General features: G+C 43.1%; 6 protein-coding genes across 9 annotated transcripts; 4 read left to right on the top strand and 2 right to left on the bottom strand.

Annotated features, from left to right (window-relative positions):
* Positions 1–1,651: 1,651 nt before the first annotated feature.
* On the bottom strand, positions 1,652–12,756 carry si:ch211-225b11.4 (thyroid adenoma-associated protein homolog). 4 transcript variants are annotated; one of them, XM_034542204.1, is made up of 32 exons: positions 12,577–12,756; positions 12,321–12,501; positions 12,155–12,241; positions 12,045–12,072; positions 11,803–11,951; positions 11,580–11,702; positions 11,359–11,479; positions 10,993–11,138; positions 10,820–10,901; positions 10,607–10,743; positions 10,121–10,318; positions 9,333–10,047; positions 8,849–9,001; positions 8,575–8,684; positions 8,314–8,474; positions 8,059–8,228; positions 7,802–7,966; positions 7,557–7,705; positions 7,283–7,420; positions 7,087–7,191; positions 6,789–6,989; positions 6,550–6,700; positions 5,967–6,219; positions 4,837–5,073; positions 4,528–4,732; positions 3,847–4,035; positions 3,094–3,341; positions 2,831–2,986; positions 2,690–2,735; positions 2,469–2,605; positions 2,181–2,383; positions 1,652–2,085 (listed from the first exon to the last, which is right to left on the bottom strand). In XM_034542204.1, the coding sequence occupies exons 1-32, from the start codon at positions 12,693–12,695 to the stop codon at positions 1,796–1,798; spliced, it is 5,553 nt and encodes a 1,850-aa protein (XP_034398095.1). In that variant the 5' UTR covers positions 12,696–12,756; the 3' UTR covers positions 1,652–1,795. The 4 variants fall into 4 exon arrangements, with proteins under 4 accessions (XP_034398095.1, XP_034398094.1, XP_034398096.1 ...); XM_034542203.1 differs by having other exon boundaries at positions 2,469–2,735; XM_034542205.1 differs by lacking the exons at positions 12,045–12,072; positions 12,321–12,501; positions 12,577–12,756 and having other exon boundaries at positions 2,469–2,735; positions 12,155–12,236.
* A 532-nt stretch (positions 12,757–13,288) lies between these two features.
* On the top strand, positions 13,289–18,843 carry tctn2 (tectonic family member 2). The gene is made up of 18 exons (XM_034541511.1): positions 13,289–13,432; positions 13,677–13,790; positions 14,946–15,016; positions 15,170–15,371; positions 15,481–15,581; positions 15,687–15,886; positions 15,992–16,112; positions 16,206–16,359; positions 16,458–16,535; positions 16,622–16,744; positions 16,852–16,926; positions 17,062–17,160; positions 17,266–17,383; positions 17,466–17,569; positions 17,723–17,870; positions 18,012–18,155; positions 18,280–18,368; positions 18,541–18,843. Exons 1-18 carry the CDS (start codon positions 13,345–13,347, stop codon positions 18,648–18,650), a joined length of 2,139 nt encoding a protein of 712 aa, XP_034397402.1. The 5' UTR covers positions 13,289–13,344; the 3' UTR covers positions 18,651–18,843.
* Positions 18,844–19,557: 714 nt separating this feature from the next.
* atp6v0a2b (ATPase H+ transporting V0 subunit a2b) lies at positions 19,558–30,560 on the top strand. The gene is given in 25 exon segments (XM_034540936.1): positions 19,558–20,121; positions 20,777–20,855; positions 21,227–21,324; positions 21,600–21,737; positions 21,872–21,968; positions 22,396–22,523; positions 23,408–23,490; positions 23,619–23,712; positions 24,348–24,560; positions 24,946–25,006; positions 25,009–25,092; positions 25,232–25,374; positions 25,465–25,614; positions 25,616–25,623; positions 25,757–25,847; positions 27,079–27,094; positions 27,097–27,196; positions 27,289–27,499; positions 27,765–27,884; positions 28,079–28,198; positions 28,304–28,385; positions 28,388–28,420; positions 28,676–28,776; positions 28,778–28,848; positions 28,955–30,560. Coding segments are annotated over 25 exon segments (2,541 nt in total). The 5' UTR covers positions 19,558–20,004; the 3' UTR covers positions 29,058–30,560.
* Positions 30,561–31,028: 468 nt separating this feature from the next.
* dnah10 (dynein axonemal heavy chain 10) lies at positions 31,029–59,337 on the top strand. The gene is given in 88 exon segments (XM_034540935.1): positions 31,029–31,368; positions 31,752–31,861; positions 31,994–32,102; positions 32,200–32,318; positions 32,489–32,705; positions 32,914–33,071; positions 33,928–34,158; positions 34,280–34,470; positions 34,633–34,751; positions 34,754–34,830; positions 34,942–35,136; positions 36,403–36,414; positions 36,416–36,574; positions 36,863–37,039; positions 37,151–37,303; positions 37,409–37,575; positions 37,666–37,717; positions 37,719–37,770; positions 37,773–37,802; positions 37,805–37,816; positions 37,935–38,099; positions 38,168–38,375; positions 38,487–38,643; positions 38,751–39,105; positions 39,108–39,181; positions 39,183–39,209; positions 39,211–39,231; positions 39,315–39,345; positions 39,348–39,477; positions 39,572–39,689; positions 39,793–39,895; positions 40,004–40,182; positions 40,276–40,487; positions 40,593–40,749; positions 40,848–41,081; positions 41,155–41,277; positions 41,370–41,603; positions 41,738–41,961; positions 42,055–42,324; positions 42,417–42,600; positions 42,715–42,849; positions 43,409–43,561; positions 43,698–43,886; positions 45,026–45,172; positions 45,553–45,744; positions 45,878–45,996; positions 46,080–46,238; positions 46,351–46,486; positions 46,586–46,708; positions 46,793–46,924; positions 47,051–47,267; positions 47,561–47,680; positions 47,781–47,926; positions 48,000–48,152; positions 48,239–48,499; positions 48,583–48,755; positions 48,849–48,942; positions 49,133–49,300; positions 49,439–49,627; positions 50,116–50,251; positions 50,321–50,356; positions 50,440–50,643; positions 50,723–50,803; positions 50,975–51,172; positions 51,299–51,460; positions 51,571–51,745; positions 52,035–52,216; positions 52,309–52,445; positions 52,530–52,747; positions 52,895–53,116; positions 53,278–53,425; positions 53,886–54,165; positions 54,274–54,503; positions 54,607–54,880; positions 54,999–55,103; positions 55,225–55,379; positions 55,463–55,617; positions 55,807–55,990; positions 56,108–56,308; positions 56,670–56,879; positions 56,984–57,079; positions 57,170–57,341; positions 57,540–57,671; positions 57,910–58,121; positions 58,215–58,382; positions 58,498–58,678; positions 58,753–58,898; positions 58,996–59,337. Coding segments are annotated over 88 exon segments (13,728 nt in total). The 5' UTR covers positions 31,029–31,139; the 3' UTR covers positions 59,143–59,337.
* Positions 59,338–61,323: 1,986 nt separating this feature from the next.
* emid1 (EMI domain containing 1) lies at positions 61,324–107,479 on the top strand. Its single transcript, XM_034542501.1, is given in 17 exon segments — positions 61,324–61,786; positions 61,788–61,862; positions 67,740–67,853; positions 69,265–69,368; positions 96,075–96,164; positions 96,251–96,312; positions 96,416–96,548; positions 97,461–97,505; positions 97,605–97,712; positions 99,886–99,993; positions 102,311–102,400; positions 102,722–102,774; positions 102,885–102,947; positions 103,033–103,077; positions 103,299–103,343; positions 105,427–105,511; positions 106,906–107,479. Coding segments are annotated over 17 exon segments (1,452 nt in total). The 5' UTR covers positions 61,324–61,688; the 3' UTR covers positions 107,040–107,479.
* On the bottom strand, positions 107,452–110,608 carry rhbdd3 (rhomboid domain containing 3). The gene is made up of 5 exons (XM_034542502.1): positions 110,200–110,608; positions 109,708–110,091; positions 109,133–109,259; positions 108,774–109,016; positions 107,452–108,636 (listed from the first exon to the last, which is right to left on the bottom strand). Exons 1-5 carry the CDS (start codon positions 110,360–110,362, stop codon positions 108,447–108,449), a joined length of 1,107 nt encoding a protein of 368 aa, XP_034398393.1. The 5' UTR covers positions 110,363–110,608; the 3' UTR covers positions 107,452–108,446.
* Positions 110,609–113,702: the final 3,094 nt, after the last annotated feature.

Below are 113,702 nucleotides of genomic sequence, written 5' to 3'. Positions count from 1 at the left end.
AACTTAAATCACAAACTTAGTTTTTAAGGTATAAGGCAGAAGACAATTTGCACAAATTGTTCAGGCAGATTTAACTTGCATTAAAATTATGGCTTTGTTTTCAGACATGTTGACAAGCCGTCAAACCACATGAAGTTGTTTGCCTTTGTCTTGAAGTAGAGCAAAGTTCAAGCCCACAAGAACTGTGCTACGAAGCTTTGTCTTAAATGACTTATGAATGGCAAGGGATTGTTTTTGTAATGTAGGTATCATTACAGGGTCATGTTAGTATTTTTCAACCTGGACCACATTTCCTCATGTTTTCTGTGTTTAACTGACTAAAAAGAATGACACTTTCTTAAATGGGTTCAGTACTGAGTGAGAGCGCCGCTCACGGGCTGTACTGTAATCCAATCGGGCAACCTGACACCGTCGATGTGAGTCGGAAAGTGTTTGTTCTGCACCACCAGGTTCCGATTGTTATTATTGTGTCTGACACACAGACTATATAATCTGACAGACGCATTATGGGAAAAAGGGATGAAGAGCTCCTGCAAAGTAAAGAGTGGACGAGGAGGCAGAGGAGGTGCAGACCCGATGAGGCCCACGGAGGAAGAACGCTGTACAGAGTGGGACCTGTTGCTGCCAGATATTCTGATAACAATACTTCTCCTTGAGCGGGACACAGACACAATAATTCACAGGCCGGATCAGAAAAAACTTCCCATTTCTCAGAAGAGTCTCTCCATAATGTGGTCAGACAGTTATTTCAACAACCGGAGCCGGTCAGTGCCAAAAACAAGCACTTTTAGTGGATGTGGTGGGAGAAGCCTTGATAAGATAATTCAAGGTTTGTCCTAACATGATGACGTCAGAGTTTTGCCCAACAACTTTCATTATCCAGCATTATCTTGTATTCTGCATCACAAGCTTGACAAGAACCACATGTTCCACAAACCAGCTGTTCATTTGGGCATTATTAAAAGGTTGCATAAGCTTTATGTATGCATCATTAAGGCAAGCTTGATGTCATAGCCGCTAATATGCTCATCGGGACAATAATTCATGCACACCCAATAGGAACTGTCACTGAAATAGAAATACATGTTAAAGTAAGTGAAACTCTGCTGGTTTACACTCAGTGTGTTGATGAATTGTCGTGTTAGATATTATTCAGAGAATTCAATCACCTCCATGTTGGTGATTGTTTAATACTGAGAACCACCCAGCCCAAACAAAAGCAGTGGGCTATCTGGTGATGTAAGACTGCTCTAGTGTGTGGTCTGTTGCGGAGCAACTGACAGCTCTATATCAGATCCAGTTAATCATCTTCAGTCCTCATGTGGTTGGACAATGGGACACTTATCCAGGCTGAATGTCTCTAATGGAGCATCAAAAAAAAACATTATATTCCCCTGCTGGCCACTAAGTAGCCAATTTCTCCAGAGGCTATCGCATCACATCCCTGCATCAGTTAGAGCTCTGCTTCTGTTGCCGCTGAGACATGGCAAACAACTTACAATAATAATGAACATATTGATGGTGATCAGAAAGACAGAGCTAGAGTTATTCTGGTGGCTGTACATCTAAATAAAAAAAGCTTAATGGCATAAAAAAAAACTACAAGAAAATGCAACGTTATGAACTTTTATTTAAAGCATTGTAGAAAAAAAACATGACTATAGAACTTGTGAGGAACATGGCACCTAATGGCCATTGGGTCTCTTCTCGGACTGCAGCCACTGAGCTCTTACGTAACTTCGTCAGCCTGCTAAGCGCTGGTCTCCTGCAGCATCAGCACTCGTGAAGATGTCATTCAGCAGGTGTTTTCATCCCGGGCCTCCTCGGCTTTGTTCCGTCGTAGCGGCAGCTCTCCAGCCACAGCAGCTGTTACAGCAGAGGGAAAGTGGACACCGCTCAGACCGAGTAGACGACAGATGTCCTGTAAACTCGCGTGCAGCGCCGAAGGATCACAAAGGCGTCGTACGTCGTCCGACGTATTCGACAGCCGAAGGAGAAAGGCTGCCCGGGTAAACAGGCCGCACAGGGTGCCGTGGAAACGGGGGTCCACAAGGAGCGCCAGCCAGGCCGTGGTCAATGTCTCAGCTGATGAGAAGAAATATTTGCATTGGTAACACAGACAATTTTTAATATATCACATTTCCATCAAACCGCTTCTTGTATTCATGCTAATGTGGTACCTGGCTGGAGCTCTGTGCAGACTGCAAGGCTGTCTCGAACCTGTGCAGCGCTCTCCTCGGCCCATGCGCTCAGCCTCTGGGCCACAGCAGAGGATTCAGAGGACTTTTCAGCCATGTGCAGCAGGTAAGGCAGCACATGTGCAGACATCACAGAGGGCTCTGCAAACACGTTGGCCACATCCTGCTCGTACAGACTGGAGCGCCTGAATAAATTGAGAGAGCAATAGAAACAGTTCAGCAACAAGGCGGCTGTTTGTTCAAGTGTATTAATTCAATGAGGTAACAAACCCTGTTTCTGAAGCCTCTCTCAGCACACATCTGAGGTCAGCCTGGGGAAGGTGACACAGCAGCACCTCAAGTGTGCCAGGAGTATCCCAGCATTCCTCCAGCAGCAGGTCCAGTAGGAGCGGCAAAGCCTGGTTAACCTGCATCAGGTAGACGCTCCGTTGGCTTCCTCCTTTTCTCACATGGTGCAGCGTGGAAGTAAAACGGGCCGCTTTCATCCTCACCTGCTGGCTTTGGTCCTGCAGCAAGTAAAGACCGGTGTTGATCGACCTAAACCAAGAAGGTTCAAGGTTAAGGTTTTTTTTAATTTATGTTCATCGAAGAGGATCATTTGATTGACAACACTATATGGACTTTATTCACACCTGCTCATGATGGCCGGCAGAGAGCTGTGGCTCTGTAGAGGAACTCCAGCCACACACAGAGAGTCAGCGCACGCCATCCTGAGCACTTCAGGCGCGTCTGGGCATCTGTGGCATTCCAAGATGCTACACCAGCGCTGGAACACGGATATCTTGAGACTGATTGACACAAAAATAAGAAGGAAGTCAGAGCTGCAGGTACAAATCTTCCAGTACAGTATGTGACTCTATACTGCAGTACAAAAGACAATGAAACATGTAAAAACCTGGAGCCTGAAGCCTGGGAAAGCAGCAAACTAGCAGCATACAGAGCCTGGGATAGAAACTCTGGCCCTCCTCGCTGGTCCTCCAAGTGCCCAAGCAACAACTCCAGACACTCAAGTAGAACTGGCTCCTCCATTGGGGCCGACTGAGGCAAAGTAGAATCGCCTACGGCCATCACTGCAACCAGGGCTGCGAGGAAGGTCCTGCGGTACTCCCCACTGACGCTCAACAATGCCTCCCTCAGGTTTGACTGGAGATGAAGAGGATTAATAGAGTCCTGTTAATCTACTTGTCAAATGATCAATGTGCTGGTACATGCCAGGTATAGCCAGACTGGCTCGACGTCCTACAAGAGATGTCAAATATGACATTATATCACACTAATGGAAATGAACTATTTCAGTCATTTCCTCAACAAAAACACTGACAACTTTACATTCAACATTAGTATAGTTCTTATCACACGTATCTCAAAGAGAGTCAATTAAACACAGGATAGACATGGGAAGGCACACCTGGGTGCTCGAGATAAAGTAACATGATGCAGAGTTTATCTAAATCACCTACATGAACAGCAAATAATAAAAGCGTATAGACACACCCTTTCCTAAATTCAAAGAGCAAACAATATGTCCTGCCAGATTTAATGGCATTGCATTTAAGCTTCCCCAATGTCCTCACATTGTGCTGCTCTTGTTACACTGAAAGCTGTTGGACTGGTTTTTAAAACGGTTGTTTTCTTCATCACGTCTCACCTGCAGCACCCTCTGGATCACCTCTTTCAAGCCGGTCTGCTGGGAACCCCGCCCCTCCACCACCCACGTAACCAACGAGAGCCTCAGATCAGGGCTTGATGCCGAGAAGTTGTCCCACATTTGACATGCACACTTTAGATCTACACATAGAAACTGGATGGCTTGTTGATGGAAGGATGGCAACCCAACCTGCGGAGGTGACAGAGATAAAGGCTAAGAAAAAAATATCTGCTGGGGCCTCAGCTGGTTAAAAGCCCCTGTAAGCATATTGGGGATCATCAATGCACCACTTTCTGCCAAAGTTGGAACTGTTTTGTACGAAACCTCCAAAAAGGTCACAATGAGATTTTTTTTTAATCCCACACAGGGAAATTTGTTTGGTCCTGTACATGAAGACTCATTAAAGTCCTCTGTAAAAACAACATACAACACAAGACCACAACACATTCATAAAACACATTTGATCACATCTTTAAGACCATTTGTCCCACCCCTCCACCACTGTGATGAAAATGTTTCAAGTCTTGGCGACAATAAAGAAACGGTAAACATGTCACACTGTTCATCATCATCATCATCATGTCGATGTGGTTTGATCACATTTGTTCGACAACATAAGGTAACAACATTTAATTGAAATGTTGCTAAATGCTGATTGGTGTCAGAATGTGTGTCACTCACCTGAAGCTCCCGTTGAGGTGTTTGGAGGTCATGCCTGAGTGTGTATCTGAGCTTTGACAGGTAGGTCTCACAGCAGAGTCTCCTGACTGAGTCTGCCACGCCGAGGTAGGCCGCTCTCACTAGGGGGCAGCGTTGAGCTTCAGTCACCAGCCACATCGAGGCGTCCACTCGGCTCAGCACCTGGCACAGGTCAGCTGAAGGGTCACTGGGTGCAGAAACACAGCAGGATTTCAAAGACGGCGTCAGTGTATAACTGGCCTTTTAAAAGCCTGACAGTGTGGGATGAAACAAACCGCTCTTTTATCTCACCTGACTGTGCAGAGGGCTCTCTCCAGAGTCGCTTTGATCTGCAGCAGCTGTCCGTGGAGCCGGTTGTGGCAGCAGCGCTCCTGTGGACTGGGCAGCTGAGCCGTCAGTTTGATGAGGATGGCCATGTAGTCTGAGGGGGGTGTCATGGCAACCAAAGCCTTCGAGGCCATCACTCTCACACTGTAAATAGGACTGGCAGACAGCTGGAGCAAAGGAGGCAGGAAGTCTGACAAAGTTCTGGGAGAGAAGACATTCACAGAGTCATAAATGTACACTAGCTTAAAGTATATAATGCTGACCTATTGAAGGAATGTTTCAGCAGTTTGGGAAATTCACTTGGTTGCATTAAATGACAAAATCTGCTTACTAATTAAAACATTAAACAGTATTTCTTTGCTGTTTGTTTGTCGTTTAATCGATACAAAAGTAGTGTAGTGTAAAAATGGACAATTCACCATTTTACTGGGGTCACATTGCTGGACCATTTCTTGGCTGCGAACGATTAACAATTTTGTTTTGACGAACAAACGAGATGGGTGCGTTAATATAATGGGATGGATTTTGTTACTTTTGGACAGAACCAGGCTACTTGTTTCCAGTCTTTATTCTAGGCTAAGTTAACCAGCTGTTGGTTCCAGCTACAGATTTATTGAAGAGGGAAATGTATCTTAGCACCCATGGCAAGAAAGCAAATGACAGATATATTTCCAAAAATGTCAACTAGCAACTAGTGGTCCTCAATTACACCATTAAAAGGTAAAAATAATCAGTTAATTTGAGAACAGCTTTCTTTTTTGCTTCCCCACGCGAGCAACTTATTACATTACATGTCATTTTAGCTGAACCTTTTATCCAAATCGACTTACAACCATGTTACACTCATACACTGTAGACACAGCTACAGGGAACAATTCAGGGTTAAGTGTCTTGCTCAAGGACACATCGACTAGGGCGGGGATTGAACCACCAACCCCCTGATTGAAAGACGGAGCTACTAACCACTGACCCAATACATTGGTGTAACATTTGGTTGGAATAAAAACATACATCATCTCGGCACAGATAAAAAAAAAACACTGCTAAGTAGTAAACCTGACTAAACTGTCAAGTGAGAAGCAAACGGTTCCCACTTTGATGAGTCTTGGACGCCCGGCTGAAGTTGGGCTAACAGAGTGAGGACAGGGAAGAGCGAGGGTTGGAGGTGAAGCTTGGCCTCATTGGGTGGACCCTGGAGGTCTCGAGCTGCCCCTCTCAGCTCGCCCAGGAGGAAGGGCTGAAGCGCAGAGTAGTGGAAGAAGAAGGCGAGGGGGGACATGCCGTGCTGCGTGGAGCCCCCCTCCTCAGTGCTGGGCCGCTGGCCGAGCATTCGCGAGCACAGAGAACCTGGAAACAGATCGGATTTACTGTAGTCCGAGCTGAACAAAACAGTGGATTAATGAACTATTTAGATAATTGATCAATTGTTTCAACCCTAAAAAAAACCAACTAAAATTCAAGTATTTGCAAGATAGTAAACTGATTATCTAAATAAATAAAAACGGATTATTTGGATTTTGGAAATTACGATGAGCAGCTTACATTATGTTTTGCCATTTTATAGGATGAACGATTGACCAATTTATGGAGAAAATAATGGACAGATGAATCGATAAGCCCCAGCCCGAATGCAATCCTGTATAATATGAATATGAACTGAAAGTAATTGTGTCTGACTGTAAAGTTGCAGAGCAGCGTTCCTCATGGCCCAGAAGGGAGAACTGAGCAGAGTGAGTGACAGGATGGCTACAGCAGGAGCGAACTGAAGGACAGCTACTCCCAGACCAGAACCTCGGACCAGGGCCTGCAGAGTGTGAACCGCACACACCTGTAAGGGAAAGCAGAAATGTGTGACCACATCCGTCTTTGTGGGTTTAAAGACCAGTAGCCTCATTCTCATTGCTGTGTCCACAAACCTGTGGCAGGTCCAGCGTTTGGTCCCAGTTCTCAGGCAGAGGGCTTTTGGCTGTCTCCAGTAAGGTTTGCATACTGTGGGATAACAGTGGTCTGGCTTTACTGGCCTCCTCTGCCGACACAACACACAGGATGAGCATAGGCAGCCCCGCAGCCCGCCGGGTCACCGAGGTAGAGCGAGGGGATCGCACGACCTGCAAGCCCTATAGAGAAACAGGAGAGGAAATTGATCTATAAGCCAGTAATCCAGGATCTCCATTTATTAAGGAGAAATGCATTCAAGAATGTATGGCCACTCACTTGTTTCAGCATGCGGGCTGGTATGTCACTAAGCTCTGGATCATTGCTGCTCAACAGAGAGGCACAGAACTTGGTGAAGCCTGGACAGCATCCCTCTACCGCCCCCTGGGGAAGAGAAATGTGTCGTTCAGAAAGGAACATGAGAGTTGAGGTGATTCTCACTCAACGTGTCGAAGTGGATTTTTAAAAAACGTACCCAGTGACGACATTTGAGAAGAATATTCTTGAACACTTTTGATGCTCTCGTCAGATCCTCTTTTGTTAGAAGGCACTTGCTGGGTTTGGATTCAGTGAGAATTTTCTCCACCAGAGAACCTAAAAGGTTTCCTACTTCCTGATGAGAAAACGTGAAAGCAAGTCATTTTGAGAAAACATGCAGCAAATATGCTAAGCTGAAAAGTTAAGTGCCATCTCAAGTGTTGGGGTATCCAATTAGGCACTTCAAAATGGTGCATCTGGTTCCGTTCTACCTTGAGGGAGACCCAGCAGCAGGTGAGAACAAGACTGTGCTCCTCAGATTGCAGGACACACTCCTCCCCATCCCCTTGGCCTCCTCCACACTCTTGGGCTATAAGAGAGCTGATGGCGTTTCCCATATCATAAAGAGATGGGGGGGCATCTAAGAGAGGAGAGAGCGATGTACTGTGTGATAAATCTGAAATGGAGTGTACTTTCTCCCCAAAACTACTCTTTATTACGCAGATTGCCCCATTACCCTTTTCAGTGGCACACGCATCCCGGTCTCCATACAGCACACCCAGCAGCAGCAGAGACAAGTTCTCCAGCAGGACCAGCACCTCAATGGTCAGACTGTGGTCAAGTGTGTCATAGACACTGCTGGGTGCCTCAAGCAAACACCTCTGGAGGGCACTTAGAACACCTGGAACATAATGCGATTTAATTTAAAAGAACTGAGCCACTTTTCAGGGGCTGAAGCTCATTTGTGGCAGAGTTGCAGATCTAAACACTCACCATGTATTGGCTTGGTTCTGGCAGCAAGCATCATGTCAGCCGTGGCTGTCAGATAATGCTCCTCCAACTCCTTCACCAGGAATTGGACCATGCAGGAGGCCTTGGGGTCACTCCCACAGCTAACAGCAATGTTACCGTTCAACCTGCAGCCCTCAGGCTGGTCTTGTGATCTACAAGTGGAACAACTGATTAACCCTCGCATCTAAAGCGGCCATAATTCTGTATGAAGCTACTGTATGTATCGGCAAAGCTTACTTCTGAAGGAGGACCTTCATCATCAGTGCTCCCATCTGAGCCTCCTGCACCCGAGGACTGCACAGAAGCTGTCTGGTTCGCACGAGAAGCACTGCAGTGACATCATCTGGAAAACTGTGTGGGAAAAACCTCAATAATAACCCAGCTGAGAGCTCCCGAATCTGTAAAAGAAAAAGAAAAGAAAACTTTATCCATATTCAAAAAAATATTCTTCAACTTCATACTTCTTTGATTTGAACATTAAAAAAAACAAAACTATACCTCATTTGTAGAATCTTCTAAACAGCTGATGAGGATCAGCTGTTTTGTCCTGCAGACAAAATCCCACCGTCCTCTTTGTCTGGCGCAGTCAATAAGAGACCCCATATTCACTGCGGAAATGATTTCACAGAGCCCAATTAAATTTCAAGCCCAAAAAATATAAAACAATATAAAGTTAACATTTCACAGGAATTATGCATACTAGCACCATATAGAAGTGTAAAGAAAAAATAGCTTTCTTGACCCTTTTCCAATCAGTGGTTTTCCAGCTTACCTGGAGGTTGTCCCTTCCTTTTGTCTGGGCTCCAGGTGTCCGTGCAGGTCTCCAGCACTGCGGAGAGCAACAGCAACGCAGTCTTCTTACTCTGAAAACTGTGTCCGGGTGCCAGATAGCCATATGGAAGTTGACCCAACCATTCAACAAAACCTACATGGTATACAAAAAGATTTTGATGAACAGAAAATAGACAAAAAAATGAAAAGGTTTCCTGAAACAAAGACAAACGATGCAACAAAGGCAGATCAAATTAGGCTGCATGCAAAGTGGCCTCATCTGTTAACCGTCTCCTAATATGAGCCTGTAATTTGAGTTAGCATTAGGAAGGACTATAGAAATGTACACCTCTAGCTGAAACATTCAGCATCAACATAGGAAGTTTAAAAGAAACCACAAATACAGCATGATACACCTATACCCGTCTGTACAGTAAAGCAGTTTGTTTCTGTGAATATAAAACAGCAGCGGTCAGGTATCTCACCTATTCCCTGCTCCAGTATGTCCTGTGCCCTCTTTGAGTGGGTGGCTTCTCCTTTCTTTTTGCCTTTCTGTCCTCTGACATGTGCCAAGCAACCGTCTCTAATACGAACCAGAAACCGCTTCACTCCAGCCTGAAAATGTTGGCGAAAAGGTGAAGACTCACAGTTTAGGTTCTGAGGAATAAACACTCTCATTATGGACATCTCCTCTGCGGTTGGAGTGTCTTTGGTCTTTGGGCTGCAGCAGAGGAGGTGTAGAGCAGCGAGGCGGACTTTGTCATCTGCAGATCCGAGAGCTAGCTGGAGGGTTTCAAGGGTCGAGCTGCCCTGCACAGCCCAGGCAGAGCCTCCAGTCTCGGCTCGATAGGAGCTCACGATGCAGGCCCATGCGTGGAGGTGGCCGGGGGCGAATGGGTCCAGAGAGGCCAGCAGAGAATCCACCGCAGAGGGGAAGACTTGAAAGGTGTAGGGCAATAAGTGTGTAGAGCTGTTGTTCTGTAGAAGAGCCACATCAGACATCAGCGCCTCATGAAGGACGGACCGCCAGCGTCTCGCCCACTGATTGGCCAGATCCAGCTCAGTGTGTGAGGCGTCGCACAGCTCTTGCCGCTGCTGCTGGATCAGACATTTGTAAAGCTCTGATGCCCACGGTGACAGGTGATTGGTCGACCAGCACTTCAGGAGATGATTGGGGAGTTCAACATATTGATCCAGCACCTGTTGGATGAAATAAATGTTTAGACGCCATAAGCACAACATTATTAACAGGGTAATAACCCGTAATCCTCACCATGTCAGTTCCCATATATGGCAGCAGGGCACAAAGGCGATGATATTTGGCTTTGGCTTCCCACGGTAGTTTGATTATTCGCTCAAGTAGAGTGAAATAAAGAGTCTTCTTTGTGTCACAAAACTGCTCACAGTCCATCGTATAGACGTCCAGCAGGAGACAAAAAGCACTGCGCACAAACTCTGACACGCCTTCCACCTGTCGACGCAGAGCAAGACAGACGTCAATGAAGGATGCTGGCAGTAATACGTCTCTACGGTCAGAGTATGGCTGTTACCGTGGCACATTTCTTATTGATAGGAATGCACTCACAGCGATATAGAACTTCTTTTGCATTGTTTAGAAACTTCTTAGCGCACTATACTATATCCTGCATTATCTAGTGGTCTGTTGGGTTTACAAAGTCAGGTATTGCTCATTTACTTACTTTGTTTTCAGTTTTTTATTTTCTATTTGCAACGATAGAATGTTGTTAATTTGACTCACTGGGCTTTCTGAGTTGGTCCAGATGATGTGAAGGAGCTGCTGCTGCAGGCTGCTGTTGTCGGGCAGAAGGCGCACACCCGTCATCTTCAAGATGTCCGCCAGACATTCTTTAACCCTCTTCAGCCACTGTGTTAATGCTGCAACAACGGGTCATATTTGAACAGGTGATCCTGCTATTTAAGCACACGAATAAAGAACGTGGACATTACTCACCTTCAAACGAGTAGTGACAATCCAGCTTCTCCTCACACAAAGCATAGACCAGAGGAAACAAACCGTTCAGCAGGAAGCACGTCTGAAAAGAGGGAAATGATGGGTTTGCTCATGAAAGCAAGCACAACCCGAAAGTAAAACATGTTTATGACCTGAGCTTTTACTAGATGTACTTGTGTGGCATCCGCATGTGAACTGAGCAGGATGCTACGTCGACAGCAGGTCAGGAGGCCCCTGCTCACAGCCAGCCTGTCCAATCCATCCTTCCCTGTCGGACAGCACTGTACCTGGAGAGCACCAACAGTCAGCAGCCAGGGCTCTGAGAAAGAACAGAAATTAAGTCTATTCTGACAGCCAATCAAACTCAGTTGCAGTGGATATAGCTTTTTGTGTTTTTCTGGATGTAGTTAAACAGAGGAAGAAATGGGACACAAAGACTACGTCTATGTTCATCTTACTCACAGGTGCACATATCTGGGTCCAATTCCAAAATTGTCTTTGCTCTCGCTATTCGTTCAGCATTGTGGGTGGTTACCTACCGAAGCGAGAGACCTGAAGCAGACTCCAGGCCGCAGCTTCTGCAGCTCTGCTCTCTGTTGCAGTGTTGATCAGCATGGCCACAGCAGTGCCCGCCAAAAGACAAGTTTCCCGGTTGCTGCACTGCAAGACAGGACACACGGACTGTTAAGACGAAGCAAAGGTCAAAACTGAAAATGTTTCTCATCCTTTGAATAAGTGACGCTGTGAATCGATAAGAAACCTGTCCAAGTATAATGTCCATAAGAGCCTGGAGGATGTTCTGCACTGTCGGGTCGCTGTGCTCCTTTGTCCACACTAGAGGAGCCACTTCACTGGGCAACAGCTGGAATATTTGCAAACACAACTGCAGAGATCACAGTACTCAGGTCAGTAACAAAGATCGCACAGCGAGTCTGTGATGAATGCGATGGACTGATTCATGCAGCACACTGCTCTTCATGTACCTTGACAGCAATGTAACACTGCGGCCCATCTCTCAGGGATTCTTGTTGCAAAACCACCAGGAAGAACTCTGACACTTTCTTCAGCAACGACAGGAAAGACTCTCGCCACACCTCACGACCAACAGTGCTGTCTTCCAGGAACATACAGGCTAAAAAGAGGTTTTTTTTTGTTTTTTTTAAGAAGGATAAAAATACATTGATGAAAACTTAACTATACCATGTCAACTTTAGCCTGCACCAACCTCTCTGCAGATCCTCAAAAGACAATACCTGAAAGAAGATGAGGTAAAAGTTGTTGACAGTACCTTTATGCAAATACATGACAAACACAAGTCAGGTGAGAGCTCTGTACCTGGTCAGTATGAACTATGGAGTGTAAACAGTGATGGGTTTCTCTAAAAACCAATTGGTGGGCCACCTTTGACACATGCTGCAGCATCTGTGAAGCAAATATGAAGTTACAATGAGACTCGTTGTTCCGAATGCTGCACTGTGAACAGACATACGGTGGTGCTGACCAGGTCCACTTTACGACAGGCTGTGGAGATGTTGACCATCTGCAGCTGCATGGAGATGAGGAGTCTGACGAGGAGCAGGAGATGACTCTCCTCTAAAACATGAAGCTGAGCCTCTGAAATGAGCCTCAGCAGCTGGACAGCCTCCTCTAAACAGCGCTCCTTACATCTTTTCCCAATACTCCTGTTTATGCAAGCGTAATCAGTCAGTCATCACATGAAAAACGTGATCAAACATGCTGAGGTTATAGGTACCAACCTGGAGGATTCGGACAGTTTATCAAGAAAGAGCCTGAGTGTTTGGCTGACATTTCCAGGTGCTTGATCCTCGGTGATCACACAGTTTTGCAGACTTGTCAGCAGGTCTTTAAACGACATACTTGTTTTATTACCTCCACTGTACAGTCCTAAGACAGCTCGCTGGCACTTTAGTCACGTGATAAAACTCTTCTTCTACTATTCTAAGACCAGTAGTCATCGTAGAATCACTGCAAGATGCTGCCACCTAGAGGCAGACTGGTAGTTTAGAAGAAATATGTATATTCAGCGTTATATATTTTGGCAGATGGTATTCACTTTTTTTCAGTAGTTGAATCAGATCCTAAAAACATTTTAAGGCAATCACTTTTTGTTATGAGGCCTTTACTTTACAGGCACTGCCTCTGGTGTTACGACTCCCCCCGCATATCATAAACTAATTGTAATTGTTGATATAACACTATCATGTAAAGTTGTCAAAATATAATCGAAGAAATGACTCCAACATGACGACAGGACCAGTAACCTGTTTTCTTGTGTGCACAGTGTTTTAAACTTTAAAGGATATGCTTTTCATATATATTTATATGCACCTACTACTCCAGCCCAGATGAGGTCGCTGCGGTGCAGTTACATAGGCGTTTGTTCCTCCGGTTTCCCCAGAAGAAGAGCCGTTCTGAGCGGTGATTGGTTTACAATCTGTTGCCAAGACATCGCTCAGAGTTTACGAGTAACAGTGATGTCGACTTTATAATCTGACTTCAACCAAATGGCTAACGTGGCTCATATATTCCTTTCACGCCAAGTCACCCGTGTTTTACTCCTCATTTCCTTGGCTCGCACTCAAAACATTATTGGTAAGACCTAGCTAACTATATATAGTTAGCTATATAACTATACATGTGTCTGTTATATAAAACGCTACACGCTCAATTCATTCAGTTGAAAAGATGAAAACAACCAACGTTAACGAAACCTAACCAAACCTAGCTAACGATGAATAACTAGAAGCAGACAATCTACAACGTTAGTTTAATTAAATGATTGTATGACGCTAGCACGTGAAGCAGTTAATATAACTGACACCGTGTATTTGAACAGTTTTCCAGCCGTCACGTGTCACTGCGACTGGACCAACCATCACCGCCCTGTTGCTCGGAGGCCCGTCGGACATATCTCTGAATCTGAGGACAGTGTCTCCATCCAACACAACAGGTGACGTTACACACTTCCTCGTGCTCTCCCTTCTCCTGGGACCCGTTTTCTAGGAAATGGCCATGTTTGTTTGATCTTTTTATGAAATCAGTGGTATTTGTGAATCAGTATCAGAAACAGTTTATTGCCAAGTACGTTTGCAAATACAAGGAATTTGGAATTTGGTGAGTGAAAATAAACACAGTATGTTAAAACCAGTCTGTTCTTACAGTATCAAGTGTATATTAAAGTGAAGAGTTGAGCAGCGATGTGTGAATGTGTGCAGTTGTCCTGGGGATGTAAGAGTCTAGGTCAGTGGGCTTTGTTGATGAGCCCAACTGCAGAGGGGAAGAAACTGTTCTTGTGGCGTGAGCTCTTGGTCCTGATGAACCGCAGACTCCTGCCAGAGGGAAGGGACTCGAACAGTTTGTGTCCAGGGTCAGAAAGGTCAGCTACAATCTTACCTGCCCGCTTCAGGGTCCTTGAAGCGAAGAAGTCATGGAGGGAAGCCAATCGCCCTCTCAGCAGAGCGGATGATGTGCCAGACGGTGATGGAGGAGCAGAGGATGGACTCAATGAATACAGTGTAGAACTGCACCATCATTGTCTTTGGCAGGTTGAACTTCTTCAGCTGTCTCAGGAAGAACATCCTCTGCTGATCCTTCTTGGTGATGGAGCTGATGTTCAGCTCCTACTTGAGGTCCTGGGTTATGGTGGAGCCCAGGTAGCAGAAGGACTCCACAGCGTTGACGGGGAGTCACACAGGGTGATGGGGGCAGGGGGAGCTGCGTTCTTCAGGAAAAATCCACAACTATCTTCACTGTCTTTAGAGTGTTGAGCTCTAAGTTGTTTAGTCCAAGTCACCAGATGGTCAGTCTTCCACCTGTAGGCGGACTCATCCCCACCATAGATGAGAGGGCGGTGTCATCTGCAAACTTCAGGACCTTGATGGACTGGTGACTGGAGGAGCAGCTGTTTGTGTACAAGGAGAAAAGAGAAGGGGCAAGAACGCCGCCTTTCAGGATATTAAGTTACATTTTAAGTTGCCAGAGTATATACCATTCCTCAATTTGGTGGCTCACAAAAACCAGAAGGAAGGCAACGGTGTGGCTACACTGTGATTGTATCTTTTTTGGACAGATTTGGTGGTTGGTTATGGTTTGTTTTCTTTTGCAGGACGCATTAGTTCTCCATCGTGTGGGAGTGATGTAACACAGTGGGTGCTCACAACGGAGCAGGTGGGAAAGGTAAGAAAAGGCCAATCTTACAGTAAACATGTCCATTATATTTACAGATATTTAAATAATGCAGTTAGACAAAAATGAATTGAATAGAGCTGATATTGTGGGTGGACATCCATGTTTCTTTATGTTTCATGTTTGTTTCATTTGGTGGCCCAGAATGCAGTTCGGGTTCAGCTGAGACTGGAAAGAAATCTGCGCTTGTGTGGCGAGAATACGACCGACACAGACTGCTGTCCAAAGCCACTGTGTGTCCTGGAGACCCTTCAGGTGTCTGCCTGTGTGAGCGGTACACCTCAGGCATCACTGCTGATCCAGGCCAAGATTTACGCCCTGTTGCTTCCTGCAAATGCTGGATCTGGTGATTTCAAATGAAACTGATCTCATTAATAATGGGCCTTCACATTAAGAATGTAAGCAATGAGAGAGTTCCACTTTTCTAATAGATATTAATCTCTTTTCCATTTCAGATAATAAAACGGTCATTCCAAACCAAGTGTACCAGCCCATGGGCTCCTGTCCCTGTGACCTCACATTCAGAGCGTGTGATGTACGATGCTGCTGTGATAAGGTATTTACATCTTGAACATACTTTATTTGGAGAACAGTGCATTTTAGACAAATGAATTTCCTTCTGTATTAATCAGCATGACCGATTTGTCTTCCACTGTAACAGGACTGTTCCATTGAGGATTTGAAGCTGTTTGTTTCCCACTGTCTCCCCGGGCCCTTTGGTGGACGGGTCTCTCCTACTCCAGATTATCACTGCTCTGTGCAGTCCTCTGAAAACTCCCCAGATTGGTTTCCCTTTTTATGTGTCAACTCTCCACCTGAAAACAACCCTTACCTTGGGCTCTTTTACCAGGGAAAGAAAATGTGAGAAAGTATTTATTATATGTTTGATTTTTGTATGGTTTGATTTATTTATATATTTCTGTGTTACGTTTTCGTCATTGATCTTTTGCCCTTTAACTTGTATAGCACGTCTAAACCTGGCCCATCCTTCCAAAGCCCTGTTTTGTCAGCTCCACTGCCAGTGAGTGCTTATATTCAAGGAAGTCCCATTTTCTCATTAAGTGACCAGTACTTTACTATTCCACAGGTCAGTTTTTTCACAATTATATATTATATATTATATATATATATTGTCAGCAAAGCTGTAAGTACCGATGCCTTTTATATTTCTGCTCCACAGAAGGTGCTTGGGCAGTGTGTGAACAGTGCTCCTGTAGCATTTTTGAAAAATGTCAACGTTGAGTGTGTAACTGTGCTCCGCTCCTGTCCAACTGGATTTCCCTTACGGACGTCAACATCAGATCTGAGTTCTAAAGTGAAGAATGGGCACGGGGGTTGGTATTTCCTGCTAAACACTGTAGCAATGGTTTGATACGTTCTGCAGCTCTTTGGAGACATGTGCCTCAATTCTTTTCTTTTTTATGTATTCCAGCTGACCTTGTAGTGGATGTAATTGATGAAGTGGCCATCGACATGAGTCTGTTTATTTCAAGCACAGATGCCACTTCGGGTACGGAGATAACACCATATAATTACAAAAACACCCTAAACTGACAGTTAACCTCAATATTGGAACTTGTTTATATTTCTCTGAAGATGAGGGGCTGGTATGTGAGAACGTGACCTTAGCGCTGGATTACAAATTCTACTGGAAGGGAAATGGCATTACAAATATCACACTGACTCGCATCGTTGGGGCGATCACTTTGAATAGAAGTGGTAAGTGCCCATCACGCTTGTCCAGGATTTGGCTAACCACCAGTCATAGTTGATAGATACATTTGATATTGTTGAGACTAATTTCTGCTTTTTTGTCTCCTGAACAGTGACGTTAACTTCAAGGTATTCTGCCGTGTTTCTAAATGGAGAGTTAATGGGTGAACCCAACTCCGGGAACCCAGGTGAGAGCAAGAGAAAATACTTAGTCCTGAGAATTGTTGTGGAAGTTAAGTTGTTTTGTAGAAAATGGTTCACAGTGCATGTTACAGTGGGTAACACACACACACACACACACACACACACACTTTAAATGACAGGTTATCAGGTGGGAAGGCCTGTTATTGCTGGAACTCTGGACCTTTTGGACAATAATACAGGCTCAGTACAGAGGACGCCAATCAATGTTTGGAAACCAGGTAAAACCCATTCAGACATGTTGTTGACTATTGGCTCACTGCATTTAGTGTAATATTGAATTATGTATATGTTAATCAAACATAATGTTCTAATGTGGCTAACAGTAAGTGATGGACTTTGTTCCACTGCTGAGATGAAACCTGTTCTGTTTGGGGAGAATTCAACATCGGGATGTCTGCTCCCTGTCAGCCGACAGAATCTGACCCAGTGTGAACTCCTGAGGTCGGTAGCTCAGCATGAGTTCATATTTGATCCATTGATAGGTATTTGTGTTGAAGTAAACTATAATGTGTTTTCCCTATAGAGAGGCTGTTACTGCTCTCCAGGCTGCTTTGATTACAGCCACATATGTGGCAAAGAGTGGAAATCCAAATCCTCTAACAATGACGGACTGGGTGAACATAAGCTGTAAGTAGAAGCCAAGAAACAAGTTATGCAACAGTTCATATATATTTGTGTGATGAGACTTTTTTTTATATTAATGTTATTTTTGTTAGAATTAATTTCTAATACTTCTTATTTACGTTCTAACTACATGTTACACAAACCTTTAAATTCCAGTTGTGACACTGAACTCAAGCACAACTATGGAAGACACCACCAGTTCCTGCCATGGGGTTCCATCCCACCAGCATATCCATGTTTGGAGTCGTATCACTGGCATGGTACAAGGCATACCTCAAAGGGATATCTGTGTTTTGCAAGTTAGGTGTGTATAGGCTCATCAAAATGCATAGTATACATTGCATGATCACTGCAGTCGTTAATCATTTTAGGTCACCGTGTGTCCTCATTTCCATTAGTATTAGAAGTCAATGTGAATCATGGATCTTATTTCGGCCATTTGTAGCTTCACCCTGTCCCCCTGGACACTGGATTGTGGAGGAGGGGATGTCTCTCCATGTATGAACCCATTGGAGACTAAGTTGTTCCCGATCACCTCCTCAGTCACCTTTACTGACATTCCCATCAACTCAGGACCACCAAAAACCAGGCAAGATGGAACTTTCTGAAGACACTTGTTAACTTGAGCCCCCCAAAAAAACGAATCTATCCAAGTGAATGTATCTATGGGCTACCTGGCTGATTCTAACCTTGAGTGTTGTTTTTTACTCCAGGTTTCAGGTGAACTTCACAGAGTATGACTGTAACAGGAATGATGTGTGTTGGCCTGAGCTTGCCTTTCCTATGACAAAGTATTACACAGGTGGGCATTTATCTAGTAGGTAATCGGTCCAGTGTTTATTTGTGTCTTGTAGTCACTCAGTCACTAAACTGAAACTTCAGCTCTAAAGCATTTCTGCAAGAATCCCTGCTTACGTATGAAAATAGATCCTGACAGTACGTTACTGACTTACTTCACCTTTTATCTTCCCCAGGTGAGCCATATTCTCAGTCATTGGCTAAAGGCCTCATCTTAGTTTTCTTCTTTATCACTGCCTCAATTCTTGGGACTCCATGGAGACAGATCCGACAGGCATGGACCTAGTGCCACTCTCTAAAACCTTGGGAGAGTGAGAGGCTAAACAAGAGGATGTATTTGAATGTCACTGAAATGTAAATACCCCTTTTTACATCAGGCACTTTATATATTTATATAGTTTTTACATGTTTATGATATATTTGCAGAATGTAAATTGTTCTATTGGTGCATCATTTTGTAATAAAAATATTTTTTTCAATTTTAGGCTCAATCCCTCATCATATTTTGAATTATAACATTATCAACATTCTTATTGATAGGTTTGAATTACCCAATATGTAATCCAACTGAATTGTGCTATTAGTTCGAAGTATTGTTCCAAAAGATGTATCTCATTTGTCGTATTTCCTTGTTCTCCCTCATTTTCACCTTATTCACATGCTAATGCCTCCTACTTAAAGAAAACCCTGTTTTCTCAACCTGGGTCAAATGTTTTGTTCCCCCCTCATAGCTTGATCTAGCTGTGATACTATAAAGGTTTAGTCCTGCAGATTAACAGAAACATATTTACAGAATTATAAAACATTGTGTCGTTGATGACAACTAATATCACCTGAGAGGATTATTCCCTAATTTAAAATATTCCAGATAAATACGTGTTTTACAGACCTTTTTTAATTTGTCTCAGGATTATGGTAAACAGTACACCGAACCATGACAACTTTTTCTGTCATGTAATTCATCCTGTACAGACTGGTAGGCCTATTTAGCTTTGACGGTCTACTTCTGTGAATCAATATATCAATCAAGAACAGTATTACAAGTGAATACAATGTGCACTGCATGTGTTTACCTTCGCCTTCAGACTATGTTGAGGGTCTTTTACCGTTAACCCAAGGGAAGGTGTAGTGCGCAGACTCCAGCGGCCGGCGGTGATTGGTCAAAGGTACATCCCACTGCCGTGGAAGTTGATTATGTTCAACAGTTAGACTGACGTGGAGTACCATGGATATGACAAGCGAACATCTGCGACATACTTCATAAACTATCAGACGAGTCGTGACTACATGGTTGAATATGTTACGTCAGCGGTCTTAATACCGGCTGAGTCACTATTTCACATTCAACATAGACGAAACAAGTTTTTGGTACAGGAGTTAAAGACAGCGCTCACCGGCGGCGGCTACGTTAGCCTGTTAGCTAGCAGGAGCAGCCTCCACGGTGTCGGTAACGTTACGTATCTCCAGTCAGCGTGATGCAAGTCAAGCATTGTCTCACGACCGGAGCTAAAACGGTTAAAGCACGAGCGAGGACTTGACTAATCGCCCTTGACGTGTGACAGAAACCGCATGAGTTGGCCAGCTACCATTAGCCCGTGAGCTCCCCGTTAGCAGAGAGGTTAAACACCCGAGCTGTCAAAATGAGCTCTCTGCTCCGCGGGGAAGAGATGTGCCTGGCCCAACTGTTTCTACAGTCCGGCTCAGCCTACGACTGCATCAGTGAACTCGGAGAACTGGGGCTCGTGGAGTTCAGAGACGTAAGTCCCGTAAAATACTTTAATAAAGAAAACGTATTGTAATCTCCTCAAGGTCTCACTTTGAAACTCACTGCTCAGTGTGTAAACATTGAAAACACGTTTCCTCGTTGTGTCACTCCATTATTCTCCATATAAAAGCAGCTGTGGCCACGTCTTCTTGTAACGTTGTGACGGAAGTCATAGCTATCTAATTTACAGCGACAATGATTACTCGATTAGTTGTCAACTATATTGATTAATCAGTTTGAGTATTTCTTTGAAGAAAAAAAAATTCTCTGATTCCAGCTTCTTAAATGTGAATATATTCTGGTTTCTCTACTCCTGTGATAGTAAACGGAATATCTTTGAGTTGTGGACAAAACGAGGCATGTGAACAAGTCATGTGGGGCTTTTTATAGATCAAACCAGTAATTGATTATAATTGAAATAATCAACAATGAAAATACTCCTTAGTTGCAGTCCTAATCCTATTGATCATAGCTGCTGTCAAATACAATGCTGCTGTAAAGAGGAATGTACAGTGACTTACTGTATGATTTATGATGATTAGACCTGCAAGTATTTGTATGTTTCACACTATCAATGATAAGAGGGAATGAGGAAGATTGGTAATCATGCATTGCTTGACTTAAAATGTATCTTGAACCTGTTTCAGCTCAATCCCAGTGTTAACGCATTCCAGCGGAAACATGTCAATGAGATTAAAAAATGCGAAGAGATGGAGAGGATCCTTGGTAAGGATATATTAATCTTTGATATACAGTTTGCCAGTAAGGTGTCTATTCATTGAGGTGTAGTTGTAAATAGTTTTTCCCCAGACAGGACTAAAACAAAGCTGTGATAGGACTGAAGAAGGAAAGCTGATGGGCAAATCGCCACAATAGAAAGTATAATCAGTGACCCTAGAGTCATGAGAAATGTCAGCTGGTTTTGGATTAATGACATGCCAGCCTTAATTAACTAAACTAACTGAATTATTAGATTAGGAGAATATAATAATCCACTTTGCTTTAGAACCAGTGTTTCTTGGCCAAGGTATTTGGCTTCTGTGAAAAAGATGTTTGACTGTTTGAGTCTTAGAAAGTTCTCTATTTATTTTGAACAGGATACGTTCTGAGGGAAGTCAAGAAAGCCAACATTTCACTGCCAGAAAGAGACGTGAACCCAGTGGCTCCTTTACCCAAGCATGTCATGGTTATAATGGTTAGTTACTTGCTCATGTAGCATCATTTATATTTCATTTGTTGTATTTTACATGTTCATTGGAGTTTTCTTGGAGAGCTTTTAAATGAGCTTTAGGTTAATGCCACTGCAACTAAAAGAATGTAGTGGAGTACTTTCTCTATGTGGAACACTGAATCTTACTTTGTTCTGCTCTAGTCTGTGTAAAATAGGTAGATTTCATCCACACTGTATTTCCAAACCGTATATTTTATTATAATTACTATTGCTCTAATTCTCACTGTGTATGTTCATAGGAGCAGCTGCAGAGGCTAGAAGTAGAGCTAGGAGAAGTCACCAGGAATAAAGAGAAGCTGCAGAGAAATCTGCTGGAGCTGACCGAGTACACACACATGCTGCGCATCAGCAGCAACTTTGTACAGAAGACATCGGAGGTTAGTATGTCCTTCTAAAATGTAGCTGGATTCTTTACACCCACATTTCCATCTTGTTTATCATGATATGGCAATTATTACCAGTTTCTTTTATTTTCTTCTTTACCCTCCTGGCATCTTGTCTTTACTTCTAGCGAGAGCCCCTTCAAGTGCAGTATGAGGAATTTCCTTTTCTTGTAAAAGACACAATGATGGACTACAGCAGCATGCAGAGGCTCGGAGCCAGACTTGGTGAGGGTCGAAATTATGCTGCCAATATCAGCGTTACATTTAAGTTTGTGTTGATTTATTTTACTGTTGAGAGTAGGCACTAGGTCTGTCACGGAGGACAAAGTGTTTGCACAGCTGATGCTACAGATTTATAGAAAGTTTAAACTGAGGCAAGTAGCAGACGGCTTGTATTTGTTCACAAGTGACATGGTGACATCAGTAATGTAAGATTGTTTAGGTCATAGCAAAGCTACAGCCCTGTGACATGAGCACGCCGGTGAAGATGTTGACACTTACGAATGCCCACCATCTTCATCCCTTTACCAGATAACCATTAGAGCCTTCTCATTATTGTGATATTTTACGTTCAACGTTAAATTTAGGGTGCATGTGCCCTAGTAGGCACATATGTTAGGTTGTTTGTGAATGCCCTTCTCATTATTTTGCAGTTTCATTTCTGGGCTTGTTAAGAGGACAAAAATTGAGGCCTTTGAGCGAATGCTTTGGAGAGTATGTAAAGGCTACACCATCCTCAGCTATGCTGAGCTCGAGGAGTATTTGGAAGATCCTGATACGGTAGGTTTTTCAAAGCTAACTTTGCACACAATTTGTGGCTGGGCTGGATATTGTTAACATCCTTTGGGGTCTTTGCAGCTCTTCACTCAGATAACTGATGCTTGGTAGACAGGTAACAATGATGTTGTAGGGTTTTTATTCACCCGATGTAGAGCCCGAGCCATGTCCTGGGTCGTGCACGTTCCACGCCAGTTATGTTTCCAGTCAGGCTGCTTTCTATTGCTCCTGTTGAAGTTAACAAGAGCCTGGTACGGGAATTTTAAGTTGGGTCTCTAGATGCAAGGTTCTCAATGGACAACAATAACAAGCCTAATTTAATTAATACACTTTTTGTCTCATCCAAGAAATGCTATTAAGGACCGATTGCATCTTAACTTCTGTACCTGACCAATCCAACTTTTTCAATCCGATTCCAACACCTGAGCCTTGGGTATCGGCTGATACGTGCTGACACTGAAAGGGCATTTTTCAGCCTGACAATTCGGGAGAAAATTGAAAAGAACTTTTATATTTTAAGTACATTTTACTCCCTTCTGCTGTCATGTCTTTCTTTTGCTGCGATCGTTTTCAGAGCTGTGAAAGCTTCTATGGGGTGCCTTGAAATCTGCCTGCCCATAGTGTGAAAAGTCTGCTTGTAAAATCATACTTAGTATTTCGAAAACAGTAGAGTGACTCACAGGCATTAACATGCATAGCCGGCATGCATTTGACAGCGGTAACAATATCAGTAGGTACTATAAAATAGGATAGCAAAAATGTACACAATTTGCAATTGGGTTGTCCATCACTGGAAAACCTACGCTGTGTCCAAATTGATAATTCCTTTTTTTATTATTGATTAAGCATCTGGGTCTTATCATCGATATACAACACTTCCTCTGCAGGGGGAGCAGAGCAAAAGTGTGGTGTTCTTGATCTCTTACTGGGGAGACCAAATTGGTCAGAAAGTCAAGAAGATCTGTGACTGGTAATTATTCCACAATGCTTTGTCTCGTGATTACTCTTTTAATGGCAGAAATGGGCTTATCCCCATTTTTCAATCATTTGTTTGTTTGTTTATAGTTGTTGTGAATAACTCACTTTCTCCCTCCATAGCTACCACTGTCACTTGTACCCCTATCCCAGTAGCAATGAGGAGAGGAATGATGTTGTTGAAGGACTAAGAACTCGCATTCAGGACCTGCACACAGTATGTCTATTGTCTAGTATCGAATTATGTAGACGTTTAATCATTGCCAGGAAAAGGTTTCTGTTTTTGTCTGTTTTTAAATGTGTTTGAGGTTTCGGATAAAGGAATACAACATGTTCCAAAACAAACTTCCAGAAAATTAATTTTTCTGTGAATTACAGTACAACTATTCAGGATTCCTCATTTGAACCAGTATTTTTTGGTTAAACAAATTATTATAAAATAAAAAGATCCAAAAGATTAACCCAAATGTGGGAATAATCTAGTGTCTTTCATCCACTGTGACTGACAAATAGAATTGCACTCACCGCCTGTAGCACATGATCAACATGAGACTTCAGCTGAAAGTTTAGCTTTTTCTTTTTTTCTTTTTTCTTCAGCCCCTTCCTGATCCTGACTCTTTCTTTGGTCTTTGTCTCTTCAAAGTCTCACACAAAGCGTTCACAAATGCTGGACATTCTAAAATGTCCATCTTTATTTCTCTGTTTTGTTCAATGTTTAATACATAATCATATGAATTTAATTTTTTTTTAAATGTCCCGGTTTGTAAACTTGTATTTTTCTTTGAAAGTTTGAGTATTTCTTTTATATGATGCAACATACTCAGAGCCCTGTTTATCTCTAACCTTGTGTAGGTACTTCGTAGGACAGAGGATTACCTGGAACAGGTCTTGATTAAGGCCTCAGAATCTGTCTACACCTGGGTCATCCAGGTCAAGAAGATGAAGGCCATCTACTATACATTGAATTTGTGTAGTTTGGATGTTACCAACAAGTGTCTGATCGCGGAGGTTTGGTGTCCTGTCGATGACATTCCCACTCTTGGGAGAGCCCTAGAGGAAGGATCGGTGAGGAAACCCTTTTACAGAGCCCCTCTATTTTTTACTTTTGGCTTCACTTCAGACTTTCTTTTTCTGTTTATAAAACCAGGGTTGTTGATTAATGAACTGGAATATTGTTATCATAAAAGCAAGTGGTGAATGAGGCATTGCTTTTATTTTTCCCTCTTGAGTTTGACTAAAGGGTACTGAATGGCCACTGGTCATTCTGTTGCAGGCTGCATAGGACAGACTGTAGTTGGGATTTAAAAAAAGAACTGTTGAAACTGTTGAACCTCAAAGTCATTACATCCTTTTTTTTCTTCTTTTTAGTTTAGTATAATAAAATATTTCAATACATTATGATGTAATTATGGCAACATGCTGACATTTTGATTTGACATAGACATTTCAGAGAAAAAGCGGAGCGACAGTTCCCTCCTTTGTCAATCGTATCCCCACCAATGACACTCCTCCACCCTGATAAGGACCAACAAATTCACCTCTGGCTTCCAGAGCATTGTGGATGCTTATGGAGTGTCCAATTACAGAGAGGTTACCCTGGTGAGTGGGATCCTTTGGTTTCTGTGAATTAAATTCTGATATCTTGTTGTCTTTTATGTCCTCAATATTTGATTTTGTTACAGTTTATTAAATATGTTCTAAGTTCACGTATCTCAATATTTTGTTCTTCTTATTTGCAGCTCCTTTCACAATCATCACTTTCCCCTTCCTCTTCGCTGTGATGTTTGGGGATCTGGGTCATGGCGTTATTATGGCTCTGTTTGCTCTCTGTATGGTGCTGTACGAGAACAACCGCAAACTTAAAAACACCAGGAATGAGGTGAGTGATTCCTCCAAAGCAAGTTTTTACTTAATACTCGTGTGTGTGTGTGTCATAGACTTAAGTGAGTGGTTTGATGTATATTTGCAGATCTGGAACACATTCTTTGAGGGGCGTTACATCATCCTGATGATGGGCCTGTTCTCCACCTACACCGGCCTCATATACAATGACTGTTTTTCAAAGTCCCTCAACATCTTTGGCTCCGGATGGAATGTGACGGCCATGTTTCAGAGCCGGGGTGTGGAAGTGAGTACTCCATGACGAAGGAATCTTATGAACAACCTAATATGTTTGAAGATATAGAGATAAGATGGCTATTGTGGATTGTTTCAAGACAACCTACTTTAACACACTGGTGTTTTTTTTTGTGTCGTTTAAGGAATGCTGATATCAGTGGGAACCGTTTTCTCACTCTGGATCCAAATGTTACGGGAGTTTTCAACAGACCGTACCCTCTGGGAATTGACCCGGTGAGTAGAGAATGTCGACAACTATTCATAATGAAAGACATGGTTTTGTATAATATATACCTCGCATATATATATATTCCCAGTAAAAATGCCACCAGGACATTCACAGGTAGATTTCTGTTTTGGCTGGTGTAAAAGTTTAAACCGGTTTCATCTTATGTAAACCTTCTGATTTGGCATTATGACAATAATGTAAAATAATATAACAATATAATGTTTGTTTAACTAACTAACGGAGCCACTAGTGTCTGACAGGCCGTGCACAATTTACTGCAAAGTAGAGGCCGGAAAGTTGGAGATCAAATTTCGAGGAGGGAGAGGGCATGTTTGCTTACTAGAAAGTGTACGTGTTGATTTGAGTGATGAAACGAGACATAGCAAGGTAAGTCCTAAGAATAAGAATAATCAATAGTGAGGTCACGTCGCCAGATGAGCTGATCACCTTTTATGCTTGCTTTGTTCTCCTCATTAAAGAGTCAGCTGTCAAGTCTGCCCGCTGCCAGTATCCACAGCGGATGTGAAAAAAAAAACTGTTGACAGTGAATGTTAGTAAAGTTGCTGAGTCTGGTAACATCCCAGGTCAATGTACTAAAAACATGTACCAACCAGCTAACTGATCGTCACTGACATTTTCAGCATATCACTCTCACAGGAGTGTTCTTATCTGCTTCATGTCAGCCACCGTCATGCCGTCCTTGTATGTGCTTGAGAAACTGGTTCTCCAGCACATCAAAACAACATCCCAGTCAGCCTGGACCCTCACCAGTTTGCCTACACAACCCACAGATGCACTGCCCTCCACTCAGCTCTCATGTCTGAATGTGCTTTGAGCTCAAGATTCAACACAATCTTATCTCCCCCATAAAACTGTTTGTAACTTAACATTCTGGGCTTGAGTGGACACGGTCTGCAGCTGGTTATTAGACTTTCTCATAAACCGGCGCACAGGCAGTTCAGATTGGCAGCCACACATCTACAACTCTCGTGTTGAACACCATGAGCCCCCCAGGGCTGTGTGCTCCGCCTCCTCCTGTCGACGTTGTACACACGACCACAACCCCTGACATGAAGAGAACCCTGTTGTGAAGTTTGCAGATGACACAACTGTCATTAGCTAGATTACAAACAACAATGAGATGTCATATAGAAGAAAACTGCTGATTGTTGTTTGTTTTTTTTTATTTAAAAAAAAAATACTAATTGTATAATTTGTTGTCTTTCCTTTGCACAGATTTGGAATTTGGCATCCACCGCCTTACATTTCTGAACTCCTATAAGATGAAGATGTCAGTGATATTGGGCATCATACACATGAGCTTCGGGGTCATCCTCAGCACTTATAATCACTTGTAAGTACTCGCTTGTATATGAGCTTGTGATTCCCTGAGGGTTGGATGTTACAGTTTTGAATAGCCTGCTTTATTTGTATATACCAAAACAGGCACTTCAGGAAGAAGCACAACCTGTACTTGGTATTTCTCCCCGAGCTTTTGTTCCTGCTGTGTCTGTTTGGCTACCTGGTGTTCATGATAATCTACAAGTGGCTGGTCTTCACTGCTAAGGACTCCAAACACGCTCCAAGCATCCTCATCCACTTCATAAACATGTTCTTCATGCAGGGTGATGCAGTGCATCCCCTATATCCAGGACAGGTGAGCAGCTAATGTAAAGGTCTCAGTAGGTAGAGTGGGTCATCCTTTTGTCAAAGGTGGTAGTTTGACCTCCTGTCTGCATGGTGAAGTCTCCTTGAGTCAGGCACTGAACTCAACGTGTGTGTGTGTGTGCGTGCGTGTGTGCGTGTGTGTGTGTGTGTGTGTGTAAAAACACTACACAGATTATGTTTAATACATAAATGCACTTCAGATTCCACTGAGACAGACCATAACAATGCATGCAATGTTGTCTTGATTCTTCCAGACTGGCCTGCAGGTATTTATGGTGATCATTGCGCTGCTTTCCGTGCCTGTCTTACTCCTGGGGAAACCCCTCTACCTTTATTGGCTTCGCAATGGAAGCCACCGCATAGGAATGTACAGGGTGAGGATTTTGAAATGTCTCTGTGAAGGTTTGCATACTTAGTTTCCAAGTATTGGTTGATGTATATCAGACAGAATTGTCCACTTGTTACAATGTTTTGGTGGAGTGGGATTCAGAGTTCTGGACCCAGGCAAAACATGTTTTACTCTGACTGTAAATACACAAATGTGAGTAGTTCTCTGTGTGTTTCTCAGGGATATGAGCGTGTGCGCCGTAACAGTGAAGAGGAGCTCTGCCTGATGAGGGCTAATGACATGGAGGAGGGCAGCAGTAACAATGATCTCTCCACTAGTGAGGAGCGCCAGACAGAGGAGGTCAGCGCAGCAAAACAACTAACCATTAATATTAAACTTCCAGCAACCATTGTTATATTTCACTGGTTTCCGACTGTGATGCTGAGTTTTATTTTGTTGTGATAGTTTGACTTTGGAGAAGAGTTGCTGCACCAGGGCATCCACACAATAGAGTATTGCCTGGGTGGCGTCTCCAACACAGCCTCTTACCTCGGCTCTGGGCTCTGAGCCTGGCACATGCCCGTGAGTATGATGGGTTGCAGTACAACAAACAAGTAGTTTGTCCCTCCTTCAAACCTATACAAGCACACACTGAACACATAGTGTGTACAAAATTAGTGATAATTATGTATTTATTTTATCCAGCAGAGGGGGAAGATGTTGTAAGCATGGACACAGTTCACACTGCAATCTGCTCATGTTTCTTTGTGAATTGGTATTCCTATTCCAAGTTCCCTAAAATAATTGGTGCACATGCTCTTTTCTGTGCTTTCACAGAGCTGTCGGAGGTGCTGTGGGCCATGGTGATGCGAGTAGGACTACGAATGGACACCACTCTCGGGGTTTTATTCCTGGTGCCTGTGTTTGGCCTGTTTGCCGGTTCTTACTGTTGCCATCCTCCTGGTGATGGAGGGTCTGTCTGCATTCCTTCATGCTCTCCGACTGCACTGGTAAGATAAACAACAACCTCAAAAGTACTTTTGTCATTGATGAGGCCAAAGTGCTCAGAATTATCTCTGTTTTAATATTCATAGCAGCTGCTTGTTTCTTCCTCAGGGTGGAGTTTCAGAATAAATTCTACAGTGGGGCTGGAGTGAAGTTGTGCCCCTTTTCCTTCTCTCTCTTGCCCTCCATCTTTGAACAAGATGGCTTACTGTGAAGGGACTATCTGATGATCGGGTTAGGTGGTAAACCAAGCCAAAAAGCCTGTGCTTATAAAGACACACCCTAGAGAAGTCATGAGGAGGTTATGATTTCTCTTGTCATTTTGTTATGTTAAGAGTTTCTACAGTTGGCTTCACAAACTTGACTGGACTAAAATGCACTTCTCTCCCAACAGTTTAAGAAAAATGCAGACAAGAGTGTACAGTTGCCAAATGTTGTCTTATAGCAAATATATGTAACACAGGGTATTTTGTACCAGGATCAATGTGTACACATTTACATTTTCACTGCAGGTTAAAAATGTGAAGTTCCGATTTAAAGTCTACCCTATCTCCCAAAAACCTTAAATTTTCTAATGAGGCATTATTGGTAACCGTTGTTGATATCGATTGTATCGAAAACAACATCCGCCAAACTTAAAATAATTTAGTAAAAGAAACATGATTTTAGTATGAGATACGTTAATGGGTGTCCCCAAGATTTGACGACATGGCCAACATTTGTTAGGATCAATATATTGCTGGGTTTGGTCTTCTCACAGGATTTGCTCATTAAACATCCACCTTTTCCTTTTTAAGAACATGTCCTGGTTTTCATATGGGTAGTGGGCCACCTTTCAGTTATATAGCTCTTGCTCAACTTTGTGCCTTACAGAAGTTAAACCAAATGACAACATACCCTGTGGTTTTTCAGTTTCCCTGTGTGCAACCAAAACAGTGCAGAGGTTCTAGTATTGAATAGTGCTCGGGCAGGTTTGTGATGTGATGTATATACTTTTACAGAATTATTTTTTAATTTATTATATTTTAAAAATGAAAGTTAATGGGGATATGATTTGTACTTGTATGCATTCACAGTGTTGCCTATGCATCTGCCACTTATTTACCAATTTAACATTCCACTCATTTGTTTTTCTCACCTCTGCTGGCGGGAGCCCTTACTTTGAAATATTCTTTATTTAATACTGTGGACAGGCTGTATTAAATCTTATTAGGAGAACATTGAATGATGTACTTATCAATAATTGGTAGTATTTGCTAATTATATTACGATTTTAGTATTGTATGAATTGGTATTGGGAATTTTGCTAAGGGAAGGAGACTTAATTGTTGTCATTGCAAGATTGAGAATATTCACTGGCAATGCAATCTACGGCAGTAAAATGCTGCCAATCATTTCTGAAAGTCAAGTTGGAGCAATGTGTTAAATCAAGTGTGGGTAATGTCTGATGAGCAATTATTTGCCTGTGTAGTTAACTTTCAAATGTTGAAGGGGTTTTATCATTTCTACTCATGCAGGCCGAATTGGCCATTCATTTGAATATGAAGAATAATCTCTTTGACAAACACTCCATGTTTTATTACTTTTGAAAGAATCATCCCCATGTCAGTAATAAATTGTATTTCTTTTAGTTGTTTTTTTCCTTTAAAGCCCAACACAGCATACCTTATTGTATCTGGTTTAGAGAAGTTTCATGGAATAAAAACCAAGACGTGTGTTCCTCTTGTGGCTGTGTTTTATGTTATCAGGCTTTCAGCCAACAATGTGAAGATGCCCCACCCTATAGTTAGTAATTAGAGCAAATAAAGTTAGGCCTACTCTGAAAAACCTCGTTGCTAAAATAAAACTCAAATGATAAATTAAGGTTGAGGTTACGCTGTTCATATTGACGTAAAATTCATTAGCGTGACGCCATACAGTTTGTAGTGTCGTTTTGCTTCGTTACATAACAAAATAGAACATATAGGAACACATGGAACTATTTATTTATTTAGTTATTACTTCGGTAAAGTCGAAGCGTGTTCATCTAGTTAGGTTCCCCTTGGCCGAATGCATGCGCTCTCCCGTGGCCACAGGATAACGGTGTGCTGCCTTCCAGTCAGCGCACTGGGAACCACGAGGACCTGATTTGGTTGGTTACCAACGTTTGTTGGTTACCACGGTAACGTTAAACTGCAGCAGTAACTTCGCATTAGTTGTGAAACCGCGTTGTGATGTTGACAGCGTTTGAAATTACAGGCTTATTAGAAAGCAATTTAAGATGTTTAATTCTCATAATGTTAACTAATTGAAAAATATGGTCCACGACGACGTCCGAGTGGAGTGGATCCAACGGTGCGTGTCTACCTACTTCAACCTGCCGGACCAGTCCGACTGTATGGACGAACTGTTTGGTCGGGGAGACGGAGAGGAGGAAGAGAAAATCACCCGCTATTTGAACTTGGTCTCCGAGGAAGACTCGCTATCATTTCTTTTGTTTTTCAAAACTATCAGAGAGGAAGAAACTGAGGTTGAAACTCCAATTGGTAAGTAACTTAGCTAACGTTCCCTAAGTTAACGTTAGCTAGCTAACTTAGATAAAGTTGGCAACGGTATGACGTAGCTAACGTAAACCTCGTGTTATATCTATAGATATATATCATATATAGATATATATTATATATAGATATATCTATATACAGTATAATATATATATATATATATATATATTTATAATATATAATATTATTATTTTATATATTATCTTTAATAGACACTGGCGGCTCCAGTGTCTATTAAAGATATTAAACTCTAACCTCCATAGACCCTTTAACCATATCAAGGATCCACGAGATGCACATACCGAGGCTAGCTCATGTGTGGACAATAGGACAACGTTGAAATAACATTACAACGTCTATAATCACAGAAAGGAAGAGAGATGGAGACTCTTTGGATCCTGACAAGGAGCCCTGGACTCAAAGTGGAGCAGAGGTGACCTCAGCCTCCGAGGAGGCAAATGAACAAAGTCCCAGCCACGTGAGATCGCATTTTAATTCCAAACCCCTTATGTAGATTACTTGCACACTGTGGCTGTGTTTGAAATCATGTATTTGTGTATTGTTGATGGAGAGGGGGAAATGTCAGTCATTTCTGGTTGTGTCTTTTCAGAGGTTGGAGGTTCAAGTGGTCTATCACATTGAGCTTCATGTGGCAGTCAACGAATACCCAGAGAGATTTTTGAAATCCACTGTGTTCTACTTTATCAGGAACACAAAGGGTGAGAAGATGGATCAGTATCATGACAAAGCATACTCACGCCTCTATTGTACATAAAAGGATATGAACCAAGATATTGTCACATGTGTTTCAAATAGAAACCGTTGTTGAACCAATGGACATGAATGAGGCCAACAAGCTGATGCCCAGGCTATTTGACATTGGTATACATAAAGGTGGACAGTCCCTTTGTGTGCTGCAGAACAAACTTGCCAATGTAAGTCAAATGAAAAGCGACAAACAAACCAGCAGCAACCACTAACAGTCAGACAAAAACGTAATATAACAACCAGAGAACAATTGTCACCTTCAACCATGTATATTCAAAACATTAGATTTTCTGAATAAAGAATATGTGACGAATATTTTCACTGTGTCTCTCGTCAGGTTAATATTCCCTTGATTACTGCCCACCAGATGAAGATAACTGGTGCAGGTTATGAAAGCAGGGCAGTTTCTCCTGAGAGGGAAACCAGTGCAGAGGGAGAAGAGGAGAGTCCAGGGAAGTCCAGTGGGCAACTCACGATTCGTGACGAGTTTGTCAACAGGATGTACAAGTATATGGGCACGGTCAACAAAACTATCCAACTCCTTCAGATAGAAGGTTTGATTTATTTGATAGACCAATGACTTTTATTCAGGAATTTATTATTGTTTGAAAAGTAAAGATTTCATTGAACGCAGAATAATTATGAATCTGTTGGAATTCCCCTCATGAACATCAGTTCACTTTGATATACTGCTCATGCTTCTTTTTAAATGCTCATGTCATAATAAACAGTACAATCTAAAGAGCAAACTATTTGTTTCAGATGAGACTACGCTGCACATCCCTGAGCTAGACCTGGAGCCAGAGGTGGATGTACTGCTATCTAATCTGGAGATGGTGGAGAAGTTGGAGCAGTGTGTGATGAACTGGCAGACTCAGATTACCATTGTTATTGAGTTGGAGCAAAACAAACAGCCACAGGTTTGTGACTCTTCCTATATTGGGTGTGAACCCACGGAGGCTTGGTGGTGTCAGCTGAAGGATTTACGGTCGAGCTCAGCATTCAAGGTTACTAGGTTCATGTAATTGCCATTGTACCTCAGGGCTTCACAACCAAATGCAGTTTGTCATCTAGTTTTGTTACACAAGAAAACACACGCACACACACACACACAAACACACACACACACATTGTATGTGGATGATGGAGGATGAATTCAGTAGTTTCATATAGCCTGAGTAAAATATGCAATGAAGTCCGGTGGTTCGGCAGCTGACGGCAGCAGGAACAAAACTGTCTTTTCAGTGGATATTGCCTTTTGGCTCTTCACAGGTCACAGCCACCTTTTGTCACGAATACCACTGATGCTCGGTCGATGGGTACCAGTGATGTTCTGGGGCGGTTTTAATCACTTGCTGTAGAGACCTCCTGTACTGGGCTGTGCACGTCCCCACACCAGTTTTAACAAGAACTTTGCATGTGAATTTGCCCTCATAAAGGTTCCTTAAGAAATACAGACATTTATGAGCTTTTTTCACCAGGATCATGATGTTTGTTTCCAAGGAACTTAAAACTGTTCACTTGCTCCGCATCAGCTCTGTGCCTCCTTCTTTTTATATCCATCAACCAGTTTGTTTATTGACGTTTAGCAGTAGGTTATTCTCTGAGCACCACTCTGCTAGATCGTTGATTGTCTCGTCAAGGTGGCTGATGAATTATCTGAAATTTGACCAAGAGGTTATATCCCTATCAGCTCAAAATCTTGTTGTTCTTTGTAGAAGAAATCAATCAGAATATGCATAGTAATATTCAATGTCCGTTTTAATTTTCCTCCAGGGCCTTGACCCTTTGGCAGAGATAGCTTTTTGGCGGGAGCGAGCATCCATCCTGAGTAGTCTGAATGAGCAACTCAAACAGCCCGGAGTCTGCAAGATCTTGGAGGTGATGACCAAAGCAGATGCTGGCATTGTTCAGACCCTGCAAGGAACAGTTGCTGAACTCTCTAAATACCGTATGGAGTCAGATGATAATTTACGCTTCCTCAGCACACTGGAAAGACAATTCATGGTGAGCTGCTTTTTGTACAATTCATAATTGCTAAATATTCTTTACATGCCATATTTTTTTCTCTGTGAAGATTGAACAGTGAAACTGACAAGCACACTTGTGACTCCATTGTCTGTTGTAGAATCTGGGTACTGGAGCACATTTTAATGTGCTCCTGGAGACCATCCCTCCTTTGATGGACAGCCTGCAAATTGTGTGGATAGTCTCTTGCCACTACAACACAAATGAGCGTATGGTCCCTCTAATGGAGCGTATCGCCTGGCAGCTGTGTCAACGTGTGACTCAAGTAATTGATGTCCACACGCTATTCAAGTATGTGTGGATATATTCAAATTTGACATTGGAGGCCTAGGTCTTAAGTTTAAATATGTTTTATAATGTAAATATTGGTCAGTAGTCAGTCAGATTCCTTTATTTTAATTGGTTGTTTTGGGGTTATAGTATAAACTTAAGAATGTGCTGTGCCTTGGACAGAGATAAGAGAGAAGTGGCCAAATCCAAGGTGCATGATGCTAAGCAGGTCCTGGACAAGTGGAAGTCATCCTACTTCCAGGTGCGTGCTGAAATTGAAGAATCAGGTAGGAATCAACGCTGGAATTTGACCGTAAGAAACTGTTTGAGAGGACGGACTACATGGCTTCCGTCTGCCAGGACTATCACAGTGTTTTGCAGGTCTGTATACATAAACACCATGAATATTGGCCTCTCACTCTACTAAACACAAGAATGTATTAAAAGCAACTCAGGTTTTTGAAAGAGTTCTTCCTGATTTGTGTTGTACAGATTTTGGAGGAGTTCTATAATAACTTTGGTCCGGAGCTCAAACGTGTAACCGGTGACCCAAAACGCATCGATGAAGTTTTGTGCAGAGTGGATAGTCTGGTTTTTCCCATTGAAGACATCAGTTTTAATCCTTTCAACATCTGCAAGATGAGTAGCTGGAGAATAATCATGCAAGACTTCAACACTACGGTTCAGGTGAGTTTAGGACATCTGAAATATAGAAGTTGTGAAAATATTAGTTATCGTCTATCCCTTTAATTTAATTAAAGGTCAAATGCGCTACCTTTTATGTGGATGTCCAATTAGTGCTGATGGTAAATGTAGTCCACTGAAGAAATTTAAAAAAAAACAATTATGTCCAGTATTGACCCAGAAAGCTTTTTCCCTCTGTTGGGGAGCAGTGCTGTGCCTTTAATTACCAGAGTGTATTGCACGTGATCGGTGAGTTCACTACGTCAGATAAATGAACAAAATAAACGCACACAATGTCAATGAAAGACCAATTCTTACACCTAAATAGAAAAACACAACCGTACACCTTCTGAATTCGACTTTCTCTTCCACACTGAATGAAGACGGGCTTAATTGCCTTTGTTTACGCATCCTAAAACCTGCTTCATTCAATGGACAGAAACAAAATAAAACTCACCAAAACCAAAAGTCTGTAGTCTTTCCACTGTTCCAACAATCAGCAACTCTGATTTGGTTAAAATAAATCCTTAATTCACTGAGTAGGACGCGATAATCTGCTGCTGTGCCGACTGATTCCTGATTCTGACCAGAATCTTGATAACCTGATTCCATTTCTGTTGGCATCAGAGGGCAAATTGAACAAAGGCACCACCAGTACATGTTTGCCCTCAGCCACGAAGGTTCTTGTGGGTTCCCGCTGGCCGTATCTGCTCTGGTGCAGCTGCAGCCTCAATATATATCTGAGTCAGCCAAACACTGTAGAATTGACATTGTAAAACATCCTCACCCGTAACATCCACTGCACTCATATTTTGGGAAGCCAATGTTGCTGTTGGAAACATGACACATGCAAAGAGAACAGAGAAGTTTTAGAGCGGCATTGCGTCCCACAGCTAGAACATTAGTAACGACTGCAGGCGGTATTCACATTATTTATGCATAAGGTTGGACACATCACACTGACACTTTTATCCAAAGCAACTTACAACCATGTTACATTCATACACTGTAGAACAGCTACAGGGAACAATTCAGGGTTAAGTGTCTTGCTCAAGGACACATCGACTAGGGCGGGGATTGAACTGCCAACCCCCTGATTGAAAGACAGACTTGGTAACTGAACCACAGTCGCCCTCACTGGCAAATGTTCCCTATAAACATGGTTGTGTCAATGCACTTGTCATTTTGCACAAATACAATTGCATCATTTTCTTTGTGCTGTTAACCTCAGTCATCAAGCTGATTCACTCCTCACGTGTGTCCGCTCAGGCTATTGAGGGAAGAGGCCATCGACTTCATTGACCTGTCTTTTAAGACACTGCGCTCTTCAGCCGCGGCCTTTGACATGCTCCTGAAATTCAAAAATATCCGCTCCAGAGAGGCCATCAACAACCATTTGATGAGAAAGTTTAATGACATCCTGGCTCAGTATTGCAAAGAGGTACTGTACTGTATGTTTGCCGGGTGACATTTGACTTTGCAGTTCAATTTAAATTAGAATAAAATGGAGTGACGATGTTAGCTCAATAGATCAATATCATATCTCTTGAGGAACGGGGGGTGTCTATGTGGAGTTTGAATGTACTCCCAATGTACTCAGCGTCATGATTCCATTTGTAAAAATATGTGCAACTAAACAATATTAAATGTGTTTATTCGTAGACGTTTGGATAGAGTGATGGTCTGCTACAAGCATTTCACGAGAATTTCCAAATGTTTGGGTTTGTAGGTGGGCGGCATAAGTGAACTATTTGAGGCAAAGAAGGACAATCCACCGCTAAATAGGAATGAGCCTCCTGTGGCAGGAGCCATCAGATGGGCTCAATCTCTTTTCCACCGCATAAAACACACCATCCTTCAGTTTCTGGAAGTGCCGGAGATGCTAAAGAGTGAACAATACAAAGTGGTGAGTTATTTCTCTCTTGCACAGCTGTATAGGTTATTGTAAATATTAAACTGTTTCGACAACAACATGTTATTGAAAACCTTTTTGTGACTTGCACTGCATTCTGCTCAGGCCAAGGACAAGTACGTGGAATTGTCAATGCAGATCAGGGACTATGAGACGAAGAAGTACCAGAACTGGCTGGCTGAGACAGAACGCAACTTGCCTTTGCAATTGAAAAAACCCCTGTTGGTCATGAGTAAAAAACACATCCAGGCAGAACTGGTATGTGTCTCTCTATTTACGTAACTATACAGTAACTGTTACTCCATATTGTGCAAAATGCAGGGTTATGGGTTTTTCATTTGTTTTGATTTTTCTCATTTTAAGGATGTCCCTCCAACTGAAAACAGGCTACATGTGGGTGAGCGATACATTGTGAACTTTGCTCCAGGGATCAAGGAAATCATTTTGGAGACAAAGCACCTTGTGTCACTTGGCTACTGTGTGCCTTACCTGGCTCAAAATGCCTCTTTACAAGAGCACAGATTCATCGGGTAATTATAATTACTAGACACTGAGTTCCAAACCACAGAATCACAGATGTATGTAATCTCTGGCCTGACCTTTTTCAACCTTGGTTTTAGGTATGTGAATAATCTGAACAACGTTGTCAACTGCTACCACTCTGTAATGGAAAAGCCTAAGCGAGGCACACTTTATTATGCTGGCTCAACAGATCAAAGCGGTCAAAAAGACATTTATTTTGGATGCAAAAGACTCAACTGAATTCTTTAGGTACGGTATATACAGAGGCTGCAATACCTAATTAGTCCTGAATTATGCACATTTGTGTTGTGATGGAATACGTATTGTCTGTCAAATTTAAATCAAATGATATGATGTTTGGTTTTAGGCATCCCCGACTTCATCAATCGAGGACTTCAGGCTGTCTCTAAGTTTGAGTTAGTTGTCAATCAGGTTCAGAAGAATGAGAGGGACATTGAGTCAAAGTTGCAATCCATAGTGATGACCAACTTACTGAAATATCAAGTCCCAGACAAATCAAACAACTTACCAAGTAGGCTATTATTTATTGGATATCTTCATTTTAATTTAAGACTGAAATTAATTGCATGGTTTTTCAAGGTGTCAAGGAGTTCTGTGAGCGCATTGAGCGAGAGCGGACCAAGAGTGTGAATTTGCTGAGTAGGAAGTATGCAGACATTGGACCCCTCATCACTAAGACAGAACATTTGATCATGGGAACCAGCAGTGGCAAAGCCGAACGTATGGCAGATTATTACATATACTGGGAACGCAAGGTGCTAGACTCCCTTATAAAGATGGTGCTTAGGTAATTACATGATTTTGAAGTGATCTACTTTATGAGCAGTAATAATCACTACTGCAGTACAGTACCTGTTTCAACCACTGTAACATCCCTCTGGTTGACTTTCATATTTAGGAACACCCAGACCTTCAACGCGGTGCTGAGGGGAAGTGTCGCTCTTTTCCAAATTGATGTCATCCTGTCTGCCCCTAAGGTTGTGTTGCAGCCCCAAAGCAATGAAATCTACTGGCTGATCATGCACTGCATCAAAGACTGTGTAGAGAGCACCAAGGTAGGATCATCATGATCTTCCCATGTACCACTGTATTTTAAAAACTATATATTTGTATTGTGACACTGAAGATGTGACCTAATTCTGTCCATACTGTTGTGTTTCAGCTATTTGTGCGTTGGATGCATGGGACTTGCATTGAGTGCCCTCCCCAACGTGTGGGTGGTGAAGACGAGGTGGTGATCTTTAGTTTCTTCACTGACGTGTGGCAGCATCCTCAGATAAACGAGAGTGCCATGACAGTGTCCCAGAACATACAGCGGCTGCTCGTCTCTGTGGATCAGTATCTTGTCTACTGGAAACGCTATCGGCCCCTTTGGGAAAAGAACAAAAGCATTGTCAATGAAAGATTTGCTGCAAGAAAACCATCCTGTGTCATGTATGATGATAAGCTGCAGTCCTTTTCTCGTATCAATCAAGAGGTGATGCTGGAGCCTCTGTTTAAGAACGAGCACATCATCCATCTAACTTGGAGCCTTTGGTTCACTCGGTGCAGGAGGCTGCTGAGTCCTGGATCACTTCACTGGGCAGTCTGCTCAAACAAGCCTGCCAAAGTGGATGCCTTCAAACTTGAGAGATGAATTCATGGTATTCAATCATGCTCCACTGTCATATGTTTTATAGTACATTTTCTATGTGTGACTTATACTTACATTGTTTGTATACAACAGCAACTCTCTGGAAAGCTGAAACAAAACCCGGACACTTTGATGACCTGAAGTCTGTCTTCGGCACCATATCCGACATCAGGGCCATGTCATTAGATGTAGAGATGATATTCATTGATATTCAGGAAGATACAGAAACACTGGCCATGTACAAAGTGGAGGTACTGTTTTGATTATTGTTAAATTAGTGCCCATTGAAAGCACAAGTTTGATACTGTTTCCCTTGTTGAATGTCCCTGTGTTCTGTTTTCCTTGTGAAGGGTCGGAGAGGACGAACTGGAGCTGGTGGCCAACATTGACCAGATGTGGAATGACCTGTTTGCAGAATCCAGACAAGTGGATCGAAGTCTGTCCGGTGTCAAGAAATCATTTACTCAGGTGAGACAAACACTCACAATCTGCTTCAACATAAAATTAACGTATGTTTTTTTGGAAATGTACATTTACATTATCTTCCTATTCTCACCCCTTACACGCAAAGACTACAACAGAGAATATTGAGGAGTATAAGCAGGAATTGTCTATCTTTTCTAAAAGTTTCAACATGCATGGTCCTGGAGCTGTGGGAGATGATTTAGAGAAAGGTACTTGTGCACCTAAACCCTACTTTCAATTCTTATCTCCAGAGCAATAATATATGGTGTTACATTTTGAACTGTAGTGGAGGAACCAACTAATTTCTTTCTTTGCAGGACTGACTATTATGGAAACATATGAGGCAGACCTTGCCAAGATAGTGGCAGGACGGCAGGAGCTAGCTAATGCTGAGAAGCTACTGGACCTACCGTTCACTGTGTACCCAGAGGTTGTCAGCATACAGAAGGACATGAGTGGCTTGAGACAGATATACGGTGTCTATAAAGCTCAGAAGGTCTGATGTGGTTGCATATTGGGACACTTTACACATCATTCTGGTCAACATGGTTTTTCAAGTGTTTCAAGTGTGTGTGCTTACATCTTTTAGGACGCAAAGACAGAGTGGTCTCAGACATTGTGGGTGGATTTAAACATCCAGCTGCTACAGGAGGGGGTTGAGGGTTTCATCAAAAGCTTGAGGAATCTGCCCAAAGATGTGCGGGCGTTACCTGTGGCCTTCTTCCTAGAAGGACGCATGAAGGAGTGCAAAGAGTCTCTGCCTCTTCTGCTGGACCTGAAAAATGAGGCCCTCAGAAAAAGGTCAGTCTACAGATTGACACCAGAACCTATCTGAATAAATCTGACACCCAAAACATGAAGTAGGGTATGAAACATTTGATGTGATTTTATATTTCCTTGCCCCAGACACTGGAAGGAACTGATGGAAAGGACCGACACTAGCTTTGAGATGAACCCTGAGAGCTTCACTCTGGAGAACATGTTTGCAATGGAGTTGCACAAATATGCAAACGTCATAGGTGACATTGTCACCTCTGCTGTAAAAGAGCTCAGTATTGAAAAGGCAAGGCAGGAATTATCTCAATTTGGAGTCAGAGATCAGATGCATCACAAATACTTTTTATGTATATATTTTATATATATTTTTGTGTGTGTTGCCAGGGAGTGAAGGAGGTGGTTGATGCCTGGGAAAACATGAAGTTCAGTGTGCTGCCATATTTTAAAAGCACCCAGGAACGTGGTTTTATTCTGGGTGCAGTGGACGAGATCCTGCAGAATGTGGACAACGACGCCATGAACTTACAGAGCATGGCAGGCAGTCGTTTTGTTGGACCTTTCCTTGGCACCATACAACAATGGGAAAAAGACCTGTCCCTAATCAGTGAGACTATAGAGGTCAGTGAGACCATCTCTCATCACACGTAAGACAATCCATGACATCTTTGCTGAACAAATATTCCTTGCACAGGTATTGTTGCTAGTACAACGAAAATGGATGTACCTGGAGAGCATATTCATCGGCGGAGACATTTGCTTGCAGTTACCAGAGGAAGCCAAGAAATTTGATAACATTGACAAACAGTTTAAAGAAGTGAGTTTGGCAAAAAATATTAGCCTGATTAAGCAAAGCACTCTGTTACGGGACATCTCACAATAATATATTGTTCTTAATTTCTTTTGAAGATAATGAACGACACAGTGAGGGGTCCAAACATTAAGCGCTGTTGCCTGATTCCCAACCGGCTAACAGACCTGCAGGCCCTGAGTAATGGTCTGGAGAGGTGCCAGAAGAGTCTAAATGACTACCTGGACTCCAAGCGGAATGCGTTTCCCCGCTTCTTCTTCATCTCTGACGATGAACTGCTCAGCATTCTGGGGAGTAATGACCCTGCCTGTGTCCAGGAGCACATGATCAAGGTATCACGCCACTACAGACAAAGGGACAGATACAACATAAGGCATTTTTCTTCAAAGTAGAGATGAGGAGGATCACTGCTTGCCATGTGTGTGAAACATTTTCCTCGATATTTTTCTTTTCTTTGTTCCACAAGATGTATGACAACATCGCATCTCTGAGGTTTGATGTGGAAACCAATGGGGTGACAGTAGCTGGAGCCATGGTGTCTGCTGAGGGTGAAGTGATGGAGCTGAAGAAGCCCATCCCGGTGGAGGGCAGGGTGGAGGAGTGGATGATCGGAATACTACTGGAGATGAGAAGGACTAATAGACTCATCACCAAGGAAGCAATCTTCTACTACTGTAAAGACAGGAACAGGTGTGTGTAAATACTACATGTGTGTGAGCAATCTTTCCAGTGTCTGTGTGCAAAAATGAGCCACAGTAAACGTGTCCTTCCCTTTTCTCATAGGGTGGATTGTATGCTGCTGTACCAGGGCATGGTGGTGCTAGCAGCAAATCAAGTGTGGTGGACATGGGAGGTAGAGGATGTCTTTAAAAATGTGAAGAAAGGAGAGAAGCACGCACTGAAGAACTATGCGAAGAAAATGCACCAGCAGATTGATGAGCTGGTAAAACGCATTACACAACCAATGAAGATAAATGACAGACGAAAGATAAACACTGTGCTTATCATCGATGTCCATGCAAGAGACATTGTAGACAGCTTTGTGCTTAACAGGTAAACTTAACTTCAGTTTTGACATTTTTCAAAGACACGATCTTTGAACTTAAATAATAAACAATTTATTTTGAATGTAATTCCCTTTTCAGTATAATGGACGCACAAGAGTTTGAGTGGGAAAGCCAACTCAGATTCTACTGGATCCGGGAACATGACAACCTATTTGTGCGTCAGTGCAGTGCTGCGTTCTCTTATGGCTATGAGTACATGGGGTTGAACGGTCGATTGGTTATCACCCCACTGACAGACCGTATCTACCTCACCATCACACAGGTTTGAGAAGCTTTGCACATGTTTTATCAACCACACCCAAGCAGAAACATGTACATTGTTCTGTCAGATTGTTTTGACAACATGATACCTGTATGTTGGTGTCATGTGATGCAGGCTCTCTCCATGTACCTGGGTGGAGCTCCTGCTGGACCAGCTGGTACAGGAAAGACAGAGTCCACCAAGGATCTGGCCAAGGCTTTAGGCCTGCTGTGTGTGGTTACTAACTGTGGCGAGGGCATGGACTACATGGTAAGAAGCCTGCACTTAAAGAGCCAACAGCTTCGGAAAGATATCTTAGCACCGTAAACCTGTTGCGTAACCTTTAAGTTCCAAAGGGCCTATTTAAAAAGGCTGATGTCATAAAGACTTGTACATTATAATTCACCTTTGAGATATTACTGGGCGTTGTTTTTGCCCAAATGATAAATAAATATCCTAATTTATAAAAACAGATATTTTTAGAAGTACATTGTTTGGGACTCCTACATTAATCATAGTCCCAAAATGTGCCACCTCACGAGGGTGTCTGTTATCATCAGGCATGTCTGCTGAGTTTGGTATGTTAATGCACTTCTATGTACAATACAGTGTATAGTATACACAACTGTATACAAATTGTTTCTTGCTGTCAATCTGCTCACTTCATCAGTCTAAAAAGTGATGGCCAGAAGTTTCACTAATCATTTGTATGGTGTGTTACCTGCAAACTTCACTCTGTTACACTCTCTGCTGTACAAAGTAGCCAGTGTCTATTCTTCATTTGTCACCAGCTTTTTTCCTTGAATTCCCTTCCTCTGTGTGTGTGCAGGCTGTGGGGAAGATCTTCTCTGGCCTTGCCCAGTGTGGAGCGTGGGGCTGCTTTGATGAGTTCAATCGAATTGATGCCTCAGTGTTGTCAGTGATCTCCTCCCAAATCCAGACAATTCGCAATGCTCTCATTCTGCAGCTTAAAAGGTTTCATGTAAGTCTGTTCCAGTTTCCAGTTTGTATATTAATTCCCTCGTGATAATTTTGGTTGATTGCTTGCTTCTTTCGCCTAAACACAGTTAATGACCGTTATTCCCCCTAAACCTGCTCCTTTTCTCTATGAACATCAGTTTGAGGGGCAAGACATCAGCCTGGACAGCCGCATAGGGATTTTCATCACCATGAACCCGGGATATGCAGGACGCACAGAGCTGCCAGAATCAGTCAAAGCCCTCTTCAGGCCTGTGGTGGTCATTGTGCCGGACCTGCAGCAGATTTGTGAGATCATGCTCTTCTCTGAGGGCTTCCTAATGGCCAAGGTGAGGGACACACACACACATTACATTGCTACTATTTAGCTTATGCTCTCATCATTCATATAACATATTAATATAATGTAAGATAATATGTTTTAGTTATTTCAGGTAATTTAGAAATTTAAGGATCATTTATAATGAATTACTTGAAAATGTTCTGAGATTTCTTGAAGCCTAGAAAGACCATTTTTTGTGTAGACATTGAAAAATCCCAAACTGCACTGCTTACAGCTACACATGTAGCATCCTCACCGCAGGCATCACTGTCTGGTACGGTACCACCACACAGGCAGAGAGGAAGGCTGTGCAAAGAGTCATAAAGACTGCGGAGAGGATCATAAAATCTCTTGTAAAGGAGATTTTTAATCTCAATGAGGCTTTTCCTGGTTAAATACATTTTAAATAAAAAAAAAAAAATAGGGACACAACTTCCTTCCATGGACTCTATATATGTGCAGCGCTGTCGTAAAAGAGCAGAGGGAATCATCAGAGACTCACTCCATCCAGCTCACTCTCTGCTCAGACACAAACAATGCTCATACAACCTGAGACACAGCAGAGCGGACAGCATCATCACTCAAAGAACACGTGTTTTCAACAGCTTCTTCCCTGCCACTGTCAGACTGATGGCAACACAAAACTATTGAAATATGTTTAATAATAACCCAAGACTACTTCACTTCTCTTATGTGCAATATATGATATATTATTATTATCTGTGAATTAGGATCATGTGTCATTCTTCTGATAAAGGTGCAATATTCTAACTGTGCAATATCCCCACATAACGTTCTTCCACCTCTAACAATGTCCAATATTCCCATATAACTCTCCCCTGTCCCCTCTTTTCACAATCCAGGAACAGCACTCAGGACATGCCTATTTATTACTGATATTTAACATTTGCCCTCTCCTTGTTTTTTAAAACTGTATCGAAAAGTGTACACATTATCACCTTTCTTGTACATATTACCACCTTCTTTCTTATTATAGTGTGTTTTTATTTCCTAAACTGTTGACTCTGAGAGCCCTGCACAAGAATTCCAATGTTTCTGGACTGTTGGTCTATGCACAAATAGCAAATAAAAAAACATGTACATTTCTTATTAAGGATTTCATATTTACAATTTTACTCAATTCAGGTGCTGGCTAAGAAGATGACAGTCCTGTATAAGCTGGCACGTGAGCAGCTGTCAAAGCAGTCTCATTATGACTTTGGCCTGCGAGCTCTGAAGTCTGTCCTGGTGATGGCAGGAGAGCTGAAGAGAGGCTCACCGGACCTCAGTGAGGTAAAGACACAACAACATTGCTCCTGTTTCATTTTCATATAGTAAATATGTTATGTCATGTTTGCTTACATTCAATGTGGAACTAGGAAGTTATTTAATTGTGATCCCTTACGTACAAAATGAAGCTTGATTGCTATTGAGAGCTTGTTTTAGATGAGGTCTTGTTAGTGTCTACCTAGTATCTTGTATCAAGTAATGATGCAGATGCCACAGAGAATATTAAAAAGCAATACTTCTGGTATTGAAATAATTACTACTTACAGGTTTTATTTGAAGTAGGGACTGCAGTCTGGCTTAAAAACTGACTTTAGTATTACTTTAACCCATATTGAAAAATACAACACTTTCAAACCTGTTATTTCTGTTTTTCCTCTCCACAGGATGTGGTGTTGATGCGTGCTCTGAGGGACATGAACCTGCCAAAATTTGTATTTGAGGACGTGCCCTTGTTCCTCGGGCTGATCTCAGATCTGTTCCCTGGGCTAGACTGCCCTCGTGTTCGCTATCCCAACTTCAATGATGCTGTGGAAGAGATCCTGCAAGAGAACAATTATGTCATGCTATCTAACCAGGTGTCTCATCTGGGTCTTAGATTTGTTTTGTTTTTTTGATACACAACTTAAGTATTGTTTAATTACTGTAGCAAAGATGTAGTTGAACCATGAGTGTTTAGTTGTTGACATATCACATTCTTTTTTGTTTCAGGTGGATAAAGTGGTGCAGATGTATGAGACGATGATGACGAGACACACTATTATGGTTGTGGGCCCGACAGGTGGAGGGAAATCAGTTGTGATCAACACATTATGTCAAGCTCAGACCAGGTCAGTTTACATCACTTCAATTTACACCGCCTTCCTGATCTTTTGTGTGCACAATAGTCGACTTTATTTTATCTCATCATCAGATTGGGCTTTCAAACCAAGATGTATCCCCTGAACCCTAAAGCCATGAGTGTCATTGAACTTTACGGTATTCTTGACCCTGACTCTCGAGACTGGACTGATGGGATCTTATCCAACATCTTCCGTGACATCAACAAGCCTACTGACAAAAAAGAGCGGAGGTAAAAAAAGAAATACAGAAAAACCTGAAAGATATATTTAATCATTCAGTTGATGTGTAATATGCCATTGCTGTCTTTCATTCATTCATACAACATGAACATTGGGTCACAGGTACATCCTGTTTGATGGGGACGTGGATGCTCTCTGGGTCGAGAATATGAACTCAGTGATGGATGACAACAAGCTCCTCACTCTAGCCAATGGAGAACGAATCCGTTTACAGAATCATTGTGCCATGCTGTTTGAGGTTTGTCTGAATTTCAGGATGGTTGTCAGAAGAATACATTTCCCCTCAGCTGCAAAGCAACTTTCAGAGCAATAATGTAAGGAACTTTTACCATCACAGGTTGGAGATCTGCAGTATGCTTCCCCTGCTACTGTTTCCCGCTGTGGGATGGTTTTTGTTGACCCCAAAAACCTGAGATACACCCCATACTGGCAGAGATGGGTCAACAACAGACCGGACAGGGTACGAGTAAAAACATAAACACTATAAGATAACTGTACTTGCTTTTAATTTGATAATATCTCAACACAGTTTTTTTCTTTCTAGGAACAAAAAGTGCTCAACAACCTGTTTGAGAAATATGTGCACAGCTCTATTGACATGATTGTGGATGGTATAGTTGATGGCAAACAGGGCCAGAAACTGAAGACTGTTGTCCCTCAGACAGATCTAAACATGGTACGTCAATCCCCTCTATCTCAAATGTACTCCAGTACCAGTTGTGTTGTATTCATGCATGAAGATTAGTATAGTCCCAATTCAGACTGCTTGGACAAATGACGCATGTGTTGGTTGTGCGTTCAGGTGACTCAGCTGTGCTTGACTCTGGATGCGCTGCTTGAGAGTGAGAGCAGCAGTGCTGAAGTCCTAGAGTGTTACTTCCTGGAAGCACTGTACTGCTCATTGGGGGCCACCTTGCTGGAGAGGGGTAGGATCAAGTTTGATGAGTTCATCAAAAGACTTTCCAACTTAACTACAGTGCAGGATGAGAACTCCCTAGCTGGACCTGGTGAGATCCCAGGTAAAAAGAAAGAATGTGTACTTAGAGTTGTTTGAGGAAATTAGCATGCATTGCCGAGATTATGCAGTGTTTTCTATTTACCCACCGTTTGCGGGTGACATTTAATATTATGTACTAGAGGACAGGGTTGGGATCTACAGTATGATTATATATAACATGAGATTGTTCATCATTGCAGACACTTTAAAAAATGAATACACAGGATTGCTTTATGGTTTTAGATTGAATTAATTAACTAAATTCTCCATATAAATAAGTTCATGTGCCTTTTATTTGTGTCCGCATCCAAACAGGATACCTCCCGACTTTGTATGATTTTCATTTTGATGGAACACAAAATAAGTGGGTTACCTGGAGTTCTCTGGTCACCAAATATATCCACAACCCTGAGATGAAGTTTGCTGATATTTTAGGTAAAGGTCAATTCTGTGAGCTATGAGGCAACGTCCCGCATTAATATTGATTTGAACTTCTTTCACATTGATTTTCTTAATCATCCATCTTTTGCCCTAGTGCCAACTATTGACACTACAAGAACCAGCTGGATCCTGGAACAGATGGTGAAGATAAAGAGGCCAGTGCTTCTGGTCGGAGAGTCTGGCACTTCCAAGACTGCCACCATTCATAGCTTCCTGAAGAACCTCAATGCAGATACAAGGGTACGTTTACCACACACATTTGTTATGTCACTTGAGATGATATTCTTTACATTTGTTAAACTTCTGTTTCTAGATTACTCTGATCATCAACTTCTCATCCAGAACAACTTCAATGGACCTGCAGAGGAACTTGGAGGCCAATGTGGAGAAAAGGACCAAAGAGACTTATGGGCCTCCTCTGGGGAAAAGACTGCTGGTCTTTATGGATGACATGAATATGCCAAAGGTACCTACTCCAAAGTCGTGTAGCTCCTTTACTGTGACAGATCTTGTATGTTTGATAATATTGCAATATACTCTATGCTTGTCCAGGTGGATAATTACGGCACACAGCAGCCCATCGCACTTCTTAAGCTGTTATTGGATCGAGGAGGCATTTATGACAGAGGAAAGGATCTTAAATACAAAATCCTCAAGGACCTTGGTTTTATTGCTGCCATGGGAAAGGCAGGAGGTGGGAGGAACGAAGTAGATCCCCGCTTCATCTCCAACTTCAGTGTCTTTAGCATCCCCTTCCCTGCAATGGACTCCCTCAACCGCATCTATGCGTCCATTATCAAAGGCCACACCAGAGTGAGTATCTCTTTCCCACATACATCAAATACACATCATAAACTCAATCACTCAAATTTAGTAAACGTGGTCAAAAATTTTAGGCATTTGAAGACGCCATACAGAAGGTTTGTGATAAAGTCACCTTCTGCACACTGGAACTGTACAACAACATCATCAAAGATTTGCCACCCACCCCTTCCAAGTTCCACTACATCTTCAACCTGAGGGACCTGTCAAGGGTCTACAATGGACTGACTCTCACGAAACCTGACAGGTCTGATCTGGCACATTCACTCCAATAACACATTAACAAAGATGTTGTTTATGTTTTTCAATGTATTTGCTTTACCTGATTGCGCTCTTCCAGGTTTTTGACTGTCACTCAATTTGTGCGAGTCTGGAGAAACGAGTGCCTGAGAATCTTTCATGACAGACTCATTGATGAAACTGACAAAGCCTTGGTAATAATTATTACTAATCGTAGTTGATATTCACTGTATATTATCCTCTGTATTCACCGCAGGGACAAATACAATATGTTTATTGTTCCTCCGACTGTAACTACAAATGTATGCTCAGCTGCTATATACGGAATAGTTTTGTCGTGTTGTATTTCACCTTAAAAATTTAACCAATGTATTTTGCCACCAGCTCCAAGGCCACATAAAAAACCTGATTGAGGAGCATTTCAAGTCAGTCATGGAGGCAGTCATGAGGGATCCAATTATTTTCGGAGACTACAGGACAGCCCTAAATGAGATTGAACCAAGGGTCTATGAGGATATACAGGACTATGATGCATCAAAAGCCATGTTTCAGGTATTGTCAAGTTATTATCAGTGTTGTGTAGTCTCAGTCTAATATACATTTGGAACATTATTGTATAATAATACGACAAATTGTTACAATTATTTTCTCACACATACTGAGATACCACTGTGTTTGTGCATTCTGCAGGAAATTCAAGAGGAATACAATGAGAACAAGTCGCGGATGAACCTCGTACTGTTTGATGACGCTCTGGAACATCTGACCCGTGTGCACCGCATCATCCGCATTGAACGTGGCCACGCACTGCTCGTCGGCGTCGGGGGCTCTGGGAAGCAGTCGCTCACCAAGCTCGCTGCCTTCACTGCCGGCCGTGAGGTTGTAAAACACAAGAGCCACGATGGGTTGTGGTGAAGGGCAAATTATTCTCAATGATGAACAAATGTCAAAATGTCTTTAAGATCAAAGTCACATATGCTACAATTACACTTAAGGCAGAGCAAATATGCTTTTTATTTAAATGTTAACTACACCACACCACACGTGTCATGGCAAGAAATGGGGAAACATTACTGCCGTGAGAATGTGGCATCTTATTGAAACATTGGAACAAGATGATGTGGAATATAGTTATAGGTGACACTGTCTTCCAATGTGAAAAGAGGATTCTTCTAACTAGCTACTAAGGGATGAATTGTAATGGGTGAACTGAGGGTGAGAGAGGTTGAAGCAGCATTGAACTATACCTTTCTCGTCATCTTTTGAAAAGGGGTTCTTAACTCTGATTTCTATGGTGTAAAACATCACACGGAGAAATATTAGCAAATAACTCTCCATCATCTAGTAATGAAATCTGCTTTTTCCAGGTGTTCGAGATAACACTTAGCAGAGGATACAGTGAGTCAAACTTCCGTGATGACCTGAAAGCATTGTACTTGAAGCTTGGCATTGAAAATAAGAAGACAGTGTTCCTCTTTACTGATGCCCATGTTGCAGAGGAAGGCTTCTTAGAACTCATTGAAAATAAGAAGACAGTGTTCCTCTTTACTGATGCCCATGTTGCAGAGGAAGGCTTCTTAGAACTCATTAACAACATGCTCACCTCAGGTTTGTCACACTAACCTCCTGGCACACACTACATTTATTTTTCTTGAAAACCACAGCTGTAGTACTGGTCATGCTCTCTCTAGGCATTGTTCCTGCATTGTTCCCTGATGATGAGAAGGAGTCCCTTCTCAACCAGCTTCGTGATGAAGCTCTTACGATGGGAGCAGGTCCCTCGAAAGAGAGTGTGTGGCGGTACTTTGTCAACAAGAGCGCCAACAATCTACACATCGTATTAGCCATGTCTCCAGTAGGGGACACCCTCAGGACACGCTGCAGGAACTTCCCAGGTGAAATGCGATGTTAGGCAACACTTGATTTTGTTATTATTTCTGGTTTTCTTTCACTAACTGTGTACTTTTCTCTCAGGACTGATGAACAACACTGTGATAGACTGGTTCTTGCCATGGCCTCCACAGGCATTACTCGCAGTCGCTCAGTCTTTCCTTGGTGTGTAATTACACTTTTTTTAAATGCATATATTATGAACAGTTTATTTTCAGACAACCATTCAAGAGGTTTTCTTTACTGTATTTAACTAAAATGATATAAAAACTCCAGTAATATATTATCCCTAAATCTAGATTTTGTTTTGTGTCCTTTTTTTTCTTCTTCCAACAGGTGAAAGTCCAATGATTCCTGAGGCACACTCTGCAGCAGTGATAGCTCATGTGTGCATGGTCCATAGCTCTGTGGGTGACTATAGCAAGCTATTCCAGCAGAAACTCAGACGTTGCAACTATGTTACTCCAAAGAACTACTTGGACTTCATCAGTACCTATTCTAACCTCTTGGAGGAAAAGGACCAATATATTCTGGGTGAGCAGATGAAACACACTATCAAGTCTGCACCTCTGTGTGAAGGGTTAGACTGGTGCCACAGGGCTACTGTGCATTGATTATTTGAAAAACTTTGTTTTACTAACTTGTTCTCTCTTGTTCCAGCTCAGTGCAAGCATCTAGAGGGAGGTTTGGATAAACTGAAGGAGGCTAGTGAGCAGCTGCTTGAGCTTAATGTCAAGCTAGCAGAGCAGAAGGTGGTCCTGGCTGAAAAGTCCATAGCCTGTGAGGCCATGCTGAATGAGATTGGCACAAATACGACCGTAGGTCAGTGATTACCTGCATCACTTAACTCGGGGTTATGATAAACGCAGTATACTCTAAGCTTCCAAAACATAACACAATATTGACAACCGTCTTAACGTTTCTTTTCCTAGCTGAGGAGAAAAAGACTCTGGCAGAACACAAAGCAAAAGAGATTGAAGAGCAGAACAAAGTTATAGCTGTGGAAAAGAAAGAGGCTGAAAGTTCTCTGACTGAGGCTCTGCCGGCATTAGAGGCAGCCCGCAACGCACTGAAAGATCTGGAAAAATCTGATGTCACAGAGATCCGGTAAACTCTCCTCCTTACTCAGAGCATTGTTTTCATTATGTTGTTGAGAAAGCTAACGATGATTCATCACAATGAATGAGTAAATAGGGACTAAACCTCTGTAAATTAAATGTTAACCCAAAACATACTGTATGTGGTGTTGCTTAATTATTCTACAATGTTTAATCGGGCACCAATTAATCATCATGGAAACTTAACACTTGCATACCTGACCAAAAAGCAAACTTTTGTAATCTGTTAATGAAAACTCTCGCTCTGTCTGCATTCTTGCGGCTGGTTCATTGTGCAGATCCTTTGCCAAGCCACCCAAACAGGTGCAGGTGATTTGTGAGTGCATCCTGGTGATGCGTGGCTACAAGGAGATCAATTGGCAGTCAGCCAGAGGAATGATGTCAGAGACCAACTTCCTGCGCTCGCTGATGGAAATGGACTGTGATTCCATACATAATAACCAAGTCAGGATTGTCAAAGGTAAGTGGGCTTCATGATCAATGAATAATACGAATATTGATAATACCCATTTACTGTCTATGATAGTGGCATTTCCATTTGCAAATGTCTAGGCTACCTAAAGGACCTCCAGACAAGTTTTGAGGAAATGCAAGCCATAAGTAAGGCCGGTTCAGGAATGCTCAAGTTTGTCGAGGCTATCATGGGTTACTGTGAGGTTGCAAGGGAGATACAACCCAAGAGAGAGAAGGTGATGTAAAGTTTGTACATGCTAACATCATGCTCTATAAGTAGGAACACAGATTGAACAGTCTTATTTCCAATTTGCTTTTAGGTTGCACGCCTAGAGAAGAACTTCTTTCAGAGTAAGAAGGAGCTGGAATGCATTCAGAGTGAGCTTAACAAGATCCAGAAGGAGTTGCACGCTCTTGGAGATAAGTACCAAGCTGCTATTGAGGAGAAAAGGCTGCTACAGGATGAGGCTGAGCTCATGGAGAGGAGGCTTATAGCTGCTGACAAACTCATCTCTGGCTTGAGCTCTGAGAATGAACGGTGAGGCTGTAAAACATATAACACATGAAGTCACAACACTCAACCTAACCAACCTGGCTGAGCGTTGCTTATTTGATTCTTTTGAATGGCCTTTTCTTCATTCACATGTTCTCCTTACGACTCCCTCTTTCAACGATCCCCACGCAGATGGACACAAGATTTGGAAGAGTTGAAGCAGCGTCGAGTGCGTCTCCTGGGTGACTGCCTGATAGCTGCTGCTTTCCTGAGCTATGTAGGGGCCTTCAGTTGGGACTTCAGGAATGAAATGGTTTACCAAGTATGGGTTAAGAATGTGCAGGATAGAGGCATCCCCTTGAGCCAGCCTTTCAAAGTGGAAAGCCTTCTGACTGATGAGGTAGAAATCAGCAGGTGAGAAGGAGTCTGTTCTCATTATAGATTATACAAGTGTCACCTTGACAGGACAATAGGATGTTGATTAGGTGCTTGTTTCACTTATGTGGATTTATCTTTATTTTGTCTGCACACTGACAATAGGGCTAACAATGTGTCCGATACACCCTGTGTAATAGATGGGGCTCAGAGGGTTTGCCTCCAGATGAACTCTCGGTGCAGAATGGAATCCTCACCAGCAGGGGGAGCCGTTTTGCCATGTGTATTGACCCACAACAGCAAGCACTCAACTGGATTAAAAAGAAGGAACAAAACAATAACCTCAAGGTACAACATATTTCATTCCTTTCCAGGATTTGTTTAATTACTGCTCACAAGTCCCAGAAATACTGCTGAGTCAGCTCTTCCCACTGGTGACAGACCCAGAATCAGCACTTTGCTCAAAAATACCCAAGATAAACATTTTACAATAACAATAGCCTACATGACGTTATGCTCTACAGATTTTGATACATTTCAGAACCACACACACACACACACACAGAAAGCAAAGTGCACACAGCCCACACAGCTATACAATATTAAAAATGTGATTAGTTGTTTGCTCACCATTGATGTAACCTCTTTAGAAGGAAAGTGTCACCTTTTTTACAGCACAGGCTTTGTCACGCAGCATATGGGTGGAGTTTGGTATCAAATCAATGCTGGAGGCTCCCACTGAATCGGCAGCTGTGCTTTCTAAAGAGCTAGAAAATGCTGACATTGTCATCATCCTTTGGTTCCCCAGATCTCATCTTTCAATGATCCAGACTTCATGAAGCAGCTAGAGATGGCCATTAAATATGGCTTGCCATTCCTCTTTCAAGATGTGGATGAGTACATTGATCCCGTGATTGACAATGTCCTGGAGAAGAACGTAAAAGGAGCAGAGGGCAGACAGGTCCTCATGCTGGGTGACAAGGAGGTGGACTATGATCCCAACTTCAAACTGTACCTCAACACCAAACTTGCTAACCCCAAATACTCCCCATCAGTGTTTGGAAAAGCCATTGTCATTAATTATACTGGTAAGATTGTTTGGCATGGTAACCATGGCTTTGTCTGTAACATTTGAACAGCATGTTCTGAATGCTTTGTTTGTCTTTGTCCATTTATTGTATCTATATTACGTGTAGTGACTCTTAAGGGTCTGGAGGACCAGCTGCTGAGTGTTATCATGGGCTTTGAGAAGAAGAAGCTGGAGGAGCAGCGTGAGCATTTGATTCAAGAGACAAGCAACAATAAGAAGCTGCTGAAGAACCTCGGGGACTGCTTGCTCAGAGAGCTGGCCACATCTACGGGCAACATGTTGGATAACACGGAGCTGGTCGACACATTGGAGGAGACAAAGTCAAAAGCCAGTGAGGTCAGTTTGGCTACAGCAAGCATCAGTGAACTCATGGAATAAAAGCATTTTCACTGAAGTCATTGATCCTAGTTTTCCATTTATTTGATGTTGTGATCATCAGGTATTTGAAAAACTGCAGTTGGCCGAGAAGACATCCGTGGCCATCGATGAACTCAGAGACAGCTATCGACCTGCTGCCAAGCGCGGAGCTATCCTATTCTTCGTACTGACGGAGATGGCTCTGGTGAACAGCATGTACCAGTACTCTCTAGCCTCCTACCTGGAAGTGTTTGACTTTTCACTGCGCAGATCTCTGCCGGACTCTGCCCTGCTCAAAAGACTGAAGAACATCATGACAACACTGACATATAGTGTTTATAACTATGGCTGCACAGGTAAAATAATAAATGTAATAATGGAATGGGTGGAAAAGGATCAATATCTTAAGATAAAACGCAGTATTTCTGATTACTTTGTGGTTAATATAACCTGAACTGACTTGTGTATCCTTAGGTCTGTTTGAGAGACACAAGCTGCTCTTTTCCTTTAACATGACCATCAAGATTGAGCAGGCAGAAGGAAGGTCACCTCAGGAGGAGTTGGAGTTCTTTATCAAGGGTGAGATAAGTTTAACTCATCTAAAATGTTTAATTAGATAATGTTAATCACAAATTTAGACAAAAGTGTGTATGCACACATTGTTCAAAGCATATGTTGTTTTTCCACCTCGCGTGTTAAGGTAATCTATCCCTGGAAAAGAGCACACGTAAAAAGCCCTGTGACTGGCTTGCAGACCAGGGCTGGGAGGACATAGTGAAACTAGGAGAGCTCTTTCCGGAGCACTTTGGCTCTCTGCCGGATGATGTGGAGAAACAGTCCACTGACTGGAAGTCTGTAAGTGACCAAAGTGACAGGAATCACGATAGGCATGTTACCTAATCGGTTGAGAGTTTATCCCTGATTCTTTTTCTGCTTAGTGGTATGACTTAGATGGACCAGAACAGGCTCAATTCCCCATGAAATATGAGGAGAACCTGTCGGCCTTTCAGAAGCTGCTGCTGCTGCGCTGCTTCCGTGTTGATAGGATCTACAGAGCTGTCACTGACTACATCACTGTCACCATGGGCGAGAAGTGAGACCGTTTCTATTGCAATATCGCAGTTAAATATATAGTATTTACTGTATAATGTATATGCAGTATATACACCACTGTGGTGCCACTAAACACACATATTTGACCATGTTTATAGAAGATGTAAATATGTACACAGAGAGAAACCAAGCCCTGAGTTTCTATGTGTTTTCTTGTGTTTCTGCTCAGATATGTGCAGCCCCCTGTGATCAGCTTTGATGCAATTTATGACCAGAGCACACCTTCCTCCCCCATTGTCTTCATCTTGAGTCCCGGCTCTGATCCGGCCACTGACCTCATGAAACTAGCCGAGAGGTTAGGCTTTGGAGACAACAAGTTCAAGTTCCTCGCTATGGGCCAAGGCCAAGAGAAGGTACTGAAGACTTCTCTTCCATATCACAGCAAAGCTTTAAGGGTGGTCACGTGGAATGAGTATGGGGAACAGGAAGTAGTCACACTAAGTCAACTGTCTTCTGAACCTGTGATAAAGGTGGCACTGCAGTTGCTGGAGAAGGCGGGGTCCCGTGGTCAGTGGTTGATGCTACAGAACTGCCACCTGCTTGTAAAGTGGCTGAAGGATTTGGAAAAGTCCTTAGAGAGGATCACCAAGCCCAACCCCAACTTCCGCTTGTGGATCACCACCAACCCCATTCCGGATTTCCCCATTGGCATACTGCAAAAGTCCCTGAAGGTGAAACACATTTTCTCTTTGTTTCTTTTTTCTAAGATTCAGTATTGGGTAGAAAATGGGTTCTGATTTGGAATATTTCTGATCTATATGTTGGGAATAGCACTTTGTAAACCCTGTTTTTAAAAGTGCTATATAAATAAAGTTATTATTATTAATATTGCATTTCGATTACAGCTAGGTGATACTACTTTTAAGTTGTACACACCAGTGGGAGGGTAGCCACATTCAATAAGCATGGAAAAGACTTAATATGAGAGACTGTTTTTGATGGTTAACAATTTACAATACTAACTACAATAATAATACAGACAGAATGTTGAAATGGGCAGTGTGTTTACATGTACTTTAATATTGTGTGCAGGTCGTGACGGAGCCTCCCAACGGTCTCAAGCTGAACATTAGAGCCACATACTCTAAAATCTCCACGGAGACCTTGATTTCATGCCCTCACCCTGCCTTCGGCAGCCTGGTATATGTGCTGGCCTTCTTCCACGCTGTGGTGCAAGAGAGACGCAAGTACGGCAAGATTGGCTGGAACGTCTCCTGCGACTTCAATGAGTCTGACTTCTTTGTAAGTGGCAGGGGAGTAATTTAAACTATGTATAAGGGATTCTGTTTGAAGTTGTATTTCACTTCACTCTTCAATGGTTTAAACTATGATACTGTATTCAACAGGTGTGTATGGAGATCCTGAAGACTTACCTGACAAAAGCGCACAACCAAGGAGAAAGCAATATTCCCTGGGGAAGTCTTAAATACCTTATTGGGGAGGTAAGGCTAAATTCATTGTGTTTTAATAGATTGTATATATATTATGTTGCTGGTGCTGTACATTAAGCATGTCTGTATAATGTTCTGTAGGTGATGTATGGTGGCCGAGCCATAGATAGCTTTGACCGCAGGATCCTGACTGTCTACATGGATGAGTACCTTGGAGACTTCCTCTTCTACACCTTTCGGCAATTCCACTTCTTCAGCAACAAGGACGTAGATTACAAGATCCCCTCAACTGGGTCCAAGAAAGAATATGTTGGTAAGTCAATGTTTTAATTGCTTTACATTCTTGTACTTAAAATAAAACACACAAAGGAACACACAACCTCATAAGCACTTGGCCTCCACGCCAAATTGCTGACAAAGGGTGGGACATTTAGTTTACCGACAACTTAGCGAGCTATAGAGCTGCTGGTCGGTGCTAAAAAGTAAATTCTTATCCTTCTATCTGTTACAGATGAGATTGAGACGCTGCCACTGGCAAACACACCAGAGGTGATGGGTCTTCATTCCAATGCAGAGATAGGATACTACACACAGGCAGCTAAAGACATGTGGACTCACCTGATAGACCTGCAGCCTCAGACAGGTATGATTTGGCATATTTCATCCTATCATCCTGTCTTTTAATTGATTTTAACAGAATAAATTGAAACATTGCTTGCCCGCCTCCACATTGAGCTTTGAAGAGCATTCCTGGAAGTAATATTAACTTTTTTTCAGAAGGAAAAGCTGTTCCATACTGTTGAAGGGTGTTTACTCTCTTTGCCACCACACTGCCACTTGTCTCCTCTCTTATGGTCTTTTAACACTCTCATATGCCTCAGGTGAATCTAGTGGAAGCATCGGTAGGGATGAGTTCATCAGCCAGGTGGCCCAGGACATTCAGAACAAGCTGCCCAAGTTATTTGACATGGATGTGATCTGTAAAAGGTTTGGGACTGACATTTCCCCGACCTCAGTGGTGCTGCTTCAAGAACTGGAGCGCTTCAACAAGCTAGTGGTCCGCATGCGGCGCTCTCTGGCTGAGCTGCAGAGGGTGAGAAGGAGGGGCTGAGGACAGCAAGATAGATGTGGCATCTTTGTGCTTCACACAGGTTTACATTTGTTCTGATTCTCTTGTGTCCCCTAGGCCTTGGCTGGTGAGGTGGGAATGAGCAGTGAGTTGGATGAGGTTGCTCGGGCACTTTTTAATGGTCACATTCCAGCCATTTGGAAGAAGTTGGCACCTGACACACTGAAGTCCCTCGGCAACTGGATGGGCCATTTCAAGAGGCGTTACGAACAGTATAGCTACTGGGTGAGGACGGACACACACTATCACAGAGCCCCTCTTAGATGTTGTGTATTCTGTCATTAAAAAGTAGAGAAAGCAGCTTTATGTCTGATGTATCTGTGTATCTTGCGTCTACCAGGTGGATGAGGGAGAGCCAAAGGTTATGTGGCTATCAGGACTCCATATCCCAGAGTCCTACCTGACGGCCCTGGTCCAAACTGCATGCAGGAAAAATGGTTGGCCTCTCGATCTTTCCACACTGTACACGCAGGTGACCCAGTACCGCAGTGAGGATGAAGTCAGTGAGAGACCTGGACAGGGTAATGAAATACAATTCCCCTTTTGCAGCATAATCAGTGATTAGTTATAAATACTAATAGTGTTATCCCCGCAGGCTGCTTTGTGTCCGGCCTGTATCTGGAGGGAGCGGACTGGGACATGGAGAAGGGCTGCCTGGTGAAGAGTAAACCAAAGGTTCTGGTTGTTGAACTGCCCATTCTCAAAGTCATCCCCATAGAGGCACGCCGCCTGAGGTTACAGGTGTGGACCACAGGCACCACAGGTCTCCATACACATAAGAACTTACTTTGCTGTTTCCATGTTTTTTCCTAACTGTCATGTGTATTTTGTACCACAGAATACGATTCGGACACCAGTGTACACCACATCTCTGCGGAGGAATGCAATGGGTGTGGGGTTTGTGTTTGAGGCAGACCTGTTCACCACGAAGCACATCTCCCACTGGGTGCTGGGGGGAGTCTGTTTGTGCCTCAACGCTGACTAAAGACAAGCCTCAGCCTAACCGAGCTGGTTCGCTTTCCCACAGTCTGTTCCAACACGTTGATTGATACCATTTATGCTTTTTAAAGAGATTGAAACACACTTTTTGTACCTCTGATTAATGGGTCGATTACAGGAAACCAAATAAGTTATGATTGAAAGATTGCACATATGTTTGAAAAATAAATTGATTGAAAAGTAGATGCTTGGCTCATTATCTACTGCATAACTTTATGATATTCTCACTAGATGGCAGCACATCACACTGAACTCTTTATTCTGGGCAGGAGCTCCAGGGATTTATCTTTGGTGTTACAGTGGGCAAAAGTACCATCAAGCTATAATGGGTCAGGATCTGTCAGGCCTGAAAGTCTCCTACTTTTATTTTAATAAATAAACGTTTGCAATTCAGTTCAATCACTTTCAATGTAATATTTAGGAACTCTGTTCATTCATAAAAAGCTGCTGAATATTTCTGGTGAGGTTGTAAAAAGAACATAATCTTCTCCATCCAGTGGAAAATGTACCATTGACCAAAGGCTGCTCAAGTTTTCCACTTTACCCAAGTAGCTTTTCAGCTGTTCTCTGCAGGATCGGTACCAGGCTTCACTGTAACATTTAACGAACAAATCTAGTGCAATACTAAGTAATCGAGGCTGCTGAAGTCAGCATACCAAAGTAGCAGAAGTTAAGGTGAAGATCTGGCAGCTTGGGTGCAGTGAGGTCACAGAAACCCAGGAAAGAAAACAGTTTGAAGCCATGTGGTGTGCAACATTCATCGCCTGAGTTGTGCAAGTGCAGCTGTAATCAATGTTGATGTGCTGTTTAGACTAAACTTGGACTTGCAACATGAACATATTTTACATTCAAGTGTCTTCCCTTAATAGTCCATATTCTCATATGAGATCATGCTTCTCTTAACTGCATTGTGCCGTCTGTAAGGCTCCCCTCTGAATGGCAGAGGGTAAAGGCTAGACAGGTGTCTTCTCAGCTTTAACTGGAGCGACGATCATAAAGAGTGGCGACGCGGACATGTTTATGACCAAACACGGGAGGGGAGGGAGGAATTGTGTTTCACTGTTGAAAAGAGGGAAACCATTTTTAACGAACCCACAATTCATATGAGTGACCGGAGGTAAATGCACCTACAATGCTGCGCTGCTGTTGGCACATTAAAGGGGAAGGACATTATGGAAGCAGGAGAGAAATAAGAAAACCCAAACCGACCCTCGTCGGCCACCTCAGAAGTCAACATTATTTGGAAGGATTTACATTAACCCTTATTGCCCAAGTTCCTGTTGGCACTATTGCCTTTGACTTATCACTTCCCAAACCTCCAACCAATTCCCAAACGGTGTCCGTTTGTTGTGATTGAGAGCAGGTGGGCTTACTCAGTCCCATCCAAGTGCTTACGCTGTTTGTCTTTCTACCTGTAGTATGGGAGCTGATTGGTGTCTCAATGGCTGCCTGTGAGTGTCAAAGTGTGAACAAAATCTCTCATCAGCTGAGAACTTCACCAGCACTCTATACAAGTTTCCCAAGTGCTCCATGCTGCCTATGTTTTAGCTGGCGGGACTTGCAGCTCAGCCCACGGTGGGGCCTGAGAGGTGCAGTCACCCCCAACCACAGAGTGCCATCTTGGGCCCCAGGTTTGGGTTGCAGTGCGGGGTGTTTAGTTTGGAGCAGGACCGCAGCCCTGTGGTTGCTGGCTGTAAACCTCCATGTCCCACATGTATGGGCTGATGGAGGTTACTGTAACCTCACTACTCTCCTGCCACTGTGCCTGCATGGCACCGATAGCTTTGACAGAAAGGCAACCAGAGGAAAGGAACACCATGTTGTTAAAGCATGGTAACAATATCGGGATGAACCTTGCTTTATGGGCTTTTTTTAAATACAACTTGTCTAATCTGTTGTTCACCAAATAACAATTACTCATCACCGGCAAAGTTCCCAAGATTTCAGAGGAGTCTCGAAAAAGCAGCAGCCGATAATTATTAGAATAATTAGAAGTTAACCAAATAGCCTTCAATGCGTAATGTGCCGTCGCCTCGAGCGTGCGTCCTCCTCCTCCTCCGTGAGAGGTTGAAACGGGGCAGGGTGAAAAGGAGCCAGCGGGCTGTGCTTTAAAAGACCCGAGGAGACTATAAAAGTGCTGCCATGCCCGCTGCAGTGGGAGCTCGGCTCGATAAGCGCACAGACGGTCGGGACGAGCAGGAACGGGAGAAAGGAGCACCGCGCGCACATTCACGCGCACACGCGGAGCGCTCTCTGTCATAGGTAGAGACACACCAGAAGCGGGAGTTGACGGGGTTTCTTTCAGTTGCTCTACTTCAGATTGTTGAGTCACAAGAGCGCGAGGCACCGCTTCAGTTATCGGTCGACATCAGTGCTGCTTTAGTGAATGGGATGCGCGTCTTCTCCAGCCGAGCCGGAGCTGTCTGACACGTTTCTCCCACCGAGCTGGATCCACTAACCGGTCTGTTTTCTCACCGGGAGGGAAGTTGGGCTCAGTTCTACTTTTCTGGCCGTACTTTTGATGCCACGGAAATGGGACCGCGCCAACGGGAGAGCGTGTCCGCGCGTTGTAGTAGAAGTTTGCTTTGGACTGTGCTGATACTCTGGCTCAGTACGTCTGTTGAGGGACCTGAAGACGGGACTGTACAAGACCTACTCCTCTGGGGCGCAGCCTGCAGCCTCTCTAACCTCAGTCTATCAGAAAAGGTAAGGGAACCTTTATGCTATTATAAACATTCCCTCTGGACTGTATGTTAATCCTCAATGATGTCCTGTGTTGCATCCACACAGGAACCCCTTTCACAGTGTTCATGTCCCCTTGTTAACACTGCAGAGCGACTCCCATCTCCATCCATCTACCAGGTCCTATTGTCTTCCTGACAGTTTGTTTCCTTTTTCCTGTGCTGGCAGCACACATTGCTCTGCTGACTCCATTTCATTGTTGTCCCGGTTCACCCAGCCTCTCTCTCTCTCTCTTTCTCTGTGTCTGGGCTCCATAAAGCACCTCCAGTCTTGAGGTGTGTTGTTGAGCACCCTGACATGCAGGAGCAGCATGTCAGGGTGCTCTTCAAAACCCCACCGGTAGTCCTCGCATCTGTCCAGTCAAACCTGCTCCTTTGTGGATCCCGGTATGAAGACAGGATGCATCGTGAAGAAGTGTTAAAGACAGTGAACGATATGTATGGCTGTAATAAAGTGCACATCAACAATAGCATCAGAATAGATCACTAAATGAAACGGGGGATGAAATGTTCTTGTGAAATGATTGATCCTGCGTTTCCGACGCAGCGTCACCATACTTCACTCCCAAAGGAGCGATACCCAGCTCTGCTCCCCTCATGGGCAGAGCCAATGTATAGCTCGGACACTAGCCAGTGCTTCGAGATGACTGGATGTTTCCCGTCTTGCACATATTCATGCAGTCGGGGTGAGAGCGGCTGCAGATTACGGTGTGTGGGCCCGAACGTGGCCGGAGGCTGAAACCTCTTCTCTCTGATGAGGCCTGTCCCTCCGGGTGTGTCCAGGTGGCGTTCAGCACTCCCATCCTCGCTCCACTGGCTCCCCTCTCTGCTCAGCTCCCTTGTCCCTCATGGCCAAAGGTTTGTTGACATGTTTACTAAACACAAGCAGCTGGGACTTCACCGCATCTGGGCCTGTTCTGGGCAGGAGAGATGAGTTTACAGTGGGGTTGCTGCTGTTAGTAAATGGCGCACGGAGGAATGTCCAGATAGACAAAAGCGAAAGGGGTTGTCGGCGTGTGTCAGCCGGCGTCTTTGGAGGCAGAGAGGTCAGCGGGTTTGAGGCGACATGAGAAGAGCTCATGCAGTCCACCTGCTGCCTGCTCTGTGAAAGCAGCGGTTTATGGTGTGTCAGCAAAGCCAAACAGTAGCAATGGGATTTCAGAGAGCAGAAGGCTCGAGCAAGTCGACACTGAGTGACAGAAAGTTAACTTGTCATTGGTGTGCAGGCACTTCAAAGGAAATGGATATTCATTTTAGCAGACTGGGATTCTGTCACAGGAAAACCTTCTGTCAGAATGTCCTCCTTCGCCGGCCCCGTCTTCACACAGCGATTACCCAAATCAAAGGGGATTAACAACTCTCGAGTAATTTTGCATTCGCTCTGTTGAGGAGCTGATAAAGTGTTCATTCGCCCTTGTCCTTCTTAGCGACTATATGAGCTCAGTACACTGAGGGTTATGAGGTAGCTGCTTCTTTATTTCTTGTCTGGCCCACTTCTTTATCCTTCCTCGGAGGACTTGTCATGGTCTCACAGGCAGTCTGAACCCCGTGGCCACCCTCATTCCTCACACATTTAAACCATATCCACGTTTTCTTTAAGCATGGGACTGAAGATGACACGTTCCAGTAGGCTGAGCTCTGTGTGGCGCAAAGCAGAATGGTGTTAGATTTAAAATAACTCTAAACAATGTATGTGCTCAAGGACAATTGTCCGTGAGTGTTAGGAAGCAGTCAATAATTGGACATTAAATCACTGGTGGCGGATACATTCATCCGGAGGGAGTGGACCATATACCAGTATAGAGCTGCAGCAATTAGTAGATTCATAATAATTAATGACGCTAAAATAAAAATGAAAAAAAAAGATGATTTTCCCATCTTTTCCCATTTGTAACATTGTAAACTAGATTCTATTTCTATTCTAAAATCCAACCAAATGTTGTTGGGTTTTGGACTCTTAGTTGGACAAAACAACTTTTTTTTCTCAATTTTATCAAGAATCAATCCAATAATCTGGAAAATCATACAGATAAACGATAATGAAAATAAGCCCTAAATCAGTCAATTGCATAGTGTACCCTGCAGGTGAGCAGTCCACAGTGTCGGTATCGCAGCTCCACATGATTATACATTCATGACTTATGGCTGTATGGAGCCATTGGTGTGATATAAGTGCTTTCTTCAGTCAAGAGGAATTCCCTTTGTACTTTCCAGCCGGGAACACTTACCGATGCACGTACTCGTTACACACAGAGACACTCAGAGCTCACAGGTGTCCAGGTCTGAAAGCTCAAAACAGACAAAGACAAATGAGAGTTTTCCTCTGAGGCTGCTGTGAAGAGTCACTTAGCCCTGACCTTCAAGGCCTCACGGTGGTGCTTTGATTCTCTTCACATGGAAAACACATGGCATCTTTGAACCTGCAATATGATAGCCCACCAGCCTTTATATTCTCTAATAATTTATAGTTTAATACCTCTTCAGATTCTTACACTTTTCTCGTATAGGTTGCTCTGGTTCTTTCTGTTTTTCCTAGAAGCTGCAGATTATGACTCCAGCAATGCTGCATCGCTCTCTCTTCATTAATTTCACCGTGAATGCACTCTCTCTATTTCTCTCTTTGTCATTTTTTTGTTTGCGCCACATTTTTCATGTGCCTCCTCCATATCCCGTGGGGCCAAGAGTGTCTCGTAATTGTCTTTCCTTCCATTTCCCTGTTCCCATCGGAAGCACCCTTGTGTGACCCTTATGATAAAATAACCTTTGTCTCCTCTGCGCTCCTCTGTCTGGCCGTTTGCCACATCTGTCTTCTGTCCTTTGTTCTCCTCGACTATTTTACCCACAGACAGAAATCTAGAGAAATTCCTTTACATTTTTCTCCATGCTGCGTATCTACATATCTTTGAGTGCTCGTCCTCCCACAGTACACGTATGGATGGGTAGGCGTTAAGTGAGCTCCTAGTCTGGACATGGTTCACTCCGTCTCACCAGTGGTTTTTCCCTCATCAGCGATCTTGTCAGTTCACACAGCTCCCAGCTTCCTCCTCCCCACGCAGTCTGCCGCAGAACGCACACTAACTCAGTGTAATCATGAAAGATGCAGCCTACAAGGCCAAAATGACGGCTACTAGAACACAGCATACCTGTTTTTTTAAAGTTCATGGATTTGCATTAATTTAGGCACTCAGTATTCAGCACGTTTTTGTTTGCCTCCAATGTTTTACCGTCTTGGCGTCCGTAGCGTTGAGGAACAGATGGGCCAGAGCTCTGATTTTTTCCGTCCCTTAAAGATTGAAGATTTATTCTGTAACTGTTGGCTGTGACTGTGAGCGACGGTTGATGATTTATTTAGCTTGGGCCTGGCGTTCAGTGTGTCATGTGTGCTCAGAGACCTGATACTCGCTCAGGGCCTGCTTGGTGCCGTTGCCAGTGAAACAGCATGGCGCTGGTGGGTTTCACACTTCTCAACCCAAGGACGCCTCCCGTAAGCGCAGCGTGTGCTGACTATGAAACATTTTAAATGTAAAGACACCGAGCACACCGAGTGTCCCTGTGTGAATACAGCCAGGCAATATGCAGTGGCCCATTGTATAGTAGTAACCAAATGATGAAGGTTATCTGCTGTATGGCTTTGTAAATGAAACTGATCCACATCCCAGAGGAGATAGTGATGTTACCGTTAATATCCTAACACTTCTCCATCCTCTGTGCGGTGGAGAAAGTCTTGTTCTTGCAGCCCTGTGCTCGTCATTATGTATTGTGTAGATCAGATACGTATAGGCACTGCAGGTATTGGCTGTCAAGCCATCTGGGGAATTGTAAACTCTGTTATGTCAACTGCTTTTATTATTTCATTCACTGAAGCAGCAGCGGTTGGCATTTCCCTTTTAGTAATTGTATAAGTGCAAAGCAAAGAGAGAGAGGGAGACCATAAAACCCACCCCCACTTCCCCCCTCATACCCCCTGGTGACATCTTAGCCGTTCCCAGGTGAAACCTCCTCTCAGCCTGGGAAACTCAGATGTTTATCTGTTGGGTCTGGAGGATAAGTGGTGGGGAGGAGTTGGGCTTAGTACCCCCTCCTGTTACTCCAAGCTCTACCTGACCACAGCTGCTCCTTCAATGTCTGACATTTTCCACTGATGATTAGAGCAACTTTTTTTTTCAGGACAAGGGAAAGCAATCATAGGGTAATCATATATATCTGTGTTCATTTATGTAGCCTTAAGGCTGATGGATATATTAAGATACGTGGAGGGCTTGTATTTAAATAACATATGTGGCGGATGAATTCCCTCATTAATTTACTTGAGAAGTTTAGGATCAATTCAAACTGTGTCTTACTTTTGTACACCGTCTCACTTACTCGGGCGAACCTTTTTCAAAATGTAATTATTCTATAGGCTACATTATTAATAAATGGAAAAAACATCAAGATCAATAAATAATCCAGGCTAAACCATAGCAGAGAAATAGTCTCATCAAAAAAGAAATACCTGCAGTAGTTTGTAGACAGGTCTGTGTGCGGCCCACCACCACATGTGGGCAGCGTTAATTGGAGCTGGTTCAGGGCTGCTTCGCATCCTCCGCCATCGGCAGTTTCCTTTAGTGTAAACCGTCTCTCACACACATACATATGGTCTCACATATTGACAAACAGACGCTGGGGAGAACACACTCCCACTCTTGGAAACACATTGGCAGCAGAACACACAAAGTGTAGTTTTGTGCGACGTGCCACACGGTCTCTTTGTGGTTTCACATAGAGCCCCCTTTCTGTACATCGACTGATTGTGTAAACACAGGCCATTATAATTGTTGTCCTCCAGCTGTAGCCATGTGATCTGGTTATTTGTACACTTTGTTGTTAATACAATAATAGTAACATATGGCAGTTCAAACTGCCTCAGTTTGTTTACATATATTAAAGCAAAAAGGAAGAGTAAGCAGCCTTCAGTGTTTAGTTGATATGATAAGTATCCAGCTAAACTTTTCTCATAACCGTATCTCATTGCCTCTACACTATCACAAACAGGTATCTGCTCCTGTTCGAGGGGTAGTTGAAATCTGGCTGAGGATTAAACCGAGACGATTAGCTCTCAAATGAATCACCATTAATTATAGCAACGTGATTTGGTGCCTTTTAGCCTAATGGATGGCTTTGAGTGCTTTACTGCGAGGTCATTTAGAATTATGCTTCTGGAGGCCTACGAAATAACTAAAGCACTGCACCTTACTGAGCCTGATCTTATGATCTAAGAGTCTAAGAATCAGATCTTAACCTCTGACCTTTTTCTCTAGAAGGTCCGTTGCTTAACAGCCTCTCTGACTCCTGATACTATGTCTCCCGAAGCCTCTCTGGAAAGGAAGTGGACTCATGACCCAGAATTAACCGTGTTGAAAAACTTAAATCTCCGTATGGGACCTCGTCCTCCTCTTGATTCCGTCCCGAGGGACTCAACCTCTTCTGAGAGCCAAATGCAAACGGATGTGTTTTGATAGAAGAGAGAGAGACCGCAGTGTAAATACAGCCCACAATGCACTCCTGCCAATCTTGTGACCGATCAAAACCTTGTAAACACCGTAAATAAGTTTCAAAACAAAAGGATGGGGGAAGGGCCGGAACAATCTGAACCCGCGGTGAAACACGGCATACGTGACTGCATGGCTCATTTCCTTTTGAGAGTGTCTTATTGTGTGAGTGTACTTGTTTGAAGGTGTTTTGACAATATCAACCTTGAATTATTTACTTTGAAAATATGATTTTATTCTGTATCTAAAAATAACAACTGCTGTTTTATTCTGTACGTCTGCTCTATTGCTCACTCTGTTTCTCCCCTCAGGAACTGGTGTCCTCATACGGTCACTAAGACGGTGACCTGCCAGGTGCACAACGGGACCGTCCTGCAGCGGGTCTACCAGACGTGCCGCTGGCCGCAGGGATGTACGGGAGGCAGGTGAGAGGCGACTTTACCACGACCGTTACTGCTTAACGTGAGCTTTTTTATAGAGAATGACCCACTTTAAAATACTTAAAACAACCTCTGTGGGAGCGTTATCTGGTATTGTGTTCCTTTTAACTATGGTGGAGTTTAATAGCAGAAACATAGTTATGTTTTCATTCATCTTCTTTGACTTTCATCTTCCACTTAGCAACAACAATTAGAGATCTGTCAACAAACCATTAGCAACGTGACTGCAAAGCCACAGTTCTACCGAAATAATATGACATATCTGTAATACAATCATGTCAGGTCATTTAAAAAGAACATGTGCAGTGTGTTAGTATTAGTAACTCTTGGTAAAGGATCCTGATTGGAGGATGTGGTGGCATCTAGCTGTGAAACTTCTCCTGTGTTTCAAGCGTGAAGCAGAACTACGGTGGCTGACGGGAAAACGCTCTATCTAGGAAATCAATATATACCAAGTTCTCAACAATAGATCAAAAGACAACGCAGCTGCACCACATGTTGTGTTGTGAGTCACGAACTGCTGATAAAGTGCATACAACAAGTTCACACCTGTTCCAGTGGGTAGACAAAAGGCATTGTGGGATATGAAGGAAATAATAAACGTAAATGAGGGGGGTTGACTGTTCACTTCACCATAAACAAAGGGGTGAATTCACAAAAGGATTTGCAAGGCTATTGCGCCCGCTAAACCTGAACAAATACATCAAAAAGAAACCGTGTCATTTTCAAAGAACCTCCATGGGCTGAAATAGCATCTCTGTATTTAAATGAGGTATAATGCATACATTTGGTGTGAAATCATGCAATCGAGCCTCATTGCAGAAATAGTATAATTCACAAAGTGATAATAGCAAATTATTAGCATTGTCAGAGAGTTGATGGCAACATTAGTGCATTCATACCGACCCACTGGGACATTAAATCCCCAATCAGTTTGTTCTCTGTCTTGTCTGTAATTCCTTGCCTGAGGTTTGGAGGAATTCCTCTGCACCTCGTTGCTCTGTAACTGTAGCTTGCGGTCTGAAAATTTCATTTTTCTTTTTCTCCCGGCCATTGTTCTGCCTACAATGCTACGCGGATAATTGCAATCAGATGCGAAAACGGGCACATTGCACTCAGCTTCAGAACTTGTGATGCACAATTCATTGGGCTATCAGCAGCCTCAATCCAGTCTTTGTGGATTCACTTGGAAGAAATGAAATTACACCAAAAATACAAAGTCATCAAAAATAACTAAAGCAACTTACTGAATCCCACATGGTACTGTCACACATGCGTGAGTGAGATCAATTGGCTTTTGCGGATGTGTGGCCATTCATTTAGCTTCAGAGAGCTCAGAGTCTCAATACCTGTACGTGTCGGATGGCTTTAGATTCTTTTGTGTGTTTGTTTTTAGCTACAGGACCGTGGTTAGACCTTCCTATAAAGTGGTGTATCGCACGGTGACCTCCCTGGAGTGGAAATGCTGTCCAGGATTCAGCGGCGCTGCCTGTGAAGAAGGTAAGTGGAGACAGAAGGACTCACAGACACATGCACACATTAGTTATACAGCAGCTCATAGAAATGAACAACAGTAGGGGCTCTAGAAAAAGGCCATCTTCTGAGTCTCGGACTGAAAAATGGTTTAGTGCGTCTCTGTTTCCTCTTTTCATCATTCTTCATCTCCTCAGGCGTACACATGTATTAACATCTGCATCCCTCTGTTTTGCATTGCGGTCTTATTGCCTGCATGTGTGCCTTCCAATACATGTATACTCGTAATACTTTAAAACAGGAGTGATTTCATGAGGCTTACATAAGGCAGCTTCAGTCTTCTAAAGGAAGCTAAGAAATAAGATCCTTCAGGGTGAGTCAGATATGTTTTAATGTGTTCATTGTAAGAGTCATTCTACGATGTGAGGGTTGATTCTTCAGTGTGGTTTTGAGTTTTATGGTCCAGCTGGAACCGAGTCTTCATGCTCTTAATTGCTATGCTAGCACTTTTGTTTTCGCTTTTTCAACTACAGTAGCTGCCCACCACACACACACACACACACACGCACGAACACACACACACACACGCACACACGCACACGCACACGCACACGCACACAGTATATAATGACTACCCCTGGCACTGGCCCCTGTGTCTCTGCAGTCTGGGGAGAAGGGTGGAGCGTCTGCTATGTGGGGACCCAGGACTTGACTGGGTGTAACATAAATCGTCAGGCTTTGCGACACAAAGGGCAATAAATGTTTACAGTGTTTAAAGTGGTCACTTTATTTGTGGGCTGTTTTTCTCTTTTATGCTACCCCTCCCAGGTGAACCGTGAGCAACTCTCTGCCCTGCCAATGGTCTGTAGGCTTCAGCTGGAGAAATCTCTCCACTTCAGAACCGCCTGAATGCCGTGCTTGTTTTAGAGCTTCCCCACTTTCAAAGTCAAAGAACACATTGATAACCCAGACTTTACTTAACAAAAGCAGAGGAACACACAGTCAAACAAGGAGGAAATTAACCAATTAAGTTGTTGCTGGAGGAGATTCCCCTGCGGTTGTCATGGCAATAGGGGGGGGTGTCGAGCCAGCGGGGATGCTGGGATTAGCCACTTATCTGAGCGTCGTTCCGGGTGGCTTAGATCACAGGCGGCGCTGAGTAGAAGTGACAGGTCCCTTTCACAGGGCCTTTACTCTCCGGCACCATGGATGCTATCCAGGGCCACCGGCGCTTTGTTCTGCTCCTGCCACGTGAGCAGAACCTCTTACCAGCGCAGAACCTGATACCCCGCTGCTGTCTGCCTCATGCGCCCCACTTTAAGGAGAAATAAAAGCTTGCCACACGAGCAAAGCTGGAGACCCGGATTGTGCTTAAATTCTGTTGCCATCATTTTGCCAAGTGAAGTTAAAGCTACACACGTAATTCAGTGGGTGCACATTTCAAATTCAGGCTCTTAATACCTCTTTGTCTGCAAATCTCTACGCTTTCCTTTGTGGATTTCCAGACGGCTATGAGCACTTGTTCAACCTTGAGTTTGGTTTCATTAGAAAGGCTCCGTACAAAAAGCACCTCTGTTATATAAAAGAACAAACAACTATCATCCTTTACGAAATCTTCTGTCTAGGTAAGACATTAGAAACATATTGCTTTTGATCTCATAAATCTCATAAATAACTAACACCGGATACATATATCTGTAAAAACCTCTTTTGGAGTTCAAGTGTTGGTTATATACCTTTGCTCCCATCATCCCTTTTACTCGGCTTGTCTGCTTTTCACAGACTGTGGAAAATGTGTATGATCCGCTCATTTACTCACGCTGCCCTGCTTTCACTTCCACCCTTCTCTCACCAGGCCAACCCAAAGGCCCCGGGCCACGTCTGACTCCCAGGGCCAGTCGGCATTACAGTAGATCTCAACAATGTCCATACCAGCAGGTTTCTGGGGCTGCTTTAATGTGCAAGAGAGGACAGGAAGTGCGTTATAAGCTGCGAGCACGGTCTTGATATGCTTATATTTTAAATGGGGATGAGAGAGTTGTTTTCTCTGGTGTCCCTCCGTTCTCACCCGTCTGCCTGCCAATCGGTTGGTCAACATATGTACATCAACAGGGTCCGGTCCGAAGAAAAGATAATGTGTTTCTGTTTTAGGTTTGCGATTATGCGTTTCCAAAGCAGCAGATATAAATGAAAAGTGTTCACGCCATGCTGTCATCCAGTCACACACAGGCTTGTGGGGCTTTTTGGCATGTCACACTCAAACTGAGGGCTCCAAAAGCAAAACATTACATCACACCCCGGCTGATAAACAAACTAACGCCATCAGAGTCCAAGCGCAGTAAGATAACACCGCATCAGACAGGAACCTTTCACATTCACTCTCTTATTTCCTCACCCTAACCTCAGGACTTGGCTGGAATTCCAGGCCAGTGGTTTAATTACTGGGTCCTAATTGTTTTCTATGAGGTTTGGGAGATATTGTCTTACTTGTGGACCTGGAACACAATGGTCTTTATCTCTGATTGAGCTGGTGGAAAAAAAGGCTAAGTATTTGCAGATGGAAGCACTTTCATAGCTCGCCAGAAGCAGGGATTTAATGTATGCCTGGTTGGCTTTGGTTTTCCAAGTAAGTAAATGCTTGTTTTCAGATAGGATATCCTAAGCTGTGCTACATCAAACACAAATATCTAAATTATACCTCATTTAGAAGTGCAAAAATGTAAATGCTACATTATTACTTTAGAGCTGGCTCTCAAAGACCCGTTTAGGTTTCATCAATACACAGTGCAGCAATGAAGGATGACCGCATGCTCGGCAGTTGTGGATATCAGTTAAATTCATAATCTTGGACTTTGTCCTCGGTATGTTACTTTTGATGAAGTCTTAAAAGTATGAAGATGGCACTGAGAAACGGCAGTTGATATGTTAGCCCTGTTTTGATTTATGACAGGACAGCACTTAAAAGAAATATGGGTGCAGCTTATGGGGGGGGATCGGCATGCAGCAAAACATACGGGGGAACGTAGGTTTGAATTAGCTCGGCTGTCAAAGCCCTGCCACGGGGGTACCCATCAAGCCATATCTCGCAGTGGAGGCTGCGGTTTTTGGGTTGCAATTACGGTATGGCTGAGAGGCATTGACGCGCTGTCTGCAATAAGCCGCAGAAATGTAATCTGTGTTTTCACAGCTCAGCGCAGCTTATCACAGGCCTGCACGCTAAACCCCACGATTTAACCATCAGTCGGCTGCAGCTTGCCATTAGCAACTGAAGAGTGGGCGTGTGTGGACGCCGATATGTGTCTGTCTGACTGCCGGAGTGAATGTGTGGCGGAGGAGCGAGGTGTTGAGGATGTGTACAGTGAGGGATGCAGCTGTTGGGCGGGATTAGCTGCCTTAATGGCAGCAGGCTATAGTAGCTGTGAGGGACTCCAGCCTGAGGTTAGAGTGGAGGGAACAAGAGCAGGTGACCTCCGCTCCTCTAGACCACACAGTCGGCTTTTCATTTAGCCCTCCTCTCCTCTTTCAGTCACATTCCTGGATCCCCCTGTGTTTGCATTAGCAGGTGTTCAATATTTTAATCTCCCTTGCTCCAATGCATTCACAAAACAAAACCCAAACAGATTTAATGTCAGATTTAGCCTAATCCAGGGTATTTATGCCCTCATGAGACGAGATCCACAAAGACCATAAACAAACCAAAAATGGGAGAGCATCAGGTATTTTAATTTGAAAATATACTAATAATTATGATAATATTATTATGAAATTTTTTAATAAAAGGTTCCATGCAAACCACATACAGAGCAGTCTGTGGAGAAATGTAGTCATCAGATTATTATTATGACATTTCATGGTTTATGTGTGGCTGTAAGGCCAAAGGAAAAATGTTAGTTATGGTAGAATAGAGTTTAGCCAGATTCATTTGTTCATTCTTATTTATTATAATAGTTGATTTGATAGCATAGGTCCATTTGTTTACCTGCATATCTGGCATGTATTCTGTTCTTAACTCTAACATAAATGGCAGTGAGCTTCAAGAAATGTAGAGGCACACTTCTTTAGCTGAAACTTTTTAAAGTTTCATATACACTTAGCCTTGATTCTCAGTTAAGTAGTATGTATCTGCCTCCTGGACTGGAAATGCCTCTTCTGCTTACTGATTTATTTATTATTTCCCAAGACTTCCCCCGGGAGTGCATTGAAAACTGTTTTTCCTGACATAAAGTGGGCCAACTCAGCAGTGCAAAAAAACTTTTCGGGATGAAAATAGACACACACACACACACACACACACACACACACACACACACCCACCACACACACACACACACACACATGCCATGGCAGCTGGAGTATTCTTCTGTCCCAATAAAACAGAGGCATTTCCCCTGACCCAGTAGTTTAAGCGGACTGGTGTGCTGACAGAGTGACCCACAAACAGACACGCAATCAGGAGCAAAGAGAAGAAAGACAAGATAAGGCCAACTGAACTCGTAACAGAGCTCTGATCATGTACACAGATAAAGAAAAGAAAAGGCTTTTAAATCATCCTCCTCACTACTGGAGGTGCGGGCTCTATCTTCTGTCTCTCATCTCTGATCCGCTCAGCAACTGCTGCCATTAAAGCTGCATTAACCCCATCTGCCCGCTGCCTCTCAACAGATCACGTCTCTCATTGTGAAGGTAGAGAGGGGCACGATGTCGGCGCTGTTCAAACACCTGTGATGAGTTCAACGAACCCAATCCTGCTTATTGCACTTATTGCAAATCACTGTCCCTCCATTCATTTGTCAGAATGATCTTTGATTCACTTGTTTCTGTTTTAGTCTTCCTTCTCCCTCTTTATGTAGCTTCGACAAGCTGTAGAGTGCATTTTTAATTACCTTCTTTTGCTTTTACTTCCCCTTTTATTTAAGATATTGATGAACCAAGGGACTGATTTAATGTAATTGATGACTAAAAACAGAAACATCCAGATTTTCACTTCGGTCCTCCAACATACAGCAAACAATACAACAAAAACAAAGACAAGCTGAAGACCATGTATTCAAACTGCTAGTGACAAAATATAAAACAGCACATTTGAGAATCTGGAGTCAGCAAACGTAACCAATTAGTCCTCATCAATTATAGCAGATACACTTTCTCTCAAGGTTTCGACTCTACAACACAATGTCACTCTTTCATTATCTTGCTATCAATCATGTAAATCTCTGTAACATCCAGTCATGTCTCCTTACTGCTGTCTCACCCTCACCCCCGCTGTGGATATAGACCACAAAAATACAATGAAAACTGTTATTTTTAGATATAATATTATTCTCTTACGTTGTATGAGTCTGTGGGTTTTGCACACTCCCAGTAGCCCTGATGATCTAGCTGCTCATTTGTTATGAGTTCATAAACATGTACAAAGCCACGTAAGAGACGCTGTTGTGGCTCAGTGGGTGGGAATTTCATGACCTTCAAACCTGCTCCACTCCCATGTATACGAAACCACAAGCAGACCACCACATCAGAGATGTTGCTGTGGCGCGTGTTGTGGTGACATCATTTATGGCCTCTCATATCACAGACCTCCCAAACACCCCCAACCCCCCTCCCTCCGCTCCGGTCTCAGTTTCCCAGCCACTAAACGCTGCACTCTTGGTTAACGTGTAGAATTTAAAAGTCATTGCCCCCGTCTGGCTCCTGAGCTCTATTTTTGTTCTGGTCTTTGCATATATTTCCATTTTCTCATGTGCTTGTGATACGCCGCTCAGAGGTGATGAGTCGAGTGGTGCTGATGGTTGTGATTCTGGATTGAAGACGAGATCGGAGACGAGGTTTGGATGAGCTGCATCAGCAGTCGGCCTAATTAGAGACATTCAAACTAGACAGAGGAGCCAATCGTCTTGACCAATGAGAAATGACCTCACTGGATTGGCTAGAAGAGGACAGAGCGGAGGATGATATAATTTGTCTCTAGAGCTCAAATTTCCAACCTTAAAGCTGAAGCTACACACAGCTGGTAAGGTGGGACTTTACAGTAAGACTGGTTGTACAGTCACAGACAAGAGAGCTGTGAGAAGTCTCCTACTACAGAGCTTCTTTGTGGATAGTGTTGCCAAGTGCCACACATCAAATAACTCCGACAACGACTCCAGAGTTATCATAAATCAAGGCAAACTATTATAGAACTGAGTTTGCAACTTATCGTCTATAAATCTTTGGAAACTGTCTGTAATATTCATACTACATCTATTGGTAGACTGTTCTGGGCTACAACTACAGGCCAGTGTTTATTATGGTCTTGTTGTGGTTATATTTAGTATATTATGCAGGCACATTATGAATTCTAGCATGTAAGCAAATAGCTCGCAGGTAAACCCTCACAAACTCAAATTGAAATGTGAAATACAGTCACCAAGAGTTTGTAGAAGGTTGTGTAAACACAATGGATATCCAAAATCTGCAGAAATGTGATTAGATACTGTTATTTATTGCAGATCCAGGGTCAGATTTTCCATACAGATTATTGACATAGTAAATTGTTCGAGGTTAAAAACCAGCACTGGATCATTTCACTATTGTGGAACACAATAAATTAATGACGACCATCTGACTGTCTAAATTATCGTACATACTAATACAATAAGCAGCATGTGGCCAGATCTCACACGTTGCACCTTTTTATTGTCTCACATGGTGTTTATTATTGCATGTCTTTAATGTATTTTGTAAATGATTTTGCATTGCAATTGTGTGTGAAAATGTGCCATTTAAAACGAACTGCAATCTGCTGCATGTGTGTTAGACTTAAAGCCGTCTTCAGTGCACAGAAAGTTGTGTTTACCCTGCACTAATAGAGCATGTAAGACATGCATCATTTAGGAAAGGGCTCGTATCTCCTTTGCTGCATCGTCTGAGGTCGTGTCTCACGGGCTTCTCTTCATATCCACGCACACATGGACCTGCACGCACACTCAGGCATGTTCCTTCTCCAGTGCCGCACAGACGGCACTTCCTTTGACCGTCTGTCCTGTTCACTTGGAGACACACGTCTTGTTGAGATCATCTCGGGGGCACAGAGTGATGTTCACGTTGTTCAGGAAGTGTGGTATGCTTCAGTGGTCCAGGATCAGTCCAGGAGGAGGTTGTGGCAGCGTGCTGGTGCGGCTGGTGAGGCAGTGTCAGGGGCTCAGAGCCAGAGAGGCCCAGCGGGGTGAGCTCATTAACAACAGGACGTACCCCTGAACCTCTAAACCCAGGCCTGCATTCCGTCCGCTCCGCTGCCCCCTGGGACTCATCCAGGGGGACTTTAACAGCCCCGTTGTTTTGGTTGGACCCTCGCCACAACCAGAGCCGAGCTGTGCATGACGGCTCCCCCCCTCCCTCCCCTGCCTCAATCGGGACCATAAATTCAGCCCAGAGAGGGTGTCTGTGTGTTCCTGCTTCCTCAGGTGTTTATGGCTCTCTCACCTATTCATACTGCACAGCCAGAGCCTGGCAGCATACAAACACTCGCACACACACAGCCATGTTTTTGAAACACCTGCTCCCACAAGGACAGACACACATAAATCAAGATTGTATGGAGAGGCAGGCATGTGACTCAGTCTATATTAAACATGAATGACTCGGGTGGCACAAACATGAAAAGAAGTGAGCTGAACTTGCTGACTCTGTAATCGACAAGCTTGGTACAGAGACACACGCTCGCTTTCTCTCTGCAGACGCACTGTATACGAGTTGCATGTGTTGCCTTATGACCGACTGACAGGGCAGTAAACCAGAGTTAGTCTGCTGCTATCATTGACTGTGCGGGTGAGGAACAGAGGATGATGTCAATCACGTCTCTTTTTATTTCTGTTGGTTGTCGTCCATGTTGTCTTCCTGAAGGGCTCGACCTCACCTGATGGGGATCGCATGTGGCCCCGTGAGACGATGTCTGGTGAGCTTTGTGGAGCACAGGGCTCACAACCTGAAGTATAGGGCTGTTAACGGTTCTGTTGCTATACGGTACTGTTTTGGCAGTTAATGGGGGATTTATGTGTAATTGTGCGACAGTGTTGCTTTAGGTTCTTCCGGCAAGGGAGTTGATTTATGATTTGGCAACACCAGACGGATCGTACATTATCAGATCATATTGTGCTTCAATTATATTCTCCACTGTTTTTGTGTTCACATTCTGTTATTCACTGTGATAGGGAGCGACTATCACAGCAAGCACAGGTTTCGCAGTATACATTTTGTGTGTTACTAAAAAGATGAAGATTACTTCATCGTCTTGCGTCATGTTGTTTTCACTATCGGCAATCTCAATTGACAATTTGACCACATTTTCAAGCAACAATACCAAACATTCCCCAGCTTGATAATTAGGAGGATTTTCCGTTTTTCATTGTCTTATGTGGAAGGTAATTAATAATGTTTGGTTTTTAGTCTGTTGATTGGAAACAAGCTATTTGAAGACATCAGCCTGGGTGTTACAACATTGTAAGGAAAGTGTCTGACATTTTGTTGAGTAAACAATGAATCAAGAAAATAATTGGCAGATTAATGGAAATGATCCGTGAGTTGCAGCCCTTCAAGGAGAAAGCATGTTCCCTCCGGCATCAGCTACGACCACAGGTTCTGTTGTTACTCTGCAACCCCCTAAAAGTAAAACATACATGTGGCTTTAGAGGTTGAAGTCTCATTGGGGCTGAACTGTCCACAACATGACATATGCTTCTCATTTTACGCATTACAGAACAAAAGAAAATGAGGAGGAAAAGTAAAAGCTTTGTTTTCACTGTAGACATTCTTTGAATGTTCACAGTGGTTACATATGTGTAGTTTGTTGGTCCTTAAGTGTATAATACCTGAATATTTGACTCAGTAACTATGTGAAATGAGGTCAATGTTGACACTGATATGTCAGAAACTACACTGCCTGCACAAAGCGGTTACCCTTTTTGGACATCTCCCATCGTTACATCCTATTTACAAAAGACCAAAAGGATTATTCTCAGTTAATGCGTTTTATATGAACCTTTCACTTTGGTCTGTGTAAACCTAGCTACTGGAGTAAACAGAGCCCTATTGAAGCAGAGTTACTAAATCTGCAGCCAGATGGGTTCTCGACCCCGAGACAAAGTGGAGAATTACAGTTTGTCCCGAGACTCGGAGCTCAGCTCTCTCTTCCCTCTGGCCTCGCTCAAGGGGGGTGGGGGGGCAGATCTAGTCCCTCTCTCCTAGATGCAGTAAGAGATGAGTGTGTAAAACGAGAAACGCTGCACTAATGAATGGGTGGCTCCAATAGGACACGTTTCCCCAAGCGCTGCCAGGTAGAAGAGCAGAAGAGAGGATGTGTTTTTCCTCCTCTTGTTTTCTCAAGCGGACACTTGCAAAGAAATGGTATGGCACTGTTGTGTTAAGCCAGACGAAGGGAACATATTTGAAGGGACATGGAGAGAAGGGGAAATGGAGGGGTGTTCTTAACTGGAAAGGCCTGTTCATGTTACTGTTAAAAGGACAAAGAACAGGCTGAAGTAATAACCACGATGAGCATCATTCGTACTTCCTCTACAAACCATAACCACAATGTTCCTTTGAGGTACCTACTCTTTACATAATGTAACTGAACTTCAGGAGTAAAATGAGATTTGAGGCTCCCTAGTCTTTGTGTGCTCTGTCTCACAGTCCATGCACCACTACCCCCTGCGTGTGGTTGGGCAGCCATAGGGACGCCAAAGGGGTTAAAGGCCAGAGAAATGAGGGGTGCAGGGGTTTGTGCTTTCCTGTAGAATAATGGCACGTATTGTTCCTGAAGCGGCAGCACTGTATCAAGACCAGCATGGGATATTTCTTGACATACTCATTCGGTGTCAGTGTTACATTTCTGAGACTCCTCGGAGCTGTATGTAGTGAGCTGGTCATGCTAGGGGAGTACAATGTGTTCCTTTTAGCGCCTGAGTATCAGTGGACCAAAAGAATGATTAAAGCCGGAGAAAGCGCCAAACAAGTGCCTCAACATCTAGAAAGATGTTTGACTGAGATAGCCAGGGAGAATTGAGTGCACTTTATAATCCACGGTGTTGGTGCAACTGTCCTTTGTTCCCCTGTTTTCTCATCATCTACACTGAAGACTGTAGTCAGCATGGATATCTGCCAGAAATAAAAACACTCCAGAACTGAATAAGAGTGACAGTTAAGTCTCGGCAGTGGATTAATACTTTCTCTGTGGAGGACTTATTGTGATGGAGGCCTAAAAACCCTCCCTGATCAGCGCAGAGACAGGAGAGGGCACACTGGGAGATGAATTACAAACACTGCTCAGTATCACGCATCCATCAGAGCAGCTCTTTTCTGCCAAGCTGGAATTCCTTTCCCCTAGCTGCACCTGACAGTGCAGAAACCTTAGCCCGAGCTACCGCCAGTTCACTTTTAATTCCAAAAGTGCAGCTGAGTTTTTCAGGAGGCTCTCAGTCACGACCGAGGCAGCTTCTGTCAGCAGCAAGCCGCCGCCCGCCTCTGGAGGCTGTGTGCAGCAGACAGGTGGAGCCGGCATGGCGATCATCAGACTCTGATGCTAATGTGCCAATGAGGGTTTTGGCCTGGAATTGTTGATGAAAAGTGTAGATGTGAAAAGGGAATGGCCCAATGCGGAGCAGTTGACTGTGCAGAGGGAAAAGGGAGCTGCTTCATGGCCAGGGATAGCTTGGCCACGTTCATGCCGTTGGCTAAATACAATTACAGGATGAAAAGGTCCACAGAGACGTTGTTAAACCATATCTTCTGATGAACACTCGTTAACCCACCCTGAACACTCACACACTCACTGGGCCTGTTTGGCCGAAGAGAGTTCAGTTTGTGGTTCTCAGTGTTGCAAATACAAGTTTGCCATTTGACTGGGCTGACCCCTTTTTGACTTTCCTCACAAGACAAATGACAGCATTGGATTGTTTGTTGTTAGAAAAGGACAAAGCATATTTTGTTTTGTTTTGAGGACTAAATATAATTTAAGTATCTTGCTATCATATGGCCCCGTGTGAATAAGCTCAGTGGATGCACAAACCTCTGGGAGACAGAAGTGTAGTCTGCATGACTCAGCCGGTGCACAGATACGAGATACTTTGTCGCTATGAAATCAGCCCCGAGGCTCGACGGCTTTATCTTATGATCTCATGTATGAATTATGATTTTTGTTTTGTTTTGAACCTCACAGAAACAGGGAGGAGGACTTTGTGTTGAGTCTTACCGCCGACTGACGTCATGTGTTATTCTGAAGCTTTAAACTGAACTTATATACGGTGGTCTGGTGAATCGTTCTTGTAGATGGGTTTCTAATGAGTTTTAAAGGTTGGTTTGCCATAAATTGTCACTTGTGTTTTGAACAGCTTTCATAAGTAGTTTAACACTCTGCAGATAAAACGGAAACAGTCCAGTAAGTCACCAATTAGCTTTCATGTTTTGTGTGTGGATGTTGAAACGTAATCTCTTAATAGTGACTTTTATGAATCAATTAAAACGTGTTGAATAGCAGAGGATGGAGGGTGAGTAAGAGGATTAAGAGCTCATGAGAGGTGCCGGTGATGGTTTTTGGCTGACCGCTGCATCTTGAAGTCCTTAATAAGCAGCCGCTCTGTACTTTAACCTGTCTGTGTTCTACTACTGTGAGGCAGCACAGACACTCTCTCTATATCTTCCAGTGTGACTTATCCTGATATACTGTACTTTCGTTGGGCTCGGAGTCAGACAGTGGGACACATCCATTCATTTTCACTGCAGCCCCAAATGCCTGCATAGATCAGGTCACTGTCAGCCAAGACCTCCAGGTCTGCTCCAGAGCACAACTCACACCGCCAGATATCGGCGATGAACAGGGGAGGACAGACCGGATACACACATGTTTGGAAAACACACACACACACACACAGATACACGTACACGCTAGACAGACGCACACTGCAAACATACACACACACACACACACACGGGAGATGTATTTAGTTGAGACGGGCCAGATGTTTTCTCTTAGTTTGTATGTGTCAGAGCGCTCCGCTCCCTCTGGCGGAGGAGTGTTAATCTCTGGAGCTGAGTGCTCGGCACGTCGCCACGGCTGCTGTGACCGGGACCATTCTGATAATCTTCACCACACCGACCATGGGGGGGGGGGGTCTCACCTTCACATGATTTAGACCTGAAAAGCCACAAAAGACCCTGCATGTCTCTGAGAAAGTCACACTAGGTCTCTCAAACTGGACAATGAATCTTTAAATGACTTATAGCTGCTGATATTACAAATTCCATTCATGTGATGATTACTACTGGGCTGATGATTGCCTCTTGTAATTAAAAAGAGAAACGGTATCATTTGATTCAGTCTACATGCGGTTCAGAGATGCTTTCAACAACTAAACGTCCTTTAAGTCGTATTCAAGACTTTTTAAATGTGTCAAAACATGTGAGCTGGTACCGGTTATTAATTAAATACCTCTAATCAATCTGTATATCATTTATTAAACAAACATTCTCATCATGCTCTGGCTACAGCTTCTCAAATACGAGGATTCGCTGTTTTATAGAATCATACATTGAATATCTTTGAGTCTTGGAACAACAATTTGAAAAAGTATCACCTATTTTTTGTAATAGTTTCCATGTCAAAGTGTCCTTGAGCAACACACTGAAGACACAGTTTGTTCTTCTCCTCGATCAGCAGCTTCTCACAGTGCACTTGCGAGGGAAGGCTGTTGTTGGAAAACGTTGTGAGTGGCAGCAGGGAGGAGTTTGAAGGGGAGCTTGTGTTCCTTTGTAATGCGGTGCTGAGATAAGAGCAGCATCCACCACGTCAGCCCCTGCTGGAGCCCCGCGGGGTCACCCGACCCCTGTTGACCTGAAACTGTGATCACACAGTCTGTTTTATTAGCTGACGGGAGCGACGTGATGGATGCCTCGGCGTTCGCTTCTCGTTTGTCTCTTCTTGTTGTTTCTGTGAAGGCGGTGATGGTTCTGCTACGTTCTGGTCTGTGTTTCCTCTGATCCCGTAATCTGCTCGCACTCCCCTGCATGGGAGCATCTCCTCTGCATGTGTGTGCTTTCATCCGCGTGGGCCTGTCTTCACACAGTCGGCTCTGTCTGTGGGCGCGTTGTGTCGAAGATAAGACCCTCATTCTGATGTGTGTGTGAAGACACTGTGAATAGAAGCATCTCATCTTCCTCCCCCTAGCTCCTATTTTCTTCTTATCTCTTATCTTCACTCCTTTTTCATTCTTCCCAGCTGTTTTCACATTTTTCTCTCTCTGAGTGATCTGTAGCGGAGGCAGTAAATTGCGATGTTCTTGCGAACTGTGGGAGAGTTCCTGTGTCACAGTATTTAGCCTGAGAGCGAATGTCAGATTAACACCTGCGCTCTCTATCAGCAGCTCTGCTGATCCAGAGACAGAGTTGGCCATAAAATTACTTTTGTTTATGTCTGGTATGAAAAACTTGTTGATGGTTTACAAAACAAATTGTGACATTTATTGATATACAATGCATGACAATTTAATTTTCAATTTGAAACAGCAGTGCTCTGTTTATATTTTAAAACAATGTTTGTGAATGCTAATTTCATTATTTACATGTCTTAGATTTTTTTATGAAAAGATAATTCACCCAAAATTAAAGCAACTCTTAATTTGTAAACGTTTAGTTTTCAATGAGTGTTTTTATATTATGTCATACATGAGAAACGCTTTATAGGAAAACATCTCCTCTACATCAGCTTGTATATCTCCTGATAGATGCACCAAATACATTGAAATACGTATTCACTTTTGTAATGCTCCTCCTATTCAAACGTACTTTGCAAATGTTGTGAGATGACCATATTGAAAGAAAAAAAGGGTTTTGAACCTCTTCGGACCAATTCCTTTTGCATGCAACTTGGAAGTAGGTGAAGTTGTGCCAGAAATTCCTACTCAACATGGTTCAAACACACAGGTGTGACAACAAACGGCTCCTCCTTTTCTTTTCTTTTGCTCCCATGCCCAAACCTTCCAGGACCCTGATCTGGAGAAACAGCTGTGTCTGTATTTGTGTCCTCTACACTGCCCCTCACAGAGAGCATGCAAACTTATCTCCAATGGTGCAAAACACAAACACCCCCCACATGCTTGAGGGTTTCCATCTGTCAGAGGAGGCAGACATGAGACAGAACCGCATGTTGGAGTAACACTGGCCAGGCCTGAGGTGTCGTCGCTGGGTTTGGGTGTCGGGGGTTTGGTGCTCCTCCAGACAGAGCAGGGATAGAGCATGTGTGGCGTGCACACGTAATACACTTGTTTTTTGTTTACTAGTTAATGACTGTCATGATTATGCTTATCTGCAGGGAATATCTTTTGAAGGTAGTGTTGTGTTTGTCATCAGGATTGAGATGATGCTGATAGCTCTGCATGGATTCGCCTTTCCAGTCATTAGTGTCACCCACTGCATGCACTGTGCGTCTGCTCTTGGTGTGGGCTTTCTCCAGAAATACTGCACACCACATAACTTCCAGTTAATATCTGAGTATTTTGAGGATATACTCTGTTTATTTTCAGTGTGTCTTGCCATGTATGCTCTGTTAATCCTGCTGTTCCATCTCTGACAGAAGACTAGAGCTCTTATCCATCTCTGTGTATTTGTCTTGCTGTGGGCTGTGTTGGTCATTCAAATACTTCACACATTGTAGTGTCACGATAGAGACTTTGTCCACTTCCTCCACGTTGTCTTAAATAGATCAAAGAAAAAAGTCCAGCCGGGGTGAAGGTCAGACGCTTTATGGACCTGTTGAAGTGTTCTGAGGTCACTAAATATTGGGCCATCGTGTTTGTTATTTCTGTCTTCTGTTTTACTGCATGTAAGTTTAGTCGGTGTAAAACCTGCCGTGCAGTGCGAGTGATCAGGGGAATGAGGTTCAGATTGTTGCATAGTCTTTCAAATACATATTCATTCATGTCTCCATCCTGAAAGGCTGCTCATACTGTGTAAACTGTACGAGAGCCACGGTTTGTGTTTGTGTAACCTCAGCGAGTCCATGTCCGGCATACTTGGATTATTGCCAGAGTCTAAGCCTCACCTCCTGCAGGCCAGCCATCACTCAACACAGTGTTGGTTAGAGTTGTGCTGGATTAACGCAGGTTTGACCTCACCAGGTGTGTACGACTTGTGTCACCGTCTCACGTCTCCTCCGTGGTGTCGTGTTCTCCGGTGCCTCCCCATGCGAGTCTACCTGAGCAGTGGCTCACTGTTCCACACACCATAACCCTGGACCCAAAAAGCCCAATCAGCTTTGATCCCACCCTGCGGCCCCTGGAAGTAAGTGGGGTCTAATCCCCCAAAAGCCTTAGAAAGACACAGAGGAATGCCTGGCACACAGCACACCATTCACTCAGGGATTAGACTGAGAGGAGCTCAGCTTCACACAGTCATTTACTCTACTCACTCTCTGTCTGTGTGTGTGTGTGTGTGTGTGTGTGTGTGTGTGTATGCTAATTCTGTATGCATGCATACAGCGGTTAGACAAAATAATCTAAAACATCAAGAAGACTTTGCTAACGCTGCCAGAAAGCCAGGTCTTGAATGCTAATTAGCAGCATAATAAAAGGAGGTTTTGCAATCAGCTCTTTGATACTTCAGGCTTATGTGAGTTTTCAAAGCAGCGCGTGCTCCAAAGAGGCCAAAATATCTGTGCCAAGGCCGAGGGTGCACTGGTCCAAAAAAAAAGAAAAGAGTTTGTGAAGCTGCTTCCAAATTGATGCTTGGCAATACAACACATATTTAAGGATTTAATGATTTAGTCAAAGACTATTTTTCCTATATCAATATACAGACAGTAACACTGACCCTTTTTTCCTATAATTGTTCACAATATCAAGAGTATGCATGTAAGGCATGTATGCATCATCACACAGAGAATAATCAAATTGAGGATGATTCCACCATTTCATCAGACAAAACACTAAAACCAAATCATCAATTGCTCATGTGTTAGTTTAGAACTCTGAAAGTCCACTGAAAGCAATAAATTATAATGTTATTGAATTATAACCCCGCCTTATTGCAAATCCTGACAATACAAGCTAAATGCTTATGGGTGAAGCTAATACATACAGAAATGTTGGTTTGTTCACATTGTGTCTGAAGTTAATCTCTGTTTCCTCAGTAATTAAATAACGGTCTTTTCATTTGTCATTCTGGAAGCTGAAGCAGTTTTATAAACATCTGTAACCCAGGAATCAACAGCAGCCGTTCACCATCCGGTTTGATCATAGCAACACTCCTCTGAACAGATTTTTTTGATCCTCCGAGGAGAAAGTTGAGCGCTAGAACCTGCTGCCTTTAATTATAGTTTCATTTTCTGCAGCAGCAGGATTAAATGTGTCCACGAGAAGTGTAGAGGCCCCGTCTGTCAGCGCACCGAGAGGAGGGCTGCAGTAGTGTCTGCTGGATGGCTGCGTTATTCATGTCACAGATGCACAATGTCACGGTCGGTCCCGTGTGTATGTTTTAACAGGTGCACGGTTCCACAGAAATGCATAATGATGTAAAGAGTGATGCTCAGATGTGCCGTTGAGTTGATGGCGAAGACAATGAGGGAGCAGTGTGCAGCAGACTCATCGATCTTAAACTGAACCTGGAGTGTGGAGGGAGTGGTGTTGATCCTGGCTCTGAGCCAACGTGTTGAGAGCTTACCCATATGTGACTGTTGGTATGTAATAGAGCGATGGAGCATAAGTAGGTTGATTTCAAATCATGTCAGAGATGTGTGTCCGACTTCTGCTCGCCTATCAAAGAGTATTCTTGGTAGCTGCCTCAGTGACGTTTTTATTTGAAGGCGTTTGTATGGGGCGAAACCTTTTTATTAATTATTCATTAGAAAAGCTGTCTGAAAACAAACTGAAATCTGAATCTAACGATGTTTCCAAAATGATCAGAGTCATCAGTCGCTGACGTAATAGTTGCGACAGGCCTAATGGTAGTGTGCTGGCAAAAAGTGACGCACAGCATCGTATACTGTAGCTTTGGGGGTTTCAGATCCAACAAGCACTGAACACCTTGTTTGAAGAATTCTGAGGCGGTTCTGGAGGGTTTCATGGTCTTTTTAGCATTAAAGGTTTATCTGGTTCATCTGAGAGAATTTGATTTCTGCATTGAGTTTATGAAACTATTTTAAATCCAGTCTGTCATTTGACACAACACAATTCCTTCATTTTAACCCCAGTTAAATGACAATAAATGGGTCCTTCTTGAAACTCAGGACAGTTTATGTTTCTACAGACTGTTTATATTGGCAGTCATGCATATTTACAACGACGAGGGAAATGTCTGATAAGATGTTGCAAATAACATTTCTTCCCACCGACTCCTTGCCTCTGTCCCATTTAAAAGTATGTGTTGAAACAGTGATCTTTAGCTATTTCAGCATGTTAGATTGAAAATGTTTCACTGTGAGAAGCCTCAGAGCGGAGTCGAATACCTCCACAGTAAAATGATCGAAACGTATGACGGCAAAATGGAGATTAGGGTGTTATATGAGATGTCCCAAAGGCAACTGACAAATCAAATGATTTGTTATAGTGGAGGAAATGCACACTGAGAGAAGCTGAATCATGAGGAACATTAAAACAATAGTGAGCAAAGATTTGGCATACTTCTTACCACACATGTCCGCTGCTCTCAGTTCGTTTATATTCCTGCAGAGTGAAGCACGTTTATGGTTCGCTATTCACGCAGAATATCATCTGAAAGCAAGTTGGAATGAGTACAATCAGGCAATCATGTCTTGGCTCTGGATGGACGAGTGCCGTCACTATCATACAGTCATTGTGTTCAACTGGAGCTTTTTGTGTTTGGTTGTCATGGATCCTGTATCACGGTTGTCAGAAGGGACACGGTTGTTTTTATTGTTTACATGGGTGGTTAAGGAAAAATATAGGTTATTGAAACCTGTTTTGAACAAGACTCACTCTCCTGTGTACTCACACACAAATCATACCACAGCAGGGAAATTACACTTGGCTGCTGCGGCAACAGGCCTCTAAGCCGTAATAAGTGAGCGTTCAGACCAACCTTGGACAAATAAACTGTGTAAACTGGACGTGTCCTTCAAACACTCAGGGAGAGGGAGTTACTCCCCAAGCGCCGAGTGAGCATAGCAGAGAACATGGGGCAGGATGTTTAGCTGAAGGTCTGAGGACTGGGCTGTGCTCTGCTTGACTGCAGATGTGGGCAGAGAGCTGGAGCGCTTGTCAACCTCTGTATGGTAATGAGCCGGGTCAGAGTGAAGGATCTATTGGCCAGGAATTCAGCCGTGTGTAAACTTCTCCACTGCTCTTCCTCTTGCAGTTGGTTGAGTCATCCTGTTCATATTGCTTAGTCAAGCTATTGTTCGGATATTTTTGGTCTTCCAGTTATGCTGAATTTGAGATTCAGCGATTGCATTCCACTTCCTAATCCCAGTCGTGCTGCATTACCTTGCTGTCTTCACAGGAGTTGGATTGATGGCGCGTTCAGTGGACAATTTAGTTCAGGACGTGTTGCATTGCATAGCTTCTTTACGCCTCCATCCCTATCTGTTTTTACATTGGCTGACTTCAAGCTAATAGCTGAACAAGTGAAGAAAAACGAGCACTCATATGATTATAAATAACATATTTTTAACAAACAAAAAGGTTGGATTTATTTGAAAGACGAAAAGGCAAATGGGGAAAGGACTACTCACCTGTAACCTGCTGCACTTGTTGTTCAGGGGTTTGTACTGAAACTTTTGATGCTTATTTTTATTTCAAATAAAGTGTCTGCATGTGTTTCTTGCGCCATACGACTTTATTGTAGCACTGCAAGTTGTAATAAAGTGTAATTAACTTTGAAAGGGAAACCAGCTGCACATGTTGATGGATGTTACTTATTTTAGTCACCAAGGCTTATAAAGTGCACACTGTTCAACAGCTCAGTGCAACAACAATAACTTGCAGTTGATATTTTACAGTACATGCCGTGTGTGTTTCTGTGTGTGTGTTTGTGTGTGTGTGTGTTTTGTGTGTGTGTGTGTGTGTGTGTAGGTCTAATTCTGGTCCTGGTTGTGTTTAGGGCTTTTGTTTTGGCAACTTGTGGTAGTGTTTTGGCTGAGAGGAGTGGATTTTAATTACTGCAACGTGGAGGGAGTGTTTTTATATGGAGAGTTCACAGACAAGATGGACCCCTCCCTGTAACACTAACGCAACAGTAGAGAAGTGTGTGGTTTCATTCAGTCTGTCCTGGAGTCCTATTTTCACTGGTTTCCATGGTGACTACAGGAGAGACAGAGATGAGGTTGCACATCACTGGATAAGATGCCAACCGAGGTCACTGAAAGGGAGAGTGTCGCTAAGGAAAAGTTTACAAAGCAGCTTTAATTTGGGTCAACCCGGGTCACGAGGGAGGAGCCCGGTTCCATCGGCGCGTCTGTGTTATTTTTGTCTCTCTTAATAAACGTGAAGGGTGTGAGCTGGACCGTCAGCCTCTACTGTTCACTTTTATTAGACATCTGCTGCTTTCAAGTGGAGGAAACGTTTAAAGAGTGGCGTGTGGATTTGTAGTGCAGCTTTAATCAAATCAGCATACTGCAGTTTGTCAGATGTGCCCACGACTGATGTTAGTCACTTTACACAGACCAACGCATTCACTTTCATTGGCACCATAAAAATGTTTTCCATGTTGCCACATGTCTATTTTTGGTTTTGGTTTTGAATACCACTGGGACAACAACAAATTAGACTTTTTTGCCATTTTTAAATTAAGATTCTCTCCAGTTTATATAAACACAAGATTCGTTTGATGTTTTGTGGCTCTCCGTGTTTGAACACAAGCTGCCTCTCCTGCTGTTGCGGACACTCAGAACACCACCACACGTCTACACCCAAACAAGTGGTTAACAAACAGCGGAGGCCGTCCTGCTCTGCTCAGTAATTAGAGGCAAAGGTGGTGAGTGATTGTGAAACAAAGCCCAAGGTTACTGCAATTAGTATGTTTGAGTGCCTTGCAGGTATTCACCACAGTCTGGTCCAAACCTCTGTGGGTGAGATAGTTGTGGTGGGTCTCTCATGATGAAACCTTCTGGAAAAAACAATAAGCAGGAAGCCTGATGGGCGGGAGGTTATGGAAGGTGAGTGCTGCATCCTGTACAGATAGGTCTACCTCACAGCTGTCTTCCCAGTGAGGCCAGTCTCCTGTCCCAGAATGCCAATGAGAGCACATGTCTTTAGGCCGAACAAACACCTCCGTCAGCAGACCACAGTCACCCCACCAGTCAGACCATTCAGCCCAGCGCTGCACTGTAATTACACACCACTGCTTGCTGTGGAGGGGGTGGGAGGGGCAGATGCACAGCCCGTCACTGCCATCAGCATCAATACAGGCATGTGCTGGAAAAACAGAGAGAGTGAGAGAGACGGCGAGAGTGAAGCGGAGGTAAAGACAGCCCTGTCTGGGACAGAGAGGCGCGAGGAGAGGCAGGAGACCCGCCCCCTTCCTGTAAAAGATTAGAGGTTGTGTGTGCGAGCACATCTGGATGGGCTGGACGAGCTGAAAGGGCTGATGTGAGAATCGGCAGAGCCAAACTGAACACACTGAACTGGCCTCTGCAGCATTTACCTCTGTTTGTGTGTACCATACCTGATATTGGTGGGAACATCAATACACACATGCTTTTAATCTCATTTAACAGCTAAAAGAGGCATCTGATCTTTCTGTCTGAATTACAACAATGGCAATTGTTGTAAACAATGAGTCTAGTCAAAGTAGTTTCACTAACTGTAAAGGATACAAAGTAAAATCAGAAAGCAGACTGTATCCATACTCAATAAAAGAGATGTAATTCCTTTCGACAATAGAATTAAAATGACTGACTTTAACACAATTCCAAAAAGTTCAAGTATATAGATCACCTCTTCAGGTGCAGTAACCAGACTTCATGTAATTAAGTATTTTCCCCGTATAGTGACTGACGGAGGTCGAGCTCTGTGGAGGTTGTGGCGAGTGTGTCCTGCACTACGCTGCATTGGGTTACGTGTCTGAGCTGATGGATGAGGTGAGATGTGTGTGCCCGAGGTGAGAACCTCTCTGACCTTGCACACTCTCACCTCAGGGTCCTGGAGGCTAAAGCAGCAGGTCTTTGCAACACTCCACCTCGACTTGTAAACCAGAGCAGATGTAGACGAGCACTTGTTTTTTAACTTAAACACAGTGTGAAGGCGAGGATTTAGTCTCACTCGGCTTCCCTTTTTCTCTGGGATCAAATTTTTTGGGGGTCGTCTGTAGCTCATCGGGAGATTGGTCATCCTGAGACCACACGGTACCCGGTTCGATCCCCGTTCTCCCAATAGTTTGCATGTCGAGGTGTCCTTGAGCAAGACACTGAACCCCCAGTTGCCCCCCGGGCGCTTCACTGCAGCCCACTGCTCCTTAATAACTAAGGATGGGTTAAATGCAGAGAAGAATTTCCCCACTGTCGGCTCAATAAAGTGTACATTATTATTATTATTATTTCTAACCAATTGTTGTGGCAGGGCAGCGCTTCCTTCTCTGTAATTACAGTTGAACCGGTGCAGTGTGTGGGCTGCTCCATTCTCAGGCGGAGAGGACAAATGATGAAGTGTGTCCCACTCTTTGAGTTAATCACCTAATAAAAGAAAGCAGCGAACCTGGGAAAGCACAGTAAACACGGTGGTTCAGGTGCAGAGCACCGAGCCCTGATGGCCAGACTGAGACCCGTCAGCTGTGTGGGAGGTGGAAGCTGCTGATGGGTCTGCTTGCACTTTAATAACGGCTGTGATTGATTTGAGTCAACCAGGATCCATCTTTTTCTCTCACAATACCGTCTATCCAATACTGGTTAATTATGTATAATATACCGGTGCGCATGTTGACCAAATCTAAAATCTGTATAAATCCCGGCGAGGAACTCATTGAAACAATGTTCAGCAGTCCAGTGATTGCTGTACTGTTCAGCAGCCTGCCATGACTTCAAATAATGACACCAATAAATAAATAGTAATTCATGTGAATTTATCACATCATGGTCTCATCTCGATACCAGATCTGCTTAATTGGGGCAGTATTGGCTGGCATCCTCAGTGGAAAATCTCAGGATCAGGGTCAAACCTGTGTGTGTGATGCACTTTGCACGGAAAAAATACTGAAATTAAATGTATTAAATCGACTCCACTAAAGACTGAGTTTTGAATTTGCTTCAGTCATCGTGTTTTGTTTCTAAAGTTGTTTGGGTTAATTGGGTTTCATATGGGTCTCCTTTTTTTTCTATTTTGCCTTAAAAAGAATAGACAAAAGAAATCACTGGGTCAGCAAACATATGTTCTGAGAAGCCTCCTTTTCAGCTTTATTTCCATGAGTGCAGTGTTTTCCATGTGTGTGTGTGTGTGTGTGTGTGTGTTTATGTAAAGGTAGCAGCAGTCTTCAGTCTCTCGTGCAGAGACAGAGACAAACGCCTTTTCCTTGGTTGGCTGTCAGCATCTGGTCACTAATGATGCTGCAGCGCTGAGCTCAGCTAATTGACCAGACAGAGATGGATCAGGACCTCGCACTCTGCTGTGTATGCGTGTGTCTGTGTGTGTGTTTTGATGTTTGCATCCACAGCTGCTGCCAGGCCCCCTGCATTGCATCTCCCTACAGGAACTCTTCCCACTTTGAGACTCAGTCAGACTAAAGAAAACCGTACAGACACACATTTCCACCATCTGCTGCCGACAATACGAGAGGACAACCAAAGTCTCACTCGTTCGTGCATGAAGCTCTAAAGGCCTGTCTGTGTGCACGCTGCTGAATCTTTCTGCAGATGAAAAATAAACCTGAGTAGGTGACGAGCTTCGAGGATCGACAGTCGGTTCAGAGATGTGTGAGATGTGTGTTTAAGGGCTCTGGTTGGCAGGGCAAACTGGGCTCTTAGCATGAGAGCACTGGTTTATTTTCACTGGGAGAGTATTCCTGAAGGAATGACCTTCGCCCATTAATATTACAGCCACACACACAAAGACACAGCCCTATACAAGAACACATGCACACACACCTCAGTTTGTAGAGCGAGAGGTGCAGCTGCAGTCCTGGTCACCGTTCCCTTGGCTCTCACCCTGGTGGCACCAACAAAACTCCAAGTGGGTCTTAAAGGGACACGTATAACAACTTTGGAATAAAGCTCCCATAATGATATAAATGGTATAATAGTAAAAGCAGGTTGTTAATGCTTTTGTGGAATCCAAGTCGAAGATGTTGCTGCTTCCCCCTTTGGCCTTTTCACACTTGGCATCAATGTGTTGTGTTGAATCACAATTTGCTACCAAGGAGAGCTATCATTCACCCTCTTTCTGTCTGCATTGTCATGCCTGAATATATATATTTATATAATGTGTGCAAGGAAATGAAATAAAACCACAAGGGATCACAAGTAAATACAAGTGAACAGCTGTTTGTCTCAGCTGTATCTGGATGCTGTTTGGATAAAAGATACAAATCTGAACAGACAGCAGTATTGATGAGTTATACAATGAATATTTAATTGGAACAAATTTGATCTAGTGGTACATTTATTTATTCCTGGAGAGCGTGAAGTGAAGCAGAGGAAACCCAGCAGAGGAACTTGCATCAGGGTTTGATCTGAGGCCCACGGGGCGAAATGTGTAGCAAACATATTGCTCAGATTTCAACGAACAATTTTAATCGGCCTTTCTAACTTTAGCCTCCTACTCCATTCATAGAAATACTGTGTTCTGTAATAGCTCACGTTGGCTTTTGGATGGCTTCAGAGCTCCATATTAAACTTTAATTTAGATAAATTCAGTCTAGATAAGTGTTCTGCGAAGTCTGATTTGCTTTTTAGAGGCTTCCCGTCACTTCAGCCAAGTCCTGCAGCTTCAAAATACCTTGCATACACAATATGAAGTGCATAGTATCCTGTACCTGAGCATGAACATTCATCGCATAAATGCCTGAATACACACATTATTAAATGTCAATATGCAATAGGAAAAGATAACCTTCTCCATGTGACCCCTTTGCTCATATCTTCCTCCTTTCCATAGGAAATATTGTGCCAGCAGGGAGAAAGATTATTCAAAGAGTGTTAATAAACACACATGATTACACTCTGTGTGTGTGTGTGCGTGTGTGTGTGTGTGTGTGTGTGTGTGAGACAGAGCTGATGTAAGGACGGCCTCTGGCCTGCTGAACTCTCTGTGGGGGTATTTCTCTGGTGAAGAGTGACTCAGTCGCTGATTAGGAACCAGTGCAACATGGGGGCAAATGGTCAAATGCATTCACACATTTCTTTGACCACCCCCCACGAGGGCAATTAGCCCACTGAGAACAAAGAGTGAATACAATGAACTGCGTTGATTGGGGGGGGGGGGGGGGGGGGGCTCCATTAACTGTGGCGCCCTTATTGTTGTCCAAATTCCATTCTCTTTCTCCAGACCTTGAACGCAGCCTTCACAGTGTTAACAGACTCTCCCGAGAGATGCAGAAGAAAAGAGGGATCTTACAGGATTTTAAATGTTGTTGTTGCAACACAGACAGAGAGAGTGTATAAGAGGTGTGTGTGGGAGACCGCTGCGCTTGTGCCAAAGCAGGGTTAATGCTTCATACAATAGCAGGAGTGTGGGTGAGGGGGAGAAGTGATGCCTTTAGGGGTGAGAGCTAGATTTCCTATCCAGAGCCCCTTTTGTAATGGAATGCAGCCATCTATATGAGCCGACCTCCAGAGAAAATGTCCTCGGCGTGTGCATGTACACTCACACACACCTCTCTTTGTCTCTGCAGACGTCCCCATGTGGACTGCAGTGCGCTGCAGATTTGTGTGTGTTCTCCAAGTACATTGTTATCAATATGAAGGAGCGTTTTCTACAATCTAGAGCGCATGCCATAACATTTCACTCGCAGCTCTGACATGGTTTAAATCCATCTACACTTGTAATCCTGTGAGAATTACCTAGAACCCAAAACAGTGAAATCATGAGTGCAGAGGTTGAGGAGGGGGGATTATTGAGGTGGTCTCACTTTACCTTAAACCATGTGTTCTGTGTACTTTTCAATCACTGAACCCGTTATGTTTTATTGTCTTAAGTTCCCAAACGTTTATTTTTCTTCTTGACAATAAGCTCTCCACTTTCCTTTCCACCGTCTGCAGTGGATAGAGATGGATCATAACATCTGATGGTGCAATGAGGGAGGCTGTTGCGCTCCTGCTCCATCTTGGTGCTGCAGGTGCTGCTTGATGGCTTCTTTTAGTATAGCACTTGGCGTTGACCACTGAATGGCAAAGACGTGCTTCCTGGCGGCTAATGAGGTGCTGGACCCAGCCGCTTGTTTGTATCAGGAGCACCTGGGCCGACCAGAGCCAGACCAGGCCAGACAAAGGAGTCAGTCTAGCATTTCCAAAAGTCTGCCCATTCAAAACATCCAGAACCCGGGGACACAAACTCCCACACTTCATAAAATGAAGGCAAGACAGAATGCAAGCCGAGACGAATTTTCTCTCTGCACAAGGAAACTATTGTTTGTCTTTACACTCCCTCTCTGAAAGGCTTTGAGATTGTGTACTCCAAAGAAACGAGGCAAAAGGAAAGCAGCTTGGCAAAATGTGTGTCTCTTGGATATGAACCAATGACAAAAGCAGGAACCGTCTGGGGATTTCCATTTCTGTCTTGTCTCCAACTTTCAACTTGTTGTATTCTTATTGCCAGCTCTCTCTGGCTTTTCTAATATTGAGAAGTTCCTCTGGAGGATAGACACCCACAGACAGAGAAGCCAAGAGTTATTTCTGGTATCATCGTGAGTGAGACATCCTCACACGACCCACAGCACAATGTAACGTCCATATCATCCACATTGCATCTGTCATTGGCACCTGTGGCCCACAAAAAACATCAACCAATCTTTTTATTTGTTTCCTACAATTTTAGCACATGGGATATACAGTTGAGATTAGGCGACTAAAACACTTGGTTAAAGAAAGAGAGAGATCGTGGTTACGGGACAAGTACAAAATAAGCATTAATTGGATGTCTGTGGAGTGCCTTGGTAGTCGAGTGGCATATGCCATATACGTAGCTGGGTTCAATTTTGGCCCTTTGCTGCACATTATACCCCTCTCTCTCCCTCCCCCCTTTCTCAGACACACCCGACGACCTCCACACTCTTGTTTACAGATATCTGCATAAGGGAAATACGACTTCCTGCACTTGTCAAAAGAATTGCAGAATCTTCCAATATAACTTAAATGTCTAGGATATTGTATTTGCTTCACGTCGTCTGTCTGTCAGCCCTAAAAATAGTGAAAAATGTCCAATAACCCCAGCTAATGTCTTCAGATGTCTTGGTTTGTCTGACAAACAGTCCAAAAACCAAAGATGTTCAATGACATCAAATAGAAAAAAACAACAAAACCCTGCATTTGAAAGCTGAAACCAGAGCAACGTAGGTGTTTTTCTTAAAGAACGATTTGCTGAATCAACTAATCCTCTCGGCTCTACTGTCAGCAGTAAGTTGCAAAAAAGCATTTGAACTGGTTTCCACTGGACAGACACAGTATGATGGTTAATGGACTGCACTTATATAGCGCTTTACGACTTGCAACAACCATAGTGAATGCAAGTAGAAACCTTCAAATCTGAAGATTGGGTTTTTAAGGTCAATAAATTCCCTATAAATTCAAATTCAAGCCACATTTTTCTGTGTTTGTATCTTTTGTTATAGATGCAAGGAAGCAGCTTGTAGCCCAAGAGGCCGTCAGGAAACCATCCACTCTACGCCGCCCGCCTGCACGGACAGGAGAGCCGATCTCTAGTAAGGACATGTTACTACTTTGACTCTACTACAGAAGAGCAAAGGTATAATATATGTTTAAGTGTCTGATTCTTGATTTTTTTTAGATTGTCTCAACTGCAGTCGAATCACAGCTTTGACCGACAGGCTGAGCTCACTGGAGGCGAAGGTTTGGAACTTCTCGCCCAGCCACATTATCTGAATCCCTGAAATATGATACATTAATCAAGTATATTGCCCACACTTGTTTTACGTATGTCTTCTTGAACCAGGTCCAATTATACACTGCCCCGGCATCCATATCACATCGCCAGCTTCAGGGTAAAGGAGCAACTGCACCAGAGGCCTCATCACTGACGGGGGCTGTGCCCGTTCAGGGAGCTCCTGGTGAGCAGGGACCTGCAGGTAGGTCTATCATGCTGTGATGCATGGATATGTGTTTTGATAATTGATTCAGAAATCCCTCTTAGCCCCTCTACCTGCTCACCTCTGCTCAGATCCTATTTCCTCTACTGCACACACACTCATTTAATTTACCTTCACGGCACAAAAACCAACACTGAGGGTTCCCTAACCCTACTGCACCGTCAGAGGACGTTTACAAAGTTATATTAAAATGTGTTTTACCCAGAACTTATTCCCAGTTATAGCCACCATGTGAAGGCATTTTATGTGATGTATAGAATATTTCAAATTACTCTGACGGAAGACGTTTTTAATCCCTGTGCTGTCCACGACCCTCATTCACTCATTCACTACTGTCTGGAGAATAGACACTCAGTAGTTTTGGACTTTAGTACTTTAGCACCCACATTACCCACAATGCAATTTGACCACCGACAGTACGGTCAGAGATTTGGTTGTGAAATGCTAGTAGAGGCTAATGTAGCTTGAGCTGTTAGCCTAAAGCAGAGATGAGGATCTGGCTACACAGGTCTGGTATACTTCACTCTACTCCAGTGACATCACTTGAGATCATTTTCCCTCACCCAGCTCCCTCTGGGGACATGAGGGACTTTGTACAGCTTTTTCCTTCACTTTTTCAACCATCGATTATTTTCAGAAATCCTCATAGCTGAGTCCAAATGAATGAATTACTCCTTTACAAACTCCTCAAATGTAGCTTTTCTTTAGTTGATGAAAACTATTTAGTATTTGGGAACTGAAATGTAACTAACTAACAGATACATCTTTTTGCTCTATGACTGAGACAGAATTTAGATAATTTCACTCGACCCCCAGTGGGTTTTACACAACCTCTTCTCCAGGTGATTTCAGCAAAGATGTTTAAACCGCTCCTCTCTGTTTTCATTACAGGTCCACAGGGTGAAAATGGCAGAGATGGGCTTCCTGGCAGAGAAGGTACCTTGTAGCCACCGTTGTGTTCTGCCCATGTAAAACCATTGAAAATGAAAACAAGTTAAGGCTTATTGATTACTCATGACTGTTTCCGCCTCTTAGGGAAGACAGGGTCTCGTGGGTTGCCAGGTCCCAGTGGGCCTCGGGGGGAGGGTGGGACAAGGGGCCCATCTGGAGCCCCTGGATCAAAGGGATCTTCAGGACCTGCAGGTAAGAGAGGACTAAAAGTAGAAATAGAGTTCACGGTTAGCAGAAAGTTGTGAGGTGAGAGAAACAAATGAACCTCGTCTTAGTCGATGTTGACACAGTTTGTCCACAAGCATGTTGTAATGATTTCTGTGCGTCACTGAGAGAGCCGGAGGCTGTTGCAGGGCAGTTGTATACTTGCCTGTCCACTTAGTCTGATGTCTATAGAACAAGACATTTTAAGGACTCACTGTTGACCAAAGACCTGTGGAAGACGTGTTGTCCTGCTTCAGAGTGTTTGTCTTTCTCTTAAACCACTCAATCAGCCCACAGACTCTCCAGAGGTAAATGTGAGATTCATTTGCTGTAGTTTTGTCATTTTGTTGGTGGTTGACTTTTTAAAATCATGTGTTTCTAAAAACAAGTGCTGTTTCAGTGGGCAGCAAAAATAATTAGTTTTCAGACTACATATAAACTCCTCCAAACATGTGCTGCTGCTCACCAACCAGAGTCATCAATCGGCTCTATGTATTCAAAGCTCACTGGTTATGTACAAATAATAGATGACCTGTTGGAGAACAAGTAAATCCACAGGCAGCTGTGACATGAATGATGACTAAGTAAATGTCAGTATAAGTTTGTCACAACATCTGCTCTCGCTATAGGCTTTAGTTTCTCTGCTCTGGATCATGAAGGGAGTGCCTCTCTCCTCTCAGGCTAACACATGACCCCTGCTCTGTGCCTGCTGCTTGGTAAAGATGAAGATTTAGAGCAAAAGTTAAACTACAAACTCACTTTCCAAGAAGCGCCATGTGACTTCAATCTGAAATGAACATGATCTATATATACACAAATCCCAGGTCCTTATGATTTCCATATGCCTGTGGTGTTATTGTTTTTTCTATCTCCATTACTTCATAAGTGCCCAAAGCCAGAGCTATGTCTTAAGTTGCATCCGAAGCTCTGTTTTCCTTATTGTGCTGATTCTTTTTCATTGTAAAGAGAAATATAAACACGGGACTGGAATGTGTCCAAATGTCATGAAAAATGTAAACAAATATGATTTTGAGCCAGAGGTCATTAGAAAGATGGGAGAAAAGTGAACACGTGTTGTCAGGAGAAGTGATATTGTGCATCTCATGTATTCTGAGAAGTTACAGGAAAGTTGTTTTACAAACTTTGACTCATATTTTGACGGACCTTCCCCCGGCTGCTCCAGGGAACCATTATTCTGCAGGAACAATTTAAGTTGTATCCACTAATATGTCACATAAACTCTAAATGGCCACTTTGATTGGCCATTTAAACCACTACTCTGCAGATTGTAGCATACAGTCTCCCCGGTGCAGCCAAAACACAGCCGGTCATGCTGCAGTGTTTACCAAGACTAAGTGAAAACAGCCCACAGAAGTGTCAAATCAGAGCTGTAATAACATTACCTTGCAAAGTAGCAATTAGTGGGCTGTCATTGCCAGTTGCATCAGTACATAAACAGAGAGGTGATGAGTCTGGGTCTGTTGGAGGGCAGGAGGTGGTGTTTAGGGTGCAGCATTACTTCAGCCGAGTCCAAACAATGAGGTCAGATATATTTGTGGTGGTGCTTTTTTTCCACCTTCAAAAAATGGCTGGGTGAGGAGGAGGGACACTTCTGGACCAGCCCATATGGACCAGCAACAGGCTTTTAATCAAGCACACACAAACACACACACACACACACTAGCAGCTAGTAGTGTGTATGCTGGGAGCATTTATTTTTTTATGAACCAGTGCCAGCAACACTTTGCACAGTTTAGTGGTGTTTATTTGAGTTTCCCCATGTCTCTAAATCAGTTCCCAGCACCCTGACCATTAAAGACACTCCTTCTCTTTTTGATTACAGAGAAACAAAGTCTCCCAATTAATTCACTTCTCCTCTGTCGAGTTGCTCAGCTTACTTCATGTGCACATACATACATAATGCACACGCACACACACACACGCATCCTGCCAGACACTATGATGTTGTATCATTAAGCACTTTATCTAATCTATTTCCTCTCCGGTCTTTGTCATAGTTTATCCTCCTATCATCACCCACAGTCATTTATCATTACCAGTCTGCAGTTGTGCCGTGAGATTTTATGATCATATTTTGCTATGACATACCTCTCAAGTACATTATTTCTGTCAGTGATGTTTCTGTCATTTCCCCTCTCAGGACCCCGTGGTCCACAAGGACTCCCAGGAGAGAGGGGTCTATCAGGCCCACCTGGCCCTCCAGGGCCTCCAGCTCCGGCGAGTGCCCACATCCCAGAACCAGATCACAGTAAGACCCTGGACAACTAACAGGCTTCATACAGTCACCATGACACAAATTCCACACCAAAAAGTGTGTATGTTACTCATTTAAGTCTTAAAAGAGTACTTTACTAATTTAGTATTGCCTTAAAGAAGTTTCAAAATTGATGCAGCAGAACTAAAGATATTGAATTCTTTTTTTCGATACATCCGTCTTCTGGTCAAAACCTAGTGCCTACATTACCCACAAGGCAACTCGACCACCAACCATTTGGGTGGAGATTTGGGTGTGTTAAACTAGGAGCGGCTAATGGTACACTAAGTGCTTTGTACCTCCTCCCACACGTCTTTTATTTTCAAACGTGTAGTCTTCAGGCTCTACTGACACTGACTCATTATGCAACTGTAGACCTGTAAACATACTTTAATATGTAAAACCGGCTCACTTTCTCTTTTATTGCTGTATATTTCCTTTCAATGTAACACAATCAGTTTGCCATGAACCAGCATGAGCGCATGTACACAAATCAAATCTTTGCCTAAGAGCTTTCAGAGGTTTTCGGACTACTGATAAACAAAGGAAACAAAGAAAATGAGAAACAGACAGGATGGTGGTAATTCTCTAACCGCTTCTCGCTTCATATTGTCTACCAGCCAAGTAGAAGAGAATCAAAGAGTATTAAATGAAGGCAGAGACAGTCTGAGATGCACTCAGACTTTACATGCTGTGATGAGAACCTGTCCATCACTGATGTCACTCAACAACTTCCAGATGTAGGCAGCTCAGACAGCTCACCAGCTTAAGCTGCTGTTGACTCCGGCTCTTTCAAGGTCAATGCATCTGCGTTTTTTAAATGTGGATTCAGTGGTAAAACAAAGAATGCAGCGAGCATACTTGTAAGCTCTGGGTTCCTGTGTGGATATACCCTGTGGGTAGGTTGAGGTTGGCATGATGATTGCCGAGACTGCAAGCCATTTCTTTCACATCAAAGTAACAGTAGGGGACGTGTGGAGCTTCCTTTGGAAAACACTGGATTATTTGGCTTTTACGTCTGCATCAGGAGGTTGGAATTCCCTTCTGCTGATCAGGAGAGGCTCCTATTCAGCAGCCAGAACGTAGTAGTGAGGAAGAGCATTGTGGTTTGAACATCGTTCACACATTCTCATGTTGTGTTAAGTCACAGATGCCAGTGCGTTCTTTACAGGAAATGGAGAGCGAGTAGAAATAGACAGAGCGAGCGGCCCCGTTTTGGATGTCACCTCTGGTCGAGATTTGTTATCTCTCCTCCTCCTCCTCCTCCTCCTCCCTGTATCTCCTGACTCATGTTGGGATTGGATATGTGTTTCCTCTCCATATAAAATGACCTAATGGCCGCACGCTTCCTCTATCGCTCACACGCTCACCACCCTCTTCCTCTTGTAGACTCGGTTAGATGAAGACATTCAGTCAGTGGATATGGAAAGTTTTTTTAATGAATGAGAAACACAGATCTACTACTGACAGGGCTTTTGAACACATTTTAGTGTAGTTTACCAACCTGTTGAAGTCATTAGGGGAAGTGTTCATATTTGTTGGAAAACACTGCCCTCTGGAGGTTACTCTAATGTAATAAAGAGCACCTTTTCATTTCAGGCTTCTCAGGCAGCATCAACACAGTTGGATTTCTTTGTGCACCACATTTACTGCAGGAATGCAGCGACTTATTAGGTGCTTGTGACAGCAGGAGTCAAGACCCGTTCAGACCCGACACAACAACGTCACTCCTGCACTTTGAAAAGCATTGTTTCCAAAGTGTATGCCGAGCCACATTCGTTTTTTTTGCAGCGTTGAGAAAAGCTTGGGCGCAGTGAGCTGTGAGCTCAAAACATGTTCAAACATCACACACTTGTTTGAACAGGCTTGGGTCAATATTTTTCACAAGTTCATATCTGTTAAATCACAAATTCAACTGTGGGAACAAGACATTTCACCCCAGGCGTCTTCAGATTCACTTCTCAGGGAGCACTTTCTCTCATGCCTCCTTCACTAAAACCATGGACTTAAACCTAAAGACCACCAATGTAACCAAATACAACCATTTGATTGGCGGAGCTGGTTGGAGGTAAAGCATCACATGAATTGCTGCATACCCACCATACAAAGAGAGTAACATTACATGTTCATGTCATGGCAGTGTGTTTTGGATCTGTTGACAATCATTGAATACAGTTTTGAGTCCCAATGATTACCTTAAAAGCAAAATAAAAAGAATATAATTGATCAAATAATACGTGTATAAAACTGTACAGTGATGAACAAACTGAAGTAGCTCCCATTAAATACGCACAATTTGTTTGAACTCCAGGTCGCGGAAAAGACCTCTTCTATAGCAACACTTTCCATGACTCACGAGGGTTGCCTGTTCCCGGACCTCAGGGTCCCGCCGGACCTGTCGGTGAGTGTTTATCGCTTTCCATATTGTGTTTATCCCTATACTGCACAGGGTATGTTTGTGAAATATCTCAAATGCTTTTACATACAAAAATACAACCTCTCGGTTCATTTTTTGTGATTTTATATGCACCGATGTTTATCCTTAACCAGGTGACACAAAACATCCCTCATAGTTGAGTCCACACACTGAAAGTTACTTTTTAGCTTAATTAAGTCATAAACACCTACACATATACATAACGCAACGACACAATGCGCAAAACACAATTAAAACCCACCTCCACCATGAGTACTAACATGAGTCGTTCTATCTATTACGCAGGTCCACCAGGTCCCAGAGGCCCAGCGGGACCTTCTGGCCCGTCAGGACAGAACGTAAGCTCACTCACAGCATTGTGGTGCACTTACGGAGTTTAGCACTGTCAGATTTGTTGCAGTACAAATTCATCACTGTCATTCTGAATTTCCTGCCCTATTCAATTCAGGGGAAATCTGGAACCCCTGGAACGCAGGGCCCTGTGGGTCCAAAGGGAGAACGTGGAGAGAGAGTGAGTACACCCACAACTTGAGGACATTCAGTAGGTTTTCCTCATTTAGTCTGCGTCCTTAAACAACAGGCCTTTGGTTTTTCAGGGTCCTTTAGGTTACCAAGGAGAGAGGGGCTTCAGAGGCGAGTCGGTAAGCTTCCTCCACCTTAACCGCATTGATGATTATGGCCTGAGTAAACAAGCTTATGGGGCGAAACATCAACACATGTCATAGCTGGTTATATTACTGTAAACTACGCTAACCAGCAGCGCTACAAGTCACACTGACCTGCGACAACGCAGTATGAGGAGCTCGTTCTGTTGAAGTAAACTGCTGTCATATTTGATTCTGTTGTGGATATTTCTTTACAGGGAACACCAGGTGCCAAAGGAGAGCCAGGAGTGAAGGGCTTGCCGGTAAGAAAGTGGTTGGTGGTAGTTCACAGTTCACATGGTGACTCAGGGCCTGGACACGAGAGTTTTACTTCTAGTTTCTAGATTGAACAAAGAGTTTTAAGATTCCTTTGTTGAGCATTAAATATTTCCTCTCCGTCTGTCTAACCCTTTTTTTTGTTGACCTCTTTCTCGATTTACAAGAACAATCTAAATGTAAGACATCTTTGATTTTGTGTTCACTTTCCAATGCAATTAATCTATTCTGAAAACTAGAGTTCAAGTCTAACCATTTCATACTTCTCAGGTTATGGTTATGATCTTGTTTACAATCACCATGTTTATGGCTGTGATTAGCCACAAAGTGGCATCCATCTCTTTTTCTCAAGTTCATACTTTAGTGTCTGTTTTACATTGTTGTTTCTGTTTGAGTATTTGTGATTTTAGCTGTTGATCTGTCTAATTTTGTGTGTGGAATCTTCTGGTGTTAATGTGTTTTTGTTTTTGTTGGTCCTCGGGGTGTGCTCTGGACTGCTGTCCCCTGTCCTCTTGACCCTAAAGCTGTCTGACTCCCTCTGCAAGCTACTGTCCCCATGGCTACCTTTCACAGTCACCTTTTCAGCATCTGACTTTGGCATATACATACAAATATACAAAATACAAGAAACAATGTCAATCTTGTGACAACACCATGCATCAGCTCTGACTGAGTTAAGTCATGTAGAATATAGTGAAAATCCCTCTAGAAGCAAATTTTATTAGCGTTTTCATTGGAATTCAACTGTATTTCTTTGATTTTATGGACTTCCAAATGTTTCAATGAACCACAAAGTAAATCTGTGAAATGTATATGCCAAATCACTCCATATGTGTCAGTGGTGGGTCCTGTTGGGTTTAGACGTATTGTGCTCTGATGTGAGTGGAGTGGATACAGCGATCCTATTTCATCCCACAATGCAACCCTGCATGATTTTCCACATAAACTTTCTTTCCTGGATATGAAAATCAACTACAAAATGCATCTAATGAGTGAAATAACACTGAGTGGTTAACAAAGAAATAAGGCAAAGTATCTCTAAATTGTACATTTTATTTGAGGATTCATTCTCTGATGACAGAGAGTCTCCAGCCATGCTGGGCTCTTTGTCAGGCTTCAATGGAAGCAATCTTTCATGTTCAAAATGACACATTACTGATGTTAAGCAAATATGTTTAGCGTGTCTGACATCATAGTTTAGCATCTGCTACACTACACACGAAATACAGCTTTGGTTGATGGGAATACTCCTTTGTTTGAGCTGATGGTGGGGCTAAATTAGAAAGTCAGAGTATCTCTATTCATGCCAAACATTTCATGGCAAACCATACCAATATTTCAGCCTGAAACAAAAGTGATGGATCGAACCAACAAACTAAGCCACGCTGCCAGCATTAAAATAACATTTAATCAGTTATCGTATGACTCAGAAACTTTGCCTTTTTTGTCCAAACATAAAGTATGTTGTTTGTCTTACTAATGAAGGCATTTCACTCACCTGTGCACCAAAAGCTTCCGCTATTCTCTGCATGCCTTGATGCTTCCAGCTGCTTTACTTCTCTTGTTCAACTCTTCTGCTATTTCTCAAGGTACAACTCATGAAGCCATGGCCCTCACCCTTTCTCAAAAGACAAATGAATAAGATTTCAGTGTAGATCTATCCTGGCTTCATTTGGTCCGGCACCGTCAGATAACTTTACTGACTGAAAATATCGCCTGGCTTAAGTGCTACTCAACAAACAGAATGCAAGATGGCATGATCAGATCTAATCCGGGGATAAATGTAATCCAGTTGTGTTACGTCACCAACAATGAGGCTGGCCTGTAATGTGCATGCCGATGTTGCCCAGGCCCAGCATGGCCGAGACTACTGACCTCATATAGCAGCATGGCCAGAGAAATGAGAGACAAATACGGGGAACAGAAATGTCTGAGAGTGCTGGGCAGACATGTTGGACTGTTTTAACCTTCTAACTGCTGAATTGTATTGAGAGACAAAATGACTTGCATCTTGGCGAGCAGTTCTTTTGCTTGTGCTCTTTACCTTGACGGCTGTATCTATCTTCACAGGGGGACGGCATACATCAGATCAGAGAAGCGCTGAAGATCTTAGCCGAGAGGGTTTTAATCCTTGAGACTATGATCGGTATTCATGGTGAGTAGGAGGCCTGAGGCAGGGTCAGCTTTAGGCAGGGGTCAAAGGTGGTGGGGGCAAAAACTGCCACCGTACCTCACTGCTGGGACAGGGAGTGGGAACAGTTGCGAGCAGCCCCAGGACTCAGGCTGGTGTTTCCACCCCCTCACACAGTCCCCCTGTCACTGCTCTCTGATAGGACATTAGCTTGCAGATGTTTCCACGACTTGCAGGCAGACCTTGAGCTTCTGGCTCGCAGGGTGACGCTGCTGGAGGCTATCATCTGGCCAGGTAACGCTGAGACATCCTCACCCACAGCTCTGCCAGCCCTCGCTGTCCTTTTTGACAAGATCTAAAATGTCTTGATCGAGTGTTAGCGGCATTACATTGACCACTTGTACCTGAACTGCTGATTGTTGATCTAGTCACTGAAAGGCGGATGTATTCTTGTGTATGAATTGTTTTGGTTGTAGCACAGATATTTTTAAAACCCTGAAAACCTATTTACACAATCACATGAGTTATTTCACTCTTCTTTGTTCTTTGCTCTTTGTGCTGGTTGATGTCACAAACTTTCCAAGCACCAATAAGGATTTAGCAACATTTGAATCAAAATCAAATGGAGTTTGACATTATTTGGTTGCTGATGTCGCCAGCACCGTCAATGACATGTGATCAAACCACGCCCACACAGTCCTGCTGAGGCAGATTAGCTGAGTGTTAAACTCCTAATAAACTAAACTCATGAAATAAATAATACCTACGATTTTTTTTAATGTTGATTGTTGATTTAAAATTATATTTGAAATCAAGTTTTTAGGGGCTTTAGTCATTTGTATAATAACCATGCTTTGTAGGTTAATTTGTATCGATGCATGTAAAGTATGTTAGTCTAGCCAGTAGTGCTGCAATGATAAGTCAATAAACCAATTAGTCAAATGACAAAACTGCTGCAATTTTGATAATCACTGAATTCCTAAGTAATTTATCCAGGAAAAAAATACCCAAACAATAGCTGATTTTAGCTTCTCAAATGTGAGGATTTGCTGCTTCGTGTCCTTGAAATTGAATATATTTCAGTGTTTAACTGTTGCTGGTTGTCAACAAATGTATAGGAATCAATAAATAGACAAATTGATAACAGTTGTTGCAGCCCTAATAGCCAGATGCACCTACTTTACAGAAGAATCGAGCAAAGAAGGATTTGATAAATCCCTTGAACACTATTTAGTTAATTATTAATTTTGATATAAAAACTGGGCTCCTGGTGTCCAGTCAAAATAAGAATCCACTCATGACACCTCCAGGTTAGCAGCAGCGTCAGAGTAGACTTGGATTAGGACTGCAGAGTGCACATTTCCTCACACACTGATGGACAGGGAGGCCCCGTTCCAACTGCTGTCTTTCTTCAACAGAGCCTGATCTAGGGTCTGGGGACGGACCGTTTGGCACAGCCTCCCCTAGTTTCTACAGAGATAAGCGAGCAGGTGCGCTTCCATATCGACTTGCTTCTCCTCTGTCCACCAACACCAAGGTTCGAGGGCAGTAGCCCCTTCCCGCTCACCCTGAGGATCACAGGCTGGGTTGACTCCCCCTCCTCTAGGTCTCATCGACCGTCATCAGATTTAGACCTTATCTGATGCCCCTTCTGGGCTTTACCGATTTAGGATGGGGGACACCTCAGGGAAACTCCACTGATACTCCACCGTGCCCTCCTCCATCGGGAACCTGAGAACTAGTTTGACCCCCACCCATCACCATAACCAAACACGTATGTTTACATAACACACCCAACAGCTTGCTGTGTCTCAATGCTTTGGCTCCAGAAGCCAGGCCTCAGAGTGAAGATGTTTAATGTTTGAAAAAGAGGAAAATCAGATTCTCCTGTGGTGCTCCTCGAGCTACAAAAGGTTCCAGAAAATAAGGGTAATTTAGAGTAATCAATGACAGGAGAAATCAGATGTGAGGAAAAATAGACTGGAGTTGCGTTTTTATTTCTTTCACGGTGTACCTGCAATCTGAAGAGATTCCACTATTTAAGTATATTGAGCATGTACAGTTTGCAGGACACAAGTACACAATCAAACCTCCTCTTCTAGTATTCATTTTGTTATAATCATATTGTTTAACTCAATTGTATGTGGTGCACTAAAAGATGAAGGCATCTAGCTAAGATATGTGTTGCTAACAGTGATTTGTAGTTTGCTGGTGTGTGTTGTCCTCCCCCCCTTAAAGTACACACTGATAAAGTGATTTAATATACAATAGTATATTTACATTTCGTCTGTGCACAAAAAGCACACACATTTGGGTTTGGTGACATATCAACAGAAACAGTCATATGATCTGTTGTATTCTGAAAATAAAACAAATTTTAAACATCTCTGGAATTAGCTTTCCATCTTAAATAACAAAACTGTTAATGGAACTTGAACATATTTTTACCACTGTTGATGGCTTAAACCATCCTGATGAAAAGACTTGATAGTTTGTTTTCATCTTATATCAACCTTATTGTGAAACTATTTAAAATGATTATTGTATCTTGTTTTGTATGCTGTTGTGTAACCATTTTATATTTCATTCAACTCTTTTTTCTTGCAAATGTGTTATTGTGTAAAGATAATCCTGTCTAGATGATTGGTTTAATAAAATAATGCTCATTGTTTTTTTTTAACATGTTACTCTTCATTTGTCATAACAACACAGCAGCCTTCATGCTCAAGTGTCCATTTGATATGCCGATACAGAGAGGGTCTCCAAAGCAGTCGAATTTGCACCTGCACTTGATTTGAGTCACAGTTGTGGCGAAAGAATAACTCGCTCTTTCTTCCTCCCATACATTCTGATAATGTAATTCGCTCTACACGTAGCCCACAGGGAACATTAAAAATAAAGCTCAGCAAAACCCAAGCATAATGAGAGTCCAGTATACTGCACCAGAGCAAACCCTGTTTCAGTCCACAGGAGTGTGCCTGGTCTCAGTGCCCTGCAGAGGGCTCTTCTTCCCTTTTGACACCACCACCGCCTGTTCTCCGACACTGTCATCGATGAGCAGAGAAATAGCGCCATCTAGCTGTTTGGAGGCTGCTAACGCCACCACGGCTTTCTCTGTGGGGAATCCCATCTTCTCCAGCTGCTGGAGTCTGAGAGGAAACAAAATGTCTTTTACTGAATAATTACTTGAAATCACATAAATAAAACTGTACTTGGGAATAATGTGAGGAGTTTTACAAAAAAAATGCAACACGCTATATATGTGAAGGTATTGCATTTTACTAACCGCAGAGAGGAAACTGATGATTTGGGCACCTCCACTTTTGCATCAGGGTTGTCAGGAGCATCCTGTAATGAGGCCAGTATTCCTGCTTTTAGCATCTGTTCCTCCAGTACCTCGGCCTCAGACAGTGCAGCAGACTCTTTCATTATCCAGGCAGGCACTGGATCCACCCATGGGTGGTGGTTCGATTGATCCCTCATGGGGGGAGCAGCTGGCTGATCTGCAGGCATCATCTGAGAAAGGGATCTAGAAAACAGACATGTGACAACAGATTATGTTAAAAATATGAAATCTGCCTCTGCGTGCAGGTGGTGAGTGTGAATATTCAGTGAGACTTTTGACATAAACAAGATGAATCCGACCTCTGCGAGGTAATGCAGATGGGTAATCTCAACCTGGCGGAAGAGCGAACATACACCCAATCAGGAAGGAAGTCCAAGAACCTAGCCTCCTCCAGCTCCTGTAACATCCCAATGAAGGACTGGTGATCTGAGAGGTACATTAAGTGCTATAAAAAAAAGACATGATGCGTCATCAATAGATGTGGTGGGGGAGGAGCTGGCACATTTCGACTAAAACTCTCAGCAAGAAATCCCACACCTATACTATGGGTCTTAGACGATTACATTTTGATCAAAAAGCCTGAAAAAAATAAAGTATTCGAAAAGTAAAAAAGAGCATTTAAATGTGTTCCCAAACTGATGTTCTCCTGGGCATTACATTATGTAATGTTAAATGTCTATGTAATAAGAATGAAAAAACCTACAAGTTCAACAAAACTAACAGCACAGGGCGACATATGTCAATAAAGCACAGTCTGTGCACACCCACACAATCCTCAGAAGAGGTCTAATCAAGCATCTAAAAACTATTATTTGTTTGTTGGGAGAATACATTTCAGTAGAAATGAAATGGCTGCGTCAACAGGAAAGGATACAGTTGTGTCCGATAAATATCGTGCAGAAGTGAAGCAGGGCTGGTGTCCCGGGCAGCAGCAGCAGCCCCATCAGCAGAAGAAGCCAGGGGAGAAACCAGACTGGCAAACACCTCAGCAGCCTCCTCTGTGCCACCTGACGACACTGCGCTGCAAACAGAGCCAGCTGGATGGCAGAGTAACCACAGATGCGACTCGCCTCACCCCCACCGACAAAGATCACCAGGGTGTAGAGCACAGGTAATATGCTCATCGTCAGGATGGAGAGGGCGAGAAAGGCGACTGTCCCCCAGCGACGCTCCTGACAGGGTCCAACCAACAGCAGGAGGGCCACGCTGACCAGCAGAGAGGGCAGGTCATCGTGACTGAAGGCATACAGGAGCACATCTGGGGGGGGGGGGGGGGGGGGGGGGGGGGGGGGGGTCATGAGACAAGTCTGTGTTACATGCGTTGGTTTGATCACTGAAGTAAGAGAGCCATGAAACACACAGGTACCTCTGAGCCTTGGGAAGTCTCCACCTGGACCGACGGTGAGACTCGCCTGCACGCCCCCGGCATACATCAGGAGCGAGAGTGTTGTCAACAAAGATGTCCCCAGACAGGCTCCAGGGCGATCGGATCCAAACCAAAACCCGGCTGACCATAGACGATGAAGCATTGTTTAAGATGAGCTGTAGTTTCTACGCTCACTTCTACTACTGCGGTCAAGACAGTCTCCACTTCGAAAAACAACTGTGACGACCCTCGAAATAATTACCTCCTAACTTCTATTCCTGACCACTTTTCCTTGACCTCTGTGGAAAACGTCACGGGGCCAAGGAAAGATGGGAAGGAGAATTCATGAGGAGCTAGGAGAAGACAATCGCGGTGTTTAGAGAATCCGACTCCACTTCCACTAAGCTACGTAGTTATGATGCGACGGCAGGCGCATGTTAGTGACTTCGGTCTGCAGTGGTGAAACTACAATGTTCAGGAGATGGACTACAAAGAAGCGCATCTTAGATACTTCGTCCGTGTTCTTGTAGTGTTGTCTCGTGCAGACGACATGAACAACCCGGTTCAAAGTATTACTTTATTAACGAGGTTGGAATATAAATGAAAGGATAATATAAAAGTTAAACCAAGGGATTGTCACAGAGAGAACACAGCTACTAAACTGTCTCCTTGTTCAGTTTAAAACATGCTGAATTAAATACGATCTCCCACTAACAATGTCTCATATCACTCTTTGTTGTTATGGATAATATGCATTATAATCTCATCATAAGAATATGCAGACCATAGTTTATGAAACACCTTATTTACATGATCTGCGTGTGTTGGTCGTGACCGTTTGTTCTCGTGAGCGGCCAAATGGTGCGTCACTTTAAATGTTTCTGCCGCAAGGAATTGTGGGCCGAAATTATCTTTCCTAAAGGAAGGTCCAGTGTTTCCTATATGCGAAAGGAGATAAGTAAGGACGTATTGAAGCTCCTTTCCTTTGCATTTAGAGAATTCGACCAGCACTTAAGTGTCTCAACAGGGAGACAGATCGTGATGCTCTCCGGCTCCTCTTCCGTAACTTCTGTTATTGCACTTGATTAAAAAAAAGTTGATACATACCAAAAGGTTTCTCTCTTTTCTGAATACATACTTTCGGAATATGGTAATATGGTCTTCATGTCATAATAAAAAGATTACAATTGTCTTGTGTTTTTTATATGTTTATAACATATGTATGTCTCACATGCACACGCACACAACGCATGCACACACACACACACACACACACACACACACACACACACACACACACACACGCACACACACGCACACACACATACACAGCTTGGCCTGTCAAGCACCTGCAGCTATCAACTTCATTTCTGATCCAAATCTTTATTTGGATCCCTTCTTTTAGAAACAGGTGTAGATATGATCAGAATTAAATACCTAGCATGTGAAACAAATATATTATTAGAAGGCAATATCAATTTACCCTTTCTATTACAGTGTCAGTGCAGGACAATGGGTAGATATATTTTTATGACACAATAAGAGAGGTGGAAGAAGCCTATGTGAGATCAGTTTAATGTTATAATTACTTTATATACTGCTGGGTGCAATATCGAATAATACATGAGGATTTATTGGTTGATTCTTACTTTGTAATAATTAATGAAACACTGTTTTATGTTTGAGATCTGACTGACCTTCATATCAGGGAGTCATCAACACATTGGAGTATGTTGTGCTACCACTATAGACTGAAGAAGCAATCAGATATTAGTAAGTTGCCATTGCTTCATTGATTCCTTTACACTTGATTTAATTGATATATTTACAGGATATTGCTGTTGAAATCTCATAATGGAATTACTGCGTTTTCGTTATGTCGTCATGTCAAAATGTTTTTAAGTGTTATCAAACCATCTAGCACCTTAAATCGAGAGAAATGTGAATTATACACACTGGTCGTTTGACGAAAAGTGCAAAAGGAACCGGGAACTTAATCTTATCACCCTATACCATATGACATACAACTTCTAATCCTGTTATTATTTTATTCATCTCACATGTTGTATACCTCCGTCCTGGCTCTACGTTTCATGAGTTTATATTCATGCTGAGTTCAATGTCTGCAAGGCAAATGTGTTTCTTTGGTCATCTTTAAATGTATTTATTTAGCAAAAAACGGTGTAATTAAACTGGGGTTGGAGCCATAATTTCAGACACAGTCTGTGTCCGCTTATTCAATACAAGTCGGTACGTGACTCTTTAAAGAGTGTGTTAAAATTTTCACAAAGATATTTCCCCCTGGGGATGAATAAAGTATAATCTAATCTAATATTACACGCCTCAAATTATACTGCAAGCCTAATTACACACAAAAACGTTAACATATTTCATTCACTAAGATCACTAAAATGAAAATATAGCTATAGACAGATACGATTACGCTGATTCTTATTATGTGCTTTTTATACGGATGTCCAACATTTTACGGTGGAAATTTGGAGAATAATCCAGCTGGAGAAAACTCGGACTTTATCAAGTTTGAGACGGAGAAAAAAATTAATCGATTAATCGCATGATTTTTCTGTGATTAACTGCGATTAATCGCATTATGCGCAAAATTCAAGAATGAATTAACTAGTGTATTGCACACTTTTATTTGAAAGTAATGTTATCAATTACAAACTCAGGTACGGCTTTTGTAATTTCCTGTATTTATTATTTTTAGTCCAATTACAAGTTGTGCTGAACTACATTGTGTAGCTTCCCACTAAGTCTACGCTGGCTGTAATATTCTTCTTCTTCTTCTTCTTCTTCTTCTTCTTCTTCTTCTCCTCCTCCTCCTCCTCCTCTTCCTCCTCCTCCTCCTTCTTCTTCTTCTTCTTCTTCTTCGTCTTCTTCTTCTTCTTCTTCTTCTTCTTCTTCTTCTTCTTCTTCTTCTTCTTCTTCTTCTTCTTCTTCTTCTTCTTCTTCGTTTTTACTGGCAGTACTCGGCCAACCTGAGTTGGGCGCATCGTTGCCACCTGTTGGACACGCTGCCACACGTTTGCACAGGATACATTCACACTGCAAATGCTTGTCTTGTGAATCATACAACACAGTGGTGAAACGATAATGTATTGCCAACAATTTTGATAATCGATTCAGCTTGTCTGTCCTTTATCAAAACACATTCAATAATGATCTGAATCCAGCTTCTTTAATTAAAGTGAGGACTTTCTGGTTTTCTCTGAATTGTGTGATATTACTTTGAATATCTTCAGTTGACTGTTGGTCCGACGAAACAAGCAAGTTGAAGATGTCATTATAGGCTTCTGGTACTTTTCCCCTTTTTTGAGGAAATATTCAGACAGAATCATTTACAGTATTAATACAACACTCTCAAAATACTTCATTTGAAGTCAGTGTATCTTTTGGTAGTTCAGTCCAGTGGTTCCCAACCTTAAGGGTCTGATGACTTCTACACATTTGTTTTGTTTATGTATTCATTTAATTAAGAAAAA

Source organism: Cyclopterus lumpus, chromosome 9 (assembly GCF_009769545.1).
Source record: "Cyclopterus lumpus isolate fCycLum1 chromosome 9, fCycLum1.pri, whole genome shotgun sequence".
In the NCBI taxonomy this organism is placed as follows: domain Eukaryota; kingdom Metazoa; phylum Chordata; class Actinopteri; order Perciformes; family Cyclopteridae; genus Cyclopterus; species Cyclopterus lumpus.
Note: the sequence above shows the minus strand (reverse complement) of the source record. Positions and strands in the feature narration are given on the sequence as shown.

Bases quoted from the DNA above. Each gene is read 5' to 3' on its own strand.
- si:ch211-225b11.4 (XM_034542203.1), bottom strand. From the start codon at position 12,695: ATGTCGTTTAAAGACCTGCTGACAAGTCTGCAAAACTGTGTGATCACC. The intron at 12,073-12,154 runs GTACAGAGCTCT...ATCTTCTTTCAG, and splicing joins CCATAGTTCATACTGACCAG to GTATTGTCTTTTGAGGATCT. The intron at 7,967-8,058 runs GTGAGTGTTTAG...ATTATGTTCCAG, and splicing joins CAGAACCAAGCCAATACATG to GTGTTCTAAGTGCCCTCCAG.
- tctn2 (XM_034541511.1), top strand. From the start codon at position 13,345: ATGGCTAACGTGGCTCATATATTCCTTTCACGCCAAGTCACCCGTGTT. The intron at 15,582-15,686 runs GTATTTACATCT...CCACTGTAACAG, and splicing joins TACGATGCTGCTGTGATAAG to GACTGTTCCATTGAGGATTT. The intron at 16,745-16,851 runs GTAAGTGCCCAT...TCTCCTGAACAG, and splicing joins GATCACTTTGAATAGAAGTG to TGACGTTAACTTCAAGGTAT.
- rhbdd3 (XM_034542502.1), bottom strand. From the start codon at position 110,362: ATGCTTCATCGTCTATGGTCAGCCGGGTTTTGGTTTGGATCCGATCGC. The intron at 110,092-110,199 runs GTACCTGTGTGT...CCCCCCCCCCAG, and splicing joins AGACTTCCCAAGGCTCAGAG to ATGTGCTCCTGTATGCCTTC. The intron at 109,017-109,132 runs GTCGGATTCATC...TCTGTTTTCTAG, and splicing joins ATCTGCATTACCTCGCAGAG to ATCCCTTTCTCAGATGATGC.